The sequence below is a fragment of the Chiloscyllium punctatum genome, chromosome 29 (genome assembly GCF_047496795.1).
Source record: "Chiloscyllium punctatum isolate Juve2018m chromosome 29, sChiPun1.3, whole genome shotgun sequence".
NCBI classification, from domain to species: Eukaryota; Metazoa; Chordata; class Chondrichthyes; order Orectolobiformes; family Hemiscylliidae; genus Chiloscyllium; species Chiloscyllium punctatum.
The window spans coordinates 62,307,868-62,452,046 of NC_092767.1; the positions used below are offsets into that span (position 1 = coordinate 62,307,868).

The following is a 144,179-nucleotide window of genomic DNA, read 5'->3' on the forward strand; positions in this document are numbered from 1 at the left end:
TTAGTAAATTTGCAGATGAAACTAAAGTTGGTAGAGTTGTGAATAGTGATGAAGAATGTTGTAGGTTACAGAGAGACATAGATAAGCTGCAGAACTGGACTGAGAGGTAGCAAATGGAGTTTAATGTAGAAAAGCGTGAGGTGATTCACTTTGGAAGGAGTAACAGGAATGCAGAATACTAGATTAATGGTAAGATTCTTGGTAGTGCAGATGAGCAGAGAGATCTCAGTGTCCAGGTACATAGATCCTTGAAAGGTGCCACGCAAGTTGATAGGTTTGTTAAGAAGGCATACTGTGTGTTCACTTTTATTGGTAGAGGGATTGAGTTTTGGAACCATGAGGTCATGCTGCAGCTGTACAAAACTCTGGTGCGACCACATTTGGAGTATTTGGATACAGTTCTGGTCACTGCATTATAAGAAGAATGTGGAAGCTTTGGAAAGGATTCAGAGGAAATTTACTAGGATGTTGCCTGGTATGAAGAGAAGATCTTACAAGGAAAGGCTGAGGGACTTGACGCTGTTTTTATTTGAGAGAAGGTTGAGAGGCAACTTAATTGAGACATAAAGGATAATCAGAGGGTTAAATAGGTTTGACAGTGAGAGCCTTTTTCTTCGGATAGCAATGGCTAGCACGAGGGGACATAGCCTTAAATTGAGGGGTGATAGAGTGTCAGAGGTAGTTTCTTTATTCAGAGAGTGGTAGGGGTGTGGAATGCACTGCCTCCAACAGTAGTAGACTTGCCAACTTTAAGGGCATTTAAATGGTCATTGGATAGGCATATGGAAGAGAATGGAATAGTGTAGGTTAGATGGGCTTCAGATTGGTTCAACAGGTCAGCACAACATCGAGGGCTGAAGGGGGTGTACTGCACTGTAATGTTCTATTTCCTAACATTGGCTCAGTGATTAGGGGTAGCATGGTGGCTCAGTGGTTAGCACTGCTGCTTCACAGCGCCAGGGATCTGGGTTCGATTCCAACCTCAGGTGCCTGTCTGTGTGGAGTTTGCATGTTCTCCCTGTGTCTGTGTGGGCTTCCTCTGGGTGCTCTGGTTTCCTCCCAAAGATGTGTGTTTTAGGCAAATTGACCATACTAAATTGCCCATTGTGTTCAGGGCTGTATCGGTTAGGTGCATTAGTCAGGGGTCACACAGGGTAATAGTGTGGGGGAATGGGTCAGAAGATTGATGTGGATTTGTTGGGCCAAATGGCCTGTTTCCACACTGTAGAGATTCTATTATTTCTATGGTAAGCTCATAAAGGACTGCATCGTAGTGGAGTTGCTGTATGTATGAAGCTTTATCAGACATTTTACAGTATAAAGAAGACCTTACATTGGCTAAAACAGTGCCATTCATCAGAAAAGTTGAACTGTTCAAGGAAAACTAGCTGTTTGTCCAATGGGACAGAGAAGCCTCCTGCAGCCAGGCCATAACTAATGACTTAGCCCAGTTCATCAATCAGAGGGCTGCCAATATGCCAGGAAGACAGCAGAAAATGGGAATGGGGGAGCATTGACTACCACTGCTCAAATTTCATGCTGTGGTGGGAAAACTCCACATCTCTGTCAAGCCTGCCCAACAGTTATTACTGTGTGTTGTGCATGTCTTAACTGAGGCCATTTGCAGATCAATTACTGAAGCTACGACAGAAGACATGCATCTATAGGGCAGGAATTTAAGACCAGGCCACTCCAATCTGCAACTGTCCAAGAAGCAATATAAATACCACATATATATTTCGGAATATAAATTTGGAAAAATCAAAGTTACATCATTGTATTACAGAAAATGTATCAGTTTGTTTTTATTTCAGAACTCAAAGTTGAAAGATATTACTGGGTGATGTGTACTTACTGGTCGCACAAGTTCATATAACATTTGGAGACACAAACACAGAATGCTGGAAAAACTCAGCAGGTCTGGCAGCATTTGCAGAGAGAAAGCATAGTCAATGTTTTGACTCCTCGTCAGAACTATTTTGTTTTAACTCTGGAGAAACTGGATTTGATTTAATATCTTTGTGAGACTAGTTGGGATCAGGTGTCTTTGGGATCAGATGCATAGCAACAACCTTTGAATTTTTAAGCTGAAATGCATCACAGACATCCAGAGAGCCTGGGAGTGAAGGCATGCCTTGCTGAGAAAATAAAAGTCTCAAAGACTCTGAAAAGGAGTTTCCTTCTCAGGCAAAAGTGACCAACTGCTGAATTAACAGTATTGTGGTCAATAACGATAGAATCACCAACAAGCAAAGGAACTGTGACATAGTTACCTCATTCCATCTTTGTGTTTAGACCATTAATCCACAGAATTTGTTCCTTTTTGCCAGTGTTTTCTACCCATCTTATTTCCATAGGGTTGTCTGTCTTATCTGTCCATTTTGTGAATGAATGTGTGCACTTTAAGTTAAAGGAGATGTAGTTTAAGTTTGCATATTTGTTAAAGGATAGGTTTGTCTACAATTTTTTTTGTTTACTGATGAAACATGGTGTATGTAGCATTCTTCTGTATAGCAATCAAAATCAGGCAGATTAAGGCATTTGGTGATTCAATTATGTATATATTTGTAACACCTGATGGAATAGTGAGTCTTGTGACCCATTACTCTCCTCTAAGTAGGGACATGACAGAAGTTTGGGTGTTCTATGGGGTATTTTTGGACATGGGCAACATAGAGAAAAAGTAATTGGTAAAGGGTAAAAGGACAGGATTCAGTGTCTTATACTATAAAGTAGGATTGTATTAGAAATGACTAAAACCATCCTGCAGATGGAGGAGGTATCCCTGAGTATTTTATAAGACTTAAGTAAGGCTAAGTTAATAGAATTGGTGAAGAGGTTCAAGGTGGAATTTCCTATGAAAGGTAGGCAGGCAGACATAAGTAAAATATAAGTATTTGGAATTGGTAGAAATACAAGCGGGAAACTCTCCACTTTGCGGTGTACAAAGTTAAAAATCACACAACACCAGATTATAGTCCAACAGGTTTAATTGGAAGCACACTAGCTTTCGGAGTGCTGCTCCTTCATCAGATGATGCAATGTGCAAATTGGTTCGCTGTTTTCAGTTGATGCAGGGACTTTGGTGTTGGGCAGGAGATAAGGCCAGTGTTGGAAATGCTCTGGTTACAATGGAAGATGGTGTTGATTGACAGCGTAAAGGATTATAGAACAGTTGAGAAGGATGAAGTGATTTATTTACTCCTTCAGGGAATGCCATTTAGAGCTGTTCCAGTGTCACAGTACAAACAGGAGCTGTTTGGACAGACTCTGTGAATGGTACGTATGGGAGATGGTAAAACAGTCAAGGATTTTGGAAAGGGGAGGGTGAGGGGATACTCATTTACAAGGGAAGAGGGTTAGGATAGCTTATTAAAATTGGGAGTGATGAAAGCAGATTGGAAATAATTGTACCTACAGAAAAGCAACTATTCACTGATTCTCACTGGGGTACGGGGTCCCACAAACTGACCTTCACTGATATATGGATCCCTCACACTGGTCTTTATTGAGGTATGGATCCCACACACTGATTCTTACTGGGGTATGGTGTCACACACATACACTGACCCTCAGTGGAGTATGGGTCCCTCAAACTGACCCTTACTGGGGTATGGGTCCCTCTCACTGACCCTTACAGGGGTATGGGTCACACACAAACACATTGACTCTCAATGGGGTACGGGTCTCTCACACTAACCCTTACTGGGGTATGGCTCCCGCGCACACTGACTCTCACTGGGGTATGGATCTACACACTGACTCTCACTGAGGTATGAGTCCCATACACACACTGACACTCATTGGGATGACACTTGCTGTCTTGTACGTGGCTCAAATGTACATTCTTTAGTGTGCATTTAAACATGGAATGTTGCCATGATATTTGACTACAGGGTCTGCACCATGACACCCATTATAACTGTTAACTCCAAATCTATACCTCACCCATTTCTATTAGGATGACAAAAAGATGAGGTAGGATTTCCCCTCCCTGGGACAGAGGTAATGAAACTGACTGGAGAGTTTACAACTCAACTGTCACTGAGTGTGATTAGTTCATAGCAAATTAGTCACTTCTTCCAGCAGCCTCTAGTTACAGAAAGTAAGTGGCATAACAGATAACTCACTCACAGCCCATGTGATTAACTGGGTTTCTTTTTGGTCGCCTAAGAGGAAGTTCAAGAGGAATCTTCCAGAGTATGTGGTTTTGCGGAGGTTTATATGACTGTGGAAGGAACTTGACCTTTCCCGTAGGTCACTATCTGTATCATTTACCTGGGCTACATTGGCTACCTTCACCCTTCTCAGTTACAGAATCTCCCCTTACGTGAAACATTCAATAACATACAACCAGACTTGCCGCAGCATCGGTGTGAGAATTCCTCATCTTTATTATACATGGTTAAAATTATTCATTAAAAATATATTCCATACTTTCCATGTTACAATCACAAAAAGATCAAAAATAGTAGCAGTAGACCATGTCAAGAGATATTTGGTTCCCTGCAGCAGTGCATTTTGCTCTGATTCTTTCCACATTTAATGTCCTGTAATTCTGAATGGTTTAAGTACACTGCTCACCAACTCATTTCCAAACCCATCACTAGCATCATGAGACAAACCTGATTATATTTGTGATCGAACTTAAAACCTGAATTCATAGGGTTATAAGTTAACCTACCTTGAATATTGTGTAATATCATCAATGTATTCAGTAGGTTGAGTACATTGATTCGGGTTTACAAATAGTCCAGTACCAGATACAGCTGTGTATTAAGCCAGTGGGACATATCTCTGGTTAACCTCTAATAACATGGTTCCTCTGTGACAAACCAAGGCCAACTGGAGACAAGTCAACCAGATTGTGGGACAACAAATGGTTCATATGCCTAACTTCAGCTTAACAGGTGTGGTCAGAAACTATTCCTCAACGTGAGTGGGATAGTCTGCATGTATGTCTGTGATGGAGGAGCTGGTATCAGAGAGTGGGATAGTCTGTATGTGTAATGGAAGATCTGGTACCTCAGAGTGGAACTGTGTGTGTATGTGTGTGTGTGAAATGGAGGAGCTGGTATCGGAGACTGGGGTAGTGTGTGTGTTTGGCTGTGTGTGATGGAGGAATTGGTATTGGAGAGTGAAACAATTTGCGTGTGATGGAGGAGCTGGTACTTGAGAGTACGGCAGTGTGTTTGTGTGTGCTGGAGAAACTGGAATCTGAGCATGAATTAGTGAGTGTGTGATAAAGAGCTGGTATCTGAGTGTGGGATGCGTATGCATGCATGATGGAGATGCTGGAGTCTGAGAGTGTAACAGTTGATTGGGAGGTGGAGGAGCTTCAACTGCTTATAAATGGGTAAATGTCTTAAGATATTGTCTCTCGTGTTGTTCTCTCTTTTAATTAACATTTAAAAATATGATCTGATAGCTGAGGTCGCATCAGATTCGGGAATGTTTTTAGTTTGGAGAAGAAAATATCTCTTGAGCAATTGGCAAGAACATTGCCTTTAAGAAAATACTTAAAGGATTTCAACACATCTTCATTTCAAACAAGATTTAATATTTTTTGCACACACAATATTAAAAGCGGGAATTTAATGCATCAAGTGGGATCTCTGCAAATCGCTGCATTCACCACAATAATATCTTCACTTTCTCCAGATGTACTATGTAAGTATGATTTTAGTACTTTATTTCAGTTTTTGAAACATTAGTATGAAACATCAGATAGAGGCGAGTGTGGCCAACAAACAGTGTTTCAAAAGAAGCTGGCAGGCAATATGTGTGGATGAAATTCATAAAAAGTAGGTAACAATGAGATTAATGGGGAACAGGAACTATTAATTACCAACAAACCCTGACCAATTTTACCTGACTTTCACCAGCCACGACCGACTTAAACTGACTGGCATTACAAGTCTTGACTGATTTAACCTGACATTACCAATAGCTTTGACCAATTCAACCCTCACCACCTGACGTTACCAGATTAGATCACAAAGTAAAATTAATAGAAAGTGCCTTTCGTTTCTACCAAAGAGGGTTCATTCATCTGAATTCAAATTTTTTCATTAATTAATTATCATTTAACTCTTCACCTTCTCAGCTATGTCTATTAAGTACATGTGGTTACTGGTAACTTCTTTCATTGAAACATATGTCTGCCATTGAAGGTCTGTTTGAGTCAGGTGATAGAATTGTGGATCTGATAGCACAGAGAGAGACTATTCTGCAGATGATGCTTGTGCTAGCTCTTTGAGAGTGCTGATCTAATTTTGTTCCACATCCATATTTTATCCTTTAATCCTGCCAATTGTTCCTCTTAACTACATGATTGATACCCTTTGGACGATTTTCATGGAATCTGCTTGATGTCGGCTATGAATTCTGGATCGTTAGACCTTGCCGTTTCTCCTCATTTTCTCCTCCTGTCAATTACTGCACTTCTCTGAACTCTGGGAACTGATCAACTTGACCAAAGGGAAGGGTTCTTGCCACTTGTTTCGCCTCTCATGGTTCTGTACGCCTCTCCCGGAACTTTCTCCAGGACATCAATCCTCAGCTTTCCCATGAAGTGCCTGGTGCCTGGTTGTCATCTTGGTAAACATCCTCTGTACCCTCTCCAAGATCCTTTCCAAGATCCCTGAACTGCGGAACTCAGGATTGCATCCAGCCATCCAGCTGAGGCCTGAGCCTCAAAAGGTCTGGCATGACCTCTTTCCTTTTGTCCCTATTCACCGGGTCGTGTCCTGTAAACATTCTGAACTTCTGCATTAATTGAATAAAGTCATCCAGTCTCATTCTGTCAGTGAGTTTGTCACAAAGGTTTCACAATAGGCTATGGTGGGTCTACCTAACGTGATCTCGGTGTTGCTACACCCTCCAGTTATATTATACTTTAGGCAGCTTATTTTCTGCGTTCTAATAACTAAAGCTAATGAGTTTGAATGGACACATCAAAAGCAAAATGACACCCACTCACCACTTGGATCTAGGTTGGTCACTGGCTATACTCATTAACCCTTCACGTGAGAGGGGCTAATTGTACTACAAAAGCAGGTCGTACATGTACTTTGCATGACTATATGCTAATGAGGACCATTAATGGCATACAAATGCTTCAACTTTGCTCAATTAGGCTCCTTAAGAGCTCTTTGTAATTTTTCATTATCCTGTTCGGGAGCTTTGAGATGCTTCTGTAGCCTGTCTACACTTTGCTCCATGTAAAACAAACACAACAAGTTAAAGTTTGATCGCTGCTGGAACCTTCCCTCCCACACGACATCTCATCTTTACACAGCTGCTTTGCAGTTGAATAAAATGGTCTGCAACTGGCCAAGATCCCTTTGAAATAACTCTTCAAGCCAAAGGCAAAGCAAACAGGACAGGGCTGGTTCGCCCCATTGGAATTCACTGGCCATCCTATTCACCCTTTGGGGCTCATACACTTCTTGAACCCTGTCTAATTAACTCAATCTCTAGATTTTACTTTCACTCAAATTCATTTACCTTCTTCTTTCCTCCTGTTTGTTCACAGAATTCCTACAGTCGGGTTTGGCCCATAGATTCCACATTGCTCCTCCAAAGAGCATCTCACCCAGACCCTATACCCCCTACCCTATACCCATAACCCTGAATTTACCATGGTTAGTCCATTTATGTTGCAGATTCCTGGAAACTATGGGCAATTTAGCATTGTCAATCCACCTAACCTGCACATCTCCAGGACCACACAGAGGAAACCCACGCAGACAAAAGGAGAATGTGCAAACTCCACACTGACAGTTGCCCGAGGGTGGAATCGAACCCAGGTCCTTTGCGCTATGAAGCAGCAGTGCTAACCCACCATGTGACCACTTCACTCTGCCTGAAAACTGAATAAATGGTTTCTTCCTAGAGACCCTAAATCATGACCAAATGAAAACAATTGTCCATAAAAACCTTTTAATCAGTAGCTAACTCCTTGGCTTTTAATCTATTATTAATATAGTAAGACCACAATACTTGAGGAAAATCATCAATTGAAGCAGAATGTTTTGAAGGAACCAAAAGAAGATTAAAGGGTGAGTGGATGTGAGAAAGAATGTTGGTGAGCGTTAGTCATAGTGAACGTTCTGTGCACAGCCTCCATTAGAAGATCACAAGCAGCGTGATCATAACATACAGTATAGGACAGTCCAGTTTGAACTACCATTGCTAGTCCATGGAGACTGCAGCCTGTATTGTGTCGAATTGTAGTCCAGTCACCTTTATCTGTCTGCTCCGAAACACAGGAACGCTGTTAATTTGATGGAGTGAGGGAAATCTGTACAACACTCAAGTCTCTGTCTACTCGGGAACTCACTCCTTGCTGTTTCTGACCTTCATTTAAAAGCTCGTTGACTTATCAGTCAGAGTTTCAATTTTCATCTGTTTTTTGCCCTTCGACCCCATGATAGGACCTTCCCCTTCAAAGATCTTCTCCTCAGAAATGTGCTCCTCATGGTAGACGGTTGTGAAGCCTACTTTGGGCATTTGGAATTTAAAGTGTCTTTCTGTGGACTCATCATCGTCGAGCTGTAGTTCTGACATAACATTGTTTTCGTATTCCGTAGTGGTGACGTCCAACACCCCTTTAGACTTGGAGCCAAGGGAGAACTTGGGGAGTTTGAATTTAGCAGACTTATCCTTCATTTCCGACTCTTCTTTCTCATCCCCTTGACCGTGTGTGGTACTCTTTAGTTTGGACACTTTCCCGGAGTCAGAGAGGCCTGATGCAGTGCCATGAACAGAGTACGTTCCTTTGGATTTACCTGAAGTAAAGCCCACTATGGATTTTGACTTGTTAGTCTTGGTATGTCTGGCATCCCCACTGGACTCCAGCAGAACCATCTCAGTCCTGGCTGTTGATGTCACCAGATTTGACCCATCTGGCTCTCCATCCCTTTCATGGCTTTTCTTTTGGAGGCCTGAGAAGGTTATTTTCAGTCCTTTGCCTTTTGCGTCCTCTCCATTCATTCGTGGGGATGAGGACCTGGGAGATGGGCCAGAACTGGATTTGGACCCGGCATCATCTTTCGACACTGACATTTCTGTTTTGACCAGTTGAAGGCTTTGCTCATAGTCACTGTCTTTGGCTTTCAGGTATGGCGAGGAAAATTCCACTTTTGGCAGCTTGATTTTTCCCATCATGCCTTGGCTGCCAGCCATCTCACCCTCTCCATTGACATGGTCCGAGGCATCGCCTGATTTCCCTGCAACAGGTGAAGCAGGTGCACCCAAAGCAACATCAACCGTGGGTATTTTAACAGGCGTGAAACTGATCTTGGGCAACTTCAATTTCATTTTGGATTTCCCATCCGAACTATCCGTGTCATCACTTTCCTCAGCTCCTGCAGCCTTCTTCCAGGCCTCTCCTTTTCTTGGGGACCTGTCAGCCTCCAAACCCCCGTTGAATTCCGCAGTTTTACTTTTAGACAAGGAGATTCCAAAGCTCGGCATCTTCACATTGGGCATTTTTACTTTGACCGGTGCATTATCACCCTCTGGTGGAGTTCCAATGCCAATGTTCCCCTTCGCAGATGGCGATTTGCTACGTCCTTTGGCCTTGGGTGAAGACGTTTTGATATCTTCTTCCGGTAAATGGCCGGTCAAGTCCTTGCCTCTCATTCTGGCCTTCGCAAAGCCGAGCACCTGCTTTCTGGCTTTGTCAGTTTTTGTTTTTGCTTCAGATCCCCTGAGCTCTGCATCAGGCAAGTCAATGTCAGCCTTAAGTGATGTATAACTTCCCTTTGCTGTGCCCTCAGCCTTAACTGCACCAGGGGCCATCCTCACTTCCTCTTGCTGTGTGACTTTTGGCAACTCCACACCGAACTTTGACATTTTCCCTTTCAGCTTATTCAGTCTGCTTTCTGAAGCATCTGGCTCTGCTCCAGTCACCTCCATTTCAGAACCTTTGAAACCTTTCAGAACTTGCAACCCTTTGATGCTCACTTGTGGCCCTTGAAAGTCTATTTTCGTCTTTGACACTGAGGAACCCACGGTAGCCCCTGTGCTACTTTGATCTCCCAATCGTGCCTGACTGCCCTCTTTGGGTTCCAATGAGCCAAACGAGGGCAGCTCAATCTTGGGCATCCTCAGCTGAAGGACATCAGTGTTCCCCTCCGCTGAGCCTCCTCTGTCACCCAGTTGATGGAGGCCAATTTCAGTGGCGCTTCCTTCCACCCCAGGCGATGAATCTCCGATCTTGGGTGTTGAAATCTCAACAGTAGGCATCTTGAAGAACGTCTTGGCAGATATTTCTTCTGAAGTCACTTGGCCAATCTGCCATGCGTCTGCTCCAGCTTTGACCTCCGCTTTTCCGGCTCTGTCCAAGTCCTCTCCTGGCAAGCCAATCTCAACTTTGGGCATCTTCACCTTCAGCATCTGGAGCTTCCCATCTGCGTCCGCCTCTGGTCCCTCAAGATCCACCTCAACTTTCGATCTGCGGGTTTCCCTTTCTGACTGCATCACCTTGGTTCCCACCGTCACCTGACTGGCTTTGTTGCCAGAAGTGCTAAAATCTGGCATCCTCAATGTGGGCATTTTAAATCGGGACTCGGGACTCTCTGAGCTCACTTCCTGGGCCTGGACCTCACCTTTTATCCTGACTCCCCCTGCTTCTTTCACTGCAGCTTTGGCCTCTTGGTCGGTAACTCTGCCAAAATCGATGTCCACCTTTGGGCCAGAGATGGTGACCGACGGCATCTTAATCTTGAACTTGTCCGACTTCCTGCCACCATTTCCTTCGAAGGCTCCCTCGGCCACCCTGGAAACTCCCAGAGTTTCACCATCGCCCTTGTGGCCTTTCCCAAGTGAGATGCCAAACATGGACCCTTTCGCTTTGGATTCTTTGAGCTTCCCATCCGAGCCCCGTAGCTCTAAATCGACTTCTGTTTCAGTAGATTTTGGTGAAATCCCAAATTTCGGCAGGCTCAATTTCAATATTCCTCCCTCTGTTTCAGTGCCAGATTTAGCAGCCTCTTTTGCTGCAGTCAAATCCACTTCGGTCTTGGCCTTTTGGGTGCTGATTTGCAACTTGGGCATCTTGATTTTGCCCCCTTTGGTCTTCCCCTCGGGGCTTTCTACTTCAGTCCCTCCCTCCACTCGAGGGGTTTTAATTTCTACTTTTGCTTTTGGTTTCACTTTGTCGGTCGGAAGACTGACGTCCACACTCGTGCTGGTCCCCTCTGCTGATGAAATGCCAAAACCAGGCAAAGACACCTGAGGGATCTTTATTTGAAATTCACCCCCTGCAGTCTGAGTATCGGTTTTGGCCTCTGTTGTCTCACTAGCCATCTTTTTATCTTTGGAAAACGGGATATTGAGGTCTAGCTCTGGGGCCACCATTTTCGGTGGTGAGAACTTTGGAAGAGTAAATCCAGGCATTTTGAATTTTCCTTCTGCATCAAGTCCCTCAGCCTCAAGCAGAGAGGCATCCATCTCAATATCAGCTTCTGATGGTTTAACTTTGGGGAGAGAAAGGTCAACTTTAGGCATTCTTGTTTTGAACAGAATCCCTTTACCTTCAGGATCCTCTGTATGATCATCTGTAGAAGCCGAAATATCAACACCAGTCTCTTTCTCCTTTGACCCAGATATGCCAAACTTGGGCATCCCAATCTTGGGCATTTTTAGTTTGAATTCTCCATCTTCAGGTTCAGCGCTTAGTAAAGTAGCCTCACTTTCAACCTTTCGCCCTGAGGCATCAACCTTGGGCATGGACAAACTCAGGTCAACATCTGGAGCTTTAACTTTGGGCAATGAAATGTCGACGGATGGCATTTTCACCAACGGAGCCTTCTGTTTCCCTTCCATGTCCTGCACCTCACCTTTCACCTTTGGAATCTTTAAATCTCCCCCATAAGTTTTCAGATCGACTTCTGAGACATCGACCTCTGCCCTTTGCAACAGTCCTTCAACGCCTGCCTGCTTTACCTGAGGCACTGAAATTTCAATGGCTGGCATCTGTATATTTGGCATTTTCAACTTGCTTTCTACTTCGGCATCAGAAGTACCAGACGTGGCCCTGGTCCCCCCTTCCTGGTCTGCTTCTACTTTTGATCCCAATATACCAATGCCGGGCATTGAGAAGGAAGGCATCTTCAGTTTGATGTCAGGGACTCCAGTGCTCAGATCAGGGGCCTTAATGCTGATGTCCATCTTAGGCGCTTTCATCCTAGCACTAGGATCTTTCACCTCAGCTTTCCCCTTTGACAACTTAGTATCTGAGGAAAGACTCACTTCAGTATCCAGGGATTTGCTTTTGAACGCCGAAATCCCAAATTTGGAAGTCCTGCCTTTTCCCTCTGAGCTTCCTGTTTCAAGCTCTGCTCCTTTAACCTGAAGCTTGCCTTTTGAAGTGCGTGTTTCAACATCAGGGGTGGTGATGTCAACACCCTCTTCATATTTTTTGGGTGTTCCAAATGTCGGCATTTTGAACTTGGGAACTTTAAGCTTGCCTTCCTTCCCTTTATGCTTTAAATCATCAGTGTCTACATTGACAGAAGGCCCTTTGATCCCAATGTCGAGGGATTTACTTTTGACTTGAACTTTTCCCTTTGCTCCTGGCGAAGATGCTTTCCCGTCAACTTTCAGTGGGCTGCCATCTGCCTCCGTGTCCACTTTGCTCTTCAAACCAAATTTTGGCAGAGACACTTTGGGCATTTTCACTTTGGCATCAGGTCCTTCAATGCCACCTCTGTCAGTCTTGAAATCGCCTTCAGCAGTTGGCTTTGATTTCACTGAAGGAAGACTGATGTCAACATTCAGGTCCTCCGTCCGAAAGGTAGAAATATCAATGGATGGCATTTTCATCGACGGCAGTTTCAGTTTAACCTTTGAACTTTCAACTCCCTCCACCTCGACCTCACCCTTTGAGACTTTAGCGTCTCGTTTGCCAGATTTGGTGTCGGCTTCAACTGTTGGGCCAGATATGTCAACCTCATCTGGCTTAATCTTAGGAAGAGCCACTGCCACTTTGGGCATTTTAAGCTGTGGACTCCTTCCACTCCCGTCTAGACCTTCAACGTCCAATCCTTCCTTTGCTTTCATGTCAACGTCTTCTCCGGCATCTTTGCTCTTTAGTGAAATTTCAAACTTTGGAAGTGATACCTTTGGCATTTGAAACATAGCATCAGTGCCTGCTGGGGTGATTCCAGGCACTTGGCTCTCCCTGGTAACCTTTAGTGCTTTAAAGCCAACACCAGAGACCTTAGCATCCCCTCTGACGGCAAGCTCAGCAGTTTCTCCTTTTTCTTTCGGAAGGCAGATGTCAATGTTTAGCTCAGGTACTTTGACCTCAGGCGCTGAGATATCAATAGTTGGCATTTTGACTGACGGCATTTTCCCCTTAATGTCCACCTCAGGGCCACTAGCTTCCCCTGCCACATCTTTGGCTGATAGGCCAAAGGTTGGCAGCGACACTTTTGGCATCTTCAACTGCAGATCGAGGGCCTCTGGTGTCAATTCCGAAGGTTGCTTGTCAATCTTTGGGACTCCAATGCCAATTTTCGGAGGCTTGAAGCCACCTTCAACAGCCGGAGCTGAGACCTCTGCCTTCATGTCAGGCATCTTAATCTCAGGGGCTGAAATGTCAATTGTTGGCATTTTGATGGATGGCAGTTTTCCAATCAAATCAAAGCCACTTACATCTGCTTCAGTTGGAAGCTCGGTTTCAGCTTCTGCCTGTTTCATTTTGGGGAGGGACACCTCAAATTTGGGGATCTTCATTCCTTTGAGCTTAGTGTCTTCAGCAGCTGCCTCTAGTTTTCCATCCACTTTTGCCTCAGCCTCTTTGCCACCAATTGAGATATCAAACTTCGGAAGGGACACCTTTGGCATTTTCATCTTCAGGTCGAAACCCTCAGAACTCACTTCAGGCCCTTGCCCATCAATCCTTGGCCCTCCCGCACTGACTTTAGGCATTTTCAAATCAGCTGTAATGCATGGAGGAGAGACCTCTACTTTACCAGTTGGGAGGTGAACATCTGGAATTGTTACCTTTGGCGCTGCAATGTCAATGGTTGGCATTTTCACTGAGGGCAGTTTCATTTTTGCCTCACCTCCTTCCACTTGAGGGCCCTTGATGTCCATTATGGCCTTGGAAACCTGTCCCACAGACACAGGAACTTTCACACGTGCCTCAGTTGTTGGTGGGGTCCCATCAACTTCAGCTTCTCCCAGTTTCATTTTGGGAAGCGAGACTTCGAATTTTGGGACCTTTAACACTGGACCTTTTGCATCAGGGCCTTCAACTTCTATTTCCCCACCTTCCTTGTCCTTGACAGAGATGCCAAAGTCTGGGAGCGATACTTTAGGCATCTTCAACTTGACCTCCGGCCCTTCGATACCAATCTTTGACTTCTGGATTTCGCCCTCAAACTTTGCAGTTCTAGCGTCAGGGATCTTAACATCTGTGGCTGAAACATCAGCTTTAGTCTTTGGCAGGCTGATGTCAATATCGGGCACCTTGACTTTGGGGGCTGAAACATCAAATGTTGTGACTTTGTGAGCAAATTCTTTAACTCTTCCCTCCAAGCCTTCTGCTTTATAAGTACCAATAACAACTTCTACGCCTCGTTTAGGCACATCCACCTCTTCGGTTTGTTTCATTTTTGGTACAGAGATGTCAATGCTAGGCATCGACATCTGAGGCATCTTCAGTTTGTCGTCTGGGTCAGCTTCAGTTTCTCGTCTTTCCACTTTGCTGGTGAGACCCGTCTTATCTACAACCTCACTGTCCTTTAGCCCAAATGACGGCATCTTCAGCTTAAAGCTGGGCCCTTTGCCCTCTTCTTCAACTGATGGGCCTTTGACGTCGATTTCAGCTTTCGGTAAGCCAATATCTATCTCAACCTGAGGGGCTTTCGCTGGGAGTCCAAGGATCAATTTACCTTCAGGCATTTCTCCAGCAGATACCTCCGCTCCATCAGACATCTTGAGTTCAGTTTTACTTTTGGAAGTGGGGACATCTACTTTCCCTTTTCTCGTCGCAGATAACAGATTGAGAGCGGGGACTTTAGCTCCAGCCTTCACCTCCACCCCAGCGCCTTCAAGTTCTTTCATTGTGACCTGTGGCACCTTTACTGAGACAGCACCTTTCTCCTTTGGTGGCTCTAAGGTGTCAAGTTTGGCCCTCCCTGACTCACTGGGCCAGAAGCCTGGGAACTTGAGTTTTCTCTTCTTGTCTTTGACCTGACCCTCTCCCAAAGTGAGTTCAGCTTCCACCTCGGGATGGATGAACTTGGCATCACCTTTCAAAGCTGCTGCTTCCTTGGGGGAAGTGATAGTCAGTCTCTTAAATGTGGAGAATTTAGGGAAAGCAAACTCTACGTCCACCGGCACGTCCAGTTCAACGTCTGCCTCTTCCTTGCTGAGGACCTTCCCCTTCATTAATCTCTTGGTTTTTTTGACAGGTGACATGCTCTTGATACTCTACACAAAAGACATGGACATTAAGTCTTCAGGGATTAATTTTATTAATTCAAGGGATGTCTGAGTTGCTGGCTAGGCCAGCATTTCTTTTGCCCTCCCTTATTTGCCCCTTGCAAAGATGGTTTTGAGGGTGAGGCAGACTATTTGCTTAGCTGAGGGACATGTGAAATACGAGGAGGAGGCAGCCATTCAGCCCCTCATGTCTGCACCACTGTAATGGTGGGTCCTATGGCCTCAAGTTTTGGATTCCCCAACCCTCAGGAAAAGACCTTGGCTATTCACCTTATCTATGCCCCTCATGATTTTATAAACCTCTGTAAGGTCACCCCCTCAATCTCCTACTCTCCAGCGAAAAATGTCCCATTTTATCCAGCACCTCCTTACAGCTCAAACCCTCTGATCCTGGCAACACCCTTGAAAATCTTCTGTGAACCTCCCCAATTTAATAATATCGTTCCTGTAGTAGGGTGACCAGAACTATACACTTGAGATGGTGGTGGCGAGCTACTTCATTGAGCCACTGCAGTTATTTGCTGTAGGTAGACCCACAATCAAGGAGGGAATTCTAGAATTTTGACCCAGTGACACTGAAGGAACGGCGATATATTCCAAAATCGTGGAGGTCCCTCCCTAACTGTACCATGGAAAACCAATAGCACACAAAGTGCAGCAGTTCAAGAAGGCTCAAGGGTAATTTGGGGTGGGCAATAAATGCTGGCCCCAGCTAATGATGCCAAAATTCCATGAACAAATTGAACAGTATAAGTTCCCAAATGGAAGGACAGTCAATTCACAGAAGCAGTATGTGTATTGAGAGACATCAATAGGAGCTTCATTTTATGGGAACAGAAATCAGACAGTGTACAAATCAGGAAGTGGACTTGCTTCTTGTCTGTCCTCTACCTGACAGCAGAAGTAAAACTCCACTCCAGTTTAAAGACTACTTTCAGTTTTATTGAAAAAGCTGGAGTTTTTTTGAAAATCTTACCAGTTTGGTCTTTTTGGCTTCTGGCCCTTTCAGTTCAAGGCTCCCAGTCTCTGATGAAATGGCCACATCAGCACTAGGCACTGTTCGCTTCAGGCAGAAGGCGACTTTATATGGTTCGGCACTCTGCAGAATCTTCAGCACGTCTTCGTACTTGGCATTGTCAAAGAAGACCTTGGCACTGAGAAGTTGATCTCCTGAAAAGACACAAACCCCGCAAGCAGGCGTCAGAGAAGAGGATGGAGAAAAAACTGTCAGCTTTCTGCCACTAGCAAAGGAAGAAGGAATGGAACTCATCCAAGAGGGAAAGCAGGGGATGGAGAATAACGCATGCAGTAGATAAATGATTAATGGGTCGAGGGAACAGTGAATAAAGGGCACCTCAGAAATGGGAGCCATCCAAGTGGGGAAGGCAACAGTCTAGTGGTATTACCGTTGGTCAATTAATCCAGAGACCCAGATCATGTTCTGGGGATCTGGTTTGAATACAGTCATGGCAATAGTGGAATTTGAATTCAATAAAAATCTAGAATGAAGAGTCCTAATGACGACATTGAAGCCATTGTCAGGAAAAACCCATCTGGTTCACTCATGTACCTGAGGCAAGGAAACTCCTTTCCTTACATGGTTTGACCTCCATGTGACTCCAGACCAAAAACAATGTGGTTAACTCTTGACTGCCCTCTGGACAATTAGGGATGGGTAATAAATGCTGGCCTAGCCAGCGACGCCCACAACCAATGAATAAATGTTCTTTTAAAAAGGTAGTTGTGGTAGGGGAGGGTATAAAAAAGGGTATAGATACTGTTCTCTGCAGCCAGCAGCAGGAGTCCCAGTTGGCTTTGCCCGGGTTAAGAACATCTCGCAGAGCAGTGGGTGTATTGAAGAGCTCTGGGAGAACAGGCATCCAGCAGTCATTGTCCATGTTGATACCAACAACATTTGATAGGACTAGGAGGAGGTTTTGCTGAAAGTCTTTGAACAACTAGGAGTTAAATTAGAAAGCAAAACTTCCAAGGTACTGATCTCTGGATTATTACCTAAGTCACAGGTAAACTGGCTGCTATGTTGGGCTTAATAATGATATCTTCAAACCAAACTATTACAGGTTAATTGGACATGACAATGAACAATTGAAGGAAAATGGAAAAGTGAAGATGGGCCTGATGCAAAACCAGTTTGGTTTGACCGGGGAGGGGGGGGTGCAGTGGCAACTGCCTTCCCTTGAGGGCCAGTAGGAACCATTCACTTGTGCAGTCTACATGAGGCCACCTAGACTTGTTTTCCTGTCCTATTCTTGAGGAATGGTAAAGTACTGAAGGTCTTACGAAATGGGGATTCAGCACACAACCTTAGATTGAGAACAGTATTAATATCAGGGAGTTTCCCATCAGATCGAGTTTCCTGAATCCAGTGCCATGAGATCTGAGATAGAGCTGTAAATGCCAACTGTCCAAAGTTCCCAAAGGCAGTGAGACTCATTGTGTGTATAAAGTAGTTTAAGTTAATAGATTCACTCATTAATTGTATATATAAGGTAGATTAAGCTGATACATTTGCTTATTGTATGTCTTATTGTATCATTATGATCAGATCTTGAAGAACCTGTTAGGTACTTTTAGCCTAACAATACGCTGGCATAGGTTAAGTAAAGTCAAGGAGTTAAATATGTGGCTCAAAAATTGGTGTGTTGGAATGGCTTTCAGTTCATAGGGCACTGGCAGTAGAAGTGAGCTATTCTGTGGGATGGGTATCACTTGAACCATGCTGGGACCAGTGTCTTGGTGAATTGAATAACTACTTAGAGGGGAGATGGTTTGAGAGAGGGGAAAAGTAGACTTGCAAAACAAGATGAGATGGCAGCTTTATACAGCAGCTATTTGGATAACGATACCCAGAGTGGAACAAGAAGGGGCAGAATGTATAAACATAGAAAAACAGCAGTAAGTAGAATCAAAAGGGGAAATAATGGTAAAAAGATAAAAATAATGTCACTTTACTTGAACGTGTGAGGCACTGGAAGAAAATAAACTAATTAATTGGACCAAAAGACATTACATGATTTTATAGTTAATACAGAGACATAGTTACAAGTAGATCAAATCTGGGAACTTAATTTTCAGGGGTATGTGACTTTTTGAAAGGACAGGCAGGAAGGGTGGTGGGAGGGGGGGCATTGTTGGTACGGGAAGGAACAAGTACGATAACAGGAAATGATTTTGAATTGGAAGGTTCAGAATGGGTGGAATTAAAAAAAATGAGAAGAAAACACTAGTAGGAGAAATGCAGTTTTAACAGGAGAAAGTATAGTCATGGGAATAGACACAGTTCTCTGAAGCCAGGATCAAGCGTCCTAAAGGATGTGTTGTGCCTGGGGTCAGGATTTCTCATCTGGGCTGCAAAGAAACTTGGATTGGGAGGGGGAATATCCAATTGACGTGCCTCACATTGTTACCAACAATATTGGTAGAAAGAGAAAAGAAGTTCTGCTGAGGGAATGTAAGCAGCTAGGGGCTAAGTTAAAAAGCAGAACTTCTGCTTCTATGACTCATGGGACACTTGGTAGAGGGTTTAATGAATAAATAGAAACTGGCTAAGTGGGACAGTGGGTAAAGGGGACAGTGGGTAAAGGGGACAGTGGGTAAAGCACATAGTGATTAAAGGTAGCAGTGTGTAAAGGGAGACGGTGGTTAAAGGGAACAGTACGTAAAGTGCACAGTGATTAAAGGAATCAGTGTGTAAAGGGGACAGTGGGTAAGGGAGCAGTGTATAAAGGGGACAGTCAATAATGGGTACAATTTTTGTAACAAGTGCAGAGAGTTAAAGATTCAGAAAGCCAAAAGGCTCAGAAGGTGAGAGAGAGGTGCAGTGAACAGAAGGTCGAAATTGGCTTCTCATTAGTCACCCAATGACATTAATATTCTGTCACCTTTGCCTGTGAAAGAAAGTGTGCCCTTTTTGTTTTCAGTGAACCACGCGTGGACTGTGTGTGAAAATCAAGCTGCTGTCCATATGCCACCTTGACAGTGGGGGGTCCCCATCACCTCCTGGAAACATACAGCGGTGCGGGAGAATTCACCTGTAAAGACCGTCAAACCACGCACTCCAACAGGCCGAGAAAAATTATAGCCAAATGACCATCTTTCATAAGGTCAAAAACCAACATTCATGAGGGACATGAGACCATTGGAGCAGGTTTTTACTGTGATGCCTGGAGGGTGAAGCTGGCAGTTCCAATCAATATCTCATTGTTGAAAGTGTTTGCCTTTCATTGGTAATCATTGACAGTGTTTTCCGTCTTGGCATTGATCTGTCATTGCTCAGACATCCAGTCCCTGAAAGTTATGTTCAAACAAAAAGCATGGAATATTCTGTGATGAGGTCACTGTAATGTGGGCACCCTCGCAATGTACTGTTACATGCTCCCAAACTTGTCTGCAATTCTACATGGGGCAGGCAAGGCCTGCCCTTACCCAGATCATTGCAGGCCATTTCCCACCATGAGGTCAATTCTCAGGCTGAAAGGTCTGGCTGTTGTTAGGAGGCTGGATCTCTGCCTGAGTGAGGGCTGGAAGGAAGCATCAAGCAGCTGTGATCCAGGCAGCGAGGGTGGCAAATGGGGAGCTGACAGGATATGTCGTCTTTGGAGACAGACTTGGTGGGGGGGCGGGGAGTTGGCGAACATAGTTTAAAAATATGGGGTCTCTCATTTAAGACAGACATATTTTCTCTCAGAGGGTCGAGTCTGTGTAGCACTCCTCAGACAGAGGGGGTGTAGATCATTGAATACTTTTAAGGCAGAAGTAGATTGAATCTTGACAAATGGGGATGGGGTGGGAGTGGAGTCAAAGGTCATCGGAGTTAGTGGCCAAATGGAAGCAACCCCCCCCCCCCCAACAATCTTATTGAATGGTGGAACAGACTTTTGGGGCTGAATGACCTCTTCCTGTTCCTAATTCATGCATTTATAACCGGAAACTCCATTACCTTCTGTACAGGTTCAACTTCTGAGCCTTCATTGCCCTGGCATGAAATGCAGCTTACCCTCCTTCAGATTGAGTGCTCTCGCAGCCCTCGAGTCCTTCAGCACCTCCTTGACAAAGATTCCTTCTTTGCCTCCACCAGACACACTAAATCCTGTTGCTCCAGCTTCAGCCGCAGTCTCCACAATTAATTCCACCATCTCGGACATCTTCAGTTCCTGGTAAGATCAAGGGGGGCATGGGTTAGCCATAGGTATGCACTAAAGCCCACACCACATTGCTGGGTGGACACAATTAGATGAACCACTGGACTGGCAAACACTGTCTTACTCTCAGAAAACAAACTAAATCCCTGAAAATGCTTCAACAACTAAAGAGGCTCACAGGATATGGGAATGTCAGGATTTGTTACCTATCCTTAACTGCCCTTGAACTGAGTGTCTTGTGAGGCCATTTCAGAGGGCAATTAAGAGTCAATTGCATTACTATGGGTGTGGAGTCACATGGAGTTCAGACCAGGTAAGGACAGCAGATTTCCTTTGCTAAAGGATATTAGTGAACCTGTTGGGGTTTTAGAACATAGAACATAGGAAAGTACAGCACAGTACATGCCCTTTGGCCCACGATGTTGTTCCGAGGTTTAATCCTAATGTAAAATACAATAACTTAACCTATGCACCCCTCATCTCACTGCTATCCATGCGTTGGTCCAGCAGTCGCTTAAATGTCTCTAATGACTCTGCTTTCACCACCACTGCTGGCAATGCATTCCATGCATTCACAACTCTCTGCGTAGAGAGTCTACCTCTGACGTCTCCTTTACACTATCCTCCTAATATCTCCAAACTATGACTCCTCGTACCAGTCAATCCTGCCCTGAGGAAAAGTCTCTGGCTATTGACTCTATATATTCCACTCATTATTTGGTACACCTCGATCAGGTCTCCTGTCTTCCTCCTTCTCTCCAGAGAGAAAAGTCCAAGCTTATTCAACCTTTCTTCATAAGGCAAGCCCTCCAGTCCAGGCAGCATCCTGGTAAACCTTCTTTGCACCTTCTCCAAAGCCTCTGTATCTTTCCTATAGTAGGGCAACCAGAACTGGACACAATATTCCAAGTGTGGTCACACCAGGGACTTGTAGAGCTGTAGCAAAACCTCATGGCTCTTAAACTCGATCCCTCTGTTATGAAAGCCAAAACACCACATGCTTTCTTAACAACCCTATCCACTTGGGTAGCAACTTTGAGGGATCTATGTACTTGAACGCCTAGATCCCTCTGTTCCTCCAAACTGACAAGAATCCTGTCTTTAATCTTATATTCAGTATTTGAGTTCGACCTTCCAAAATGCATCACTTCGCATTTATCCAGGTTGAACTCCATCTGCCATTTCTCAGCTCAGCTCTACATTCTGTCTATGTCGCGCTGCAGCCTGCAATAGCCCTCGATACTATCAACGACACCTCCAACTTTTGTGTCATCTGCAAATTTACAAACCCACCCCTCAACCTCCTCATCCAAGTCATTTATAAAAACTACAAAGAGCAGAGGCCCAAGAACAGAGCCCTGCGGGACTCCACTCAACACTGACCTCCAGGCAGAATACTTTCCATCTACAACTACTCTCTGTCTTCTGTCAGCCAACCAATTTTGAATCCAGATAGCCAAATCTCCCTGTATCCCATACTTCCTGACTTTATGAATGAGTCTACCATGGGGAACCTTATCAAATGCCTTGCTGAAGTCCACATACACCACATCCACTGCTCAACCTTTGTCAACCTGTCTTGTCACCTTCTCAAAGAACTCAATAAGATTTGTGAGGCATGACCTGCCCCTCACAAAGCCATGCTGACTGCCTTTGATCACACTATGCTTTGCCAAATAGTCAGAATTCTTTCCAAAGCTTTGCTGACGACAGACGTAAGACTCATTGGTCTGTACTTGCCAGGGATTTCCCTATTACCCTTCTTGAAAAGAGGAACAACATTCACCTCCTTCCAGTCCTCCGGTATGACTCCTTGGAGAGTGACGAGGCAAAGATCCTCGCCAGCAGCTTAGCAACCTCCTTTCTTGCTTCCCGGAGCAGCCGAGGATCAATCTGGTCTGGCCCTGGGGACTTATCAATCTTAATGTTTTCCAAAATTTCCAGCACATCAACTTCATCAATCTTGATCTGGTCAAGCCTATATCCCAACTCCTCAAAGTTTTCATTCACAACAAGGTCCCTTTCCTTAATGAAAACAGAAGCAAATAACTCATTTAGGGTTTACCCAATCTGCTCAGACTCCAAGCACAAGTTCCCTCTGTTATCCCTGATCGGCCCTACCTTCTCCCTGACCATTCTATTATTCCTCACGTATGAGTAAAATGCCTTTGGGTTCTCCCTAATCCTTCTTAACAAGCCTTTTTCATGCCTCCTCCTGGCTCTCCTCAGTCCATTTCTGAGCTCCTTTCTAGCAAGCCAGTAATCCTCTAAAGCTGTGCTAGATCCTTGCTTCCTACACCTTACGTAAGTTGCCTTCTGCCTTTTGACAAGAAGCTCCTCTGTTCTCGTCATCCAAGGTTCCTTAATCTTACCCCTTCTTACCTGTCTCAGAGGAACAAATTGGTGCATCACTCGCAACAACTGCTCCTTAAATAGTCTCCACATGTCTGCTATGCCCTTTCTGTGGAACAATTGGTCCCAGTCTGTACTTCCCAACTCCTGTTTGATAGTGTCATAATTTCCTTTTCCCCAATTAAATATCTTCCCTTGGTAACTGCTCCTTTCCCTCTCCAAAGCTATGGTAAATGTGAGGCAGTTGTGATCACTGTCACCAAAGTGTTCTCCCACCATGAGATCTGACATCTGTTCTGGTTCATTGCTGAGCACCAAATTCAAAATGGCCTCTCCCCTCGTCGGTCTGTCTATATACGGAGTAAGGAAACCCTCCTGAACACAACTGACAAAAACAGCTCCATCCAAACCATCTGCACTTAGGAGGTTCCAGTCAATATTGGGGAAAGTTGAAGTCACCCATAACAACAACCCTGCTACATCTGCATTTTTCCAGAATCTGCCTGCCTATGAGTTCTTCAATCTCTCTACTGCTATTAGGTGGTCTGTAGAAAACCACCAATGCAGTGGCTGTTCCCTTGCTGATCCTAACTTTCACCCTTACTGACTCAGTAGACATATCTTACTCAATAACCTTCATTTCTGTAGCTGTGATGCACTCTCTGATTAGCAATGCTATACCCCCTCCTCTTTTTCCACCCTCCCTGTTCTTTTTAAACGTTCTAAACCCAGGGACATCTAGCAACCATTCCTGCCCCTGTGAAACCCACGTTTCCGATATGGCCACAACATCGTAGCCCCAAGTACAGATCCATGCTCTAAGTTCGTCACTCTTATTTCTGGCACTCCTTGCATTAAAGCAGGCACACTTCAACCAATACCTTTGCTTCACTGTGTGAGAAACCTTCCCGATAGATTCACTACATCCTGTCACTGCCCCATCTGCAACTGTCCCCCTTTCAGCTATGTGGCTCTGATTCCTACCCCCCTGCCAAATTAGTTTAAACCCTCTCGAATCACACAAGCAAATCTCCCACTCAGGACATTTGTGCCCCTCCAAGTTCTGGTACAACCCGTCCTTCATGTACAGGTCCCATCTTCCCCAGAAGGTATCCAATGGTCTAGGTATCTGAAGCCCTCTCTCCTGCACCAGCCTCGCAGCCACTTGTTAAGCTGCATTCGCTGACTGTTCCTCACCTCATTATCTCATGGCACTGGCAGCAAACCTGAGATAACTACTCATCCTGCACTTCAGCTTCGTCACTTTTCAGATCCTCAATCCCTTTCCTGGCTATATCATTGGTGCCAATATGTATAACGATTTCTGGCTGCTCACCCTCCCCCTTCAGAATCCTGTAAACCCGATCGGCAACATCCCGGACCCTGGCACCAGGGAGGCAGGGAGTTCTGTTCCTGACCACAAAATCTCCTATCTATCCAGCTAACTATTGAGTCCCCGTACCATTAGCGCTTTTCTATTCTCCCCCTTTCCCTCTGAGCCACAGTGCCAGAGACCTGACAACTATGACTTTCCCCTGGTAGGCTCTCCCCACCAGCAATATCCAAAACAGTACACTTATTGCTGAGGGGAATGACCACAGGGGATCCCTGCTCTGACTGTCGGTTCCCTTTTCTCCCCCTGACTGTAACCCAGCTGTCCTTATCCTGTGTCTGGGGAGTGACCACCTCCCTGTACGTCCTCTCAATTTCCCCCTCAGCCTCCCAGATGATCTGTAGTTCATCCAGCTCCACTCCAGTTCCCTAACTCGGTTTTCGAGGAGCTGAAGTTGGGTGCACTTCCTGCAGATGTAGTTGGCAGAGACATGTCAATGAATGATAGTTGCACAGTCACTGGCTTCCAATTCCAGGTTTACTGGCTGAATTTAAGTCACACCAGGTGCCCCGATGGGATTTGGACCTGTGTCCATGAAGCATTAGCCTAGGCCCTGGATTGGCAATCCAGTGATATTACCACTATACTATATCTCCCCCATAGAGGGATGGGGGCTATGGTTAACGCTAAGTGAATGAGTCTGGAAACATTTAAAAACAAAAGGAAACTGAGTTGTGGCATACACACGAGGCCATTATAATAAGGGTGGGTGGATAGGTGCCAAGGAAACACCATCAAGCTTCAGGTGAAACACACCAACCACACGTGAAGGTACTGCGTCAAAACCTAACAGCACTATGGGAGGACATTCATCTCACTGTGTTCCTCCATCTGAGAGCAACTCCCGCTGTGCAATTCTCAAGAAAAAGATTATAAAAAGAATTAATCAGATTAACGTGGCATGGTGACTCAATGGTTAGCACTACTACCTTACAGGCCCAGGGACCCAGGTTTGATTCCACTCTCAGGCAACTATCTGTGTGGAGTTTGCACAGTCTCCCTGTGTCTGCGAGGCTTTCCTCCAGGTGCTCCAGTTTCCTTCTACTATCCAAAAATGTGCAGGTTAAGTGGACTGGCCATGGGAAATAGTGTTCAGGGATGTACAGGCTAAGTGGATTAGCCATTGGAAATGCAGTTTCTGGGATAGGGAGATATTTAGAGTGAGGAGATGCTGGGTGTGAGTTTTGCAGTGGTTAAGTGAGGTTGCTGAAACCCAATAACAGATTTCTCTTCCAATTCAACTTATTTTCTTAAGGCACTGACACTGCTAAAAAAAAAGGCAAAAGCGTAGAATCTTCTCACCCCAAGTCTGAGTGGGTGTGCCCAGTCATCAGGGTAACAGAAATAGTCTGATAGCTGGCACCCAGGATAGCAGCGACATTCAACTAGCACCAGGAGTCTGATAGAAGAAAGATGGGATTGGACAGATTGTGCAGTCTACGTTACCTTGGTTACTCTGCCCTGGACCACAGGCTCCATGTATGCTTTAGGCTGAGGTGAGGTTGCTATGATTATCCCTCTTTAATTCATAGAAATGGCGTTACCTCCTCATGAAGTGCCTCCTTTTGAATCTGAAAAGCAGAAAATCTCCAGAACTCATTCTCCAGTCACAGACAAACTAACAAACACTCTTTCTCAACCATGACTAAAAATTAATGGTGAGTGGGTGGAGACGAGGAAACAGCAACAGGAGGTGACCATTCAGAACTCAAGCTGGCTCTATCATTCATTTAGCTGATTTGTACTTTAAATCTGTTCACTTGCCTTGGTTTCATATTTCTCTCTATTCTCACCTGAAAAACATCTCTTAAAGCTTTGACATTTTCAATTGATCCTGACCCAACCTCTACCCCAATCTCTCTCCAACCTCAAAATCTTTTACAGGTAGAAAGTTCTAGATTGTATTGCCTGAGGTAATGCTTCCTGAGATTATCCAAGTAAGGCTTAGTTTTTATGTTATGCATTATGATGAATAGGTAGATGGGTAGGTATAGCTATGGAATATGGAATGATGGTGGGATTGAGGGCTTCAGATACACACTGGGAGCTGGCTTGATGATGTTGAGGAATATGGGAGAAAAGGATACCAAATAAAAACAGAAAGTGAAAATAAGCAGCATTAGGTAATGTCTGTGGAGAGAGAAACCAAGCTAACATTTTGAGTCTGGTATGACTCTATCTAAAAATGAAAGGGGTTGGAAAATGACCAGTTGACAAAGGGGGAGGAGCAGAGGGTGGAATAGATGCTGACGGTGCCCAGAGCAAAAGGCAAATGGAGTACTAATGGTAATAAAGGAGTGATCGTGATGAAAAATAGCTGTGAATAGTTATCTTTGTTAAGAGCAAACCTACTCAAGCAAATGATGAGGAGGGTGGAGGGCTGAAAGTGATCAAAATGGAAGATAATTTAGATGTTCTGAAGTTGTTGAATGTAACATAAAGTCCTAAAGGCTGTGCAGTGCCTAAGTGGAAGGTAAGGTGCTATTTCACCAGCTTGTGTTGAGCTTTGCTGGATCTCTGCAGCAAGCCAAGGGCAGAAATGTTAGGGTCAGTTCTTACTTTGTTGGGGTGAAGAGAAATTTGGGCTTTTAATTTTCAGGAGCAGTTGGGTAAATGGGGTTGAGGCATGTGAGAAAGAGGTAGTTTAGTGTATTTGAGTGATATTGCAAGTGGGATTGAGGTGAAAGATGAGAGTTGGGGTAATGGAGTAAATAGCCCAGAAAGGCACTGCTGAGGCACACAAGAGGCAAGTCTTAATTATAAGTTCCTGTCCTATTTTTGCAAATCACCAAAAAATTTGAGTGGGATTTCCTGACGCACTCTCTGAATATTTCTTTGCTTGGAATTCAACTCACATAACTAACAAACCTCACTGACCATAAAAATAGCAGTTTATTTCACAAGTGGCCTTCCAGACCTTTAATGATGGAATACAAACAGGTGAAGTGAGTTGACAAGGATTAAGCAAGTAGATTGTAGTTTGGCAAAATGTAAAATTGTCCATTTTGGTAGCAAGAATAAAAAAAAGGGTCATAGACTGCAGAACTCTGAAGTTCAAGGGGCTGAGTGGCAAACTCCTGCTTCTAAATCATACTTAATTATGTCAATATTCTACAGTAGGGTAGTATCAACATATTTCATTAGTTTCTTATTGTGCTATTTTCAAAGGGTTTGTGCGGAAAGGACATAGGAATGAAATCAAAAGGAAGACAGGCGTGATGGATCAAATGACCCCTTCTTTTGTTGTAAAACTTAGGCCATTAATCTCATGAAATTCCAGTCTATCAAAGGCTGCCCATCTCAACTTGGAGTGCCAGTACTCATGCTAGTACCAGAGACACATATTCTGAGTCAGCATTCAGCCGAAAGCAGGGCTTGAAGGCTGAAGATGCAAACTTTTTCTCCAGTTCCCAATAAGCATAGGCCCAGGGCTGTTAAAGGATAGTGCTAATAATCCAGGGACATGACTTCAATTCTCACCACAAGCGTGTGTGTGTATATGTCAATGTGCACCCTCATGAGAAGTGGGAGACTGTTCCCAAACTAAAGTAGTTGCACTTACCTGCATTTGGCCCACATCCCTCCAAACCTTTCCTACTCATGTACTTATCCAAATGTCAAAATAGAACTAGAGACAGCGAAGAAATGGTGAGGAATATTTATTGTGAAAAGATGCACTGATATTGATTTAACCCATACTCACACAGAATGTTCTAGAAATGGTGGAAGATTGACCATCCTCTGATATTCACAGGAGATCTGTAATTAAAACAACAATCACATTTAAAACAAATAAAACCAGTTGAAATGATTTAAACCAATTCTCAGGCCTCATAAGGTCACAGTACCAATTAGGGATGGGCAATACAAGCTGAGCCAGCCAATGATGCCCACATCCCATGACAGGGCCTTGGTGAGGCCACACCTTGAGTACTGTGTGCAGTTTTAGTCTCCTAGTCTGAGGAAGGGCATTCTTGCTATTGAAGAGTCCAGCAAAGTTCACCAGACTGAATCCCAGGAGTATGAGTTGACTGACTCTATGACTGAACTTGTATTCAATGGAATTTAGAAGAATGAGGGGGGATCTCATAGAAACTTAGAAAATCCTGATGGGACTGAACAGGCTAGATGTGGGAAGAATGGTCCCAGTGATGGGGAAGTCCTCAACAAGAGGTCAGTGTCTAAGAATAAGGGGTAAGCCACTCAGGACTGAGGTGAGGAAGAATTTCTTCACTCAGAGAGTTGTGAACCTGTGGAATTCTCTCCCACAGGAAGCTGTTGGGGCCAGTTCATTAGATAGATTCAAGAGGGAGCTGCATGTGGCCCTGTGGCTAAAGGATCAAGGGGTATAGAGAGACAGTGAGAACTGAGATTGCACGGTCAGAACTTCAACATACAGGATCCATATGGTCAGTGCATCATTACGTATATAATCAGAGCATCATTACAAAGGGTCCATATGGCCAGAGTAGCAATGTACAGGAAGCATATGGTCAGAGTATTAATATATAGGGTCCATTTAGTTACAGTATTGTTACACTGGCCGATAGTGTAGCAGGGCACCTGTTGATTGGAATCAGCAAAGGGTGGGGAGGCTGGTGTACGGTCAAATGGTTTTGAGAGAGAAACTCTGCAGCCAGGGGATGTAAGAAGTATTCGTGGTGGTAGAAGTGGCTTGGCTGTTGGTGGGTAGCTAATGAATATGCTGGGTCTGTGACCTGCTAATCAGCGGGGTTACGAAGAATGAGGTGGTCTTAATTAAACATCACAGATCCTGAAGGGTGTTAGAACTGGGAGGATGTTTCCCGTTGCTGGGGAGACTGGAACTCAGTGTCACAAGTTAAGAATAAAAGGTCTCTCTTTTGAACCAGAGATGAGGAGAATTTTATTTCTCTTTAGAGGGTTGTTCACCTGTGGAATTCTTGCCCTGAAAGCAGTGGAGGCTTGATTATTGAATTTATTCAAAGCTGAATAGAGAAAATTTTAGTTGATAAGGGAGTTAAGAGTTATAGGGAGCAAACAGGAGAGTTAAGGACACAATCAGATTCTTAGGTCATTCCCACATGACTGCAGTCATACACTGCAGAATCATGACAGCTCAGAATGAGGCTATTTGCTTTGTCAAGTATCTGATGGCCCTCAGTAGAACAATCCAGACAGTGCCATTTCCGGCCTTCATCCCATAGCCCTGTCTTTCCCCTTGGCCCTGACTTTCCTTATTCTGCCTGTCTTTTGAAATTGATAACAGTCTCCACTCACAGCACCTTGGTAGGCTGGGAGTTCCAGGTTATTACCATCTACTGTGCAAAACATCTCACACACTCCACAACTCTTTTTCGAAATCTAATATTTGTGCCCCCAAATCCTTGGACCAGCAACATCTTTCGTTTGTCTACCTTATTTAATCCTGTCATAATCCTGTAAACCATCATCAAACCTAAATTCCCTAATTCCTGGAGTCATTTCGAGAAGCTCTCTGCACCTTCTCAAAGATGAGGCAACCAGAGCTGGATGCAATACTCCAGTTGTAACTCAGTCAGAACTTGGTGAAGTTGCAACTCCTCTGTTTTTGTATTTGCTCCATCTATTTATGAAGTCTGAGATCCCATTGAGATTGGACAGTCAGATATAAAATGGCACAATATCCAGCCTAGCAAATGGTGCAATATCCAGCCTAGCATGCTGACATTACAGCCTGCCATTGGTATAACTTGCAGTGGAAACAAGGACACACGAATCTGGTACCAAATATTCAGACATCTTTGGCTTCTTATCATTGGCTTTGTCACAATCTGACTGAAGACTGGGTACGACTTTATTTACAAATACTGCTGAATCCATGATATCACAGGCTTGGATTTGATTGGATTTATTGTTGTCACATGTACCGAGATACAGTGAAAAGCTGTGTGTGCGCTAGTCAGATCGTATATACAAAGTGCATCAGGTAGCAGAACAGAATGCAGAATATAGTGTTACAGCCACAGAGAAGGTGCAGAGAAAGAGATCATCATTAACATTTGAGACATCCATTTAAAAGTCTGATAACAGCAGGGAAGAAGCTGTTCTTGAGTCTGTTTGTACATGTTTTCAAACTTTGATATCTTCAGCCTGATGGAAGAGGGTGGAAGAGAGGATAACCGGGATGGAAGGGGTCTTTGATTATGTAGGTTGCTTTCCTGAGGTAGCGGAAAGTATAGATGGAATCAATGGATGGAAACTTAGTTTGTGTGATAGACTGGGCTGTGTTCACAACTCTCTGTCGTTTCTTGCTGTCTTGGGAAGAGTAATTATCATACCTGTACAGGACCAGTTCCTGTCTGTTGAGAAAGGAAAGATTTCCACATTGTCAAAACCCAATTCCTTACTCCACCCAACACTCCACTGGGAGTCTTTCTCATTACTTCTATTGCTGGTTCATCAAAGTGCATCCTTAACATACTTGTAGTCAAAACAAAAATTATTTTTGATATTTGGCCAAAACAGTTCTTGGGATGAAATACCAACCAGGCTGTGACAATCCATCTTCATTCACCAGGTCCATGTGTTCCATTGCAATCACAGCCCTGATGGCAAACTGTTTTACTTCTCTGTATTAATGTGGTCACAAGATGAGGTTGCCATTCTTTATTTAGTCAGAACCATGAGTAATTTTAAACAGTACTTGGAATTTACACGTATTCCTGATGAAGGGCTTTTGCCCGAAACGTTGATTTTACTGCTCCTTGGATGCTGCCTGAACTGCTGTGCTCTTCCAGCACCACTAATCCAGAATCTGGTTTCCAGCATCTGCAGTCATTGTTTTTACCTTGGAATTTACAGTGTTGTTAGGGAGGGAGCTCCAGAATTTTCCCAGCAACATTGAAAGAATGGTAAGACACTTCCAAGTCAGGATGATGAGTGGCTCAGAGGGGAACTTGCGGGTGGTGGTGTTCCTATGTATCTGCTGCCCTTGTCCTTCTAGATGGTAGAGGCTGCAGGTTTAGAACATGATGTCGAAGGAATATTACAGAGTTACAGGAGTTCATCTTGTAGATGGTACACACTGCTGCTACCGTGCATCACTGGTGGAGGGATTGAATGTTGGAACTGGTGGATTAGTTGGTGATGAAATCGCAGCTTTGTCATGGTGCTGAATTTCTTGAATGTTGTTTGAACCACATTCATCAAGATAAATGGGAGTATTCTATCATATACTGGATTAGTGGTGCTGGAAGAGCACAGCAGTTCAGGCAGCATCCAACGAGCAGCGAAATCGACGTTTCGGGCAAAAGCCCTTCATCAGGAATAAGGCAGTGAGCCTGAAGCATGGAGAGATAAGCTAGAGGAGGGTGGGGGTGGGGAGAAAATAGCATAGAGTACAATGGCTGAGTGCGAGAGGAGATGAAGGTGATAGGTCAAGGAGGAGAGGGTGGAGTGGATAGGTGGAAAAGAAGATAGGCAGGTCGGACAAGTCCGGACTAGTCAAGGAGACAGTTACTGAACTGGAAGTTTGAAACTAGGATGAAGTAGGGAAGGTGAAATGAGGAAGCTGTTGAAGTCCACATTGATGCCCTGGGGTTGAAGTGTTCCGAGGCGGAAGATGAGGTGTTCTTCCTCCAGGCGTCTGGTTGTGAGGGAGCGGCGGTGAAGGAGGCCCAGGACCTCCATGTCCTCGACAGAGTGGGAGGGGGAGTTGAAATGTTGGGCCACGGGGCGGTTTGGTTGATTGGTGCGGGTGTCTCGGAGATGTTCCCTAAAGCGCTCTGCTAGGAGGCGCCCAGTCTCCCCAATGTAGAGGAGACCACATCGGGAGCAACGGATACAATAAATGATATTAGTGGATGTGCAGGTGAAACTTTGATGGATGTGGAAGGCTCCTTTAGGGCCTTGGATAGAGGTGAGGGAGGAGGTGTGGGCACAGGTTTTACAGTTCCTGCGGTGGCAGGGGAAAGTGCCAGAATGGGAGGGTGGGTCATAGGGGGGTGTGGATCTGACAAGGTAGTCACGGAGGGAACGGTCTTTGCGGAAGGCGGAAAGGGGTGGGGAGGGAAATATATCCCTGGTGGTGGGGTCTTTTTGGAGGTGGCGGAAATGTCGGCGGATGATTTGGTTGATGCGAAGGTTTGTAGGGTGGAAGGTGAGCACCAGTGACGTTCTGTCCTTGTTACGGTTGGAGGGGTGGGGTCTGAGGGCGGAGGTGCGGGATGTGGACGAGATGCGTTGGAGGGCATCTTTAACCACGTGGGAAGGGAAATTGCGATCTCTAAGAAGGAGGCCATCTGGTGTGTTCTATGGTGGAACTGGTCCTCCTGGGAGCAGATACGGCGGAGGCGGAGAAATTGGGAATACGGGATGGCATTTTTGCAAGAGATAGGGTGGGAAGAGGTGTAATCCAGGTAGCTATGGGAGCCAACTCGAGGACACCTCTTCCTACTGCTCCCTCGACCATGACCCCACCCCCCATCACCAAACCATCATCTCCCAGACCATACAGAACCTCATCACCTCAGGAGATCTCCCACCCACAGCTTCCAACCTCATAGTCCGGGAACCCCGCACTGCCCGGTTCTACCTCCTTCCCAAGATCCACAAGCCTGACCACCCTGGCCGACCCATTGTCTCAGCATGCTCCTGCCCCACTGAACTCATCTCTACCTACCTTGACACTGTCCTATCCCCCCTAGTCCAGGAACTCCCCACGTACGTTCGAGACACCACCCATGCCCTCCACCTCCTCCAAGACTTCCGTTTCCCCGGCCCCCAACGCCTTATCTTCATCATGGATATCCAATCCCTCTACACCTCCATTCGCCATGACCAGGGCCTCCAAGCCCTCCGTTTTTTCCTCTCCAGACGTCCCCAACAGTACCCTTCCACTGACACTCTCATTCGTTTGGCCGAACTGGTCCTCACCCTTAACAATTTCTCCTTTGAATCCTCCCACTTCCTCCAGACCAAAGGCGTAGCCATGGGCACACGTATGGGCCCCAGCTATGCCTGTCTCTTTGTTGGCTATGTAGAACAGTTGATCTTCCGTAATTACACCGGCACCACTCCCCACCTCTTCCTCCGCTACATTGATGACTGCATTGGCGCCACCTCGTGCTCCCGCGAGGAGGTTGAGCAATTCATCAACTTCACCAACACATTCCACCCTGACCTTAAATTTACCTGGACTATCTCTGACACCTCGCTCCCCTTCCTGGACCTCTCCATCTCCATTAGTGACGACCGACTTGACACTGACATTTTTTATAAACCCACTGACTCCCATAGCTACCTGGATTACACCTCTTCCCACCCTATCTCTTGCAAAAATGCCATCCCGTATTCCCAATTTCTCCGCCTCCGCCGTATCTGCTCCCAGGAGGACCAGTTCCACCATAGAACACACCAGATGGCCTCCTTCTTAGAGATCGCAATTTCCCTTCCCACGTGGTTAAAGATGCCCTCCAACGCATCTCGTCCACATCCCGCACCTCCGCCCTCAGACCCCGCCCCTCCAACCGTAACAAGGACAGAACGTCCCTGGTGCTCACCTTCCACCCTACAAACCTTCGCATCAACCAAATCATCCGCCGACATTTCCGCCACCTCCAAAAAGACCCCACCACCAGGGATATATTTCCCTCCCCACCCCTTTCCGCCTTCCACAAAGACCGTTCCCTCCGTGACTACCTTGTCAGGTCCACACCCCCCTATGACCCACCCTCCCATTCTGGCACTTTCCCCTGCCACCGCAGGAACTGTAAAACCTGTGCCCACACCTCCTCCCTCACCTCTATCCAAGGCCCTAAAGGAGCCTTCCACATCCATCAAAGTTTCACCTGCACATCCACTAATATCATTTATTGTATCCGTTGCTCCCGATGTGGTCTCCTCTACATTGGGGAGACTGGGCACCTCCTAGCAGAGCCCTTTAGGGAACATCTCCGAGACACCCGCACCAATCAACCAAACCGCCCCGTGGCCCAACATTTCAACTCCCCCTCCCACTCTGCCAAGGACATGGAGGTCCTGGGCCTCCTTCACCGCCGCTCCCTCACCACCAGACGCCTGGAGGAAGAACGCCTCATCTTCCGCCTCGGAACACTTCAACCCCAGGGCATCAATGTGGACTTCAACAGCTTCCTCATTTCCCCTTCCCCCACCTCATCCTAGTTTCAAACTTCCAGTTCAGTAACTGTCTCCTTGACTAGTCCGGACTTGTCCGACCTGCCTATCTTCTTTTCCACCTATCCACTCCACCCTCTCCTCCTTGACCTATCACCTTCATCTCCTCTCGCACTCAGCCATTGTACTCTATGCTACTTTCTCCCCACCCCCACCCTCCTCTAGCTTATCTCTCCATGCTTCAGGCTCACTGCCTTATTCCTGATGAAGGGCTTTTGCCCGAAACGTCGATTTCGCTGCTCGTTGGATGCTGCCTGAACTGCTGTGCACTGCCAGCACCACTAATCCAGTATTTGGTGTTCAGCATCTGCAGTCATTGTTTTTGCCTTATCGTATTCTATCATATGTCTGACGCATGTCTTGTAGGATATGGACAGACTTTGGGGAATTAGGAGATCACATTCTCGCTGCAGAATTCCCAGGAACTTAGCATCTCTTGTAGCCATGGCAGCTGTCCTGGAACAACTTGGCCAGGGGTACTGCAAGTTCTGGAACACAACTCTTCAGTACTATTGACAGAATGTTGTATGGGGCCCATAGCCTTTCTAATATTTAACATCTTCAGCCATTTGTTCATCTCATGTATAGTGAATTGAACTGGTATCTGTGATGCTGGGGACCACAGGAGGAGGTTGAAATAGACTGTCAATTCAGCACCTCTGAACAGAGATTGCTGCAAATGCTTTAGACTTGTCTTTTGTACTGATGTGTTGGGCATTGAGAATGGGAATATTTATGGAGCTTAATTGTCAATTGCCACTCATGACTGTGTTCTTGAGATTGCAGGTTGTGGTTGAATACATTTTCTGTTGTGCCTTATAGCCCACAATTCCTCAAATATGTCAAGTTTTGAGCTGCTCTGAATGTCTCCCATTTTGCATAGTGGTGGGACTATGTGGAGGGCATCTTCAGTGCGAACATGGGACTTTGTCTCCACAAAGACTGTAATGGTTACTCACACCAACATTTTTCTGGAGATGTATCTGCAACAGGTAGGTTTGAGCAACTTCAGCGGAGATGGTGTGTGTTAAAAAATCACCGGGCAAATAATCCACTGGTCCACATCCAACCTAGGTCATGGATATCATGGAGATAAGGGGACAGTTGGCTGGATAGTTGGTTTGCATTCGCACAGGGTTTGATTCTGCCATCCGATGGGGGTGAATTTGGGATCAGCCTCCTTGCCCTACCCATGACGGAGGTTATTTCACTGTGGGCCAGACCTTCCATCAGGTAGTGAACTCGAAAAGAAGAAGACTGAGGTGTGGAGAAAGTGAAGGATTTAATAATTAGAATTTCATCATAAAGTGCAGCATAGGAAGAGCCCATTGTGTCTATATCAGCTCTTTGAAAGAACCATCCTTTTCCCTTCATTCCCCCAGCCTTTCCTTCAGGATTCCTATAACTCCCTCTCCTTTAAGCATTTCATCAGTCGATATTTGGAAGTTATGACTGAATCTGCATTTATTGTCCTTCCAGGCAGCACATTCCACATCACAACAATTCATAGAGGGATCGACTTTCCCCTTGCCATCCCTCTGGTTCCTTTGCCAACCTGTGAAACCCAATTACTGCCTCTTCAGCCAGGGGGAAGAGTTTCTCACCAGTTACCCTAAGAAAACAACAGTGATTAGAAAGAGAAACATTTCACTCAGGCTTCACCGTTTAGGTTCCAATCATTGTTTCCAAATGCAATGTGCTGGACAGGATCCTGTTCTCCATTGTAGGGTTGGCCAAGTCACTATGGGAACTCAACACTCCGTCAGAATGTGACCAACGCATTCAAAACCATCAAATAAAGAGTATGAATATAAGAACCAAGAACAGGAGCAGGCCATTTGGCCCTTTGACTCTTGCATCCCATTCACTAAGGTCATGACTCATATGATTTTAACCTCAATTTCACATTCCTGTATAGCCCTGATAATCTTTCATCCCCTTGGTAATTAAGAATCTACCAACTTCTGTCTTAAAGACATTTAAAGATTCTGCACCCACTGCCTTTTGAGGAAGTGAATTCCAAAGACTTTCAATCCTTGCCAATTGGATACAAAGTTGGTTTTATGGAAGTAGAGAGAGGACAGCGGTGGAAGGTTGTTTTTCAGACTGGAGCCCTGTGACCAGTGGAGTTTCACAGAAATTGCCGGTGGATCCACTTTTGTTTGGCATTTGTATAAACGATTTGGATGAGAATACAAAAGGCATGGTAGTAAGTTTGCAGATGACACCAAAACTGGTGGAGAAGTGAAGAGGGTTACTTAAGATTACAAAGAGATCTTTATCAATTGGGTCAAGGGCCTGAGGGTGGCAGATGGTGTTTAATTTGGATAAATGTGAGGTATTGCATTTTAGTAAAACGAACAAGGGCAGGGCCTATCTAATTGATGGTTGGGGTCTGGGTAGTGTTGTAGAACAGAGACACTAAGGGGTTCAGGTACATAATGCTTTGAAATTTACGTCACAGGTAGATAGGTGTTTAAGAAGGTTAGAGACAATAAAAACTGCAGATGCTGGAATCCAAGGTAGGTGAGCTGGAAGCTGGAAGAACACAGCAAGCCAGGCAGCAATAGGAAGTGTAGAAGTAAACGTTTTGGGTGTAACCCTTCTTCAAGACTGGGGATGGGTGGAAAGGGAGCTGCAGATAAAGGGGGTGGGAGGGAAGGGTGCTGAAGTGGGGATAGGTGAAGGCACGTAGACGGTATGACCTAGTTGGTCAATGGGAGGAATGGATCCAGTTGGTGGCTAGAAGGAAGGGTCAATGAGAGGAATAGAAGGGGGTGGAGGGGCTGGGAAGGGAGTTAGGTGATGGGAAGGGAGGCTATTTGAAATTGGAGAACTCAATGTTGAGTCCTCCAGGCTGTAGGCTGCCCAGGCGGAAAATGAGGTGTTGTTCCTTCAATTTGCGGTCTGATTCATTGTGGCAATGGAGGAGGCCAAAGATGGTCATGTCGGAAAGGGAGTGAGAAGGGGAATTAAAATGGGCAATGACTGGGAAGTCAGGTTGGCCCCTCCAGGCCCGCCTGAGATGCTCAGCGAAATGTGTTCTGAGTTTATGTTTGGCCTCCTCAATATAGAGAAGACCACATCAGGAGCACTTGATGCAGAAGGTAGGCTGGAGGAGAGGCAGGAGAACCTCTTTTCACCTGGATGGACACGAGGGGGGTGATGTGCTGGCAGGTTTTGCATCTTTCCAGTTCCTTAGTTCATTGGTTATAGAAGTTGGGTCATCATGTTGGTGTTTTACAGGACATTGATTAGATTAGATTACTTACAGTGTGGAAACAGGCCCTTCGGCCCAACAAGTCCACACCGCCCCGCCGAAGCGCAACCCACCCATACCCCTACATCTACCCCTTACCTAACACTATGGGCAATTTAGCATGGCCAATTCACCTGACCTGCACATCTTTGGAGTGTGGGAGGAAACCGGAGCACCCGGAGGAAACCCACGCAGACACGGGGAGAATGTGCAAACTCCACACAGAGAGTCGCCTGAGGCGGGAATTGAACCCGGGTCTCTGGCACTGTGAGGCAGCTGTGCTAACCACTGTGCCACCGTGCCGCCCATTGGTGAGGCCCCTTACGGAATACTGTGTGCAGTTCTGGTCAGCCTGTCATAGGAAGGATATCATTAAACTGGAGAGGGTCCAGAAAATATTTATCAGGATTTTGCTGGGAATGAGTTATAACAATAGACTGGAAAGGCTGGGACTTTTTTCACTGAAGTGTAGGAGGTTAAGGGGTGACCTTATTGAGGTTTATTAAATCATGAAGGGCACAGATAAGGTGAATGACAAGGGTCTTCTCCCTCGGATGGGGGAGTTCAAAACTCAGGGGCATAATTTCAAGGTGAGAGGAGCAAGATTTAAAAAGGACATGAAGGGCAATTTATTTCACACAGAGATTGGTTCGTGTGTGGAATGAACTGCCAGAGAAAGTGGTGGATGCAGGTACAGTTATAAAGATATTTGGATAAGTTGATGAATAGGAAAGGTATGGAGGGATATGAGTCAAATGCAGACAGGTGGGACTAGTTTAATTTGGGAACATGGTTGACATGGACTGTGTGAACCGAAAGGTTTGTTTCCATGTTGTGTGACTCTATGACTTTGAGAGAAAAAGTTGTTTTCGCATCTCTGTTTTAAAGGCAAGAAGGAAACACATTCCTTATCTGATCTGGCAAAATGTTTGACTCTTAAATTGCCGTCTGAAATGGTCCTAGCAAAGCCCCACTCAGATTGAGGGCAATTGGGGTTGAGCAATAAATGTTGATTTTTCCAACAATGCCCTAATTCCATCAAGAAATGAAAATATAACAGCCAGTGTCCTCTAGTGTCTGTCCTCTGGGTTCCTCAAGCCAGTTCTTTCCCTCAGAATTGCATTTGTTATTTTCTAATGTTGCATTCTCTCTAGTCTCTACATAAACAATAGCACAGCGAGGGTGAATCAAACACTCCTCACATTCCACCATGCCAACGTCAGCAGCTTCCAATCCGCCCCACCAATTCCCAGAGTGGCTGAGTTGCCCTGAGAGAATTCTGTGCCCGAATGAGTAACAAGAACAGATTTACTTCCTTATAAATCCCTTGCTATTTAAAACTTTCGCTTCAACAGAAAGGTTCGAACACAAAGCAGCAATTCACTGTAGCAAACTCTGCTGCCCACTCAGAAATATTTGGTATTTTTTGAGTGTGTTGGATTGTGCACTGAGAGCAGCCCACAGTCCAGGGCTGAGCTGCAGACCAGCACAGAGCCCAGGAGTTCTTCATTTTCTTCACTATGGGGTCTTGATTCTTCGATTGCTGTGTCGCAGACTTCTAGCTGCATCCCTCCGTCACAGGACCTGGTGCATCTCAACAATACAGCTCCATGCCCCTTCATCACATGACCCTCTTCACATTCATTGCAAGTACTTTACATCACTATCAAATGGACTGATACACTCCAGGTGTGACTCCAGAAGTGGGCCCTGTCTGACTTCAACAAAGGAGTGTCTACGCTACCACCACAAGGAGGATATGTACACCTCTACAATGTTACAAGGACATGCACACAACACAAAGACATACACACCTCCATCACAAGGATATGTACACTTCCATCACAAAGACATGTACATGTCCATGATAAAGACAAGTACACATCCATTATAAAGACATGTGCATGTCCATCACAAAGACATGTACACCTCCAGCACAAGTCTACATACACCTCTATCATAAGGACATGGACACCTCCACTACAAAGATGTGTACACATCCATCACAAGGATATGTAGCCCCCTATCACAAAGATGTGCACACTTCTATCACAACAACATGCCCACCTCCACCACAATGACATGTACAAATCTATAACAAGTACACGTACAGCTCCATCACAAGGATGTGTATAACTCAACCAAAAGGATGTGTACACTTCCAACACACAAAGACATTTACACCTCTATCACAAGGACATGTATACCTCCACCACAGATGCAGGGGGAGGGAGTGTGGAAGAGGGCTGTATGTCCAGAAAGCCTTGAAGATGGCAGGAGAGAATTAGATTTTAGATTTTATTGCTATATCAAGTACAAAACTATAGGAGTACCGTGAAAAGTGTATAATGTCACCACACACGTGCCATCATAGGTACCGAGGAAACTAGGCACAGAAACTAAGGTATAAAGTAGTAAGTGAAGCAGAGTTATAAAGTTAAACATTATTTCATAGAGTAAGTAGAAAAAAAAGTAATAAGTAATATCAAAGGTTTTCTTAATTTAAACGAGGAGAATAAAGGAATAAGTTAAAAGTTCAACAGTCTTTGATGAATCCTTCATTTATCTTGCTCTCGGGATACCTTAGCTGCCTATTCTTGATGTCACCACAGATACCAAGTCCCACTGCTCATTCTTCTCAGGATGGGCCATGATGCCATCACTGCTGAAGATGCCGCTTCTCTGACCTGCCCCAGCGCCTCAGGAACATGCCTGGGCAGGACCCACTCACACACCATGCTGAGAAAACACCACGAGCCACCAAGAGATAGGGCCGAGAGACCACTGAGAGATCAGGCCGTGACCTGCTGAGAGATCAGGCCGAGATAAGCTGAGAGACCAAGCCGTGACCTGCTGAGAGATCAGGCCGTGACCTGCTGAGAGATCAGGCCGAGATAAGCTGAGAGACCAGGCCGTGACCTGCTGAGAGATCAGGCCGAGATAAGCTGAGAGACCAGGCCGTGACCTGCTGAGAGATCAGGCCGTGACCTGCTGAGAGATCAGGCCGTGACCTGCTGGGAGATCAGGCCGAGATATGCTGAGACACTAGGCCATACCTGCTGAGAGATCAGGCCGAGACCTGCTGAGAGACCAGGCCGAGACCTGCTGCAAGGTCAGGGCAAGACCTGACACGAGCCAGTGAGAGATCAACACCAAGAAATAAAAACAAAAAAGGTAGGTAAAAAAGAAGGAAATGAGAAATAAACGAGTACTCTGGCGGGAGTGTCCTACTCCATAGCCATTGTGGGTCCTTGATGGCAGAAGGGGTTGAGAGGAGGTTGATAAAGCAGATGGGACTCCAAACTTCATGAACAGACCACATCCCGTTACAGCATTTGGAAAGGCAAGGAGTAATTAGGGATAGTCAACATGGCTTTGTATGTGGGAAATCATGTCTCAGTAACTTGACTGAGTTTTTTTGAAGAAGTGACAAAGAACATTGATGAAGGCAAAGCAGTAGACGTTGTTTATATGGACTTCAGCAAGATATTCGACAAGGTTCCACATGGTAGATTAGTTAGCAAGGTTAGATGACATGGAATCCAGGGGACGCGAGCCAGTTAGATACAGAATTGGTTTTATGAGGGTGGTGATGGAGGGTTGTTTTTTAGACTGGAGGCCTGTGACCAGAGGTGTGCCACAAGGATCGCTGCTAGGTCCAATGCTTTTTGTCATTTATATAAATGATTTAGATGTGAATATAGAAGGAATGGTTAATATGTTTGCAGATAACACCAAAATTAGTGGTGTAGTGGACAGTGAAGAAGATTATCTCAGAGTACAACAAGATCTTGATCAGGTGGACCAATGGACTACGGAGTGGCAGATGAGATTATTTTAGATAAATGGGAGGTGCCATATTTCAGTAAAGCATATCAGGCAGGACTTATAGAGTTAATGGTAGGGCCCTTGGAATACTGCCAAAAAAAGAGACTTAGGGGTGCAGGTGCATAGCTCCTTGAAAGAGACAGGTATACCTTCACTAGGGACAGGTACACCAGTTCTGAAGAAGGGTCACTGGACCCAAAATTTAACTGTGACTTCTCTCCACAGATGCTGCCAGGCCTGCTGAGTTTTTCCAGAAATTTCTGTTTTTGTTTCTGACTTCCAGCAACCACAGTTGTTTTGGACTTTTTTACAGATACACAAGGGATATGCATGGGGCAGCATGTGTCTCAGTTGTTAGCACTGCTGCATCACAGTGCCAGGGATGCGCATTTGATTCCAGCCTTGGGTGACTGTGTGGAGTTTGCACATTTTCCCTGTGTTTGCGTGGGTTATCTCCAGGTGCTCCGGTTTCTTCCCATAGTCCAAAGACGTGCAGGTTAGGTGGATTAGCCATGCTTACAGGGATAGGGTAAAGATGTGGGTCTGGGTGGGATGGTCTTTGGAGGGTTGTGTGGATTCAATGGTCCAAACAGCCTGTTTCCACACAGTTGGGATTCTGTGACTCTATTCTAGATGCATCTCCACCGCACAGACAGGTACACCTTCACCAGGGAAAGGAGTATCTCCACCACACGGATAGGTATACCTCCACTATATGCGTAAGTACATCTCAACCAGAGGGACAGGATACACCTCCATCACAAGGACAGGTATATCTGCATTGCAGTTACAGGTACTCTTGCACCGCAGGGACATGTATACTCGTACAGCAGATAAACAGGACTACATGTGAACATGGATATCCACAGACCGCCATTAGCTTTAACGATTGCATTCTCTGCAGAAAGCCAAGAAATATTGTAACAAATGGGATTTTCCTTTTAACAATGTGATAAATGTGTTTAACAATAACCAACTTCTGTAGAAATTAATCATTACAAGTCTGGAGTCTCAGGTTATCAGATTTTGAATTTTCTGATGTGGTAATTATTAAATTGCCATTTTTATTTTCTGCTCATTTCACCCAATCATACAGATCATTCTCTATCATATTTAGCCTTTGCTGTGTGACCCCCCAATCCATCAATGTCATTGGTGCTACTTCATCCAGATTCCTGATACCCCATTGCCCTCGCTCCATCAGCAACCTTTAATTTGTTCATGGGATGTTGGCATCACTGGCTGGGCCACCATTTATTGTCCCATTTCCAACTGCCCTGGAGAAAGTGGTAGTCCACTGTCTTCTTGAACTGCTGTAGCTCTTGTGGTGCTGTTCAGGAAAGAGTTCCAGGTTTCTGACCCAGTGGCACTGAAGGAACACAATATATTTCAAAACCAGGATGGTGTGTTATTTGAAGGGGAATGTGAAGGTGGTGGGTTCTCATGTATCTACTGCCCTTGTTCTTCTAGAAGGAAGTGGTCGTGGGTTTGGAAGGTTTTGTCGGAGCAACTTTGCAGTACCTGTGTGGTGTTCGTGAATCTCAGGGACAGAAATGTTTTCAATTTCCAGGTGTAGCAAAAAGCTGAATGAAAGGCTGAGGTCAAATTGCAACAGTTTCTGACAGTGGTGCTTATCCTCTTTTAAACCCAATATTCCAAATCTATATCTAGACTCACTGTTACGAGACACATTGTAGTGACTGGAGCAAGGGACAGGTGGATCTCATTGACTATGAGATCCCTGATTAGGGCTGCTAACATGGTCCAATTAGGGAACCCTGGCTGACAGGAGATTCAGAGAGCCTCCTTACTCTAGGGACTGGCTCTGAGCTAGCTGGTCAGTCTCCATGTATTGTGCACATGTAAACATAGGGTGACTTGGTGATGGGATACCGGCCATATGCACATTTGTTCTTGGGATATTAGTGTTGCAGCATTTAATTTCCTTCCCTAATTGTACCATGTCAACTTTTCTGAATCAACCATGCTTGAGTGGCTTGCTCGTTCCTTTGAGGGCAGGAAAGATTCAACAGCAGGCCTCCTGTGGCATAGTGGTAGCATCCCTAGCTCAAGACCAGAAGATCTGGGTTCAAGACCCACCTGGGCCAGACACGTGTTGGAAAATGAGTAAACAAGTTGATTAAGGATATTTAAAACTCAGCATTGCTCTGGGTATCAAATCACGCATCCTAAGGACTGTTGATTTCCTGATCAATGAACAATAAGAGCAGGAGGAGGCCATTCATCCCCTTGAGTTTGCTCTACTATTTTAGGTCACAGCTGATCATTTATCTCAGCTCCATTTTCCCACTCTATACCAAATCATCAGTTTCTAGAAATCTGTCAAGTTCTGTCTTGAACATACTCAGTGACTGAGCTTCTATTCCCCAAACTTACCATCCTCTCAATGAATAAATTCTTCGTCATCTCAGTCATAAATGATCTGTCCTTCATTCTAAGACTGTGCCCCTGATTCTAGACCTCGCCCATGCCCAGCAGGGAAAGTATCCTTCTGGATCTACTCTGTCAAGCCATGTAAGAATTATTTCTCCTCAAATGCAATCATCTCTCATTCTTCAAACCTCTTGGGAATACAAGCCCAATCTCATCAATATGTCCTCATGGAACAGTCCCAGTCATCACAGGGATCGGTATAGTGAATATCCACTGCTCTATACCTTTTCTTAAGCAAGGGGACTAGAACGTGCCCACGATACTCCAGGTTCAGTCTCACAATCTTCTATTCAATTGGAGCACAACATCTTTACTCCTGTACTCAAGTCCTCTTGCAAAAATGACCAACATACTAAATGTTTTCTTCATTGCATGCTGCATCTGCTTGTCATTTTTCGGTGATTTTAAACATAGCACAATTCCACACATGGTAATTACATAAATGAACAGATAATCAATTTTTAAATTTTGATTGAGCAATAAATGGAATCAAGGTCTCTCACATTGCAGAAGAAGATCATTTAGTTCCTCACAGAAGAGGAACACAAGATAATGGAGCAGGAGAAAGCCACTCAGACCCTCATGTCTGCCCACCATTCAATACTGTCATGGCTGCTCTGATCGTGGTCTCAAATCCACTTTCCTGTTTGCCATTCCCCTCATATAACCACTCACTCCCTCATCCATCAAAATTCTGTCCAACTCATCCTTGAATATACACTGACCCCGCCTACATTGCTCTCTGGGGAAGAGAAATTCAGATTAGTGACCCTTTGAGAGAGAAAAATAAATTCTTAAATCTTAAATGGGAAACCCTAATCTTTAAAGACTCCTCCATGAGGGGGACCATTCTCTCAGCATCCACCCTCTCAAGATCTTCTAGGTTTCAATAAAGGCACCTCTCAATCTTCTAAACTCCAATCTGACCCTGCCTAATCTCATAAAACAAACCCTTCATCCCATGAACCAGGTGGGGGAAGTGGGGGTGACCATCATACCTTTGTCAGCTCTTTGAAAAATCCTTTCCTTTGTGCTTTGCCCATTCATTGCCGACATCTATTCTACTAAGTATCCAACAATTCAGAAGTACTTCCTTGCAGCAAAGATCTGACGTAGTGAAAGATGCTATACAGATGCAAATCTTCCTAATTACTTTATTCAAAGCGAGTAGCATGCAAAACCTGCTACTTCAAGGAGTAGTGGAGGTGGATTGTATAAATGCAATTTTAAAAATTCATTTGTGGGACATAGCGTGGTTGGCTGGCCAGCAATAATTGCTCACTCCTAATTGCCTTTGAGAAGGTGGTGGTGAGATGCCTTCTTGATCCGCTGCAGAACCGCAGGTTGACCCACAATGCCGTTAAGGAGGGAATTCCAAGATTTTGACCCAGCAACAGTGAAGGAACGGCAATATATTTCCAAGTCAGGATGGTGAGAGGGTTGGAGGAGAACTTGCAGATGGTGTTCCCATGAATGCCCTGGCCTTCTAGATGTAAGTAGTCATGGATTTGGAAGGCGCTGTCTAAGGATCTTTGGTGAATTTCTGCAGTGCGTCTTGTAGAGGGTACACACTGCTGCTACTGAGTGTTACTGGTGGAGGGATTGGATGCTTGTGGATGTAGTGCCAATCAAGCAGGCTGCTTTATCCTGGATGGTGTTGAGCTTCTTGAGTGTTGTTGGAGCTGCACCTCTCCAGACAAGTGGGGAGTATTCCATCACACCCCTGATTGTTCCTTATACATGGTGGACATGTTTTGGGGAGTCAGGAGGTGTGTTAATCACCACAGTATTCCCAGCCTCTGACCTACTCCTGTAGCCAGTGTGTTTAAGGGGAAACTAGAGAAAAGAAAAATTATACTGAAATTTAAAGAGTTAAAATATGAGGGGAGGTTGCATAGACTTGGCATATATTCAACTGCAAATAAACATTATGGAAATCTCATTGAGGAGTTTAAAATTATTAAAGGATTTTCTAGGGTATACAGAGGATAAGTATTTCCTCTCAAGGGTAAGTCAGAACAAGGGACATAGCCTATAACTAAGAAGCAGACCATGTCTGGGTACTATCAAGAGGCACTTCTACACACAAAGGGGTGTGGAAATCTGGAAAACTCTCCCTCAGAAAAGCTTTTGAGGCTGGGGGTCCATTGAAAATTTCAAAACAGATTAATATATTTGTGTTAATGAGAGACTAAGATTAAGAAACTAAAGTGTGTAAACAGAGTTATTTCTAACTCTCTTGGACAGTTACTATTGAATATGCTCCTTTCAGGTAACTTGTTCTTGAACAACTAGCTCATAAACAAAATTAGCCACAGCTCAACTCTGATATCAAATCTTGGCTGTTCTTTATTGACCTTCCAAACATTAGGAACAATTTCTTCATGTTTACTGATACGAATTTGAACTCTTCTACTAAATCAGAGAAAGTGAGGACCAAAGATGCTGGAGAGTCAAATTCGAAAAGGGTAGCACTGGAAAAGCACAGCAGGTCAGGCAGCATCCGAGGAGCAGGGGAGTTGACATTTCGGGCATAAACCCTTTATCAGGAATAAGCCCCTAGTGAAGGACTTATGCCTGAAACACGATTCTCCTGCTCCTTTGATGCTGCCTGATCTGCTGTGCTTTTCCAGCACCACTCTAATCTTGACTGTGATCTCCAGCATCTGCAGTCCTCACTTTCACCTACTGTATCAAATGACTTCATCCTATGTTTCTCAAATTAGACGGCAGGACCTCAAGAGGGGTTACAAGCTAAAATTTTGGGGTTGCAAGTTCAGAAGCAGCAATGGAGGTCACATAGTTCCACAACCCCTCTTCCCTGTTCCCTTGGATCTTGTTCTGCTGTCTGCCCCTCAGGCCTAACAGGTGGGGATTGGCGCCCACTTGATGTCTTTGGCTGACAACAGCTGAGGCTTGATAAATGGTAAAATAAAAGAACTGAAGATGCTGGAGATCTGAAACAAAAACTGAAATTGCTGGAGAAACTCCGCAGGTCTGGCAGCAACTCTTGGAAGAAAGCAGAGTTAACATTTTGAGTCTGGTGACTCTTCATCAGATTCAGTTAATGAGAGTCAGACTGGATTACTCTGGATCAGTCTCGATCAAAGCCATCGGATTCAAGCAATCACTTTGCTTTCTCCATGTAGATGCTGCCAGACTTGTTGAGTTTTGCCAGTAATTTCTGTTCTTGATAAATGGTACAGGTTTCTAATGTAATACTTAATAGCTAGTTACATTATACCTGAGGTACTTGAGAGTACTTTGTCCTGAAGAAGAGTCACTGGACTTGAAATGTTAACTTGGCTTTCTCTGCCAGGCCTGCTGAGTTTCTCCAGTAACGTCTGTTGCTACTTCAGATCCGCAGTTCCTTGGTTTAGTTTAGAGACAGCTAACAGGGAAGGTCCTTTTTAATGCACTAGGTGGAGCTAATCTCATGGTGTTAGCCCTTTTAGGTACTAACAGTCTTATACAACAGAGTCAAATGCTAAGTGGCAGAACAGATAGCAACTGGCAGCTACAAAACAACATGCAGAGAAAGCTGTTAAGCAGAGTTATTCAGATTAGGTAAATGATAGCAAGTCATGGCTCATAAAGATCAGTGATGAGACCGTTATTGGGTTTTTTAAATTCGAGTATGGGCTGTGGGTATCGAAGACCAGGCCAGCATTTATTACCTAGAGGATAGTTGGGAGTAAATCACATAGTGTGGCTCTGGAGATGTGCAGGCCAGACCTGTTAAGGATGTCAGATTTCCTTCCCGAAAGGACATTGAGAAATTAGATGCTTTTCTAAAAAGAACATGGAAATCAACAGTTGTTTAGCGACAATCAGATAAGCTTTTATTACCATCTGCCATCTGGGATTTGAACATATATTAGAACATTAGCCTAAGGTCAGTGACATTACTAGGAGAAACTGAGGTCTGCAGATGCTGGAGATCAGAGTCAAGAGTGTGTTACTGGAAAAACATAGCAGGTCAGGCAGCATCCGAGGAGCAGGAGAATTGACGTTTTGGGCCGAAGCCCTTCCTCTCGACAAGTGACATTACTGCCAGTACCTCCCTATGTTCATCATTTACATAAATAAATTAGACCTCAGAACTGAAAGCATAATTTCAAAATTTGTGGATGACACCAAATCGAAAGAAATGGTTAAATCAGAGGAGGACTGTGGCAACATATAGGAAGATGTTAATTCAATTATAGCATTGGGGTAAAATTGACAAGATACAGCAGTTCAGAGAGTAGCTCACCACCACCTTCTAAAGGGCAACCTGAGACAGGGAATAAACACTGGCCCAGCCAGCAGTTGGGCCACATTTCATAAGTGAATAAAAAAAATGGTGTTTTATGTATTTTGAATAAGTGAGTCACACACTCCTTGGAAACAAGAGCAGAATCTTCACATTTTGTCCCTGAGGGAACAGGGACCATTTTCCAGTTGGTAACATAACTTGTTTAATTACTGTCCCACTAATCAGGACAGACGAATGGGCAGGACAATAAACCTAAACAATCAGTGAGAGAAGGTGATTTAAAGGTACCCTTACAGCACTCATATTGGCAGCAGAGATTAAAACCCAGTTGGAACGAGGGAACAACAGTATGGATGGAAGACATGGAAAATCTACAATCCCTATGTCCATTCGGCCCTCCCACTGGTTCACAGGCCCCTCTCTGGGCAATTACTGCCTTGAGGGAACACACATGTTCTCTTTACTCAGGCAGCAAGAGGAAGCCAAGCAGCCTCACCAAGCAGATACAGCTATACATGGTGCCCAGGTGTGAAACATGCCAGATATGAAGAAGTATGGTACCCAGATGTGACGAATATGTTAAAGCGTAATCAAGTATTGTGCCTAAGTGTGATGAGTGTGCCAAGTGTGATGAAGTTTGATGCCCAGGTATGATAAAGTGTGTGCCTAGGTATGATGAGTGTGCCCTGGTATGATAAAGTGTGGGCCCAGTGCAGGAGAAAGTTCAGTGACCTCCTAAAGTCTCACAAGGTCAGTGTCCAGCAATGGTCAGCTGGCAGCCAGCTGGGCATTCACCTTCATAACTCTCCTCTGATTTAAACACATTCTCAAAGCTACTCCTTTCTCTCCTCAAATTTCCATCACACACTCTCAACCACAGCCCTCTTACACCATCATCTTGCAGTCAACCTGATCAAATGTTTACCCTACATCCCTAACAATTAGCTTCATTGAAATTAGCCTTCGAAATCTCAGCCTTTTTTCACTGAAGATGAAGAGAGCCCAAATCTCCAGAGAAATTATAGTGGAGGTCAGGCTGTAGTTCCAGGTATGGCTATCCTGACTGTCATGGATGAGGGTGCCTAGAGAACACCAGTACAGTTGGACTTCTCAATTGCATGGACCTCTCCACCCTCAATAAACACACAGGCATCTCCTTAAGTAAAAGGCACCAAGCAGGAGTTAAGTAGAAGCAAAATCACAGGCACAGAGAGCAATCATGATCCTATTAAACGCTGCAGCAGGCAAGAGGGACTCAATTGCCTCCTCCTGCTCCTAGTACATATGTTCTTACATAAGCTTGCATTGGAGGTAGTAAAATGAAGGCTTAATAAATTGATCTCTGGGATAAAAGGATTGCCCTATGGTGAGATGTTTAGTAAATTAGGTCCAGGTTATAATAGAAACGTATAAGATTACGAAGGGGCTTGATAGGTTGAAAGTTTTTGATGCCCCATCGTTGAATATACCTAAGGACGAGACAGACAGATTTCTGCTCTTTCTGGGAATCCAGAGATAGACGGACTCGGCGGGAAAATGGAGTTGAGGTCAGCTATGATCGTAATGAATGTTGGGGCAGGCTCAATGGGCCAAATGGTCCATTTCTGCTCCTATTCCTTATGGTCTTATATTATGTGCAACTCATTGTAAACTATGTGGCACAGTGGTTAGCACTGCTGCCTCACAGCCCCAGGAACCCAAGTTCAATTCCACCCTCGGGTGACTATGTGGGTTTCCTCCAGCTACTCCAGTTTCCTCCCACAGTCCAAAGATGTACAGGTTAGGTGGATTGGCCATGCTAGATTGCCCAGGGATGTGTTGGTTAGATGGATTAGCTTGGGAAATGCAGGGTTACAGGGATGGGCTGGGTCTGAGTGGGAAGCTCTTCGGCAGGTCGGTGTGGATGTGATGGGCTGAATATCCATTTCCATGCTGTAGGAATGCTATGATTATGCAAATTAAAATCCTGCGATTGCAATTTGTTCACAGCACTGCTTCCAACACATGTCCGCACTGCTCCCAATCTTGCAGTGTCTCTTTCTCACTCTTCTCTGCCATGCTGCCTCAGTGGTTACTGTTCGTGGGAGTGAGAGGGAGCAAGGCAGCAAGTCAGAATGGGGCAGGCGATTCAGAGAGTGGTGCAATCAGTGAGACCTGGCGGGGCACTGAACAGAACAGAGGGAGGAAGGAGAGAGGATGGACACTGAGAAAAGAGTCAAGTGTAGCGAGGAAGTGGGCCACTAAAGACAGCACTTGAAGTGTGTGGAGTGAAGCTGTTGGGAGTTCCTTAGACATCAGTGGCATTGTGGACAAGAAGAAGGTTGGCACTGGGTTCCAACTCCAACTGCACTTCAATGATGTCAATGGTACCAGCTGGCAATGTGTTCGCAGGAGACACTTTGATTTGCAAAATAATTCGAGAATTCTCACACGCCACCATCTTCCATTTAGCTGGGAAATTTCTGTCCGTGTGTTTAAATGAGGTAGATGGCTCTGATAGAATAGAGACATAAATCATTAGGTTAACGAGACCTTTAAAATAAAGCCTACAAAGCACGGAACTTAACTTCTAGACGGATGGAATTCAAAGCAGAGGAGTTATCTGAGTCTCATTGCCATATACTGTAGTTATATCACTGCAACTATGACACATACACAAAACATTGAGAATTCAGTGTGCTATGAGATGGAACAGAGGGACCTACGAGTACAAGTACATAGTACTTTGAAGCAGCATCACAGCTCGACAGGATGGTGAAGAAGGCAGTTAGCTTGCTGGCCTTCATCAGTCGAGGCACTGAGTATATGAGCTGGGACTTCATGTTACAGTTTATAAGTTGCCGGTGAGGCCGCACTTGGACCATTGTGTACAATCTTTTTGGTCACCCTGTCATAGGAAAGACATAAATCTTCGTTGCACTCTTTCCAGTTTAAATATGAGAATATTGCAAGGACTAGTAGGCCTGAGTTATAGGGAGAGGTTGGCCAGGATAGGACTTTATTCCTTGGAATGTAGGAGAATGAGGGGTGACCTTTTTCAGGTATATAAAATCATGAGGGGCATAGATAGGATGAATGCATATAGTCTTTTTCCCAGGGCTGGGGAATTGAAAATGAGAGGGCACAGGTTTAAGGTGAGATGGGGAAGATTCAAGAAGGACCTGAGGGGCAACTTCCTCATGCAGAGAGTGGTGTATATACGGAATGGGTTGCCAGAGAAAATGGTTGAGGCAGGTACAACAGTAATATTTAAAAGACATTTGGATGGGAACATGGATGGGAAGGGTTTAGAGGGATATGGACCAAATGCAGGCAATTAGAACTAGCTGAGTGGGCACCATGGTCAGCATGGACCAGTTTGGGCCGAAGGGCCTATTTCCATTCTTTATTACCCTATGATGGTTTCTGTACCAGTTAAAGACAATATCTTTGAACAATTCCCATGTCTAATCCATCTAACCTGCACATCTCTGGATGGTGGGAGCAAACCGGAGGAAACTCATGCAGAGGGAGAGTGTGCAAGCTTCACAGAGACAGTTGCTCAAAGGTGGAATCGAACCTGGGTTCCTGGCACTGTGAGGCAGCAGTGCCACCCACTGAGCCATCATGCCGCCCCACATCTGGAATCAAGGAATGTTCCAGTCCAAACCACCACCGAGCCAAATATGGTAATAGTTTTAGGGTAGTTGACCAAAACTCTTGGTCAAAGAGATTGGTTTGAAGGAGCATCTGAAGAGAGAGGTGGAGAGGCTTAGGGAGGGAATTCCAGAGCTTGGAGTCCAGTCAGCTGGAGGCACAGCCGCTAATGGTGGAGCAATTAAATCGAGGATGTGCAAGAGGCCAGAATTGGAGAAATGCATAGATCTTGGAGGGTTGTGGGGTTGGAGGTGAATAAGGATAATCATTTTATAATCATGTTTCTTAATGAGGAGCCAACCTGCGTCACTGATTAGAGGGGTAAAGGGTGATTGGTATTCGGTGTTAATTAGGATTAAATAGCCTGGTGTTTTACTTCAGCTCAAATATCTGGTTTAGTATCATTCCCTGTTCATTCCCCATACATTTTCATACTTATAATTAAAACAGTTGAAGAATTTATAGAGTGCTCCAAACAGCACTCTCCCACTCATAAACACGAGGAACTGAATTCCATTGGGTGTGCAAATCAGCTGAAAGAAGGAGCTTTATTCACTCCCAGGCTTGTCCACTGAGTGAATTATTCACTCCTTTCCCACACGCCAGCATTCGGAGCCCACATCCCCTCCTCGGTAAAGGTCAACCATTGTTTTTTGGGACTTGATTTTTCTCAGACAATGAGATTGGATACTGCTACTGACATTCCTGCCAATCCATGCAATGTGTCACAGCAGCTGGCTCAGAAATACACTTACAGAATTGCAAAAGTGAGAATACTAGGAGGGGATATTTAATCTCTGGGACAGCCACACCTGGAGTACAGGTATAGCTTTGTCTCCTGATACAGGTACACCTGGAGCACAGGTATAGCTGTCTTTCCTAGTATAGCCTCACCTGGACTACACGTATCACTCTCTCTCCTGGTACAGGGAAAACTTTTGCGACTGGACATTGCTTAGATCATAGTTGGAGAACTGCAAACAGTTCAAGTCTTCGCGTAACTATAAGCAAATAGAAGGTGCAAAATATACTTCTGAGGCAGTCCCCAGATTGCAAACAGGTTACATCCTTCAGCCTGTTCGCAAATCAATTTGTACGCAAGTTGGAACACAATATAGGACAATATAAAATAGTAGTTTGTAAGCACAATAAATGTTCATATGCCAGATATTTAAAATTACACACTCTATGGGATCACATTCGTTAAGTACGAGCATTTGTAAATTGGACGATCATAAATGGGGGAATGATACCAGAACTAAGTATCGAAAAATCCTTCCCCCTAAAATCTGCTGGAACCAAGGTAGTTGAAAATTTCAAAACTGAGATTTGTTAGCCAATGGTATTATGGTGGAGGAGAAAGTGAGGACTGCAGATGCTGAACATCAGAGCTGAAAATGTGTTGCTGGAAAAGCGCAGCAGGTCAGGCAGCACCCAAGGAACAGGAGAATCGACGTTTCGGGCATCAGCCCTTCTTCAGGAATGAGGAAAGTGTGTCCAGCAGGCTAAGATAAAAGGTAGGGAGGAGGGACTTGGGGGAGGGCATTGGGAATGCGATAGGTGGAGGGAGGTCAAGGTGAGGGTGATAGGCCAGAGTGGGGTGGGGGGGCGGAGAGGTCAGGAAGAAGATTGCAGGTTAGGAAGGCGGTGCTGAGTTCGAGGGATTTGACTGAGACAAGGTGGGGAGGAGGGGAAATGAGGAAACTGGAGAAACATCCCTTGTGGTTGGAGGGTTCCCAGGTGGAAGATGAGGCGCTCTTCCTCCAACCCAGGGTATTAAGGTGTATGGATCAAAGGTGGGTAAAAGAAGTTCAGCTACAGGTGATTATTTATCTAAATGAATGGTGGGACAGACTGAGGGCCCATTCCTGATTGTTTCATGCTATTTTCAAATGCCTGTGTGGTAACCTGAAGTATAGATACAGATCTAACTCTATTACAGTTTGAAGATGGCCCTGGTAAGACTGTAGGGTTTTTTCTGGGGATACAAACATATGAATTAGGAGTAGCAGTAGGCCATTCGGTCCCTCAAACATTTTCAATCATTCAATGAGATCATGGCTGATCTGAATGTGGCCTCAACTCCACAGTTCCATCTAACAGTGATTCACTTGCTCATCAAGAATTTATCCACAGCTGCCTTAAGAACATTCATTGATTCTTCCTCCACTTTATCTGGGAAGAGAATTCCACAAACTCTCAACCCTAAAAGAGAAAAAATTCTCATCCACTCCATCTTAAGTTATAGGACCATCATTTTTAAACCTTTTCTCCTATTTCAAGTCCTTCCCACAGGGGGAATAATTCTTTCAGCACCCTGTCAAATCCTTTCAGGATGTTATATGGTCACCATAAAATCACCTCCCCCTTTTCTAAACTCCAATAGATAGAGGCCCAACCTGTCCAATGTTTCCTTGTAATATAACCTTAACCTCCATAGCCACACATGTTCCATTTTAGTGGTAATGGCTCCTGAAGTTACAAGTCTACACATCTTGCCCCTCAGTTAAGCTCAAACAGAACAAAAGAAGCCTAATTTCCTTTCTCTGTTCAACAAAATAAAAGTTTAAATAAATTCTTGGCTCCATTGATCAGCCATTGTTTCTTTTATAGACATCACTTCCTTCATTTAACATTGTTGTGACAGGGAGCAGAAGGGAAGGGCCAACAATTGTCTGGATCTTCATAAACTTTGTTTCCATGTTTGATGTTCTGTCTGGCAGACCATCAAACTCACATAACCCACCTCCCATCACCACTATCTCTTGCCACAGCCACACAGAAGTAAATGTCTAATGGAATTAATCAGAAATTCTGCCAAATAAGATCAAGAAGGAGTAGATTAAAAGACAGGTCAGTTCTTCATTTCATAAAACTTTTAAATAGTACGTAAATCATGGAAAATTTAACGAACTTAATCAGATAACACATGCTCTATGAACTTTACGACAAAACACAAATGCAGACCTTTTTAGTTTTGTGAAATCTTTGGGTTATTTTATATTTTATTGTTGTTTTATTGAATGTCTAAAACTATGTTTTGATTTTTGATGACTTGTTCCTTTTGTATCGTCATCACAAGCCTGCACTTGCCAACTGCAATTTTCAATAACGTTAACATTGCTGAGGAGTGGGACATGTTGCTGATGCAGCTTGTCTTGTACTTATCAGGACAGATGCAAGAATACCACATTTCAAGTTATCAGAACAACAGGGCGACTCTGATTGGCCAAAGCGTCTCTATGGAGAAAACAATTGTGGAACTCTAGGTTACCCAAGCTCCCATTATTTCAAAGAAGATACAAGAAACATAATTCTTTTGCTTTCTTCACATCCCTCTATCCATTTGTCAGAATCAGTTTGGACTTAAAATGTTAATTCTGTTGGTCTCTCCACAGATACTGCCAGACCTGTTGAGTTTCTTCAGCACTTTTTATGTTTTGTCTGTTTCAAACTCACTGTCCACCCTTCTAACCTTTTCTCAATCCATCTATTCATTTCTCCAGTCCATCTCTCCATCTTCTTTATCTCTCTAACCATCTCTCCAAACATCTCCCAATCAGCCAATTCTTTCTATCCATCTCTACATCCACCTCTCTCTATCTCACTTTCTCCTGTTCTTCTCCACCCAGTACATAACCCTACAGACAAATTAAACAGAATCTCTGTACCAACATCTTCATCATTCATTTGAATTCCATAAGCATTCTTATCTTCTCTATCACCAACCAAGCATCTCTCAAAGTCCATCTCAGCCTCTTCAAGTTATCCTCCATCCATGTCATATATCCCTGGGGTGTCTCTCTGTATTAAGATCTGAATAGAATAAGCCAGGTATAGACTCTGGAAGGGCCTCAAATAAATTGGGATTGCCTTAATTTAACAGACAGATTCTAGGAATGTGATAGGGAGAGGAAGGATGAAACAAAAGAAGGGAGAGGCACTGCAGATATTTCTAATCAAACTGTCAGATACGTTACGACACATGTCCAGGACAGGTGGGTCTTGAACTCGGATCTTCTGGCCCAACAGTAGGAACAATAGCACTGTACCACTCGACACTCTTGTAGCCACTGTAAGACTTCCTTTACTTCTTTTTCTCTGTGAATTTGTTTTGATTGAATTAATCCTGTAGCAAACTAGGTTCTAATTTATGCCCTTGACGTGAATGATAAATTAATTTAAATAAAGATACTGAGGATGTTAGTCACCACCTTGCCATTTCCAGGGCTACTTCCTGCCAATGACGCAGACTCCAAACCTTCCTCAAACGGTGCAAAAGTTTTCCACACTCTCTCTTCATCCACCTCCATCCTGAGCAGAGGGCTGTGTAGTGCCTTGCCATCAGCATCAGACATTTCTCCAGCTTTCTGCTCAGTGACAGCTCAATATTCACTGAATAACTATTCTAGTTGGGAGTAAGGAATATTGAGTACAGAGAAGAAAAGAGTGATTAGAAATGGGTGGGTTGTGGCAAGGGACAGCAGAAAAATAAGGAGGGGGTTTCTGTGACAGCAGACTGTCTGACACACATCCCTGAAAATTGCAGCTATGAGGAGAGACGGGTCAGTCGGACTGTTTTCCTTAAAATAGAGGAGGCTGAGGCCTGACTAAGTAGTGAGGGGCTAAGATACAGTGGATGAGGAAGACATGTTTCCCCCTAGTGCACAGGTAAATTATCAGGGGCAAAAGATTTAATGTGAAAAGTATTAGGATTAGAGAGGACATGAGGAAAACATTTCTCCCAGAGGGTGGTAGGGGTGCCTGGGATTCACTGCCGAGTTTGGTGATTAAAGTGGAAACCCTCAAGTTATTGAAAAGGAACTGAGATCTGTACCTGCAGCACAGGAACCTGTAGACTGCAGACCAGATGCTGGAAAGTAGATTTAGAATGTACAGCTCATTTATTCTACCATCAGAGACAATGGGTTGAATGGCCTCTTTCCATGCTGTAAGATTTTTATCTGCAACTGGTTTAGTGAATATCAGACTGGGCAATCTGTAATAAATGGGTTACTCATGTGTATTCAAACTCAATCTCAAGATTCCATGCACACTACACATGGCCTCTCCAAACAGTAAAACAAACAAGGGCAGGATTTATACAATTAATGGCAAGGCCCTAGGTAGTGTTATAGAATAGAGTGACTTAGGGGTTCATGCTCATAATTCTTTGCATGACATATTGATAGGGTGGTTAAGAAGGTATTTAGCACGCTTGCCTTCATTGTTCAGATCTTTGAGTACAGGAGGTAGGACGTTATGTTGAGATTGTACAAGATGTTGATGAGGCCTCTTCTGGAGTACTCAGTCCAGTTCTGATTGCCCTGCTATAGGAAGGATATTATTAAGCAGGAGAGGGTTCAGAAGAGACTTAGCAGGATGTTTCTGGGAATGAAGGGTTTGAGTTATAAGGAGAGGCTGGATTGGCTGGGACCGTTCGCATTGGAACATAGGAGGTCGAGAGAGGTTTATAAAAATGATGAAGGATATAGATAAGGTGAACGACAGGTGTCTTTCTATAGGGTGGGTAATTTCAAAACTAGGGGCCATATTTTTAAGGCAAGAGCAAAAAGATTTTAAAAAGACATGAGGGCTTTTTTTTTAACACAGAGAATGGTTCATGTGTAGAATGAACTTCCAGAGGAAGTGGTGAATGTGGGTACAGTTAAAATGTTTAAGACGTTTAGATAAGTACATGAATAAGAAATGTTTGGAGGGATATGGGCCAAGTACAGGCCAGAGGGATTAATTTAGTTTGAGATTATAGTCTTGGGATCAAGATAAAAGATGGAAAATTATAGGCTGATTAGCCTAACCTCAGTTGTAGGTAAAATTCTAGAAACCATCGTTAAGGATGAGATTTGGAAGTGCAGAGTCAGATTAGAACAAGTCAGTATGGATTTAGTAAGGGTAGGTCGTGCCTGACAAACCTGTTAGAATTCTTTGAAGAGTTAACAAGTAGGTTAGTCCAGGGAAACCCAGTGGATGTTATCTACCTCGATTTACAAAATACCTTTGATAAGGTGCCTTATGGGAGGCTGCTGAGTAAGGTGAGGGCCCATGGTGTTCGAGGAACTACTGGCATGGATTGAGGATTGACTATCTGACAGAAGGCAGACAGTTGGGGTAAAAGGTTCTTTTTCGGAATGGCAGCTAGTGACAAGTGGTGTTCCGCAGAGTTCAGTGTTGGGGCCACAGCTGTTGACTTTATATATTAATGATCTGGATGAGGGGACTGGGGGCATTCTGGCAAAGTTCGCAGATGATATGAAGTTAGGCGGACAGGCAGGTAGTTCTGAGGAGGTGGGGAAGATGCAGAAAGATTTAGACAGTTTAGGTGTCCAAGAAATGGCTGGTGAAATTCAACGTGAGCAAATTCAAGGTCTTTGGATAAAAGAATACAGGCATGGACTATTTTCTAAATGGTGAGAAAATTCATAAAGAATAAGTACAAAGGGATATGGGAGTGCTGGTCCAGGAATCTCTAAAGATTGACTTGCAGGTTGAGTCCGTGGTTAAGAAAGCAAATGTAATGTTGTAATTTATCTCAAGAGGGTTGGAATGTAAAAGCAGTGATGTGCTACTGAGACTTTATAAAGCTCTAGTTAGGCCCCACTTAGAATACTGTGTCCACTTCTGGGCCCCACATCACAGGAACGACATACCGGCACTGGAGCATGTCCAGCAGAGATTCACATAGATGATCCCTGGAATGGTAGGCCTAACACACGATGAACGGCTGAGGATCCTGGGATTGTATTCATTAGAGTTTAGAAGGTTGAGAGGAGATCGAATAGAAACTTACAAGATAATGCATGGCTTAGAAAGGGTGGACGCTGGGAATTGGTTTCCATTAGGCAGGGATACTAGGATGCGTGGGCACAGCCTTAGAACTAGAGGGTGTAAATTTAGATTGGAAACGAGGAGACATTTCTTCAGTCCGAGAGCGGTGGGACTTTGGAATTCATTGCCACAGAGCGCAGTGGAGGCTGGGATGTTAAAGATCTTCAAGGCAGAGATTGATAATTCCTTGCGAGATCAAGAATTTAAGGGCTACTGAGAGAATATGGGTAAGTGGTGTTGAAATGCCCACCAGCTATGATTGAATGGCAGAGTGGACTTGATGGGCCAAATGGCCTTACTCCCATTCCTATGTCTTATGGTCTTATAGTTGTCTTGTACTGGTTAGATTGAAGGGTCTGTTTCTGTGTTGTATGACTGTGTGACTCTATAACTCAATCTAGATGTCTACTCACACATTCTGTGTCCTGTGTCTACATAGTCTTCAGACTGCCCGAGTGGCCTGAATCTCATTTAAGCTCAGTTGGAATTTGGATGGTTCTCTGCCCTGGACATGGTCTGCTGGTTGTACCACAATGCCCCAAGCTTGTTGACCTATCAAGTATTGTTTAAGCAAAATCGCAATTCAAAAATTCTATTCACTCAATTTCACATCACTCCATGGCCTCTAGTGATTCTCCCTATTTCTGTCACTGGATCCCCCCCCACTTTCACAACTTTACAAAATCACTGAGCATCCCCAATTTCCATTATTCCAACATTTTCAGTTCAAATAACTGTTCTAGTTGGGAGTAAGGGATTCTTAAAACTCTTTGGCTTGTTAACTTATTCACTACACTCCAAAAGGCTACTTTTTAATGAAACGTTTTGGTTATCTGACCTGCTAATGTCTCCTTGTATGGACCACAGTTCAATTTGGTTGATAATCACAGCTGTCCAGCACTTTTCATGCAATTTAATTTAAAGTGTTATATGAAAAATTGGTATTATTGAGTTTTCGTTCTGCTTTTCATCACTTGTCTGGCTTCTTGCTATTCTTTCTTCTGATGCTCCTTATAGAAACACCTCCTTAAATAGCAAACTACAGGTAGCAACATATTAAAATATACAATCTGCTTACATATGGACCAGCCAGTTGTGGTTACAAAAGTAGGTCAGAGGCTGCAAAATTTGGGCAGAGTAACTCAGCTCCTGACTGCCTATGCTGCAGGCCCACAACAGGAATGTGTTGGAATATTGTCCACTTGCCTGGATGAGTGCAGCACCAATTCAAGAAGCTTGACACATTCCAGGTTAAAGCAACCATCTTGACTGATACATCTACCACCTTCCACATTCACTCCCTTCACCACCAACGCACAGTCATAACAGTGTAAGAAGGCGTTTGGTATGCTTTCCTTTACTGGTCAGAGTATTGAGTACAGGAGTTGGGAGGTCATGTTGCGTCTGTACAGGACATTGGTTAGGCCACTGTTGGAATACTGCGTGCAATTCTGGTCTCCTTCTTATCGGAAAGATGTTGTGAAACTTGAAAGGGTTCAGAAAAGATTTACAAGGATGTTGCCAGGGTTGGAGGATCTGAGCTACAGGGAGAGGCTGAACAGGCTGGGGCTGTTTTCCCTGGAGCATCGGAGGCTGAGGGGTGACCTTATAGAGGTTTACAAAATTATGAGGGGCATGGATAGGATAAATAGACAAAGTCTTTTCCCTGGGGCCAGGGAGTCCAGAACTAGAGGGCATAGGTTGAGGGTGAGAGGGGAAAGATACAAAAGAGACCTAAGGGGCAACTTTTTCAGGCAGAGGGTGGTACGTGTATGGAATGAGCTGCTAGAGGATGTGGTGGAGGCTGGTACAATTGCAACATTTAAGAGGCATTTGGATGGGTATATGAATAGGAAGGGTTTGGAGGGATATAGGCCGGGTGCTGGCAGGTGGAACTAGATTGGGTTGGGATATCTGGTTGACATGGACAGGTCGGACCGAAGGGTCTGTTTCCATGCTGTACATCTCTGTGACTCTATCTACAAGATGCACTGCAGCAACTCACCATGACTCCTTAAACAGCGCTTTCTAAACCTGCAACCTCTAACCTTTAGAAGAATAAGGGCAGCAGATACCTGGGAACACCACCACCTACTATGACTCTATAAATAGATAGGGTCAGGGAATTTACTTGTGGTGCAGAAGGTGAATAGTTTTACTCGACTCCACCTGTAATCTAATCAATGAACAGCTCCATTGGCCTGACCCCAGTGTGGATTCGATTGGTGCCAACACAGGGTCGATCTCTGTCCTGGCTGGGATGAGTTTGGTACCTACCTCCTTAGTCTACCTGCAGTGAAAGTTGCGACTTCCCTCCCATTGGAAGGAGGAACAGAGGAACACTTGCTTTCGAACAGAGAACTGTAGCAGAAGATTGGTTATTTAATGAAGCAGGACGGGAGGAACCAGCTAAAGAGTAGGATTACATGAGATGGGTCATGTGGAGAAAGAAACTGGCACAAACTTGGTAGGCTGAATGGCTATGCTCAAGCATTTATGTGACACAAGATTCTTAGAACAGGCTGGAATGGTCTTCTGGCTCTATTTAACTATCTATGCAGCTACTCCTATTTCCCCATAGGGAAAAGCCAATCCTCTCCCTTGAACCCTCAAACCTCTCCCCATTTCCACCATACCCTTTCCAACTTCAGCTAGTCCATGGCTCCCATTGATTCAACCCTCCCCTCCATTCCTACAGCTTTCCTAACTTCCATTCCTGAATCCTGTGTGAGCTTATAAATGCAAATAAGGCCCCCGAATGGGTTTCTCCTTCCAACAAATTCACCTGTCTCAGCACTATAGCTTCACATTGGCCTTCCATACAATCAACAGAATTACACATTATTGCTCTTTTTCTTTTGGTGCAGGCATTCTGACCACCTTGAAAATGTTACCAGACTTTTCTCTCACCGCAGATTCCATCAGACTGAGTTTTTCCATCATTCTCAGATGTCTCCTCTTTGTTGTCCAACTCTGTAGGACTGCCTTCACCTGAGTCCAGATTCATCAGAAGATGTCTACTAATGGGTTCTCCTCCCCTCTTGCCCAGGCACAATTGAAATTACCAAAAAAGTATGCCAATGCTCTTACTTTTATTCTGTCCTTTAGTGGCATTAACTAACCAGTTTTATTTTTCAAAACAACCTATCTACTATAATTCGCCCCCACCAGCAATTCCATGTTCCCATTCATTGTCAGAATATTTGCTATTAGGTAGATGAGCAAACAGCTAACAGAGGTTGCAAAGTTATTCCGTTTGCATTTTATCTGACTGTCTTTTGATCATTGTGTGATTCTTCCTCCACTGCCTTTTCAGACAACACATTCCAGATTGCAACAATTTACTGAATTTTAAAAAAGCCTCATCTACCCCCAGTCCCTTTTGCTGACTGTCTTCTGCCTGTGTCCTTTACTTACTGACTCACCTGCACCTGGAGTCAGGACAGAAAAAGGCCTGGAAAAACTCAGCAGGTTAGACAGCGTTGGTGGACAGAAACAGAACTCACAATTCCGGTCAATGATCCCTCAATTCCCAACATTTACACTGTTTTGCCTTTGAACTCCTGCCACTGGAAACAGTTATGCTGCTTTTCATTTTCCTTTAACTTTCTCTGCTGTAAAGGCAACACTTTGAGCTTCTCCAGTCTCTCCACATCACTGAAATCCCTTATCTCTAGTAGTCACTCTGGTAAATCATCTCCACATCCTCCCCAATGCCTTACCATTTATCATGAAATGCAGTGGCTAGAATTGGATCAGTACTCCAGTGAGATCTAACCAATGTTTTTAACAGTGTAACCTAACATCTTGGCATTTGCATCCTAAGACTCTTAACAAATCTGAGGAGTTAGTACATTTTAACAACATTACCAACTTAGCCAATCACCTTCAACGATTTCTGTATGTATCAGGGTGATGAATACTTATGAAACAGAACAGGGAAGCTTTGAGCATGGGAGAGGATTGATGGTGAAGGAATGGAGAAGAGGGCACGGATGTTGTTGAGTGTGATGGTGATGATGGGGGGGGCGGTGGTGGTGAATGGGGTACAAAGTGGGATTGAGAGGGGTTCTGGTAACCATGCAGCTCGGAGGCAAAAGGCACAACTATTACTTTGCAGTCACGACAACAGGTCAGCTCAAAGACAAAGACAAAGTCCTACTCAGATCATTCACACCATCGCCCCTGCAAGTTGTTCTATAATTACAGAACAAAAAGGTTGCCCATTCAAGAGTTGGAACAAATAGTCCAAGTAAGGGACAATGCCTTAAAATACAAGATAGCTGGTCACACCATATTGACTTGCACAGCCCCACGTCTGTTTGTAACCCCATTAAACTGTATCATTTCATTTACACTATCCCCCCATTAGTCATGGAACCATGGGACTGGGTATCAACCTGTTTTTGTAACTGCATGTATCCTTCTACACCCTTTGGACAGTGTACTTGATCTATTTGGATGAGGAGCTAACACTATCAGTGAACTCCAGCTGCTTTGACTGGGTTCAATCAAATGGTTTTCCAGCACATACAGAATCTTTGTTCCCACCTGAGCTTGTTTCTATGGGCTCAACCAATAAGGATGTTGCTTTATTGGTCCTGACTCTACATTAGCTGGGCATAATGTGGGCATAGGAATGCATCAAGGTGTACCTCATGAACCTTGTTAAAAAATCACACAACACCAGGTTATAGTCCAACAGGTTTATTTGAAAGTACCATGCTCCCCTCATTAATCTGACAACATGCTCCCAATGTTCTTTCTTTAAAAGGTGACAACAGTGTTGACCTGACCCAATATTTCTGTGTTAGCTAATCAGATAGCAGGGAGTTCACTGTGAGAACTGTTTACCTTCAACCTCAATCTTATTGTCTTTGTCATCTTCTAATACTCTTACCATTTTGATGATTTAATTTATTATTGCCGCATGTACCTAGACAGTGAAAAGTATTGTTTTGCATCCAACAGACAAATCATACATTACGTAAGTACACAACATCAGGTTATAGTTTAACAGCTTTATTTGGAAGCACTAGCTTTTGGACTGCCGCTCCTTCATCAGATGGTTCTCCTGACAAAGGAGCAATGCTCCAAAAGCTAGTGCTTCCAAATAAACTTGTTGGTCTATAATCTGGTGCTGTGATTTTTAACTTTGTACACACCAGTCCAACACCAGCACCTCCATATCATTGAATCAGGGTAATAGAACAGGGTGCAGAATATAGTGTTACAGGTACAGAGAAGGTGCAGAGCAAGGTCAAATCTAATGTGTGAGAAGTGTGTTCATAAGTCTGGTAACAGCAGGGAAGAAGCTTAAATCACAAATATATCTTCTTCCCTGCAGTTATTTAATCATCTTCCCAACAATAACTTCTTAACATTTTTATGGGACACCATGGAGTTTTCTGCCCAAAATCAGGACTAAAATCAGTTAAGTCGTTTCACTAACCACTCTGATGGACCATTCAATTTCACTTTCAGAGGATTACCTTGCAAAGGCAACAATGGTAGGGCCCTGGGGAGTGTTGCTGAACAAAGAGACCTAGAGGTGCAGGTGCATAGTTCCTTAAAAGTGGAGTCGCAGGTAGACAGGGTGGTGAAGGCAGTGTTTGGCATGCTTACCTTCATTGGTCAGTGCACTGAGAACAGGAGTTGGGATATCATGTTGGCTATATAGGGCATTGGTGAGGCCACTTTTGGAATACTACATTCAATTCTGGTCTCCCTGCTATTGAAAAGATGTTGTTAAGCTTCAAAAGGATTCAGAGAAGAATGTTGCCAGGATTGAGCTATAGGGATAGGTTGAATAGGTTGGAGCTTTTCTCCCTGGAGCAATGGAGGCAGAGAGGTGCCATATAGAGGTTTATAAAATCATGAGGGGCATGGACAGGGTGAATAGTCAAAGTCTTTTTTCCAGGGTAGGGGAGTCCAAAACTAAGGGACATTGGTTTAAGGTGGGAGGGAAAAGATTTAAAAAAGGACCTGAGGGGTAACTTTTTCATGTAGAGAGTGGTTGCGTGTATGGAAAGAGCTGCCAGAGAAAGCTGGAGGCAGATACAATTACAGCATTTAAAAGGCATCTAGATGAGTATAATGAACAGGAAGAACTTAGGGGTATATGGGCCAAATGCTGGCAAATGGGACTAAATCAGTTTACGATGTCTGGTCAGCTGGAAAAGTTGGACTGAAGGGTCTGTTTCTGTGCTGTATGACTCTATGATGCTATAACTAGACTCCCTGTAATCATAAATGAAGCTATAACTTTCATCCCTGCCAACCCATTCCTCCAAGAGTAATTCAATTCCACCCACAGCGAATGTCTTTATTACCCCAGCTATCACTGGTCCAGAAAACGCAGCACACTCCACTTTGTCTTGGATCAATGGAACCAGGATATACTCCCACCTGTCCTACTTACTAACATTTTGGTTTTCATTGAACTCTGGAGGGAAAACTAAATCCATCCTCAGCCAGGAGAGTTTTAGTCACATCTGTATCCTATAGAATAGTTATGGGCTTAGATGCCTCCTTTGAAGAAAAAGGGGTTATCTTCTCTTTTACAAAAAACCATCATATGTCTCACCCATCTGAGGAACTTACTCTGCACTCACAGCAGGATTTACCTTCTGTCTCTTAGTTGCAGTTAAAATTGTTATCTGAACCATGGCCTTGTCCTTCTAAATTTCATTTTCAGATTCAAAGTTCCATTCATAAAAAGAGAGCATTGTTGTCTAGGTCAGTCAGTCAGTCATTATGCCTACACCTAGTGGCCCTTGAGAAGGTGATGGTGAGCTCTCTTCTTGAATCACTGCAGTCCTCAGGGTATAGGTAGACCCACAATGCCATTAGGGAGGGTTTTGCAGTATTTTGACCCTGTGGCAGGGGGTCACTGGGTCAAAATAAATGCCAATTTATTTTGAAGGTGGCGTGTGGCTTGGAGGGAACATGCAGGTAGTGATATTCCCATGTATCTGCTGCCTTTGTTCTTCTAGATGGTGGTGGTTTGGGTCTGGAAGGTAATATTGGAGGAACATTAGTGAACTTTAGCAATGCATCTTGTAAATACACATTGTAGATAGCTCTGAGTGATGATGCATAATTGGTCAAGCCTGTAGATCTCTATGACTATTATTATGTAGATGTCAGCATTGTAGCTTTACTAAAACAACTTGGCTAGGGTGCAGACCGCTCTGCAGCACACGTCTTTTAAACTATTTCTGGAATTTTGTCAGGGTTTATAGCCCTTACAGTAACCAGGGCCTCCAACCATTTCTTGACATCATTGAAGTGAATTGAATTGGCTGAAAACTGGCACCTATTATGCTGGGAACCTTTGGCAGAGGCGGAGATGGTTCATCCACTCAGCATTTCTGGCTGAAAATTGCTGCGAATGCTTCAGCCTTATCTTTCACACTGATGTTGGGCTCTTGCATCATTGAGGATGGGATATTTGTGGAGCCTCCTCCTCCAATCTGTTGTTTCACTGTCCATCACCATTAATGACTGAATTTGAGGGGATTGCAGTGCTCAGACCTGATCCATTGTTTGTAGAATCGCTAAGCTCTATCATGACCTATTAATGTGTTTGACACACAAGTAAATCTGTTTTCTAGCTTCACCAGATTGACATTCTTTTCGGGATGTCAGCTGCTGCTCCTGGCATCTGCTCCTCCAGGCTTCATTGAACGGAGATTGATCCTCTGCTTGATTATAATGGTAAAGTGGCAGTTTGTGTTGGGGAATGAATCTGCTGCGACTGCTGTTGATGGCTCACAGTGCCACATGGATGCTCAGTCTCAAGTTATTAGAGATGTTCAAAGTCCACTAGGAGAAAGTGAAGACTACAGATGCTGGGGATCAGAGCTTAAAAATGTGTTGCTGGAAAAGCACAGCAGGTCAGGCAGCATCAAAGGAGAAGGAGAATCGACGTTTTGGGCATAAGCCGATCCTCAGGGCTTATGCCCAAAACGTCTATTCTCCTTCTCCTTTGATGCTGCCTGACCTGCTGTGCTTTTCCAGCAACACATTTTTAAGCTGTGCTCAAAGTCCATCCCATTTAGCACAGTGATAGTGCCACACAACAAAATATAAGGGATTTTCTTGTGGAACTTGGACTCCACAATGACTAGGTGGTGACTACTCTTACCAACATGTGGTAACAAGCAGGTGGTTTCCTTATCCATGTTTTATCTGAAGCCATAGAGTCATACCACATGGAAACAGACCCTTCAGTCCAACTAGTCCTTACCAACCATGTTCCCAAACTAAACTAGCCCCATGTGCCTGTACTTTGTCCATATCGCTCTAAACCTTTCCTATTCACGTACTTATCCAAATTTTTTTTAAATGCTGCAATTGTACTTGCATCCATTTCCTCTTCCAGTTCATTTCACACACGATCCATTCTCTATGTAAAATAAAGTTGCCCCTCATACCTTTTTAAAAACCTCCACCTTTCACTTTAAAAATATGCCCCCTAGTTTTGAACTCCACCGCCGTAGGGGAAAAAAATCCTTGCCATTCACCTTATCTATGCCCTTTATGATTTTATAAACCTAGAGACAATCACCCTCAATCTTCTACACTCCAGTGAAAAAAGACCCAGCCAATCCAATCTATTTTTTGCAATACTATACCACCATTTCCAGCAAAATCCTGGTAAATCTTTTCTGAACCCTCACCAATTTAATAATACCCTTTCTATAGCAGGGCAACCAGAACTGAACAGAGTTCTCCAAAAGGAGCCTCACCAACATCCTATGCAATCTCAATATGACATCCCAACTCCTATACTCTAGGATCTGAACAATGAAGCAAGCATGATAAATGCTTTCTTTATCACCCTGTCTATCTGTGATGTGAATTTCAAAGACTTATGCACCTGAACACCTGGCTCTCTCGAGTCGACAACACTAGGCCCTACTTTTAACTGTATAAGTCCTACCCTTTGTTGTTTTACCAAAATACAACACCTCACATTTATCAAAATTAAACTCCATCTGCCACTCCTCAGTCCATTGATCCAATTTATCAAGATCTGTTTGTAGTTTTAGGTAACCTGCTTCACTGTCCAAAATGCCACCAATGTTGATATCATCTGCAAAACCCTACAGACTTCATGAAGTCCAGAGTCAATGCTGATGATTCCCAGGTTAGCTCCCTCCTGACTCTATACCACAGTGCCACCATCTCCACTGGGTCTGTCCTGCTGGTAGGACAGCGCAATGATGATGGTATAATGATGGCATTGTTACCTTGATAACTGGATTACTAGTCCAGTGAAATACCACTGTGCATGGTTTCCTGTAGGTCCCAGTGTGTGTGACAGGACAGAGTGTGCACTATCTTTACATTTCATTGTGTGCGTTTGTGGAAAACCAGACTGAGATTCTCAGCACCAACTTGCATAAACCAGGTCTGAGTGCATATGAAAGAGTGAGTGTCCCAGCACAGAGTGTGTGTGCGTGTGTAAAGCAGGACAGAGTGTCCCAGCACAGAGTGTGTGCGCGTGTGTGTATAAAAAGCAGGATCGAGTGTCCCAGCACCGAGTGGGTGTGCATGTGTGTAAAACAGGATCGAGAGTGTGTGTGTGTGTGTGTGTGTGTGTGTGTGTGTGAGTGAGAAGCAGGACCGAGTGTCCCAGCACCGAGTGTGTGTGTGTGTGTGTGTGTGTGTAAAGCAAGACCAAGTGTCCCAGCACTGTATGCGCGCGCGTGTGTAAAGCAGGACCGAATGTGTGTGTGCGTGTAAGTAAAAAGCAGGACCAAGTGTCCCAGCACCGAGTGAGTGCATGTGTGTGTGTGTGAGAAGCAAGACCGAATGTCCCAGCACCGAGTGTGTGTGTGTGTGTAAAGCAGGATCGAGTGTCCCAGCACGGTCTGTGTGTCTGTGTGTAAAGCAGGACTGAGTGTCCCAGCACGGTCTGTGTGTCTGTGTGTAAAGCAGGACTGAGTGTCCCAGCACCGACTGTGTGCGTGTGCGTGTGCGTGTGTGCGCATTGCAGCACCGACTGTGTGGGTGTGTGTAAAACAGGACTGAGTGCCCCAGCACCGACTGTGCGTGTAATGGGACTGAGTGCCCCAGCACTGACTGTGTATGTGTAAAACAGGACCAAGTGCCCCAGCATTGACTGTACACGTGTGTAAAACAGGACTGAGTGTCCCAGCACTGATCATGTCTGTGTAATGGGACTGAGTGCCCCAGCACTGACTGTGCGTGTGTATGTAAAACAGGACGGAGTGTCCCAGCACTGACTATGTATGTGCGTGCGCATATGTCCCGGAGTGTCCCTGCCCAAAAGAATCTGACTCTGACACAATGAGGAAAACTCTGTCTAACTCAGATTTCTGCATCACTTACTCTTCAGATGAAGAACATTCACCCAAAGAACAGTTCAACTCGATTTGGTAATGTATAGTCATACTGTGTTTAACAATTTCAAACCATAAACATTGCTCCATATTTGTTTGAAAATGCTGCATGTATTCAGCAGAGCTGGGAGTCAGTGCAGAAAAGCAGAGTTCATGGTTCAGACCACTGACATTTCATGAAAACTGTTAACAATTCCCCAGTTGCAACTTACATCTCTTCTAGAAACACCCTTTTCTTCATTTTTCCCATTGTCACTTTCCACCATCATTCTGTCTGTCATTTCAACTCTTCCTGTTTCACAGACACCATTTGTTCAACTTTTCCGCTGCTCCCACCCAGGTACGACTGAAAACCTCAAAAATCTCAAAATGTTTTCAGTACCAATTAAAAAAAGAAAAATCAATGGAAAACATTCATGCGGTTTCTCTCTCAACGATGCGAATTAATCTGAATTTTTGGTATTTCCTGCTTTTATTTTGCATTTATGAAGCGAGGGGGAGGTGAAATCTATTCAGTGTCACAATTTCATAATTCACACCATCTACATTTTCCACATTTAAAAACATTTCCGCCATACAATTACATAGTACACAGTAGGTGATCACTAATTGGTCTACACTCCCCATCCAACCTGCACAGTATGAGACCAGTCACTCTCACACTTCCAATGACTGCCCCTCCCAGGAGCACAGTGAATGCTGCATCAGTGAATTCAACATTGGAGGTCAACAATGAAACCCCCTTTCCTATGACCTTTCAATCTCACTGGGGTATGGGTCCCAAATACAATGACTCTTACTGGAGTAAATGTCCCATGCACACAGACTCTCACTGGGGTATAACTTCCCCACATGTATTGACTCACTAGGATAAGTGTCCCACACACACTAACACTCACTGGGGTATGACTCCCACACTCTCAGACTCTAACTGGCTTACGGGTCCCATGCACACCCACACTCACTGAGGTAAGTATCTCACATGCACCGACTCTCACTGGGATACGGGTCCCCAACACACACAGACTCTCACTGGGGTTCGGGTCCCCAACACGCACAGACTCTCACTGGGGTTCGGGATCCCAACACACACAGACTCTCACTGGGGTTCGGGATCCCAACACGCACAGACTCTCACTGGGGTTTGGGACACACACACACACACACAAATCTCATTGGGGTATGGATTCAATTTGATATTTCATTTGACACAAGTGTCAATTAGAAAGAATGGCATTAGCAGGAATAGCAAACTTGAGGCACAATTTTAAAATATTTAAACAGGTAGTCAAAATAAGACAATTTAATTTAATCCCTCTCCTTTGTAAATAAAATCAAAGCTGCCAAAGAACTGAGGTTCCGTATGTTTAGAAACTTAAAACTGGCTCTACAGTGCAGCCTCAGCTCCACACAACTCGTCAGGAAATATGAACTTTTTCAGGGTTAATCTTTTCTTTTGAGACACAAAGGACTGCAATTAGAAAAAAAAAAAGTTACATCATGGAAAACTGAAAGAATCACATTACCTTCAGTGCTTTATCCTTTCCTGTGGAGCCCTGGCTCAACGTGGAACTAGCCAGGGGAACCCGATGAAGCTGGAGTCCTCTGTAACACCCTGCACTCTGATGATCAGACAGAGAGAGCCTGACAGGCAGCACAAGCCCCTGTGTGAGTAAGGGAGGCAAGGCTGGCACCGTCCCAGGAGGTGGGCCCCTTCGGACGATTGGTTCAGGCCATTCTGACATCAAGCTGATGGGGCTGTCCAGGATGTCAATCTTTGCTGGAAGCTCAGTCAGTTGCAGGGAGTGTTAGACTGCCTGGGCTGTTCCAGCTTCTCACTCAAAGAGACAGAATTCACCCTGCTGCAATAATCTTAACTCGTTTAAAACCTCACACCTTTGTGGGTCAATTTTATTAAAGATAGATAGATGGCTAACCCTTTTGACACCAAACCCGCAATAACTTTGCACTAACCTTTTCAATGGAGAGAACATCCTGAGATGCCACATAGAACTGGCAATGGGCCACAGATCAGGCAGAGTGACAACACTTAGCCCACAAGGCCCGAAAATGCTTTGGTTAAGGCGGAGAGGGAAATGGAAATGCAGACAGCATTCAGCAAAGAACAGCACAGCACAGCATAGGGAGAGCTGGTTGGTGACCTGTAGTGGGGGGGGGGGGGTGAATGTGTGAGGATCGCAGGACTGTGAATTACACAGGGAATTGTCAGGGTTGAAGTCAAAAAGCCCAAACTAAGCGGGTTGAGTCATGGGAAGGTATGGATTCACACTCAACCCCTCGAATCTGCAGGATGTGATCACAGCTGGCACTCCTACGCAGTATTGACAGCGATGTGTTAAACCGAGGCACTGCACTCAGATCCCATGCCACTTTTGTGAAGAATACTGGAGACATTCCATTTTTTTCTTACTGGCTAATGTTTGTCCACAGCCAACATTGTTACAACTAATTATTCTCATATGGCAATTTCGGAGCATAATACGAGCAGGAGAAGACCATTTGGCTCATCATGCCTGCTCAACCATTCAATACAGTGATCTTCAGCTTCAACTACACTTTCCCATCTGCCTCTCTCAATTCTACAACCACCTGGGGGTTAAGAGTTGCGAGGATTTACAAACCATCGAATGAATAGGTTGTTTCTCATCTCAGTCCTAAACAACATTTCCTTTTCCTGAGACTGTACCATGTTCTAGATTCTCCAGCTTAATCTAGGACGAGGGAGGGGGTAGGGGAGTCGACGCCATCTAGAAAGTTGTATGTTTCAAAGCAATCACCTCTCATTCTTCTAGAAGTCCTAAAGCATAAAGGCCCATTTTACTTAATCTCAACCACTGAAACAGTCTCATGAATCTTCGCTGCACAGCTGCTGACGCAAGTATATTTCTCCTTAGGTAAGGAGGCCAAAGCTGCACCGTATTCCTGATGTAGTCTGCATTAAAACACTCTCCCATTACACTAAAATAAAGCAAAAGAATGAAGATGCTGGAAATCTGAAGCTAACACAGAAATTGCTGGAGAAATTCAGCAGATCTGGCAGCACCTGTGGAAAGAAAGCAGAGTTAAAATTTTAAACCTTCCTCAGAGCTGATATTATCTAGGAAAAGATGGCATTTATGCTGACGAGAGGGGACTGGGTGGACGGGTAAAAGGAGTGAGTGGATAGACAGAGATGGAGCTCAGAAAAAGAATGACAGTTAGGAATACAAAGGGATGGTGAAAACATGCTCCGGAGAAAGAAAAGCTGATAATGGGGATCATAAGTGAAAATGGGTTGGCTATGGAGAAAGCACCCACGTGTGGGGGTGGGTAAAGGACATGAAGGTGTCCAGGTTCCAAAATTATTGAACTCAACATGGAGTCCTGAAGGGTCTCCTAGCAGAAAATGAGATCCTGTTCTTCTGCTTTGCGCTGAGCTTCACTAGAGCAATACAGCAGCCTGACACAAAATTGTTGGCTGGAGAACACGGGGGGTAACTCAGGGTCACCTTGCAGAATATAAGTGTTCTGCAAAGTGATTGCCCAGTCTGCCTTTCATCTACCCAATGTAACATTATGGGCAACGCATACAGCAAACCAGATTGAGTGTAATGCAGGTAAATCGCTGCTTCAAGCTGTCTCTGAAGTCTTGGATTGTGAGGAGGGAAGAAGCAAAGGGGCAAATGTTACACCTTCTGCAAATGCATGGCAAGGGGGTGTGGGTTATGGGGAAGCAGGTGGAACAATCCTTGTTTCTCCCCATCTTTTCTCCAGTATGTTGATGCCATCATTGACGTTCCTTCCTTCTCTCATTCAGAACTGGAAAAATGTATCAATTGGCTTCCAATTTCCACCTTGCTTTTACCTTAATCTGGTCCATCTCTGCTCGCCCCTTCCCTTTCTTGACATCGCTGTTTCCATTTCTGGGGATTGGCTGGCCATTGATTAACATCATAAATCCAGTGTCGTCCACAGTTATCTGGCCTATACATCTTCACACCCTGCTTCGTGAAAAGACTCCATCCCATTCCCCTAATTCTCCATCTCGGTCTGTTCTAATAATACCACCTTCCGCAGGGGCCTCAAAAATTTGCACTGAGGATTCCCCTCCACAGTGGTTGACACAGTCCTGAGCTGTGTCCCACCGATTTCCCATAGTTCTGCCCTCACTCTTTCTCACTCCTCTCACAACACTGATGGGGTGAAAATAGAGGACTAGGGGGACCCTAACAGCATCTACATCTAAGACGTCATAACACACCTTTTCCAGCCAGATGTTGCCACTAGATAGCATTTCTCATGCACCATTCCCTCTGGAATACCCTAATGCACTCCTACTCCCAACATCTGCTACAGCAATGGCCCCTTCCCGTGCAATCACAGAAGGTACATAACTGCCCATTTACTTCCTCCCTCCTCACTATCCAAGGGTCCAAAACACACCTAGATGAAGCAGCGATTTACCTGCACTTCACTCAGTTTAGTCTAATTGTATTCGCTGGCCAACATTTCTACCTTCTGCAGTGCTCCAGCAAGGTTCAGCTCAAGCAGAAACATTAGCAACTTGGGGATCCTGTGGCCTTCAGGACTCCATATTGAGTTTTATCATTTGAGAGCCAAAGCACCTTCTCCTATGTCCTTTACCACCCTCACACCCCAGGTCTTTCACCTATTTATGGTCTCCATTATCAGCGTTTTTTTCTCTCCTTAGCATATAATCATCCATCCCTTTGTCTCTTTCACTGTTGTTCTCCGAGCTGCATCTCTGCTTATCGGTTTGCTCCCTGAGGATGGGACCTCCCCAGCCTTAGTCTTCAGCAATATATACCAGGCTTTCCTAGGAACTATCAATTCTGAAGCAGGTTCACTAGACTTGAAACGTTTACTTTGCTTTCTCTCCACAGATGCTGTCAGACCTGCGGAGTTTCTCCAGCAGTTTCTCTTTTTTTTTTTCCACATCTACACTGACTCCATGGTTCCTCCATCATTGCAGTTACTCCACTTCATTGGCTGTAATGCTTTAAAGCTTTATAAAAACGCAAGTCTTTTATTCCTTAAACTTAGTGCGTAAGGTTGCATGGGGAAATCGATGCAGATGCAAGGACAGAGGGAAATAGGCAAGTGAACGTACCCTGGGATAGTATACAGACAGTTAAGCATCAGTAATTTACACAGTAGATATTGGAATGTAAAAAAAACCTCAATGAAATCAATTCTGACAGTGAGACGTGTATGGAGTGTCAGCAGTTTAGGGTTGATATAAAAGCAGCAGGCGAAGCAAGTGCTATACTGAAACTATAGGCTGCCCATTTTGGAGTTCAGCATTGAATAAATAAGTCACCAGTGTTCTGCAATTCTGGGATGGTGCAGTCCATGCACAGATACTGGACATGCTGGTGTCAATATCTAACTTGGGCAAGGGTACAGCAATTGCCAAATACCCCACAATTCCCATGTGTGCCCCTTACAGCCACCTGGAAGGATCCATGCTGAACCCCTTCCAACCTCTCATCTGGAATCAACAGTGACCCATGTCGAATCCATCACACCCTGTAATTCTGAAACCTACAGGGACCTATGCTGAACCAGTCCTACCCTCTCACTGAAATCAGTCTCACTGCCATCTAGCTAGTGGGATTGCTCAGCACTGACATTTCTAAACATGATCCCAAAAACTCTGCAACAGCCCAGCATATTATGTCAGTCATAACAGAACAGAAAACTTTGTTTCTGTGTTTGAATGCATGAGACTTTTATATCATTTCTGTAATAAATAAAGATAAAAGGAGAAGTACACCAGGTAGAGGTAAAAAAGGAAAAAAGAGAAGTGACAGATTACTGTCCACATTCTTTGGACCATCCAGTCTACTTCAAAGTGTCCAGAAAGTTCTGTGTCTTTTCTGATGAGTCAAAGACATACACACACCCTTCATGATTAAAATGGAGCACCATCGGGCACCTTATTCAATATTGAATATCTAGATGCCTCAGTCTCCTCTTCACCTCAAAAGGACCTCCTCTTGCAGATCACAGCCGCAGAAAGGTCCTGGAAAAACATAACCTTGGATCCTTTGTAATCAGGGCCTGTGGACCCTTCCCCAGTAAGCTGAAGGCTTCCGTTATCTTTTGTTTGTCCCTATAGGACTGGAATCGCACTAGGACTGGGTGGGGGTGCTGGTCTGAACTGGGTCTGCGCACCACCTGGTGAACTCTATCGATCCATACCCGGCCCACTTCAGCCTCCCTGCTCACGGCAGCCATAATTTAAAAAAATAAAAAAAGGCCGGCTGCTTACCTTCCTCTCACTCTGGCAGCCCAACTACCAGATGTTCTTTCTTAGTCTTTGGTTTGAGGTTCGCAACCTGCTCAACTAAAGGCCTGTACCTGCTTCTCTCGTGCCTGGGTACATCCCGTTGAGGACTCGACCGTGGTCTCTGACATCGCGGTCCATTGCTTGACCTCCTCCACTTCCGAGACTCTGCAGTTCCTGCCCATGCTTCTGCAGCATGAGCGAGATTGGTTCCAGACTGCTGCAAATTTTCTTCAATCGATGCTTTGACCTTCTCCCGGAGCTTCACAAACTCTGCAGCCAGGCCTTGTTGAACATAGAACATAGAACAATACAGCACAGAACAGGCCCTTCGGCCCACGATGTTGTGCCGAACTTCTATCCTAGATTAAGCACCCATCCATGTACCTATCCAAATGCCGCTTAAAGGTCGCCAATGATTCTGACTCTACCACTCCCACGGGCAGCGCATTCCATGCCCCCACCACTCTCTGGGTAAAGAACCCACCCCTGACATCTCCCCTATACCTTCCACCCTTCACCTTAAATTTATGCCCCCTTGTAACACTCTGTTGTACCCGGGGAAAAAGTTTCTGACTGTCTACTCTATCTATTCCTCTGATCATCTTATAAACCTCTATCAAGTCACCCCTCATCCTTCGCCGTTCCAACGAGAAAAGGCCGAGAACTCTCAACCTATCCTCGTACGACGTACTCTCCATTCCAGGCAACATCCTGGTAAATCTTCTCTGCAACCTCTCCAAAGCTTCCACATCTTTCCTAAAGTGAGGCAACCAGAACTGCACACAGTACTCCAACTGTGGCCTAACCAAAGACCTGTACAGCTGCAACATCACTTCGCGACTCTTGAATTCAATCCCTCTGCTAATGAACGATAATACTCCATAGGCCTTCTTACAAACTCTATCCACCTGAGTGGCAACCTTCAAAGATCTATGTACATAGACCCCAAGATCCCTCTGTTCCTCCACCTGACCAAGAACCCTACCATTAACCCTGTATTCCGCATTCTTATTTGTTCTTCCAAAATGGACAACCTCACACTTGGCAGGGTTGAACTCCATCTGCCACTCCTCAGCCCAGCTCTGCATCATATCTAAGTCCCTCTGCAGCCGACAACAGCCCTCCTCACTGTCCACAACTCCACCTATCTTCGTATCATCTGCAAATTTACTGACCCACCCTTCGACTCCCTCATCTAAGTCATTAATAAAAATTACAAACAGCAGAGGACCCAGAACTGATGCCTGCGGAACTCCACTTGTAACTGGGCTCCATTCTGAATATTTACCATCAACCACCACTCTCTGACTTCGACCGGTTAGCCAGTTTTCTATCCAATTGGCCAAATTTCCCTCTATCCCATGCCTCCTGACTTTCCGCATAAGCCTACCATGGGGAACCTTATCAAATGCCTTACTAAAATCCATGTACACTACATCCACTGCTCTACCCTCATCCACATGCTTGGTCACCTCCTCGAAGAATTCAATAAGACTTGTAAGGCAAGACCTACCCTTCACAAATCCGTGCTGGCTGTCCCTAATCAAGCAGTGTCTTTCCAGATACTCGTAAATCCTATCCCTCAGTACCCTTTCCATTACTTTGCCGACCACAGAAGTAAGACTAACTGGCCTGTAATTCCCGGGGTTATCCCTATTCCCTTTTTTGAACAGGGGCACAACATTCGCTACTCTCCAGTCCCCTGGTACCACCCCAGTTGCCAGTGAAGACGAGAAGATCATTGCCAACGGTACTGCAATTTCCTCTCTTGCTTCCCACATAATCCTAGGATATATCCAGTCAGGCCCGGGGGACTTGTCTATCCTCAAGTTGTTCAAAATGTCCAACACATCTTCCTTCCTAACAGGTATCTCTTCTAGCTTATCAGTCCGTTTCACACTCTCCTCTTCAACAATACGGTCCCTCTCGTTCGTAAATACTGAAGAGAAGTACTTGTTCAAGACCTCTCCTATCTCTTCCGACTCAATACACAGTCTCCCACCACTGTCCTTGATCAGACCTACCCTCGTTCTCGTCATTCTCAGGTTTCTCACATACGCATAGAATGCCTTGGGGTTATCTTTGATCCTATCCGCCAAGGATTTTTCATGCCCTCTCTTAGCTCTCCTAATCCCTTTCTTCAGGTCCCTTCTGGCTATCCTGTATCCCTCCACTGCTCTGTCTGAACCCTGTTTCCTCAACCTTATGTAAGCTTCCTTCTTCCTCTTTACTAGACATTCAACCTCCCTCGTCAACCAAGACTCCCTCACACGACCATTTCTTTCCTGCCTGATCGGTACATACATATCAAGGACACGTCGTATCTGCTCCTTGAAAAAGTTCCACATTTCCACCACATCCTTCCCTGACAGCCTATGCTCCCAACGTATGCTCCTCAAATCCTGTCTTACAGCATCGTAATTTCCCTTCCCCCAATTGTAAAAACTTCCTTGTTGTGCGCACCTATCTCTCTCCATAACCAAGGTGAAAGTCACAGAATTGTGGTCACCATCACCAAAATGTTCACCCACTAACAAGCCCACCACTTGTCCCGGTTCATTACAGAGTACCAAATCCAATATGGCCTCCCCTCTGGTTGGACAATCTACATACTGCGTTAGAAAAGCTTCCTGGACACACTGCACAAACACCGCCCCATCCAATCTACTTGATCTAAAGAGCTTCCAATCAATATTTGGGAAGTTGAAGTCACCCATGACTACGACCCTGTGGCTTCTGCACCTTTCCAAAATCTGTTTCCCAATCTGTTTCTCCACATCTCTGCTGCTATTGGGGGGCCTATAATAAACACCCAACAAGGTGACTGCACCTTTCCCATTTCTGACTTCAGCCCATACTACCTCCAGAGGCAGATCCCCCTCAAACTTCCTTTCTGCAGCCGTTATACCATTTCTAATTAGCAATGCCACCCCCCCTCCTTTTTTAAGACCCTCCCTAATCTTACTGAAACATCTGTAACCAGGAACCTCCGACAGCCATTCCTGTCCCTCATCTATCCATGTTTCCGTGATGGCCACAACATCGTAGTCCCAGGTACCGATCCACGCCTTAAGTTCGCCCACCTTATTTCTGATACTCCTTGAAGTATACGCACTTGAGCCCATCTCTGTGTCCGCAAGTAGTCCCTGTCAGTGCTACCTTCTCCACAGCCTCCCTACAGTCTTGGACATCCTGACACACAGCTAGCTTGCTTGCTGGACTACAAGTCCGGATCCCATCCCCCTGCCAAATTAGTTTAAACCCCCCCGAAGAGTGCTAGCAAACCTACCCCCCAGGATATTGGTGCCCTTCTGGTTCAGCTGCAACCCGAGTAGGGGAGTCCATTGGGATTTCAGTGGAGGCTGAAGTTGCGGCCGCTGGCATGTCCGATGCTGCAGGGGAATGTCCTGCCTGTTGCGATGTATTCTATCCTTTGCCTCTGGTCATCTTCCCTCACTAGAGAGAAGGTATGCAGCAATTCTACAAATATTAAACTATTGATTTTCTCCAAAATAACTTAGATGGGGAGGGTAAAAGCATCACTTCGCCTGGGTTATGGTGCCGAGCTCAACAAAGCCGACCTGTTAGATCGCTGCCATCTTGGATTCCACGCCCCCCCCCAAAGAGTTCCCACATTTTAATTTACAATATTCTTACATTTCTATTTACAAACAAACAAACATTCTCTTATTCTGAATTTACAATATTCTTGCATTCCTATTACAATGTTCCTATATTTCTATTTATAATGGTCCTACATTCTGATTTATGTGCCTATGTTCCTACATTCTAAATTTACTGATAATTTTACACTACTATTTAAAAGATTCCAATGATCAAATTTATGATATTTCCAAGTTGCAATATTCATATATTTCAAATTAAGATATTCCTGCATCCCAATTTTCAATACTGCTATGTTCTTAGTTGCAATACATGTTTGTTAGTGCTTTAATTTACAATGTTTTTCACATTCCTCAACATAATATTTATAAATTTTAGTTATTTAAAATTACAATTTTTCTGTATACAATTTCACAGTGTTCCTACATTTTTACAACATCCCATTTTAAGTTAATCATACGGTCTAATATTCAATGGAACATTTCAACTATGAACAAAAGCTGGATAAGCTAAGGTTGTTTCTTTGGAGCAGAGAAAGTTGATGGGTGCCTTATTGCAGTGTATAGGATGATGAAGGGGAAAGACAAAAGGTTTTTGGGGTGGGGGAGGTGGTTGGATTGAGGAAATATTGTTTCACCCAGACGGTGGTATATGGAAGACAGTTGAGGTGAGTAATCTCAATCTTTAAAAAGTACTTGGACAACCATCGAGTTGTTATAACATTAAAAGCTATGGGCCTAGTGCAGGAAAATGGGACTAATGTGTTTTGTGGTACAAACTAGATGAGCCAAAAGGGCCTCTTTACTGTATGATTCTAATGATGTTCCTGCCTACTATATTCCTACATTTTAAAACGTAAGATAACTATATTCAAAATTTACAATAATCTATACTATTTGCAATGTTCCTATGTTCCAATTTACAATATTCTCAGATTTCAATTCACAACATTCCTCATTTCAATTTACAATATACCAGCATTCCAAATTACACTTTCGACATTCTAATTTACAACAGACATACATTCCTGCTTTATAATTCACACTCAATGTTATCTACATTCCTCAATACAATATTCATATGCTTAGTTATTTACAATTACTATCTTTCCATACAGTTTTTTTTCTTTGTCCTTACATTCTATGTTACCAAAGTCCTACCATTGAAGTTGCAATGTCCCTCTGTTGTAAATTATAATGCCCGTGTATGAACTTATGATGCTGAACATACTAACTTACATTATCCCTACATTCTTGGTTACAATATTCCTCTGTTCCTAATTATGATATTCCAACATATAGATCAATGTTCCTGTTTACAATGTACTGAGAAAAGTAAGAAACAATACTTATATGCCCTTACATAGAAAATTAGCAATTGTAAATAACTTTATATATAATTTTCTTATGTCCTTACAATCCTAGCTATGATGTGCCTGGATTAATTCCTATTTACAATGGTCCTACGTTTGTGAAATACAGTGGTATAATTAACAGAGGGGTGCTGAGGTCTGCTACATTCTACAGCAAGACAGGGATTGACCTTTGAATGAAAATGTGTTGAGAGTGAATATTCAGCATTCTCAGACAGAGACTGAGAGCAGTGTTTCTAACTGAAGGTCCCGCTGATGTTACAAGCCCACAGTGCCAGCCAAAAGCAGGTTTTGTTTCATTCGGCCTGGTCATCGTTGAAGAATTGCTAGCTGCGTGCCATAAATATTTAGATGAATTTCACAACCAGAAAATTCCTGACAAAGAAGAGTTTACAACTTTCTCTATTTTGGGCTTTTCTAGTCAGAGGAATATTTGGTGGATGTTAAGTCACAAACTGATAACAGAAACTCCTCTAAACCAAGATGTATCTCAGTCACGATGTCGATCTGGATTGTTTCTAAGGTACTTATTAAAAGGTCAGCCAACTATACTGGAGTATTGACTCACATGGGCTCCAGGCACAGCCCCCTCACCTGAACTTGCTCTAAGCTGATCAACCATAATCTTTCAAATTGTGCTCAGTGTAATGCTTATTGGCTTTAAAACTAGCTGACACAGCTCTAGCATTGGTTCCAATATTTGCAGATGGAGCTTGATGAAGGTCTGCATTTTGCGTGGACCTGCTATCACTCCTCATGGGAATGGGTTTGGACAAGAGTCAATCGATTTGCTTCTGTATATCCCTAAAATACTGGAAATGCCGTCCTTATGTTTCACTGAACTGAATCACAGAGAGACCCTGAGCACAAGGAATAACAGTGCAGAACGCCAGGGGAACAAGTGCCTTAAGATGGTAATTCACCAAGGCTCCTCCAGTGACAGCATGATGCAAATCTTCAAACATTACCATCCAGAAGGTCAAGGGCAAAAGATACATGGGAACACCACAACTTACAAGCTACAGTCAAAGTTGATGGGACAGTATTCAAACTTCAGATCGACCTACTACCACAAACATTCCCCAAATGGGGGGGGGCATGGTCAACTCTGTAAGGAAAAAAAGACTTGCATTTCTCTCTCACCTTTCACCATCTTAGGTTATCCTAAAGCGCTTTACAGCCAAGTAATTACTCTGGAAGAATGGATGCTGTTATGGTGTAGGAATATTTAGCAAGATCCCAAAGCAATAAGATAGTGACCAGCTGATCTGGTTAAATGACAGGTTTCACAGATAAATATTGGGGACTGTTGTGGCACTGTGTTAGTGCTCTACATCTAGGTCAGAAAGCCTGGGTTCAAGTTCTACTTGTCTCAGAGGTCTGTCACAGAAGGTCTGAACAGAAGGATTAAAAAATAAATCACAGATATTGTCCAGGACATTGAGTAGAATGACTAGAAATAGTGCTATCGGATCTTCTGCATTCACACAAGGGTCCGTACCTCATTCAAAATGTAGCAACTCCAACAGTGCAGTGTCAGCCTATGCGATGCACTCAAGGTTCGAGTGAGAATTCAACATGACAGTCCAAATCAGAGGTGAGAGTGCTACTCACTGAAACACAGCTTTTTATCTTAGTTTGTTCATGGGATTTCGGCCACATTGGTTAGGTCAGCATTTATTGCACATCTCTAATTGCCCTAGACAACGTGGTGTTGAGCTGACGTCTTGACCCTGGCCCCATCTCAGGAACAGGTATAGCATAAGTTTAGATACAGAGTAAATCTACCTGAACATAAAGGCAACTCCACTCTTAACCGGAATGCAAAGCTCTCTCCACTCTATCCCAAATACTTCCAGGAGAGGGAGAGAATGGGGTCAGATACAAAATTAATGCTTCCTCTACACCATCCCCAAATACTCCCAGGGCCGGTACAGCGCACTGAATTAGATACAGAGTAAAACTTCCCCTACACTGTTCTCAGAAATACTCCCAGCATAGAACAGGTTTGGATACTGATTAAAGTACTGCTCTCACTGTTCAAATGGCCCAATTTTCACAGCAGTGATGCACCAATTCGGTGAACATTATCTCAGGCTAGTGGTCATGGATACATAGATGGGAATTAATCCACTTTTTCTCTTCTTCTCCTCCATCTCTTCATTTACTGAAAGTAAATAGGATAGACTGCTGGATTGGGAAAAATGTTAAAGCTCATTCCATCGCAGTCCTTCTTGTTAATGGCACACAACCATTACCATCTTATTCTTCAACAATTTAATAACAGACTCAATCGTTGCACACATCATGGATTCATTTAGTCTGTCCTTCTCTGCTTTGTGGCTGGCAGGAAATCAGCATGACAGGGCTCATTACATATGAAAAGTTTGAATTTTTAAAATGAATGATTTTATTACCATGTATATTTTAATGAGAACAGTGATAAAATATTGTGAAAAGCTTTCAGACATCACCACAATACTGCGCTTTTTAATAGTTTTGAGAAAAATGAAGAGGTATAGTTTAAACAGAAGTCGCTAGGTGGTGGGAATGGGATTGGAGGGAGTATGATGAAGGGCTGAAGGGTGTGGTGAATCTCCAGGAATAGGGGCAGGGCAGGGATAACGGAACAAAGAAACTGAAGGAACAAAGTCCAAGCTTTTCCTTGGGAGCTCAAAGAATTTCTTAAATAGCAACAAATCACTGCCTCCCTTGGTTTCCTCTTGGGCTGAATCTCCTGGAGAAAGCAACAAATCAACTTAAACATATGCATGTGCATATGGAGTAATTATTATAAAAAAAAAAAAGAGGGTGCCAATGCTGACATTCCCAGATCTCAGGGCATTGTGATTTTCCACAGAGTTCTGCCAAGCTTCTCCCTCAAACTCTGCACCCTCAACCATCCTCCTTTGTCAAGAGGGATCCCCTTATTCAACACTAAAGGAGCCTCACCAGAAACAGATTTCCTATCAAATATTTTAAAGTGATCAATATCCTTCAATTCCTTTCACAGTTAATTTTAGATCCAACAAGGCTGCTCAAAATCGATCATTTGGGACCCTGTTAAAAAGCCTTGCTAAAGTCCACATAAGACTACATCAAAAACAATCCTTACTGATCCTCCTGGAATATTATTTTTGAAACAATCTGGGACTTGGCAGGGAAGATGTGGAAAGGTAGACAAGCAAGAGGCTGGAAGAACACAGCAGGCCAGGCAGCATCAGGTGGTGGAGAAGTCAACGTTTTGGGTGTGGAAAGCTTCTTTTTGAGAGAGAACCTATGATCAGTGGGCATAATTGCAGAGTAAAGGGTCACCCAGTTAAGATGCAGATGAGGGAATTTCTTCTTGAAGGGTAGTGAATCTGTGTGATTCTTTACTACAGAGGATTCTCTTAATAATCCAGCCTTAAGTGTACTTCAAGATGAAAGGGTCAGATTTTAAAAATCAATAATAGAAGGCAGGGAAGTGGAGTTAAGGATTATCAGATTAGCGCTGAAAAATGTGTTGCTGGAAAAGCGCAGCAGGTCAGGCAGCATCCAAGAAGCAGGAGAATCAACGTTAGGGGCATAAGCCCTTCTTCAGGCTTCTGCCCAAAACGTCGATTCTCCTGCTCCTTGGATGCTACCTGACCTGCTGCGCTTTTCCAGCAACACATTTTTCAGCTCTGATCACCAGCATCTGCAGTCCTCACTTTCTCCTAGATTATCAGATTAGCTATGATCTCACTGAATAGTGAAGCAGACTCAATGGGCTGAATGGCCTTTCTACTCTGGTGCCCTGAACAGTTCAATCAAATCAGTCAGACACAGTCAAGAGTTTCTACAGCACAAAAGAGGCCCTTTGTCCAATCATATCCATGCCAGTCATCAAATATCCTTCTACATAGCCTTATTTTCCAGCACTTGGCCTGTAGTTTTGTATGCTATGCTTTTATCAAGTTTTCATTTATTTGTTCTTAAAACATCTCAAGCGTTCCCATGTCTACCATCACTTTAGGCAATGAGTGCCAGCTATCACCAGCCTGTGGCTGAAAAATCTTTCCTTCAAATCCCTCCACACCTCCTATTCCTTACATTAAAATTCTGTCCCCTGTTTGTTGACCCTGATGATCAGGGGCAAGTTCTTCCATATCTAGCCTAATCGATGCCCCTCAGAACTTTGTGCACCTCACTGTGATCACTCACATGGCCTTTTCTGTTCCAAAGAAAACAACCAGAACCTATCTAGTTTCTCTTGAAAGATGAAACACTCCAGTCGAGACAATGCCCCAGTGAATCCCCTCCCTAGTAAAATCACATTCATCCTAATATCTGATGACCAGAACTGCACAGTACTCCATGAGTAGTCTAACCTCATCTACAGTGCTACCGTAAATGTCTTGTCAGGGCACTGAATACAAAAACTAGTGAAGTCAAGCAGCCCAAATTGCCTTAACCACTTTATCTAGACCCTTAAAAGGCAGCATGACAGATATAGACATACACACCAAGGTCCTTCTGATCCTCGGTACTTTCCAAAATCAGACCAATGTGTATCCCTGGTCTTTAGTTTTCCCAATACGCATCTCCGGATAATTTTTCAGTCTGATTTTGTTGGATGCAGCCCACCTAGCTCTCACAGACCCATTTCCCCAAGCCTTTTCCAATAGCGGAGTAGAACACAGAACCCTCCTAGTGCAGAAAGAAGCCATTTGGCCCACCTGGTCTGCATAGATCCTCCCAAAAGCATCCCACCCAGACCCAACTCCATACTCTATTCCCATAACCCTAATTTACCATGGCTAATCCACTTAGACTGTATGTCCCTGGACACTACAGACAATTTAGCATGACCAATCCAAATAAACTTCACATCTTTGGACTGACATCAGAAACAGGAGCACCTGGTGGAAACACACACAGAAGGAGAACATGCAAACTCCACAAAGATACCTAATACTGGAATCAAACCCAGGTCCCTGACACGGAGATAGCAATGCTGACCACTGAGCCACCATAATGCTCAATTTCAACCCTTCCCTCCTGCATCATCTCACTTTTTATGCACTTGCTGGTATTCTACTTTCTTCATTCACCATACATGGCACTGAAATACTTCAAAAGGTGACTTTCTGGCAGCTCTGGTTTTTTAAATTCCTGCTTACTTACCAAAATCCTTGTCTGTCTTTCCAACTATCCCATTATTACAGAGATGGACCATGACTTCTGCCTGTTTACCCTTCCTCTTCAAGAGCGTTTTACAATTCACGAGAGGCATAAATAAGGTATAAATAAAGAAAAAGCTCTTTAGGGTAGGGGAGTTCAAAAGTAGGGGATGTAGGTTTAAGGTGGGAGGAGAAGAATTTGAAAAGGGAACCAGAGAAGCAACGCTTTCCACAGAGGGTAATCTGTGGAATGAATGGTCTAAGGAAGTGGTCGTTGCAGGTCCGGTTATAAAACATTTGGATGGGTACATGAATAAGAAGAGTTGAGGGATATGGGCCAAACACAGGCAAGTAAGTCTAGTTTAGATTGCACTGACCAAGTTTTCAAGACTTGCTGTATCTTTCGATAACTACTCAGCTCAAAATCATTTACATTCTTGAAAGGAGGCAAATGGGTAACCAAATAAGTGTCTTTAAAATTACAAAAGATTAGCAGAGATGGTTTGGCAGCTGGCTCACAATGTAGAGTTACACCAACAGCATGAGTTCAATTCCTGCACTGGCTAAGGTTGTCCTGAAAGGCCATCCTTCTCCATGTATCCCGTCCCATGAAAGGGTGGTGATGTCAGGTTAAACCATCACCAGTCATCTGCCTCCAATTAGAGCAGCACTATGGTTTGCTAGGACTACACCAACTTCACATTAACACTGAGAAATAATCCAGATCTCCCAGCAGGAAAATTGTTGCTGCTGAAAAGGTGGACAGATCTGCGATTTGGGGCGATGCAGTGCAGCAGACACCCCAGACATTGCCCTGTGGGTTGAGATTTCTGATGGGAAATTATTTGGGAAATTTTTCAGAAGGACTTCAACCACCAACTGAGGTCGGGTCACAAACTTTGGAGGCTTCTGACTGGCCAACTTTAATAACAACCCAAAAAACACCAGACAGGCTCAAACTATTGGGCAACTTTTGGTTTTACTGAAAAGATTGCATGTTTTGTCAGAAGCTTATTGACATGTACTCATCAGGGCAATTCACAAAAATATCAATTCAAGGGAAAAAAAATATTTTTTTCTCTTGAATTGATATTTTTGTGAATTGCCCTGATGAGTACATGTCAATAAGCTTCTGACAAAACATGCAATCTTTTCAGTAAAACCAAAAGTTGCCCAATAGTTAGTTTTCCCCCTTTTCTCAAACCTATGTCATGTGCATGTGTAGGTGTCAGACAGTGAAGAACAAGTGCGTAAACCTTTATTTATATTCCACCACCAGGAAGAAAGGAAATAGCAGAGTGGCCAGTGATGAGCAGTGCCCTTCTCGACCAAGGGCAATGCGGTATGATCAATAAAAAAAAGAGAAGAGGAGGGAAGCAATTAATTCAAAATATAGTGTTGGAGGGCAAATAATACACTCCACATCTTGCAGTACACACCTCTCCCCTCCACAGCCCACTGCATGGACCTGTTTATGGCCAGGTTGGCCAGGCCTGGAGCAGACCCACGAGGAGGTCTGAAATTCTCTGCCCAGGAAGCAGTACAAGTTGGGTCATTGAATAAAGTCAGAGGCAAATTAGAGGGGTAAAAACAGGGCAGTGGAGTTGTGACCACAACTAGACCGGCATGACCTTATTAAACAGCTAGGTTTGAAGAGTGGAATGGCCCTTTCCCACCTTATGCTCTACATCTATTTTGTAGAATCCTGTTAGAAAAGGGTGTTCCTCCTGACAGGCAGCAAGTCCAGAACTAGGGATCAGGTCCAAGGATATAGGGGAAACCATTTAGGTATAATAGAAGAATAAATGTCTTCATATACAGAATGGTGAGTGTGCGAAATTCACTATCACACAAGGCAGTTGAAGCCAAAATACTGTTTCTTTTAAAGGAGGAATTAGATATAGCAATTGGGGTTAATGGAGTCAAAGGATATAGAAAAAAAAACACAGCTATTGTTAGATGATCAGCCATGACTTTAAAAGGATTCAATAAGGGCAGCTAGTTTTAAATCAGTTTGGGAGGTAGGAACAGTCTACCTCCTAACTTAAATGATTCAACAAGGGCAACTAATTTAAGTTGTTAACATTTTGCTTATAAATCCTATATCTAATACCTCGCCATCATCTGGTCACCACCCAAGGAAGGAGCTGAGCTCCAAAAACTTGCAATTTCAAATGAACCTGTTAGACTGTAATCTGGCGTCATTTGATTTTTGACCATGATCATAATGAGTGGCAAAACAGCCCTTGAAGAGCTAATGGCCTACTTTGCCCTCCCACTTCCTATATCCCCAAATCCAAGAGGGTATTCAGAAGATACACTTTAGGTAAAGAATGATGAGAATGTGAAACTCACTACGTAGGGAGTGGTCGAAGTCAGTAGCATGGATACATTAACAGGGAATCTACGTAAGCAGAAGCAAGCAAGCAAGCAAGTAGGTTACATTGATGTAAAAGAATGGTTCAAACTCCTGTACAACTTAAAAATCAGACATCAACTGGTTGGGCTGAATGGCCCAACTTGCTGCTAATGTTTGTGTGTTATTCACAATCTTAGATTTAGAGTTGAATGTTCTAATACCAATTCCATTTTCCAAACATTAGGAGATTGGGCCCCTACAGGATCAGAGGCATCTGCATGACAGAATAGGACACTGGCATGGTCCCAACTGAATCGTGAGAATATTTTGCCACATTGTCTCAAACCTCAGAGCCCACAGTTCACCACCTCTCTCCCCTCCCCCCGCCCCCTGCCACCGGACCCCATTTGCTTCATTCTCTAGATCAACTAGGTTTTGTTCCCCACCCCCAGTAATTATTTGGTAACTTTTGGAAGATGTTAGCAGTCACTGGAGCTGAAAAAGAGTTCAATTGCACACAGATTTAAAACAGGCAAGATACTTACTTCTAAAGTTGAGATTTAGGAGGTGTTTTAATGGAAGTATTTAACATGATTAAAGCAATTGATCAGGAAGATGGATGGAGGGAATTTTCTTTTCTACAGAAGAGCTTCGTGCCAGCTGGAATATTGACCAGTTCAATATCAGTGAACAATGACACCTCCTCCAGCTGCTATCATATTTGTCACAGGCACTCAGTGGTGTAGCTTCACGGATCTGGTACAAACATACTGACTGCCCCCAAAGATTCCATCTCAGTACATGGCCATTCTGCGCCCCCAACATTCCAGTGAGCTGCCGCCTGCAATCATTCCATTGTTTCCTGAATTATTTCAAAGCTGACGATTTCAGTTATTCAACATGCCATCAGATTGTACATATTAGAGAGACACAGCAAACGAGAGAGAGAGAGAGAGAGAGAGAGAGAGAGAGAGAGAGAGAGAGAGAGAGAGAGAGAGAGAGAGTCTATCAAAATTTGAAGGAGTAAAAGAAGAGAAACAGTTTTCAGTGACTGAAATCAATTTTAAATTAAATGATTGCAAACAAATCAGAATATAAAAGGAGTGCTGAGAGAATAGGACTTAATGAGAGTTAAAAATACAAACTCAATCTTGGAATAAGCTGAAGTTTGCCTCTGGGAGACTTGATGGTTTTGAACTTGTCAGAAGGATCTATGCATTAAACAGGAGCTTCTCAAAAATAGTCCTGGGTGGTTTGCTTTCAATTGGAAAATTCCAATGCAACAGGAGTTTTATTTTGATTAAATTCATCAATCAAATTTTTGAGCCTTCTGTAGCCTAACTGTAGACTGTGAAATAGGTTCCAAAAGTTTAAAAAAAACACATCACAATGGCGAAAGGAAGAACATTGAAAGACAGTAGGAAAGAGAGGGGGTACAATTCTAGAGTGGATGCAGGAGATACACACAGATTATTGAAGGTAGCAGTAGCAGAGACAGCAGTTAAAGCATACAGTCTCCTTGGCTTTATTAGTGGGGGCAGAGCAAGGAAGTGATGTTAAAACTTGTAAAAGGCATTTGTTAGAACTCTTGTACAATTGTACTGTAGGAAAGACAAATCCATTGGAGAAACAGAAGTGACTTATAGGAATGGTTCCAGAAACAAAAAACTTCAGATCAGAGGATAGATTGAAGAAATTGGAACTATCCTCCTTGGAAAAGAAGCTGGCCAAGAACAGATTTAATACAGGTTTTCAAAATAGGAGCAGGCTGGTCAGTAGATAGGGAGAAGCTGATCATGCTCAAAAAGGAGCAAGTGGCCATAAATGTAAAGTGACATGCAAACGAAACAAGGGAGAAGTGAAGTGAGGAAAACCTTTTTACTCAGCAAGCAATTAGGGTATGGAATGCACTGCCTCTAAGTGTAGTGGAAGCAGATTCAATTGAGGCAGAGGGCACTAGATGATTATTTAGATAGAAATGTGTGCAGGGACATGGGGAAGCACTAAGTAATATGCTAATTTGAAAAGCCTGCACACGATGGGCAGAATGGCCTCTTGTATTGTAACAATTCTGTGATTCAGTATAGAGGTGGAGGAAAAAAAAAGTTAGCTGGATGGCCCAGAATAAATTGTGGGGAGTAGTACTTTCCTGTTACATCTAATCCATACCTAGGTTCCATTTTGTGCGAATGATAAAACACAAGCTTTACTAATCTCGGTGCGCACTTATAACAACAGGAGTAGTCCTTTTCTCCTTAGTAGCAGTGGCATTGGAAATCCTTGGGTTGCAATCTTGATTTGCTTTCTAAAGAAGAGCAAACTGTTTTACAGCCTAAATCACAATTTTGCTATTGGAAGTGGCCTTTATCAAGGCAGGCAAAAGAGAAATTATGAGGATCTAAAGTCACATGTATATCAGTCCAATTAAGGATGACAGATTTCCTTCCCTAATAGATATTTGTGAAAACTAATTCAGTTCATTAAAATCAGTGGTCACTATTAAGTTAGCTTTTAAATTCCAGATGTTCATTGATTCACATTTTATCATGTGCCACAGCGAGATTCAAACCTAGAGTATTAGCCAGATCTCTAGATTACTAGTCCAATAAACACTTAATGAAAACCGACTGCCCGATATACATTGCATTCCTCTGAACTTATTCTTGTTCAAAAGTCACCATTGACTGTATCTCTTCCACTCTCCAAGCAGAGGATTCCAGATCCTAACCACTAACTGCAAAAAGATTTTCCTAACCGTTTCATTGCAAAATGAAACAATCACCTTACATCAGTGTCTTTTGGTTTTTGATCCTTCCAATGGGAAAGAGTTTCTTTCTATTTACTCTATCCAGATTCCTTGCAATTTTGAGCACATCTATCCAGTCTCCTCGCAATCTTCTCTTCTTCAAAGAGAATCTGGATGTTCATGTGCATTTGGATCAGTCCTCAACAGTCAAAACCAGATGTGAAGGCTTCTGAACCTTCCCAGATAATGTTTACAGCAGGTGCAAATAGATCAGGACCCACCCAGAGAAATAGTAATCTCCTGCTGGGAAGTATTTCCCACCCATCTCTTCTGATCTTAATTTCATATCAGACCAGTTAGCCATTTCGAAACATGAAAACTGTGTAAGGTCAAAACTCACATGAGGGTAAGATCCAAGATCAGCAAACCATACTCGTACCATAAACATTAGTTAATGCACATTACCTGCACAATGCACTGCAGCATCTTACAAATCCATAAACACAGAGGGGAGGCAAAGGCCAACAGGTATTTTTACTGGACTGTTAAATCTAGAGATTCAGTTGATTCCCAGGGACTGGTGTTTGAATCCAGGAATAGCAAATGGTGGAATCTGAATTCAATAAACATCTGGAATTAAGAGTCTAATGATGACCATGAATCCATTGCTGATGGTCAGGAAAAAAAAACCCATCTGGCTCACTAATGCCTTTGGGAAGCAACTACCATCCGTACATGTGGCTTACATGTGACTCCAGGCCCACAGTAAATGTGGTTGATGCAACCACATTCAGGGCAGTTAGGGATGGCCAATAAATTCTGGCCACCGTCATTCCATGAATGAATTTTAACTAAAAGAGACATCATACAGAAGTCTAACCCATGGCCCTGGGAGATTAATGTTGCTTTTGTGGCACCAAATCTTTTCTTGATCAAGCATTTAAAAACCTAGAAACCAAGAGGAGCTGTTTTCTCAATGCGGGGATTTTTTTTTTTAAATGCTATACATTGAGCTGTATTTTAGTTGCAACTTTTCCCCCCTCCCGCCAAAGGACCGGTCATAATGTTGAGTCACATAGCTCTAGAGTTTTGGATAGCGCCTTTTGACTCATAACAGGTTTTAGTGGTGACTGCTTCTAAAGTAGTTGAATTAGAATTTAACCAATATTTGGATAAACCGAATGTACTATTAGCAGCTTTTTAAAAATCACAGAACTTCAGACAAAAATGAAGATGCAGTGCAATTACAATAGCGAAGGAGTCAAAAATGCAGCAAGGGTAAGTTAAACTGAAAATTAAGTTTTTCTATTAATTCAAATTCATGCATTTTATATGAAAGTTACACATTCTACACAGGGAAGTTTGTGACCTCATTTGTGCACAAATGGAAACTTTCATTTTACAGCACCAAATAGGTCAATTCTGGGCATGGACAGATTTTCTCATAAGTTGCATAGGTTGAATCTGTACTTCTTGAAGTTTATAAGAACGGCAAGGTAGATGTAGGGATATTGCCCTTTGTGGGACCAAAGGGCATAATTTCAGGGAGCAGGGCCAGAGAGGACAAATTTCTTGAGGATAGAATTCTGCAGATTCACTACACAGAGGGCTGCAGAAGCTAAATTCTTAAATATATTCAAAGCTGAGAGCAAGTGAGCGAGATTTTTAACCAGTAACAGAATTGAAAGGTAATAGAGAAACACAGGAAAATAGAATTCAGATTATCAGACCAACCTTAAAATCTTACTAAGTGGCAGAGCAGACTTGATGGATGAATAGTAGACAAGCAGGAAGCTGGAAGAGCATAGCAAGCCAGATAGCGTCAGGAGGTGGAGAACTCAACATTTTGGTTACAACCCTTCAGGGCTTCTCCACTTCTAGATGCTGTCTGGCTTGATGTATTCTTCCAGTCTCCTGCTTATCAACTTTGGATTCCAACATCTGCAGTTTTTTTGTCTCTAAACAAGCTGGATGGGCTGAATAGCCTATTTTGCTCATCTTACCATTTTACTTTTTAATGGAAAGGGTTCCTCTGGAAAGTAATATTGCCAAACACTAGCCAACAGGAACAATGGCAGCAGGAGGACAGGGCCAACGCTCCTTCCAAGCAGTAAATCACAGCTGGCTATGTCTACAAATCATTATCTGTAGCATGGAGTCAAAAAAAAAATTGTGCAATTGCCTCACCCAACATTGAGTCACTTCAACAGAACAGTTCAAAAAGTGGTCCAGTAATCCCTGCCTCAGTAACAAAAACACTAATTTTTGACATTGCTGTCATGAACAGTCTAAGCTCTTTCACATCGAATGCAAGTGATGGTGCAAAGTAAACTACTGGAATTGCAGCAGCCTCAAGTTGGACAAGTTCAGAAAACTCAAGCCTCCAAGTCTTACTTAAAAGCTTTCCTGGCTCCAGTTGGCATTTTCTTTGGTCCGTTCTGTTCCCCACCCCCACTGTCAACAACGGGTTAAAGGGCAATGAACTCCTCCCAAACATCTTGTTATCTCCACAACTTCATGTACTTCCTCTAAAAAGAGAGAAAGGCACAAGAGAAATAATCTATAAAAAGTACTGTTTTTCCGGCTGCAATTCACTGTCTCTAATTCCTGAATTAGTTAATTGTACCAGAGGGGATATGCGACAGGCTCCCTTCCGTTACCAAAAATAAAAATAATTGGAAACTTGCTAACTTGGCAATCTACAGGGTTTCTATAACAAGGAACAGAGCAAGGCTGCTCGCTTTAGGGATTAAATCCAGATTCTACTTCAGCCCTGATCAAGCTCAAAATTTAAAAGACTGTCTGCACAAGGTTAAAATCTCTTTGCAGTAAAAGTTAGTTTCTCCTTTCTACGAATAAATATAGTTATGCTCTAGCTCTTAGCAAATGCAAAACCCTAGAGCGAAGTCGTCACCACTTCACGGAGTTTAAAGACAAGGAGGCCAACACCTTGTCTGAAGAGGGGGAACACTCCTCAGAATGATTTGCAGCACTGTTTGTAGCTCTCCACAGCACGCATGGGACTTGCATGAAGTCTCAGTGGAAGAGGGCGGCCGTGCAAGGGTTCCAATTTGTCTGGATTCTGTTTAGCAAGGATCACGTACCATTCAAGAGCATGTCATAGTGAATTCCCATGTTGCCATTTTAAATGCTTAGCCAAGCAGCACCATTCATTCCTTTTACTCACCTGACCAAAAGCAAGTTAGGAAATTAGTCCTACACCATGGGTGAGGAAGAGTTTATGGCTAATCTCTCAGTTTTGTAAAAGAATGAGTTTTAGATCAGTTTCCAAATGCTTTAATTTTTATTCCATCCATATAGATTAAAAAAAACAAAACACTTGCTGCATATCAGCCCTAGATTTACACAGTATCAGTGCAATATTCAGAAAGTTAAGATTCAGTAGTGAAAGAAACCAGCTAGTTCAGAGGACAGAGAGCAACAACTAGTGTGTGCTGCTACTTAAAGATTATTGCCTGATTGAAGGGTTTCCCCATGTGTTGGAATGCTCCTTCCAGCATAAAGTACTCATTAATCATGGTCTTGCATTCATCAGTGTCTATATCCAACTTCTTCCAGGAATACAACTCACAGGTTACACGCCAGTCTTCATTTAACTAGACAGGAAAACCATATAAAATCAGAGCTAGTGGAACAGCAGCAGCAAGCAAGTGGGCCACTGGGAGAAAATACATGATTTTAGCACAGCAGGATACACAAGACAACATCCTCAGCATTCCAAAGCTAAGAACTGAGGATTCCAGTTAGACTGCACTCAGGACCATACCTCCCACCTGTTACACACACCCTGGAAAACTCAAGGGTATCGTCCCAAGATCACATCCAAGGGTAAAAACAGGAGGAGCAGAGATGCATCAGATGTGGTCAAAATGGTAACACCACAAAGCTGCAAAGAGGCAGCAATTGCTGTCAATCAGCAAGGACTTAAGGTTCTCTTTGCAGGTGAAGGGAGAGGGGAGGATGCTGCAAGTCACAATTGGGAATTGAAGTTCACTCAGGTCATCTTGATTAACAAAACCAAAAAAAGGATATAGCATTGAGACCACTAAAAAGTTAAACCAGGGAATCAAGCAAGGAAGAATGCATTCTCACAAGCCCAATTAGAAGGCCTCTGGTTTAAGATTTGCTGAAAGAATGGATTCTATTCAGCTATAACTCCAGAATGGGTTTTGGCATCTGGGGCAAGAAGAACAAGGAGCAGGCATGGAGGTATGTGTTCCTGATGACCACTTCAAAGAATTTACACAAACCTCATTTTATGCCCATCCCAGGTCAGTAACTAATAATATTTACACAACACAAAAGCAAGGTATTGTTTCCAAAAAAAAAGATAAATGTAATCATTACCCTTGACATTTGATGGCATCCTGGGGGTTACCACTGACCAAACTTAGGCGACCGACTGTGTGGAGTTTGCACGTTCTCCCCGTGTCTGCGTGGGTTTCCTCCGGGTGCTCCGGTTTCCTCCCACAGTCCAAAGATGTGCAGGTCAGGTGAATTGGCCATGCTAAATTGCCCGTAGTGTTAGGTAAGGGGTAGATGTAGATGTAGATGTAGGGGTATGGGTGGGTTACGCTTCGGCGGGGCGGTGTGGACTTGTTGGGCCGGAGGGCCTGTTTCCACACTGAGTAATCTAATCTAATCTAAACAGAAGGTAATTGGTAATCATCAGCAGTTTTCTTTGCTGAGGAGATTTGTCCTGATGCTGAGGCCCTATGAGTTCAAAGTCTCCCAGTGCAACTCTTTCCTGATCCACCTCTCTGGATTTGTCCCAGATATGGACGAAGCACAGGTAGGTGGGGCTAGTTTAGTTTGAGATTATGCTCAACATGATTGGATTGAAGGGTTTGTTTCAGGACTGTATGACTATGACAGGACATACCCAGCGTGGTGTGATGACTAGGATATTAGTCAGACAATAGCTTGACCCATCTGTGGAACTGCACTCAATTTTGGCACAAGCCCCTGATGTTGGTCATGAGGACGGTGTCATTACTAGTGGCTTGGTCAATGCCAGATGATTCACTTGAGTTTCCATTTCTTTTTTCAAAATCCATAGTGGTTAGATTGGATTCCAAACCCCCACCCCAATCAACATTATTTCAGAATCAATTACATTGCTGTGCATGTCAATGATATATTTCCGTTCCCTAAAGGGGACACCAGTGAATCAAAATGGGTTTTTACAATAGTCAACAATGGCTTTATGGTAAACACAACTAGCTTTTCAATTAATGGATCTGGAATTAACTCAAATTTTCCCATTTGCTGTAATGGGGAAATGGGGCTCAAACCCCAGAGTATTAGCTTTGTCACTGGACTAGTAACCCAGACACATTCCCATTATGCCAACATCCCCTCCACTCCCAAAATCATAAAAATAGGTTCCACATGACCATGAACTCATCAAGAAAAAACCTCTTCACAATCCACCAAAGGAGGGGGGTGGGTAGGTGCCACAGCATGAAGGGCTGTTGACAAGAATCCAATTTCTGGTCAGAAGTCAGCACCTTTAGGACAGGTGCAAAATTAGCAACTGAAAATTACTTTCCATTCATCACCTCCCTCTTCAATTTCATCTCAGATAAAAAAAAAGACCTCAATTGGTCACATTCTTACTTCAGGAAGAAGTTGCTGTCCCCGCATAATCCAAATCCCAGAGATGGAGCTGTCACCACCAGTGCCAAAGAGGATCACGCTAGCAAAGCTGTACTCCCGTAGACTATCCAAATGCTGGAATAACCCTGCAACCAATTTCAGAATAATTTAAAAAAAAAAGGATCAGCCAGCAAGAATACTTCACTGGCCCAGTCATTTGCACACAAGAGGGTTTGGTTTGGTGACATCTTCGATTTAGAGGACATCCCAATCATCAAAAAAAAACAAAAATTAGAGTTCCTGAAACCAGTGAGACAGACAAGAACTGAATGCTTATCTTGCTGTCCTGAGGAAGTTAAAGAAAAAAATTTTACATTTTAAAATCTCCACACCATTAAAAACAAACCAAGATTCTGTAGCCAATACAGGCAGTGAAATGCCAATAGCTAGCTCTGGTTTCGTTACATGCCTGTCATCCTCTGCCCCATCCCAAATCTCTTGCCATTTGTCAACTCCAATTCTCAGGGACTTCAACTTTCCAAAAGAAACTGCTGATTAACCAACCGGACCTGAATTATCCAATCTGATCAATAATAGTTGGGCTGCCTGCATTTTCTGGGTGGTCAATTGATTTTATTTATAGTTGGAGCTTCTCACACTCCTCTTACTGAGGAATGGCCTCCACTACTCCCCAGCTTTGGTCACTGGGCTCTAGGTGGGTGTTGGGAGGAGACAGATACAGTTTGGAAGAGGAAGCTGGGATCTTTAGGGAAGTTGAGTGGAGGTGTGGACATGAGAGAAAGATGAAAGAAGGGTGGATATAGCATGACAGTGAACTCAAAATTAATATTAAATTCACTGCAAAAAAAAAGTTTAACAGGATTTTACTTGTCTTTATAATGATTGATCGGATGATGAGAACAAGTTTATTAAATGTTCCCCATATTATGGGCTGCAGTGGTTTAAGACAGTTTGGGATAGGCAATAAATGCTAGTCTGAAAACAAAAATTGCTGGAAATCACAGCAGGTCATGCAGCATCCATGGAGAGACAGTAAGCTACCATTGAGTCTAGATGACTCTTTAGTGCTCAAATACTGGCCCAGCTAGCAAACGCCACATCCTAGGTTCGTATCAGAAGATTAATCTCATTCTGAAACTTCAAGATAATCCTGGAGAACTGACAAGCAACAGTTATGACAAAACTATATCCTCAAAACACCAAGTTGATCACATCTCTCTTCTAATTCCCAGTTTACTGACCAGTTATTAAACTGCTGCAATCCAGACAGAGCTCACTGGGGTACTTGTACTCCATGTACCACACAGACCAACCATCCTTATCAAAGTGGTCCCACAAATAAGGGAGTGCCACAGAACGGATATCCTCATTCGAGTACTTCCACTTGAACTCATCCAGAACAAAGACACTGAAAAAGATGCAAAGATTTTCAAACTACCAAGACTGTTATTCAACAGTGAACAAAACAGGACAAACAATACAGTCCACATTATCCAGAATCAATACTAGGAATTGGTTGGTCTTACACTTTTGGAATCAATCGTTTGATCACTTTTTCTGACCAAAGTGCTACAGGAGGATTTTAAGCAGCTAAAACTATTTCAGTCTGTCCCAAATTAATATTGGAGATTATAGGGGATCTAGTGGGTGGGGGCTAGTCAGCTCCTTGGTTTCCTGCCAGTCAAGTACATAATATTTGCCTACTAGAACCTGTAACTCTCAACATCCTCACTGAGCACAAATCTAACAATTTCAGTTTTGAATTTAAATTAACCCCTAGCTGTAGTTATGTGCATAATGAATTGAGGATCTGAATTATTCTTGAAGTTCTTTGCATTTCACCCCCAAATTAAGAGATTAGACCGAATTCTGGAGTCCCCAAAGGAAAATGAAATGATCTGACCTGCTTATCTGAAAGCCCTCAATTCAATTTTCCCTTAAATCTCCAAAATACAAGAGACCAAAAATTGAATTGCAACCTCCTCCAAGGTCACTACATCAATCCAGGGTGCCTTGCCTGGAAATGGTGTGCGCACGCACGTGCAGAGGACAAGCACCCTTTGTAAAACTATTTGAGTAATTTTTGGGAAGGTGGAGGAAGTGTGATAATGTCACTGCATAATCCAGACCCCTAGTCTCATGAGCAGGAGACATGGGCTTGAATTTCACCATGGTTGATACAGAAATCTGGAGGGCCGTTATGGCAGTGGTAGTGCCAGTACTCCTAGGCTAGAAGACCCAAGTTCAGGCCCCACCTGTTTGAAAATTTCATAAAACATGGAAGTGACCATAAAACACTAAAACTGTGTTAGAAACAAAAAAGCGACCAAATAAATGTAACCTAGAATATGAAACACCAATTCCTCCATGCAACCCACCCTTACCTTTTTGGTAAGTGTGCAAAAGGATCTTGGATTTTTAACAGGTCAGTTGATTTGGTGCAGTCCTGATCATCACCACGTACTTGGGAAAGCCCCTTGGGTCCCTCTGTAGCCAGTTTGCCTCTTGGAGATGTATCCATTTTACCACAGTCAGCAGTTCCATTCTCTTTAGATACATCAGCCAAACGAGTTACAACTGGTCCACACACCAGAGATGGATCAACTGTGTTGAATTTCTCTTTTGAAGTTTCTTGGAGAACAGTATCAGTTGTGAGGATATCTTCCATAAAGGCACTTGTTGTACCAGTAACTGCTACTTTACCTGCTGCATCCCTTTCAAAAGGATCTGGTATGCTTAATGCAGCCACAGTGACCTCTTCCAATGATCCTGTCACACAAGCCTCACTCACGCTCTCCTCCCTGGCCAGACTATCTTTGGCTACATCCATTAATCTGGCTTCTAGCTTAGATGAAGCATCAGGTTCCGAACAATCCCTTATCTTGGAGTCAAAAAGAATGGCCTTTCCAGGAGCAGCCACCATTTTGACAGTGGTCTCTTCAGCTCCTTCACATTTCGGAGCATCAAGCTGGCTTACTCCAACTGGCTTCTGCTCTTCAGGAGCTCCCGTTGATCTGATTTCAGTGACAGACTCCTCTTTTGACTTATGCACAAAGCTCTCTTGGACATCTTCTCTGGAGGAGGATAATTCTGGTAACGTAACTCCTACTGTAGCTTTCTGTGCAGAACAATCCACTGTAGATTCAAGCTGGTTAAAGGGTACAACTAACTTTGTCGCCTCATAAGTTCCTCCCTCTTGGACTCGAGCTGTGACCTCTTCAGTTACTTCCTGCTCTTTGGAATTACTGGTTATGTGGGTGATCTCCTCAGAAAAATCTATCAGAACAACAGATGAATTCTTCTCTTTAGTAACCATAGCCTCACTTTCATTTTCTGGGGCAATATTCCCTTTACAGGAAATGGACGTTTCTTCTTTGATTCTACCCTTCATTGAGGCACAAACTACGGATATTTGTTCTTCTGATACATCCAGCAAACTTTCAGCATGAGTTGGTCTCTGCTTCAAAGGAGGAGCTTCAGCACCAACTGTTCCAACCTCAGCCAGAGGGGCTGCAGGGGGAACCCCCACTGCAGTAATTTCTTTATCAAGTCCAGTGTCAACTGGACCAACTTCATTTGTTTTGTTTGTGGGAATTGCAATTGAACTGGTCTCAATTTTGGCAACATCTTGGGTTTCCAGTGGCTTGGGTGCTATTTGGAAACAAAGGAAAAAAAAAGTGCAGAATGTTTCACTATTAACCACCTATTAAACAATACTTCTAAACTCTCCATAATTCTACTGAACCAGAGATATCAAGCAGCTGCACAAACAGCAAATCTCAGCAGCTTGAAAAAAAAATCCAGACAAACTAATTGCTCAAAAGCTTAAAAACCCCCCCCCCAAAAAAAGCTGGAAATCAAGCAAAATAGAACTTGCTGGAAAAAGCTACATAGGCCCAGCAGTATCTGCTGAGAGAAAGCAGAATTAATGTTTCAGAGGCAGTGACCCTTCTTCTGAACAGGGAATTCATTATGCTCAAGTGAGGATGCTAAGAGTGAAAGGTAAGGAGGGGGAAGAATTTCTGAAGTGTTCAGAGAACCTTTAGTCAGCTCTCAGCTGAATTTGAAAAGGACGATTGCTGGACCTTGTGCTAGCAAGTGAGGAGAAACAAAATGTACCAAGTGCTTGCAGGGAAAACATGGCAAACAGTGATCGTTGTAGGAGTACGTGTTTAGACTAGTAATGCAGAAGACCAAAGCACATAATCGGAATTGGATTAGGGTTACCTTCAACGGCGTAAATGATGATAGAGTAAGGTAAAATGGGAGTAAAGAATAGCAAATAAAAAAGGAATAATATTAGATATTTCCTTTTGGAAAAAAAAAGTGTGACCTAAAGATGTACGTGCATTCCTGTCTCTCCTTAAAAGAGGAAAGGATTTGGAACGTATGGCTTCAGGGAAATATTGAACACAAACACAGAGACGTTGCACCAAAGAGGGGAGGGAGGGAGGGAGGTAGGACTTTAGAAAGCATGAGAAGGCCCTTGAAAAGGAGTGCAGAGAAGACTTGCCAGAATGGTTTCTGGAAAGGGGAATTATAACTACAAAAAAGGTAAAATTGGATGAGTTGGGGTTATTCTGCTTGTACAAGGGGAGTTGAGAGGGGTATAGAAGATTATGATAGGTTTGGATTTAGGAGAAATTGCCCCCATACGTTGATAGCACAAAGTCTTATAATACAGATTTTAAAGGATTTTGGGAAAGCCATGTGAAGGGGAGAGAAATTTCTACACAGCAAGTAGTAATGGCCTGAAACTTGCATTGTGGTGAAATTAGATACCATCAATTATTTCAACAAAATAAATAAATAAAATAAAAAAGGGATGGGAACTTGAATGAAATAAACTTGCAAAGGATAGGATAGATCTACAGATTGGGACCAACAGAACTTCTCCACAAATAAAAGTGGTATCATCAGTAGATTAAAATGGACCACTTCAGTGCTATAAATATTTCTAAAAGATGCTGTGCCCTTAAGAAGGTCCACCTGCTGTGGCAAATTTGAAATGGAATGGACAGCAAATAGGGTCAGCACAATCCATTGTTCTCTGTGGCACAGAGTAAAACTCTCAAGACATCAGGTAAGCAGACTCCTCTGAAACACTCTGGTACTAAAGTCATTTCTTTTAAAATTAAAAAGGAGAGAGAACAGACTGTTTGGCACATCCAAGCAGATTTGAGAATTGCATTCACTCCCCCAATCCCACCCCCTGCCCCTCAGTATCCCAAGGCCCACATCCCAAACATTCCACTGCTTCTTGGAACACCTGCCATATTATTTTCTGGACCCAAAAGCAATGGGTAACATCATTTTATAAAAAAAAAAGGGAAAAAAACTTTATTCACCCAAGTGTTGTACCGTCAGGTTCTAAATTACTGGACTCTACAGCAAATCTGGTCATCTTTGTTTCAAATGTACGATGCTAGATTAGAATGTTCTTCTAGATGACAAAGGGAACTGAGGAGAGGGAATTATACAGATGCTACAGGGATACTTAAAAGTAGTGGTGATTGGGAAGGGTTTCCTCTAGGAATACTAACTAACCCAAATGGTGCATTAAGTCTCACCTCATAAGAGGAGTCAAGTATGGCCAGACCAAAACATGAACATGCCAGAAAGCAGAATAGAAATATTGAAGGAAGTAAGTGACACTTAAGGAGGTGCAAATTGACCAACAAACAGCATGGGAAAAAAAAAAGAGGAGAATGATTAAAGAAATTTAGGAGGAGTTCTAAATGCATCTCAAACAAACTGCTAAAAAGAAAGGGGACCAAATGGTAATCAACATATGAGAAAGAAGAGTAGAATACAGGGAAGATTTGAAAGAGTTTCTTAAATTCATAACATGCCAGAAAAAAAGTGACAAAAGGGGTAGAGGCAGCCAGCCTATTCATGTTAGCTGTTTATGTAGAGTACCCACTAGGCCAGCACACCAAACTCAAAATGGTTTACTAAATATATTCAAGCAAAATTAAAAAAAAAAAATGGCTGGTAAAGCTCAGCAAGACTGGCAGCATCTGTGGAGAGAAATCAGAGTTAACGTTGCAGGTCCAGTAATCCTTCCTCAGAACTCCAATTCTGAGCCAGACCCAAAAACACTAACTGATTTCTCTTCGCAGATGCTGCCAGACCTGCTGAGCTTTTCCAGCAATACCTGAAAGTTTACTGATAAGAATAGTTAGTTCCATTAAAAGCAGACTGCATATGAAAGCTAATGGTCTTACATCTTTCAAGATTTTATCCAAGTCAGTCATTCTGAACAAATAGAACGGCTTTAGTTGGGGTGGGGGGTGGGGGGGGGGGAAAAAAAAAAAAAAAAAAGAGTTCTGGTTGGAGAGGTATTTATCCATTTCTCCGTTCTCCTGCTCATTACAACCAGCACTATGTTGGAAGCAGATGTTGCTACTTTACCTGAGCACTGGGCAGCTGGCTCACAGAACACCACCTCTCCCAGTACTTTCCGGAATGGAGGCTCATTAACACAGGCAAAAAACCAACGGTTTACATCAGTGTAGTTCTCCCGCAGGGAAGGGTCCAAAACCTAGAGAGAAAATATTGTTACTCACCAACCTTGGCAAAGACATTAGTTAAGCTGCAAATATCCAGGTTTATTGTCCTTAAATTTGTAGAGTTAACCACAGGCAATTACTAAATTCTACATCCAGTTTAACACCCCATCACCAAGCGATTCCATCTGGAATTGAGAAAGTGGACATGCGGTGAATGCAGCATTTGAGAAATATTTTAAAGCTATGTTTTGCTTTAAGTAAAAATCAGGCAAATTAACATCTAATTCGCGAGACCCACTTACTCTTTGTGAAGGCTAAATTACAGCTCCACATATTGGTCACCTTTGTTTTAATATACTGATGTTAGACTAATCCTTTCCTTCCAGATAAAGGGAAACTAGGGGAGGAAATTATGCAGATGCTTTAGAGATACAGAAGGGAGGGGAGAAAAAAAAACATTTCAAGGTGTATCATTAATAGCCAACTTAACTCTTGGAAGGCACAGATACAGCCAGGTTAGAACTGAAGGGGCCAGGAGAAAAAAAAAAGTCAAAGAATGGAAATATTTACAATCTAAAAGCACAGGAGATGGAGTGCAAACAGACCAAATGAGGATTATGAAAAAAAAGAATGGGAATGATTTAAGAAATGTCTTCTGAATGCATTCCATTGAAACAAACTGCTAAAAGAGGACCGAATAGTAGTTGATTCTGCAGCTTAAATTGTATACAGCGACATTGTTTTGATACCCTGTGGTTAAATAGCCTATCAAACTTCAACTTGGAATCCAAACATTTGCAATTTGGGGATCTCCATTGCAAAGTGCAGGAGAATAAGAATCCTGGCCAAAGCTTCACAAACAAAGCCAACCAAGACCAACTTCTCAAAACATCTTCCTTAGGTTTTATGTTGCAGTAGGTAGCACCCCTGTCTGAGCCAGAAGTTCAGACTTGCAGTTCCACTCCAGCATGTGAGGGTCACAGAAGGTGCGCAGGCTTCTTGCTGTTTGTCATATATACCTTCTATTTTATTATACTAGTCCAATAAAACTCCTAATCAAGATTTACAAAACTACCCTTATCTCAAAATCAGGCAGCTTTCGTTCTTCAATTCAGAACTTCCTGTGTATTTTCTTCTTAGGAAATGCCGGTGTCACAGGTTCTGATCAAAAAGGTACTTTTAAGAGTGCTATTTTCAGGCTGTTTACATGATGAGTTTGTCAGTTCTCCTCTCAACTGTTCAATTTCCCCCAGTCTTATACAGTCCGATGCTTTGGGAGGGTATCATTGAAATGGAGTATGTTGGCTTTTAAGATTGTCAAACGGTATTGGAGTTTGGTATTTTTGGGGGTATAAATTTAAACAGATTGCCTGGAAACAAAAACAAATGCAAAATTCAGCCAATGAGCTAATCGAGTTATTCAACCAGGTGTTGCATTGTTGCCTTATTGAGAACACTGCTGTGTCTGATAGTTCAGTTACGTTTAACTCTTAAAGTACACCCACATTTCCATAACACTAGTTCCTCTGCATCACATCAGCCTGGAATAAATTTCATCCAACCCTGGGGACTTAGCTCCTGCCAAAATTAAAAAAAAAAATCACTCCTTCTCCTCAGAATATTCTAAGTCCTCCAAGTATAATTCTAAACTCATTGTAAAATTGTCAGAATTCACTCGAGGAACAAAGTTGCCCACATCCTCTGGCTTATTACCACTGTAGTCCTCAGTGGTCTGCCCTCTATTCTCCCCACTTACCTTTAAGCCATAAACACTCAAAAATTGTAGTACTGACCGACAGCTAGGAACTCTCTGCAAGCAATTTCCCAGCACAGTACGGCTCCTTCACTGTATACCACAGAATTTAAGAAAACAAAACTAAAAAAAGTACACACCACTTCTCTACAACAAGACTATAGACTTCACACAAACCTGGAGGAAACAATTCTGACTAAATGAGGTAAATCAAATACATAAATATTTAAAACTCTAGGGCCGGCTTGAAAAGAAAAGCTTAGAGTGGAGCTCAACACCAACAAATATTCAACTTATCAAACCAGTGGAGAAAGATAATAGTTTCAGACTGTAATACTGCGCAGTGTTTTGACAAGTGATAAACTTTGAAGTAGCTAAATGTACATTCAGCTATTTAAACACTGGGATAATCTAGAGTTCACTTTCTGGTTAAAAGGAGGAACTAAATGGTTATGTATAGGACATCTTCTGTAGGAAAGACTGGATGGAATGTTGCTTTAAAAATTAACATGGCGTCTGAAACAGCTAAAAATCAAAATCTGGATTTAAAAAGTGGTAAAAAAAAAAAAAATTGACATCTACACTTCAAATCGATTCCATTTGAATTCAATACAAAAAAAAAGAATTTGGGCATAACTTTGGGGCACCAGCATAGAATCCAAATAGAGAAGACCCTATTTGTACCCATGAGTTTCTCTAGAAGTTAGAAACTAGGGGGCTTTGCACTTAGGCAGGTGGGAAATTCAAAATTTGCATTCCTAGAATGTGACAAAGGAAATCATCAATGTCTAAAAGAGGAATCGATGCATCAGAGTCAGTTTTCCTAATATCCCAAATCACTGAGGATTTGATCAAAATCAAGACTAGTTCTAGAGGTGCCAAAGACACTTCTGCATGGCACAACTTGTGGAATAGGCTAGATCTGGCATCAAAAAAAAAGAGGAATTGGAATATCAAAAAGATACACTGGGAGCAAATCAGACACTCATAATTATTCCAAGATTGGGCTGGGAATAAGGTCAACTGATCTTTGATAGTCACCCACAAATGTCATGAATACAGTCCATTGCTCAACAGTAGAGACACTAGAGTGGGGAGTCCAATGTACTACATCAAGGAGAAGTGTGAGAAGTGAAGATTCCTGCATAGCCAGCACACAGAAAATGAACTGGAAAGTGATTGAATGAAGAGGAGTTACTAAATGACAGCATTCAAGGATAGGACAGCACAACACTCCTAAAGCCACTTCTCACACCCTCAGTAAAAGCAGACACCAGGATTTGAGAGTTAAAGTTAGGGTCGTTGGGAAAGTGTCAGCCATGATTTGCAATCAAGGTAGAGTTGGGCACCAAACCAACATTGCTATGGCATCTCCAAAACAATGACCTTCCAACATTACAACTTGGCTCCAGTCTATAGTACAGCTCTGAAAAAGTTACCCCACTGTCTACTTCTGCCACCATTTGAGCTGGAATATTTTGGTTACTAAAAATGCAGCCAGGTCTGACATCCAACAATCATCTTGCACTTAGGAAGAGAACCTAGAAGCACTTTCTAGCTACTATTGCCAAAAAAAAAGTGTTGTTTCCACCACTTGTAGGTAAATCATCTTAATACAGCAAAACCAATAACTCATTGTCTAATCAGCAGTTTCCTTTTTCAGAGGCATTTGAGGAGTCGCAAATGGTGCTGAACATTGGCAAACATCCCTATTTCTGACCTTAATGACAAGAGAAGATTTTGATGAAGTTGAAGATAATTGGGCTTAGGACACTACCCAGATAACTGACCTCCATCAACCACAACCATTTTCCTGTGTCGGATATGACTAGCCACCAGAGAATTTGTCCCCAATGCCCATTGATGCCAGTCTTGCTAGGGCACCTTGCTGCCACACTTGGTCGAAAGCACCCTCGATATCAAGGACTGTCAGACACAGTCACCTCACCTCTGAAATTCAGCTCTTTCATCCACGTTTGACTCAAGGGTGAAATTAGGTCAGGAGCTGGAGTGGCCCTAGCAGAACCCAAACCGGGAATCACTGATGAAGCTATTGCTGAACAAGTTCTGGAGCACGTCCACAGTACTATTGCCGAAATATTGTCTCAGCCCATAGTCGTTGCTATCCAGTGTCTTCAACTGTTTCTTGATCTCAGTGAATTGAATTGACTGAAGACTGGTATCCATAAGGCTGGAGACCACTGGAGGCAGCCTAGATGGATCATCCTCTTGAATGTGGTGATTGTTTCAACTTCATCTTTGGCACTGATGTGCTGGGCTCTTCCCTCATGGAGGACAGGGATATTTGTGGAGCCTTCTCCTTCAGTGAGCTGTTTAATTGTCCACCGCCATTCAGGACTTGATGCGGCAGGACTAGAGCTTAGATCTGATCTGTTGGTTACGGAATCATTTGGCTCTGTCTATCGCTTGATGCTTATTCTGTTTGGCAGGCAAGTAGTTCTGTTTGGTAGCTTCAACTGACTGATATTTTTAGGTATGCTTGGCAGTGTTCCTGGCATGCCCTCCTGCACGCTCCATTGAACAAGGTTGTTGATCTCTTGGCTTAAATGGTAGTGGTTGAGCAGGAGATATGGCGAGCTAAGAGGTTACAGATTCTGGTGGAGTTCAATTCTGTTGCTGGTGATGGCCCACATTGCCTCATGGATGCCCAATCTTTAACAGCTACATCTGCTTACAGTCTGCAATGTCACAGTGCTAAATGGGAGAAAGTGGTTGCAAGGTAACATATACAATACGGGAGAGGTTCAAACAAAAGGAAGTTTAGAGAAATCCTATTTTCAGTTTAGTTAACTCAAAGTATCCCAAAATGACTAGAGAACATAAATTAGGTACAACTGAATGAACAAATGCAACATTAAGCAACTTAGATGCAATTACCCCCATTAACATAGTGGAACATATGGAAGATGCCCTGGGAGGGTCTCCTATATACTTCAATGAATGCAATTATAAAACAGTTGGCAGGAGGGAATCTAAGATCATGCTAGTAGATAGCAAACCATTCCTTACTTGTTTATAAAGTCCCAGCATTGCACACACCAATGTGATATCAGCTAGAGTGATGTGCTCACCAACCAGATACGTCCGGTTATGGAGGTGATCATTCAGCAAAAGCAATACCTTCTTTATGTCTGCTTTAGCATGCTCGACAACCTGCAGAATAAGATTAAAATGTTGATATATTACTCAGCCTTCGTGTACGGGACACAACCTCTGTTTCTGAATAGCAGAGGATAATGGTAGACAGCAAAAGTCCAATGATCGACTGAGAAATTGTTGAGACAATGTAATTTTATGCATAGGAGTTTGACAGAAGTTAAACATTTTAACAGGAAGAGCAAAAGGAAGCAAGAAAATAGGAAATAATTCTAATGTGGGTGAGAGACTAGGAACCAAGGTAGTAACTATGTACTCGTGCATTATTGAAGGCAGCAAGGCAGTTTAAAAAAGGTTATAAAAGAGGCAAAGTATAAAAGCAAGGAAGCCATGAAGAATATTTAAGTCTCTGGTGTGACCTCAACAGAGTATGGTGTCCAATCCTGGGCAGCGAAAACATAACCAACAATTCTCTCATAACATTTCAGTACAGGCCTGCACAGACCAGCTCAACAAAATCAAACAGTGTGCTTATGCCAAGGTTGCACTGTGAACATATTGAGGAGAAAAAGTGGCTCTTAGGATAAAAACCTATCAGTTTTGAGGATGTCATTAAAATTAAAAAGGGGACAGGTACTAACTGAGAAGAGTGCCAAGTTTGAATTCCAAACAAACATTTGTATGAAAATACTTAAAATGAGAAGTTGCTTGAAGGAATAAGTTTGAAAGATTGGTGAAAAGTTAAATTTATTTTATTGAAATGCTGGTAGTTTTTTTTTTAAAGAAATAGGCAGTTGAAAGCTCACTATGGATTTGAGATTTTTACAAAAAGGCTTCCTGTAAATCACAGGAGAGCAGACAGCTGCTTGCTTTATGGCTAATTTTGAATTGCCACTGGTTCAGATTAAAAAAAAGGTGACAATGCACTATGTTTGTAACATTTCTATAATATTACTGTTTGAGAGACTCTGTAGCCCTGAACACAACTGTGAGGATGATATATAGGCTTCTTGCCCATCACAAAAGGTGTCTGATGATTGCCTCAATACTGGAACGTTGATCTGAAAGGGGATAATGATATTAGTACAATGCTGGAAAAGCACAGCAGGTCAGGCAGAATAGACAAAGCTCACCTGGTTCACAAATGATTCTTTAGAAAAGGAAATGTGTTGTCCTTGCCCAATGTGGCTGACATGTGAACACAAGCACACACACTTCAGCCCATCTTACAACGATCGACACTAGTCCTACTTTCCCGAGCTAGATCCACACCTGTCAATGAGGTGTCACTTCAAGATGTTCATCCAAGTACTTTTATTAAAAAAGGTTGCTAGGCTGACTGTCAACTACCCACCCAGGCAGTACATTCCAGACCCCAACACACCCTGGAGGGAAACATTTTCCCCTCTCAAAACCCCTAACCTTTCTACTTATCACTAAAATTATTGCTTTGTTAGCAATTTTTGACTAATGGTGTCAGCTATTTTCTATTCACTTTATCCATGCCCTTGATACCTTATAAACCTTTATCAGGTTCCCCCCTGCCCCCACCTTCTCTGCTCTAAAACAAAACAGAGCATATTTAGTTTCTCCGCACAGCTGAAGTGCTCCATTACAGGAAACATCCTGGTGAATCTCCTCTACACTGCAGGGGGTGCAATCACATTTTTCCTACAGTGCAACCAGAATTACATACAGTATTCCAACTGTAGCCGAGCCAACGTTCTGCACAGCTCCAACAAGACCTCCCTGGTCTTATAGTTTATACCATGACTGAAAAGGTTCCACATGCCTTAACTACCCTACTAAATCTGGCCTGCCACCTTCATGTATTTGTGGACAAGTACCCCAAGATTCCTCTGTTCCTGAGCTTCCTCCTATCTGACATTCATTGACCTGGTCCCTTCTTCCATAGTGCATCACTTTATAAAGATTAAATTCCATTTGTCAGTGATCTGCTCAACAGACCAGTCAGTCTATATCTTCCTGTAACTTAACACCTTTCTCCACACTATCAACCACCCAGCAAATCTTGGGGTCATCTGCAGATTTATTCCCCACCCTGTATCCCAGTTAGTATCATTTATGAATATCAAACAATAATAAAAAAAGACCTAGCACTAATCTGTAGTACACCTCCTGTTCACGATTCTGTTCCAACGTGCACATTGCTGACAGATACAGATTGACTGTTAAGAGGATTCAATATTTGGTTCTGTCCTACATGGTGCACAGTGGGAACTGTCCCACAAGAATTAAAAGGGTGTGTGGGGGAGGGACGATAACCAGCTTTCAGCAGCAACATTTGAAACTAAAAAATTGGTCAATTTATTTATTAATCATTCCCACTGTAGCACAGCCAGAAGTACTCCCATATTTATAATCAAGGGTATGGCTCAAGTCCCATATAGCTGAATGGGAAATGATGGCAAATTTCACTTCCGTAGAATGGGGATATGGAGACAGAGTGCAGTCTAACAGAGGGATACCAATCTTAAGAACCTGCCTACTCAAGAGAATGCAAAGGACTTCAGGCACTATTTCAAACATCAGTTAAGGAAGGTATCCCTGCTGGCCTGGCCAATATTATCCCTCAAATTAACATTACAAAAAGAAAAAAAAAGTCTGGTCATCAAACCCTAAAATACAGAAGCAGAATTGGGCCAGCCTATTGAATCTGCTTTGCCATTCGATCATGGCTGCTGTATTTCTCAGCCCATTCTCCTGATGCCCTTGATAAGGGGGATCAAAGGTTAAGTCGGTCTTAAATATACTCAAGGACTTGGCTTCCACAGCCCTCTGCAGCAATGAGTTCCACAGATTAACCACCCTCTGGCTAAAGAAATTCCTCATCTCAGTTCTAAAAGGGTCATCCCTTCAGAGGCTTGGGTCCTTGTCTCTCCTACTACTGGAAATATCTTCTCCACATCTGCTGTGCGCACGCTTCTTGGTATTCTGTAAACTTTAAATCAGATCATCCCTCATCCTTCCAAGCTCCAAATACAGAGCAACAATCCTCAACCATCCTTCATGACACCCCCTTCATTCCTAGGTTCATTCTTGTAAACTTCATCTGGAACCCCTCCAACACCAGTATATTCCTTTCTTAAAGACAGGGCCCAAAACTGCTTGCAATATTCCAAATGCAGTCTGACCAAAGCCTTATTACAGCTTCAGTACACCTCTGCTCTTGATTGCTAGTTCTCTTGAAATGAATGTTACATTTGCCTTCTGAACTGTCAACTGAATGTTCACAATAACTTTAATAGAATCCTTTTGTGCTTCAGATTTCCAAAGCCTTTCCCCATTTTAAAAATTGTCTGTACCTTTATTCTTCCCTCATGCACAGCTTCATGCTTGGCTACATCATATTCTGCTATTTCTTTGCTCACTTTCCTAGCCTGCCCAAATCCACCTACAGCCTTCCTGCTTCAACATAACCTGTCCCTCCACCTTAGCATCTGCAAACTTAGCATCAATGCTCTTACGTTCTTCATCCAGATCATTAGTGTGTGATGTGAATAGTTATGGTCCTAACACTGACCCCTGTGGAACTCCCATTAGTCACTAACTGCCATTCTGAAAAGGACCTCTTTATCCCCACACTGCCTTCTTCCAACGCACTGCCACTGATCCAAGACAGGTTAATCGAATGGGCAAAAGCTTGGAAAAACAAAAAGGTAATGTGGAAAAAAAAAGTGAGCTTTGGTTGGACAAACTGAAAAATATAAACTGGAGAGAAGCTGCAAAATACCAGCAGCTGGGGGACTTTATATACAGAAGTCAACATGCAGGTACAGTAATAAAAATGGAAAGCAAACAGAATGCTAGCCTTAATTACAAAGAGACTGCAGTATTAGAGTAGACAAGTCATGCCACAGCTGTTCAGGAACTGGGTGAACCCCAACCAGAGTACTATTTGGTCTTAAGGAAGAATAAACCTGCATTGGAACCGTGCAGTGAAATTCCACGTGATTGACTACTGCAATGAGGAGCTTGATGTTTAAGAGAATGAAAGTGATCTTATTGAAAGTCCAAATTCAGAGGTTGCTTGGTAGAGTAAGTGCAGAGGGAAAACAATCTAGAATGGTTTCAAAATAATAGTATTTTGAGAGTCTATAGTCTGAAATTCTCTTCCTCCAGGGAGCAGTGAACATTAGGTCATTGAATACATTCAAGGCCAAGTTAGAGAGATTTTTGATCTACAGACAAAGTCTTATGGGACAAGTAGGAAAGTGGAGTGAGGGCAAAATAAGGTCAGCCGCAATCTCTCAAAAAATGAGAAGACAAGATGGATGGGCTGAATGGCCTATTCCTGCTCTTAAAAGATATAACTCTACATTAGCGATTACAAAACTGGTTTTCAAATAATGAAATACACAGTCATGAAAGTACTAAGTCAAGTCTGCTTTCTTAAAAAGAAGCAAAGCTTTCAGTGGTCAAAGGAAAGGAGTCAGTCAGTTTCATGACAAGTTTAACGTGAAAAAATTACATTTCCTGTTGCAGTGCAAGAGTTGTCATTTAAACTACTGTTTGAAGCTCACTGAAGGTCAGAGCTGTCCCTTGAACATTAATTTAGTGGACAGCTTCACATTCCCACAGTCAGCAGGAAGGGTGGGCTGCCACTTAGGAGTCAGCATTTCAAAAGGCAATTCTTAGCAGGTGTGAATCCCAGAAGTATTCTGCACCCAGAGTTGTGTGTGTGTGTGTGTGTGTGTGTTGTGGGGGGGGGGGGGGGGGGAAGGTGGGGTGGTACTGGTGTGCAGGAAGAAAGAACTGACAAGCAAAAAAAAAAAAGACAATGTTATTCTGGGAGCTCAACTAATCAGTACCAAACAGCCCCAAAATGTATTCAAAATAAAAAAAAAGAGAAACATGAAGTACAGCAGGCTCGTTCAGTATAGATGCATGATTTGATATTTCAGGTATACGAAGGTATGCAGTGGATTAAAACTAAGACTCTCTTGGAAAGCTTGAGCTCAGCCATCCACCCTCAGCTGAGAACTGGTAGAATGTTGGTACAAATTGCTTTCAAAACATTCAAAATTCTTCTGGAGTCCCAACAATGCCAGTTTCCTAGGTTGCACACATTGGGTTAAAGAGGAGGAAACTAAAGGGTCCAAATTACACTAATGCTCAGATCCCCTGAACAAAATCAATAAAAGCTCCTTCCATGCTATACCTTACATTTGCTCAGTCTGGGCCAACATTTATGAAGTCAGATTCATATAGCACAGAAACAGACCTTTTGGTCCAACTCATCCCTGCCAACCAGACATCCCATTTTTGACCCAGCCCCATTTGCCAGCATTTGGCCCATGTCCCTCTAAATCCTTCCTATTCATATACCTGTGCTTTTAAAATGTTGGAATTGCACAAGCCTTCATCACCACTTCCTCGGCTCATTCCCAGTTACCCAAGGTGAAGGAGAACTGCCTTCTCGAATTACTGAAATCTGTTGTTAATGTTGACCCACAATACCATTAGGGACAGAATGCTAGGTTTGTGACCCAGAAACACCAAAGGAAGGGTGATATATTTCCAAGTCACAATGATGAGTTTCTTAGAGAGGAACTCCACCATTTGCAAGTTCTCATGTACCTGCTGCCCTTGTCCTTCAAAAGGTAAATGCAGTCATGGGTTTGGACAGACCCCTGGTGAGTCATTGCAGTGCATCCTACAGATTATAGGTGAACATGATGAATAATGGGCTAATCAAGTGGGTTGATTTGTTCTAGATGGTGTCGAACTTCTTGAGTGTTATTGAAGGCTGTACTCATCCAGGCAAGTGGAGAGCAGTCCATCACACTCCTGACTGATGACTTATAAATGATGGGATAGGCTTCGGGTAAAAGGCAAGTTTCTTGCTACAGAGTTCCTAACCTCATGAATGAGGTCAATATTTGGTATTTAAAAATCTGCAGGCCTGGAAACCACGAGAATAGGTGATGTTTGTTTACTAAACTGCATGCAGGTGAATCTGATCAAATCAGAACAGATATTTGAAGCCTTTTACACAAATTAGGAAATTTACCTGCTTGTTGAATTTCCTGGTACCTGAAGTTGGAAAAAGCCAAGTTGCAGTTGGAGGGATGAGTTCACTTTCAGCAAAGTTAATCCATTGCTGAATGAGGGCAGCTTCTTGAATGGAGGTACCTCGCAGCATACTACTGCTAACTGTAAAACAGAGAGAGAAAAGATCAGGTATAAACATTCATTTCTCCAAACAGTTTGGAACCAAAACTTAGACTATCACACCAAAAAACAACTTGCATGTGAAGCCTGAATGTAGTAAACTACCCAAGAAACATTTTGAAATAACTGGACAAGACACTACATCATTCAAGAGGGTGGTAGAAAAGCATGGATACAGTACTTTTAAAAAGGATAGGACTATGGGGGTGGAGGGGAAGACAGCAGACAGAACATTTCAGGGGAAAAAAAAAGCCACTTCCTGAGATTAACGTTTAGACTCAGCTACTAAATGTTGGAGCAAAAGTTGGAAATCGGATTTTCACAGTAAAGAAGATAAATTCAACCCATGTCCGTACGGCCTCCAAAAAAAAAAAAAAAAAGAGATACCCAGCTAGTCTCACTCTCCAGTCTTAGTCAGTTGTACAGCATGGAAACAGACCCTTCAGTCCAACTTGTCCATACCAACCAGATATCCCAACCTAATCTAGTCCCACTCACCAGCATCCAGCCCATATCCCTCCGAACCCTTCCTATTCAGACACCTATCCAAAATGCCTTTTAAATGCTGTAATTGTACTAATCTCCACCACTTCCTCTGGCAGTCCATTCCACACACATACCACCCTCTGCGTGAAAAAGTTGCCCCTTAGTCTCGTTTATATCTTTTCCCCTCTCACCCTAAACTCTAGTTCTGGACTCCCCCACCCCAGGGAAAATACCTTGTCTATTCACCCTATCCATGCCCCTCATGATTTTATAAACCTCTATAATAGGTCACCCCTCCACATCTGACACTCCAGGGAAAACAGCCCGAGCCTATTCACCCTCTCCGTATAGCTCAAATCCTCAAACCCTAGCAGCTTCCTTACAAAGCTTTTCTGAACCCTTTCAAGTTTCACAACATCCTTCCGATAGGATGGAGACCAAAACTGCTTGCAATATTCCAAAAGTGGCCGAACCAACATCTTGTTCAGCTGCAACATGACCTACCATCTCCTGTACTCAGACCAATAAAGGAAAGCATACCAAATGCTTTCTTCACTATCCTAACTACCTGAGACTCCACTTTCAAAGGAGCTATGAACCTGCACTCCAAAGGTCTCAGTGTTCAGCAACACTCCCGAGGACCTTACCAAGGCAGCATGGTGGCTCAGTGGTTAGCACTGCTGCCTCAGCAGCAGGGTCCCAGGTTCAATTCCATCCTCAAGTGACTGTCTGTGTGGAGTTTGCACATTCCTCCTCCCCTCCCCCCAGAGTGTCTGCGTGGGTTTCCTCCAGGTGCTCCGGTTTCCTCCCACAACCTAAAGATGTGCAGGGCAGGTGAAGTGGCCATGCTAAATTGCCCACAGTGTTAGGTTTATTAGTCAGAGGGAAATGGGTCTGGGTGGGTTACCGTTCAGAGGGTCGGTGTGGAGTGGTTGGGCTGGAGGGCCTGTTTCCACACTGGAGGGAAACAAATTTAATTAAGTGTATAAGTCCTGCTAAGATTTGCTTTTCCAAAATGCAGCACCTTGCATTTATCTAAATTAAACTCCATCTGCCATATCTCAGCCCATTGGCCCATCTGGTCCAGATCCTGTTGTAATCTGAGGTAACCTTCTTCACTGTCCACTACATCTCCAATTTTGGTGTCATCTGCAAACTTACTAACTATATGTTCATATGCAAATCACCTATATTAAAATCACAAAAAGTAGTGGACCCAGCACCAATCCTTGTGCACTCCACCGGTCACAGGCCTCCAAAATCTGAAAAACAACCCTCCACCACATCATCTACTTTCTAACCAGTTCTGTATCCAAATGGCTAACTCTCCCTGTATTCCATGAAATCTAACCAGTCTCCCATGGGGAACCTTGTCAAATGCCTTACTGAAGTCCATTTAGATCATGTCCACCGCTCTGCCCTCAATCCTCTCCATTACTTCAAAAAATAAACTAATTGGAGAGACATAATTTCCCATGCACAAAGCCATGTTGACTATCCCTAATCAGTCCTTGCCTTTCCAAACACATGTAAATCCTATCCCTCAGGACTCCCTCCAACAACTTGCCCACCACCGAGGTCAGGCTCGACTCGTCTATAGTTCCCTGGCTGGTCCTTACCACCTTTCTTAAATAATAGTACCACGTTAGCCAACCTCCAGTCTTTTGGCAACTCACCGGTGACCATTGAGGATATAAATCTCTCATCAAGGGGTCCAGCAATCACTTCCTTAGCTTCGCAGGGTTCTCGGGGACATTTTTCAATATGTGTGACTGAAGAGCTGGTGTATGTAGAAGGATTCAGAGTTTTGGATCATTGGAATCTCTTCTCGGGTAGAAGTGACCTGTACAAGGATGGACTGCACTTCAATTGGAAGAGGACTAATATACTGTTAGGGAGAGCTGCTCGGAAGGATTTAACCTAGTAAGGTGAGGGAGTGGGACCCATGGAGATAGTGAGGAAGGAGATCAATAGGAGACTGCTAGAGTTGAGAAAAGTAGTAAGTCAAATGGTCAGCACAAAAACTGATAAAAGGAGAAAACAAGGTAGGATTGATAAATTAAACTACATTTATTTCAAAGCAAGAGGCTGAACAGGGAAGGCAGAATGCATCTTCACTTTTGAATATATATCCATCTCTTTTGAAACCTTCAAATGGAATTCACCAAGTAAAGAAGTTTCTCCTCATCTGACTCCTTGCTGAGGATCTTGAAATTGTGACCCCTAGTTATAGGCATACCAACTAGTTGAAGCAGAATAACTTTGACTGGGTGTAGAAGGATATTCATAAGACATAGGAGCGGAAGTAAGGCCATTCGGCCCATCGAGTCCACTCTGCCATTCAATCATGGCCGATGGGCACTTCAACTCCACTTACCCGCATTCTCCCCGTGCCCTTAATTCCCTGAGATAACAAGAATCTATCAATCTCTGCCTTGAAGACATTTAGTGTCCCGGTCTCCACTGCACTCTATGGCAATGAATTCCACAGGCCCACCACTCTCTGGCTGAAGAAATGTCTCCGCATTTCTGTTCTGAATTGACCCCCTCTATTTCTAAGGTGAGGAGACTAGGACCCGTGGACACAGCCTAACAGAAACAATTTCCTAGCATCCACCCTTTCCAAGCCATGTATTATCTTGTACGTCTCTATGAAGTCTCCCCTTAATCTTCTAAACTCCAATGAATACAATCCCAGGATCCTCAGCCGTTCCTCATATGTTAGGCCTACCATTTCAGGGATCATCCGTGAGAATCTCCGCTGGAGATGTTCCAGTGTCAGTATGTCCTTCCTGAGGTGTGGGGACCAAAGCTGGACATAGTACTCCAAATGGGGCCTAACCAGAGCTTTATAAAGTCTCAGTAGCACCTCAAAATCTCAATAAAGGTCACTTCTTAAAATCATCATTGCTCCGAAGGACAGCAAGTCGAATTTCATTCATCTTTCCTTGGAGTAAAAATCCCTTATTCCTGCTATCAGTCTCATAAATTCATACGCCAGGTGTCTGTCCATTTGGCCAACTTGTCAATGTCCCTTTGAAGTCACTCAGTGTCATCTGCATGTTTCAATGTTTTCCCTAGCCTAGTATCTTCTGCAAGTTTATATATTTTATCCTCCATCTTCAAAATTGTTTAGTGGGAAAACCAATGAACATTAAAAATCTGTGGCAAGATGTTTTCAATATTGTCTGCTCTTAAATTGCACTAGTTTATCATAGCATGTTGTTATGTGCAAAATTGACATTACATTTCAAGTGACTGCATTTTTAAAAAAAAAGGTACGGGGACATTCAGAAACCCAAAGGGAAACAGCCCTTTCCAAAAACGGAAAAAAATTTCAGGTGAAATGCTACTCTTAATCCAAAATGCTGAATACAAAAAAAAAGGGAAAGCTCTACTACAACCAACTCTGCTGCAAAACAAGGATGGATTTGTCTGTCAAGGTCACAGCAAAATCAAGGCTACACAGTTGAGGCAGGTTAGTTTGTATACTTCCATTACAGATGCATGGCTGGTGTTAAACAAGCATCTTTTCTTCAGGAGCAATCACAAGGGAAGCCTCAGACTGGAGGGAAAACTTAATTCGTGAACAAGAATCTAATTCAGGCCATCAAGTAATTCATGCCAAGTGTTTAGGAAGTGGAGATTTTGTAGGTAAGAGTCTGCGAGATTTACTATCTGTTCGCAACAAAGGAGAACAAAAACCGATCCCAGTAAACAACTAATGGAACAAAATAGCAATGGATTCTTTGTCCATTAAAACAGTGGGAATTCCCTCACATTCCTGCAGTTCAAAAAAGCTCTGGATATAAAAACCTTTTTGATCCAAATCTTGCACCTCATGTTATTTAAGGTAGCAGGTCTTTAACCTCTATATAGGAGAAGCAAAGAGCACAACTCAGCTGCAGAACATCTGTTGAAATTCTGCCAGAAGACTAGAAGTAGATGCCAACAACTGTAAGTAGCTAATATACAGCTTCAAACTCCAATAGTTTTGCCAGTCTCAAAACATAGCCCAGAGGACAGCAACTAACCCTGTGCATTGGAAATACAGTGCTGTTTAGTAAGGGGTCTGGCCAGTGTTTTTTTGAGGGTGGGTGGTAATACATTCGCATCAAGAGTTTAACATATGTAAAAAAAGAACCGACTCAGAGCACAAGACTTCCTCCCAAATTCTAACTAGATCCTCACCTGAAAGGAAATGAATTTCTGAAGACAAAGTGTTTTTTTTAAACTTTAAAAGTGAAATTCACTCATGAAAAAGACACTGATTTCTGCAGCGCGCATCGGCCACAGGACACTTCACAGCTTTTGTTACAACAGTAAGATGCCAACTTGTACACAGCAAGCTCCTGAGCCCAAACACAATTACTTGATCACTGTTGAAGTACAAAAAAAAATTCTTGTACAATAAAAGGTAATTTCTGGGCTCCTGCTCAAAAGAATGACATGATCTTTCACATCGAAAAGGAGGTGGGGGCTTGCTTAAAACATTGCATCTGAGAACAGCACCTCAGATGTACTGAGGGTGTCAGCTTTCTCCTTTATATGGAGCTCCTGAAGTAGGGCAACTTCTCAACTCAGACAAAAAAAAAGTGACCCTGTAACTGACAGTTAACGTACTGGAACAAGGAGAATTAGAGAACGCTTGCACTACCAGCATTAATATACAAAATATGAACTCATTATTTGTGGGTAGGGATGGTTACTGAGTCAACTTAATTGTTCTCGTCTCTTCCCACCAGACAAGCAGCACGTTCACACTAGTCACTGGGAGGTCTCCCTCCCTCACCCCCTGGCAGATTGGTTCCTGAACACTCCTCCCAACACACAGCACTTGTATTATAAACAGGATGTCCTAATCACACACAAGCTTCCTTTGCAAAGACTCGCCGTCTGCAGCTCCACCCTGGCAGGAATCACGTAAGACTACAACTGATGGAACTACACCCGCTAGGCTGCATGCCTTTTACATCATCAGCTAGAGTACTTCTCCTGCTCCTGGAGTCAGTTCCTTAAAAGAAAACTTCCCCCAACCCATCCAAAACAAAAACTTTAATCCAGTTCATAAGTGTACATGTTGTTATCCAGACCCATCCTTCATTACCTTCTTCCACCCTACCCTTGAGCAAACCAGTGCTTTGCTCACAGTTTGGGCAAGTCAATCTACTGGGACTAGCAGCAGTCACATTGTCTACAGATCCCTCATGCGTTTACACTCAGATGGAAGCACAAAGGGGAGGTTATGTACCACTGACTAGATATTCTACTGGAGCAGACATCAACACTAACTGTAACAGCAGGTAAGAGGCGAGGAATCCTGCAGCAACTAACTCACCTAATTCCTAAATATCTGTCCACCATCTACAGGGAAGATGTCATAGTGTAATGGAATACCCCACTTGACTGGATAAGTGCAACACCATCACAAAAAACAAAAACAAAAAAAGGTTGACAACATACAGGAGGAAACACACAGTCACTTGACTGGCACATCCAGAATCGGAGTGTGGTGCTGGAAAAGCACAGCAGATCAGGCAGCATCCAAGGAGCAGAAGAAGAATCGACATTTTGGACAAGACCCTTCATCAGGAATGAGAACAAGCCTCACTCCTGATAAAGGGCTCTTGATAGAAAGATCAATTCTCCTGCTGCTCGGATGCTGCCTGACCAGCCATGCTTTTCCAGCACCCACATTCTCAACTCTGATCTCCAGCATTTGCAGTCCTCACTTTCTCCTGGCACATTAAAAGCAAAAAAAAAAGACACTCCCTCATTAATGCATAGTAGCAGTATGTACCATCCACAAGTTATGCTAAAGACATTTACCAAGACCACTTCGTGCAGCATTTTCCAAACCCGTGATCTCGACCAGCTAGAAGGTCAAGTTCAGGAGGTACACTGGAACACCACGATCTGTAAAACCCCAAGCCACCTGCCTTGACTTGAAAATATATTGTTATATCACTTCTGCTGAATCAAAAGTCCTAGAACTCTCTCCCAAATGCCATGGACTGCAGCAGTTCAAGGCAGAACCTGATCACAGCCCTCACACAAGGCCAAAACAGGAACAGGCAACAAATACTGACCCAGTCAGTGAAGCCCACATCTGTTAAACAAACAAAACACCTTCTGAAAGTGATAGAATTCCCTCACTCAGCAAGATTAGGAAAGAGTGCTGAATAAACCCATATTCCTAGACTAGCCTCACTGCCCAACATAGCCCTCATTCTACCATTGCCATCAAGCCAAGAGTTTAACTCTGCTTCAAACATGGAAAAGGAGAGCATGCCAGCAGCACACCAAAAATGAGGGGTCACCTTAAATGATGACACCATAATCAACATTACTTGCAAGTCAAAGAGCATGACACAGCCAGGTCTAAGTGATCCCACAACCAACAGATCAGATCTAAAATCTGCAGTCCAGCTACATCCTGTCATGAATGGTGGTGGACAATTAAAAACAGCTCACTGGAGGAAACTCCACAAATCAAATTTTTCCTCGAAAGAAAAAAGGAGGAAGAGAGGAGACCTGATCGAAGTATACAAGATAATGAGTGGAATAGATAGAGTCAATAGCCAGAGACATTTCCCCAGGCAGGACTGACTGGTACGAGGAGTCATAGTTTGAAGATATTAGGACGAAGGTATAAAGGAGACATCAGAGGTATGTTCTCTACACAGTTGTGATGATGGAACCAAAGTCATTGGGACATCTAAGCGACTGCTGGACATGCACATGAATAGCAGTGAGTTGAGGGGTGCGTAGGTTAAGTTATTATATTTTACATTAGGATTAAATCTAAGCACAACATTGTGGGCCAAAGGGCCTGTTCTGTGCTGTACTTTTCTATGTTCTATAACAGCACTTTTAAAAGGGAGAAGAACAGACAAGGGAAGCACATGGGGAGGTCAGAGCGAGAAACCCACATTGCTAACTGACAGAGTTAGCAGTTACTGCCTTTGCTGATGAATTCATGTATCGCTGGACATCAGTGTGTGTCTGGGAAAATTTTAAAAAGTGAAATTCACAACTGATCTTGGCTGAACCTGTTGGGAAGAGGTCATAGCACAGAAACAAATAAGTGGACGTTTTAAGCGTGGTCTTAAAATAAGTCGGCAGTAGTGAGTCAAGTGGGTTCTTTCTTGATTATATGTTTTATTGAGCAATGTCTCTTGATTAAACTTAAATATAAGCCATAAGTACTAATTTAACCTGGAGCAGTGTTTTGTAGAGCAATAAGACAGACAGTGCTATTTTCTGGGTCTGTAGATTGAAAGCAAAAATGGCCCTTACTACAGTGATATGCTCTTCTTGTCAGATGTGGGAGCTTAGGGAGAGTTTATGGGTTACTGAGGATTATATCTGCAATAAATGCCATTGGTTGCAAATCCTATCAGATCGAATGGATTAGTTGGAGAGGCAGTTAGAGGCAATGAGGAATTTACAAGAGCAAGGGAGTGTGATGGATGGCAATTATTGGGTGGACAGGGGGCGGGGAAAGAAAGAGGGAGGGGTAGTCTCAGATACCATCACTTTGATGGCTTTACTCCAGGAAAAGGTAAGAAAACATAGGCAGGTAGTGCAGGAGTCTTCTGTGGCTATTCCCATTTCAAACAAGTATGCAGTTTTGGAAAATATCAGGGGTGGGGGATTTTCAGGGGGATGTAGCACAAACAGCCAAGTTTCGGTATTGAGACTGGCTCTAATGTAATAAGAGGTACATAGAGTTCCAAGCAATCGATTGTCTTAGGAGACTCTCTAGTCCGAGATACAGACATTTCTGTGGCCAGCAGCGAAAAATCAGAATGTGATGTTGCTTCCCTGGCGCCAGGATCAAGGATGTCTTAGGGAGGGTGCAGAAAGTTTTCGGGAGAGAGGGGCCAGCAGGAGGTCATTGTACACATTGGAACCAATGACATAGGAAGGGAAAAGGTGGAGATTCTGAAGGGTGATTACAGAGAGTTAGGCAGGAATTTTAAAAAAAGGGAGGCCCTCGAGAGTAGTAATATCTGGATTACTCCCAGTGGTACGAGCTAGTGAGGGCAGGAAAAGGAGGACAGAGGAGATGAATGCACAGCGGAGGAGCTGGTGTATGGAAGAGGGATTCACATTTTTAGATCATTTGAAGCGGTTTTGGGATAGATGTGACCTGTACAAGAACGGATTGCACCTAAATTGGAAGGGGACTAATATACTGGCAGGGAGATTTGCTGGAGCTGGTCGGGAGGATTTAAAGGAGTAAGATTGGGGGGATCCCAGGGATATAGTGAAGAAAGATTTCAATCTGAGACTGATACAGTTGAGAACAAAGGCGAGTCAAACAAACAGTCAGGACAGGCAAGGACAAAACAGAGAACAAAGTAGGACTGATGCATTGAAGTAAGTGCAGTTTAATATAAGAGGCCTAAAAAGGAAGGCAGATGAACTCCGGGCACAGTTAGGAACATGGGACTGGGATTAGATTAAATTCCCTACAGTGTGGAAACAGGCCTTTCAGCCCAACTAGTCCACACCGACCCTACGAAGAGTAACCCACCCAGACCCATTCCCCCTAACTAAATGCACCTAGCTCTACGGGCAGTTTAGCATGACCAATTCACCTAACCTGCACATCTTTGGACTGTGGGAGAAAACCGGAGCACCCAGGAGGAAACCCACACAGACATGGGGAGAATGTGCAAACTCCACACAGATAGACAGTTGCCCAAGGCTGGGATCGAACCTGGGTCCCTGGTGCTGTGAGGCAGCAGTGCTAACCACGGAGCCACCGTGCCCACCCCATATCATAGCAATTACAGAAACGTGGCTCAGGGATAGGCAGGACTGGCAGCTTAATGTTCCAGGATACAAATACTACAGGAAGGATTGAAAGGGAGGCAAGAGAGGAGGGGGGCTGGCACTTTTGATAAGGGATAGCATTACTGCTGTGCTGAGGGAGGATATTCCTGGAAATACATCCAGGGAAATTATTTCTCAGTTCCACCCAAATAAGAAAGGGTGGATCACCTTATTGGGATTGTATTTTAGATCCCCTAATAAATAGTCAGAGGGGAATTGAGAAAAACTTGTAAGGAGATCTCAGCTATCTGTAAGAATAATAGGGTGGTTATGGTAGGGGGATTTTAACTTTTGAAACATAGACTGAGACTGCCAAAGTGTTAAGGGTTTAGATGGAGAGGAATTTGTTAAGTGTGTACAAGAAAATTTTCTGATTCAGTACGTGGATGTACCAACCAGAGAAGGTGCAAAACCGGACCGACACTTGGGAAGTAAGGCAAGACAGGTGACCGAGATGTTTTTTTTGGGGCAGGGGAAAAAAGAAAGAGGAGGTGGGAGCACTTTGGGGCCAGCGACCATAATTCTATTAGTTTTAAAATAGTGATGGAAAAAAAAGGGATAGACCACATCGAAAAGTTGAAGTTCTAAACTGGAGGTAGGCTAATTTTGATGTTATTAGGAAAGAACTGTCAAAATGTGACTGGAGGCAGATGTTCGCTGGTAAAAGGGATGGCTAGAAAATGGGAAGCCTTCAGAAATGAGATAACGAGAGTCCAGAGAAAGGATATTACTGTGAGGGTGAAAGGAAAGGCTGGTAGGCATAGGGAATGTTGAATGTCTAAAAAAATTGAGGGTTTGGTTAAGAAAAAAGAAGGAAGCATATGTAAGGTATAGACTGGATAGATCGAGGTGAATCCTTAGAAGATTACTCAAGAGGGAAATCAGGAAGGCAAAAAAAAAAGGGACAGGAAATAGATTTGGCAAATAGAGTTAAGGAGAATCCAAAGGGTTTTTACAAATATATTAAGGACAAAAGGGTAACTAGGAAGAGAACAGATCCCCTCAAAGATCAGCAAGGCGGCCTTTGTGTGGAGCTGCAGGAGATGAGGGAAGATACTAAACGAGTATTTTGCATCAGTATTTACTGTGGAAAAGGACATGGACGATATAGAATGTAGGAAAATGGATGGAGACAGCTTGAAAAATGTCCATATTACAGAGGAGGAAGTGCTGGATGTTTTGAAGTGGCTAAATCTCCAGGACCTAATCAGGTGTACCCTAGAACTCTGTGGGAAGCTAGAGAAGTGATTGCTGGGCCTCTTGCTGAGATATTTGCGTCATTGATAGTCACAGTTAAGGTGCTGGAAGACTGGAGGTTGGCTAACATGGTGCCACCATTTAAGAAAGGTGGTATGCACAAGCCAGGGAACTATAGACAAGTGAGCCTGACATCAGTGGTGGGCAAGTTGTTGAAGGGAATCCTGAGGGATAGGATGTACATGTATTTGGAAAGGCAAGGACTGATTAGGGATTATCAACAAGGCTTTGTGCGTGGGAAATCATGTCTCGCAAACTTGATTGGGTTTTTTGTAGTAGTAACAAAGAGGATTGATGAGGACAAAACGGTGGACGTGATCTATATGGACTTCAGTAAGGCATATGACAAGGTTCTCCATGGAAGACTGGTTAGCAAGGTTAGATCTTACGGAATACAGGGAGAACTAGCCAATTGGATACAGAACTCACTCAAAAAAGGTAGAAGGCAGATGGTAGTGGAGGGTTGTTTTTCAGACTGGAGGCCTGTGACCAGTGGAGTGCCACAAGGATCGGTATTGGGTCCACTACTTTTCATCACTTATTAATGATTTGGATGTGAGCATAAGAGGTACAGTTAGTAAGTTTGCAGATGACACCAAAATTGCAGGTGTAGTGGACAGCGAAGGTCATCTCAGATTACAACAGGATCTTAAATCAGACGGACCAACGGGCTGAGACGTGGCAGATGGAGTTCAATTTAGATAAGTGTGAAGTGCTGCATTTTGGGAAAGCAAATCTTAGCAGGACTTATACACTTAATGGTAAGGTCCTAGGGAGTGTTGCTGAACAAAGAGAGACCTTGGAGTGCAGGTTCATAGCTCCTTCAAAAGTGGAGTCACTGGTGGATAGGATAGCGAAGACGACATTTGGTATGCTTTCCTTTACTGGTCAGAGTATTGAGTATAGAAGTTGGGAGGTAATGTTGTGGCTGTACAGGACATTAGTTAGGCCACTGTTGGAATATTGCATGCAATTCTGGTCTCCTTCCTATTGGGAAGATGTTGTGAAACTTGAAAGGGTTCAGAAAAGATTTACAAGGATGTTGCCAGAGTTGGAGGGTTTGAGCTATTGGGAGAGGCTGAACAGGCTGGGGCTGTTTTCCCTGGAGCATTGGAGGCTGAGGGGTGACCTTATAGAGTTTACAAAATCATGAGGGGCATGGATAAGGTAAATAGACAAAGTCTTTCCCTGGGGTGGGGGAAGCACAGAACTAGAGGGCGCAGGTTTAAGGGGAAGAGGGGAAAGATATAAAAGAGACCCAAGGGGCAACTTTTTCACAGAGAATGGTACGTGCTTGGAATGAGCTGCCAGAGGAAGTGGTGGAGGCGAGTATAATAGCAACATGTAAAAAGGCACCTGGATCGGTATATGAATAGGAAGGGTTTGGAGGGATATGGGCCGGGTGCTGGCAGGTGGGACTAGATTTGGTTGGGATATCTGGTCGGCATGGACGAGTTGGACCAAAGGGTCTGTTTCCGTGCTGTACATCTCTATGGCCGTGACTAAATTTTTCCCTCCTCACCTTAAACCTATATCCGCTAGTTTTGGAAACCCCTACCCTTGGAAAAGACCTTAGCTATTCAACCTATTAATGTTGAAATTTTATAAACCTCCAATATTAGAGGGGAAAGCCCCAGCCTATCCAGCATCTCATTAGAACTCACTTTGATCCTGGCTACATGCTGGCCAAAGTTGCTCTGTACATTTTCGAGTTTAAGGACATCCTTCCTATAGGACAATCAGAACTGCTCCCAATACTCAAAAAAAAGCAGCCTTACCAATATCCTTTACAGCCATAATGGGACAACCCAACTCCTATACTCAATGTTCTGACCGATGAAGGCAAGCATGCAAAACACGTTCACCACCCTGTACCCGCAATACCACTTTCGAGGAACTTTGAACCTGCACCCTTACGTCCCTCTTTCAACACCACTCTCCAGGGCCCAACCATTAACTATGTAAATCCTGCCCTGGTTTGCCTGACCAAAATGCAACATCTTGCATCTATCTAAATTAAACGCAATCTGTCACTTCTTGGCCCATCTGATCAATGTTCTCTTAGATAACCTTCTTCACAAAGAAAATATACAGCAATTTTAGTATCATCTGCAAACTTACAAAACATACTTCTATTCTCATCCAAATAGTTGATGTAAATGACAAAGGACCCAGAACCAATACATGCAGCACATTGTTGGACTGTTGCCCTCTCCCCAGTCTCTCCAACACCTAGCCACCATCTGCAAGGAGAAGTTGAAGGTGTTTGAACAACTGTCACACGGCTCAACACAAGTTCAACACCATCTAGGACAAAGCAGGCTACTTGATTGAAGTGGATGGCAGGATGAAGTACCATTCATTCTCTTCACCACTAACCCATAATGGCAGCAACGTGTACCATCTAAAAGATGAACCGTAGCAACTCACAAAGGCTGCTTCAACAGCAAACTGATGACCTCAACGTCAAGAAGAGCAAGGGAAACAGATACATCCCCTCACATTTCCCTTCCAAGCTCCACACCATTTTGATTTGGAAAGGTTTCACCATTCCTTCATCACTAGATCAAAATCCTGAAACACTCAAATAGAACCATAGGTGTACCTACTTACAAACAGACTGGACAGTTCAAGGTTGCAGCGCAACATCATTCGAGGGCAATTAGGGATGAGCAAATGCTTGCCCTGCCAGAGAAACCCCACAACTCCACATCCCACAAATGAATATTAAAAAAACAAAAATGGCTGTTTACAGGCTCTTTACTTAAAGATAAGGGAACGTATTTGAAAATTAACAAGGATGGACATTATTCTGCTCTCTTTTCTGAGCCCTGTCATTTCCACAGCCCCCACCTTTTTAAAAGATGTATTTGTTCACAAAAAGCTTGTAGCAATATGTAGCATTTAAGTAGGCCTCAAACTAAGAGAATGCTGCCCTCTGTTGGCCAAACTGCACCAATGCCAATTAAAACAGATATTGAAGGATACAGTTAGAATTAGGGTTAAATGTGTAGTGACAGCATCCCTACCTAAGCCAGGCAGCCTAGGTTCAAATCCCACCTGCTCCTGTAGGGTGTGACAACATTTCTGAACAGTTTGATTAGAAAAGTACAGCTCAGCAAGGACAAGAAGCCTTCAGTCATTCTATATTCCCACCAAATAACTAAACTCCAAAAGTGGACAAGGATCATGATTCCTGCACTTATGTTCCAGAGATTAAAGGATCTTTACACAAACCAAGATGGCGTAACTAAAAACGTTTGCAACAAATGCCAACAGCTCAATCTCCCAATCGCTTTCTTCGACTGTAGGAGGTCAGATCTCAAACAATGATGAGACAGAGTGCAGGAATGATTTAGACATATTATGGACATGTAAGACAACAAAATCTCTCCCTCAAAGTTAGCAAAATGAAGGACTGGTCATCAACTTCAGGAAGTGGAGGACACACCCTTGTCTGTATAAATGGCACAGAGGTGGAGATGATGAGAGCTCAAGTTCCTAGGTGTAAATATCCCCAATCTATCCGGATCCATCTACATTGATGAGTCAATAAAGCACACCAATGCCTCTACTTCCTCAGAAGGCTAAGGTAAGTCAGCATGCCCACAATGATTAAGTAGGCCAATGGGCTGAGGAGCAGCAGCTGGAGTTTAAAATTTGATTAAACAAAAGGTATTGTTCGATTTACCAAAATGCAAGAGCAGGACTAGGGGTTCAGGTACATAACTTTTTGAAGATTGCGTCACAGGTAGGGTGGTTAAGGCAACATTTAGCACACTTGCCTTCATTGCTCAGACAATCGAGTGCAAGAGTTGGGATGCCATGTTGAGGTCGTACAGGATGTTAGGAAAGTTACTGGAGAGTTTTTTTTCTTTAATAAGTAATAAAGTTACAAAAATGTGTATAATAATAAACTAACAACTATTCTACTTAGAAAAAAATCTACCCATACTACAATTCAATAAATAATTAAACAAACAAGTTAAAACTTACACCAGTGCAACACCAAAGCTCCCCATCATTGGGATGACCAGTTAGCATACCCATATTTATTCGGGGTTTTTCCTCTTTGGGCACCTGGCCCATCAGACCCAGGTCTTGTGGCTAAACAAAGGCCCTAGTTAACATAGGCGACAAGTCTGCTTCTAATTAGTTCAGAAGAGGCAATCACATCTTATAAAAATCTTTCGTTTTCTGGTGCACCATACTTGTAAGGAAGACACGTTCCCTAACTCACCTACACCATCCGAATAAGCCTGCAAGGCTTTGAGATCCAACTCAAATGTTCTGCCTCATGCAGTAAGAATATTAAACGGCTTCTTCCCATGCACATCTAAAAAGGCAACAGATCCAGCAGGCCCAAGAGAAGATATCCCAGATCTAACCTGACTTCAGTCCCCAAGACATTTGCTACAGGGCCCCAATACTTGCAAAGCTTGTGGCATGACCACAAACAACAGGTAAGAGTGCCAATACCTGTTTGTACATTTGATGTGCTCCCTTTTTAAAATTTTGCAAGCTACTCTGGAGCCAAATACACCCTGTGAAGAACCTTCAGCTGCATAGCCTGTATTCTATTACAAAATCGAGATCTTTCTCATTCTCTCCCAAACCTCTGAAGAGATCTCCACTCAATTCTTGCGCCTAGACCCCACAGAGCCATTCAATATCTTTTAAGGCGCCACCCCCCCAGTAAATGGTGCTAATCGAAAGAGTCCCTGCAGTCTGAAGCACTGTCCTCTCTACATCAGACCTAAGGTTCAGCCAACAATGTTGTGTTTTTTGGGATAAAGTCCCTGATCTTAAAAATAAAATAGAAAGGTCCCTGATGAGCAATTCATATTTGCAACTCATCTGATCAAAGGAAATCATGATCTCCCCCTCAAATAGGCCTCCCAGACAAGAGACTCCCCTGGACGCCCATAATCTAAAAGCAGAATCCATCAACCCTGCTCAAAATCCTAGCATTCCTACTATGGGAGTGAAAAAAGGAGGCTTTCTATAAACTGCCCTTGTTATGTCACATCGTTCTCCATGCTTTAATCATATGGATAACAATCAGGTTCCAACAATACTCCGTGACCGTCCTCATCTTATCCATAAATCAGAAATTAATAAGGGGACATTTTGCCTGGGAGGCCTCAGCATCCAGCCATATTGATCTCTGATCCTGACAAGCCCAAATCATTCACAAAAGGATATTAGGGAGCTTATTCGATACTTAAAATCTGGAAAGTCTACCACCCCCTCCCCCAATTCCTTAGGAAAGCTGCAAGTTGGCAAGCTTTGCGACACCACATAAGAGAACCAAGCCAACAGTTAAGTCTCCACTGTGTTTACCGAGGCAGAGGGAGCATTTACATAGGATATAATAAAGGAAGAACATTCATTTTAATAAGAGTATTTGATCCAACCAAGATAATGGAAGAACCTCCCAACTCTGAAGGTCTTGCCTTATCTTATCAAGCAAGTGCACAAATATTAGCCTTGCATAGTTGGTCAACGACGGGAGTAATGAAAATGCTTAGGTACAAAAAAAAGCCTCCAATTACCATCTGAAAGGGAATTAGATTTCACCTTTGAGATTGGTAGCTTTCAAGATTCTCTCGCTCTTCTCCTCTCCCCCCGCCACAGGCATGCATCCAACTTCAGAAATTAATCTTATACCCAGAGAGAGCAAATACATTGATACGCTGTATTAAACAAGGTACAGACATTGTCGGGTTTGATAGGGGAAAGGAGGGGAATGTCATCTGCATAAAGGGTGATCTTACGACCCCTGGGCCCATCTCTGGGATGGCGGTATTGGGGACCCTCCAGATAGCCTTCACTAGTAGCTCACTCACCAACATACACGGTGAGGAGGATGAGGATGAGGATGAGGATCTTATTGGCCAACCTGACCAATATTGAAATTCTCAGACCTTATGCCAATAGTAAGGACTGCCACCATAGGATCACTATATTTAAAAAAAAAATAAAAACCGCACTTTGACCCATCTGCCAAAGACCCTGACTAAGACCAAACTGCTCCAAAACAAAAGGTAGGGCTATTCCACCCAGTCAAATGCCTTCTCCACATCTAGTGAGACCAAGTCCGGAATCGACCTCTTCTGGCACACCTGCTCCATGTTCTGCACACTAATGTTATTAGAGGATCTATGGCCCTGAATAAAACCAGTCTGATTCTCCTTTACAATAGTGGGCAACACCATCGCCAACCTCAGCACTAGTGCCTTAGGGAGAATTTTAAAATCCAAGTTTAGCAGTGAGATGGGCCTAGATGAAAAGCACCACCCTCCAGGGGTTTCCCTCTTGAAAAAGGGAGGGATATTAGCTTCTCTTAAAGAGGACAGGAGGCAGTCTTGACCTGTACAAATAAGTGTACATGTCCAGCATTGGCCCAGCCAACATATTCAGAAATTCTTTATTAAAGGAAAAACTCACTTGGAAAGCCATCTGGGCCAGGTGCCTTACCGCCTCCTGTACTTCTTGCACCATCAAAAGGGACAACTGCTCTGGAGTCATATCTGGGTCCTTGAAAGACTCCATCTTTGTCAACCTGTCTTCACAACCCTCTGGCCAATACAGCAAGGAGTAAAATTTCCTAAATGCTGCATTGATCTTTTTGGAATCGAGAGTACCAGTACCATCTCTAATAGATTGGGGGCACTCTTCTTCCTAGAGAAATAGGGCAGGTTTTTAATCTTTCTTTTCACCATACTCAAATAGCCTTTGTTTCGCAAAAAATCTTTCACTTTGCTGTCCGTGTAAGCACAGAATTGTGCCCGAAGAGCTGTGATCCACTGTAATTTAATCACAGATAGCCCATCAAAGTACACAGTCTCAGCTGCTTTCAACCCTGGCCTCAAGCATAGGCTGCTGCTCTCCCCTCGGTCATTTCAAACGAACTGAATGAGAGAGTACTATATCCCTTACATAAGCCTCGGCAGTCTCCCAGAGCACAAATGGGTTACTGGTAGTACCTGACTGGATATCAAAGAACATTTAAACTCCTGCAAAAAGTACTCGCTACGATTATGGTCCTTCAGGAGTAAAAGGATCCAGGCATCAATGCCGTGAACCTACCCCACTACCTTGGGCCTTAACCTCCAAATACACCGCCTCATGATCAGAAATGGCTATGTTCCCAATTTTACAGGGCAGCACCGAATAATAAAAAAAACGAAACAAATCAATCCTTGGTGTGGTGCTTGTGCAGATTGGAGAGAAAAAAAAAAAAAAAGGTCAAACCCCTGACCACCAGGAGAAGGCATCTCTATACACCTACCCATCCCAACTTCCCAGACAAGTCCACCAATTGTTTAGATTGCAGGTAAGTGCCTGGGAGACCCTGGACACCGTGGGATCCACGAGATGATTAAAGTCTCCCCTTATAATTGCATGGTGGGCTCTAAGGGCCACCAACCTCGGAAGCACATTGTCAAAAATTTAAGGGGGTGTGCTGGGGAGCAATAAACACTATACTCCTCACTACATATTAGAGCTGGGGATCACAAGCCACTCATATTCATCCTTAATTTGATCTAACAACTGAAATGGAAGATTCTTCTGAACGAGTACAGCCACTCCCCTGCTTTTAGAGTCGAGATGAAAAGACCACTGTATCCACATGGCTAGTACTCCCTATATTCCATAAGATCTAATCTTGCTAATCAGTCTCCCATGGGGAACCTTGTCGAACGCCTTACTGAAGTCCATATAGATCACATCCACTGCTCTGCCCTCAATCTTCTTTGTTACTTCTTCAAAAAACCCAATCAAATTTGAGAGACATGATTTCCCATGCACAAAGCCATGCTGACGATCCCTAATCAGTCCTTGCCTTCCCAAATACATGTACATCCTGTCCCTCAGGATTCCCTCCAACAACTTGCCCACCACCGAGGTCAGGCTCGCTGATCTATAGTTCCCTGGCTTGTCTTTACCACCCTTCTTAAACAGTGGCATCACATTTGCCAACCTCCAGTCTTCCAGTACCTCACCTGTGACTATCGATGATACAAATATCTCAGCAAGAGGCCCAGCAATCACTTCTCTAGCTTCCCACAGAGTTCTCGGGTACACCTGATCAGGTCCTGGGGATTTATCCACCTTTAACCGTTTCCAGACATCCAGCACTTCCTCCTCTGTAATCTGGACATTTTCCAAGATGTCACCATCTATTTCCCTACAGTCTATATCTTCCATATCCTTTTCCACAGTAAATATTGATGCAAAATATTCATTTAATATCTCTCCCATTTTCTGTGGCTCCACACAAAGGCCGCCTTGCTGATCTTTGAGGGGCCCTATTCTCTCCCTAGTTACCCTTAATATATTTGTAAAACCCCTTTGGATTCTCCTTAATTCTATTTGCCAAAGCTACCTCATGTCCCCGTTTTGCCCTCCTGATTTCCCTCTTAAGTATACTCCTATTTCCTTTATACTCTAAGGATTCACTCGATCTATCCTGTCTATACCTGACATATGCTTCCTTCTTTTTCTTAACCAAACCCTCAATTTCTTTAGTCATCCAACATTCCCTATAGCTACCAGCCTTCCCTTTCACCCTGTCAGGAATATATTTTCTCTGGATTCTTGTTATCTCATTTCTGAAGGCTTCCCATTTTCCAGCCGTCCCTTCACCGGTGAACATCTGCCTCCAAACAGTTTTCGAAAATTCTTGCCCAATACTGTCAAAATTGGCCTTTCTCCAATTTAGAAATTCAGCTTTTAGATCTGGTCTATCCTTTTCCATCACTATTTTAAAACAATTAGAATTATGGTCGCTGGCCCTAAAGTGCTTCCCCACTGACACCTCAGTCACCTGCCCTGCCTTATTTCCCAAGAGTAGGTCAAGTTTTGCACCTTCTCTAGTAGGTACATCCTCATACTGAATCAGAAAATTGTTTTGTATGCACTTAAGAAATTCCTCTCCATCCAAACCTTTAACACTATGGTAGTCCCAGTCGATGTTTGGAAAGTTAAAATCCCCTACCATAACCACCCTAGTATTCTTACAGACAGCCAAGATCTCCTTACAAGTTTGTTTCTCAATTTCCCTCTGACTATTAGGGGGTCTATAATACCAATAAGGTGATCATCCCTTTCTTATTTCTCAGTTCCACCCAAATAACTTCCCTGGATGTATTTCCAGGAATATCCTCCCTTAGCACAGCTGTAATGCTATCCCATATCAAAAAGGCCACTCCCCCTCCTCTTTTGCCTCCCTTTCTATCCTTCCTGTAGCATTTGTATCCTGGAACATTAAGCTGCCAGTCTCCTGCCCATCCCTGAGCCATGTTTCCGTAATTGCTATGATATCCCAGTCCCATGTTCCTAACCATGCCCTGAGTTTATCTGCCTTCCCGGTTAGGCCCCTTGCATTGAAATAAATGCAGTGTAATTTATTATTCCGACCTTGTCCCTGCCTGCCCGACTCACTTCTGTTCTCAGCTGTACCCATCTCCGATCGATCTCTTTCCTCACTATCTCCCAGAGTCCCACCCCTCCACCTTACTAGTTTAAATCCTCCCGAGCAGTTCTAGCAAGTTTCCCTGCCAGTATATTAGACCCCTTCCAATTTAGGTGTAATCCATCCTTCTTGGTGTAGAAGTGACCTGTACAAAGGAGATTCCAATGATCCAAAAAAAAAAAAAAGTGAATCCTTCTCTCATACACCAGCTCCTCAGCCATGCATTCATCTGCTCTATCCTCCTATTCCTGCCCTCACTAGCTTGTAGCACTGGGAATAATCCAGATATTACTACCCTTGAGGACCTCCTTTTTAAATTTCTACTTAACTCTCTGGAAGGGAAAAGGTTGAGACTCTGAAGGGAGATTACAATGTCATTGGTTCCAATGTGGACAATGACCCCCTGCTGGCCCCTCTCCCCCATGAGAACATTCTACATCCTCTGAGACATCATTGATCCTGGCACCAGGAAACAACACACCAATCTGCTTTTTCTCTGCTGGCCACAGAAACGTCTGTCTGTACCTCTGACTACAGAATTCCCTAACACAATTGATCTCTTGGAAGCCGACGTACCCCTTGTTGCATTAGAGCCAGTCTCAATACCAGAAACTTGGCTGTTTGTGCTACGTTCCCCTGAGAATCCATCACCCCCTACTTTTTCCAAAACAGCATACCCATTTCAAACAGGTATATCCACAAAAGACTTCTGCATTAGCTGCCTACCTCTCTCACCTTTCCTGGAGTTAACCAGTCTATGTGACTGTATCGGAGACTTTCCCCCCTTTCTATAACTGCCATCCATCACATACCGTTGCTGTTGCAAATTCCTCATCATTTCTATTTGTCTCTCCAACCGATCCACTTGATCTGAGAAGATTCACATCAAACAGAATTTATGGCAGATATAATCCGCAGTAACCTTTAAACTCCTCTACTTTTTGTCATTTACATAAATGATTTGGATGCGAGCATAAGAGGTACAGTTAGTAAGTTTGCAGATAACACCAAAATTGGAGGTCTAGTGGACAGTGAAGAAGGTTACCTCAGATTACAACAGGATCTGGACCAGATGGGCCAATGGGCTGAGAAGCGGCAGATGGAGTTTAATTCAGATAAATGCGAGGTGCTGCATTTTGGAAAAGCAAATCTTAGCAGGACTTATACACTTAATGGTAAGGTCCTAGGGAGTGTTGCTGAACAAAGAGACCTTGGAGTGCAGGTTCATAGCTCCTTGAAAGTAGAGTCGCAGGTAGATAGGATAGTGAAGAAGGCGTTTGGTATGCTTTCCTTTATTGGTCAGAGTATTGAGTACAGGAGTTGGGAGGTCATGTTGCGGCTGTACAGGACATTGGTAGGCCACTGTTGGAATATTGTGAGCAATTCTGGTCTCCTCCTATCAGAAAGATGCTGGAAAACATGAAAGGGTTCAGCTAAGATTTACAAGGATGCTGCCAGGGTTGGAGAATCTGAGCTTCAGGGAGAAGCTGAACAGGCTGGGGCAGTTTTCCCTGGAGCGGAGGCTGAGGGGTGACCTTATAGAGGTTTACAAAATTATGAGGGGCATGGATAGGATAAATAGACAAAGTCTTTTCCCTGGGGTCGGGGAGTCCAGAACTAGAGGGCATAGGTTTAGGGTGAGAGGGGAAAGATATAAAAGAGACCCAAGGGGCAACGTTTTCACACAGAGGGTGGTACATGTATGGAATGAGCTGTCAGAGGATGTGGTGGAGGCTGGTACAGTTACAGCATTTAAAAAGACATCTGGATGGGTATATGAATAGGAAGGGTTTGGAGGGATATGGGCTGGGTGCTGGCAGGTGGGACTAGATTGGGTTGGGATAGCTGGTCAGCATGGACAGGTTGGACCGAAGGGTCTTTTTCCATGCTGTACATCTCGATGACTCGAACACCTGGCCAAACCCTTCCTGCTGCACCTTTAGATGCTCTACCATCAAGGTGGGTTTCTTGCAACAGTGACATCAACCCTCTCCTTTCTAAGACTCAAAAGTACTTGTCTCTCAATCAGAGAGAGAGACTCCCCTTAATATTCCAGTGCACCATTTAAATGAGCAACTAGCCAGAGCCATCTGAAACAACCTGAAAAAGTTTTTTTCAAAAAATAATAGACAAAACCAGATGAACAAAGCACAGAAAAAAAAAGGAAACTATTATTGTCCATATTGTTTGAACCAGTCAGTCTATTTTAACGTGTCCAAAATGTCCTTTGCCTAGTTCAACTAATCAAAAACATGAACAGACCCTCCATAGCGGAAATGTAACACTGCAGGGTACCTTTCAGAGTACTGAATATCCAGATACCTCCGCCCCTTCTTAACTTCAATAAGAAAAGAATTTTTAAAAGTCTTCTTCTTACGGATCACAGTTGCAGAAATGTCCTTTTAAAAAAAAAACACACAAACTTTGATCCCTTGTAAGTCAGGGCCTGAGGATCCTTCCCCAGCGTTCTGGAAGCTTCCAATACCTTTTGCTGGTCTCTGCAGGACTGCAATTGCACTCGGACCATGTTGGGATACTGGTCCGATGCAGGCCTGCATATCACAACCTGGTTCGATCTGCAACTGGCCTACCTCAGCTTCCCAACCCAAGAACTATTAGTGGGCGGCATGTGGCACAATGGTTAGCACTGCTGCCTCACAGTGCTAGAGACCTGGGTTCAATTCTCGCCTCAGGCAACTGTCTGTGTGGAGCTTGCACATTCTCCCCGTGTCTGCGTGGGTTTGCTCCAGTTTCCTACCACAGTCACAAAGATGTGCAGATCAGGTGAATTGGCCATGCTAAGTTGCCCATACTGTTAGGTGAAGGGGTAAATGTAGGGGTATGGGTGGGTTGCGCTTCGGCAGGTCAGTGTGGACTTGTTGGGCCGAAGGGCCTGTTTCCACACTAAGTAATCTAAACTATGGCAGCCATTGCTCCAAAAAGCTTTCTACCCACTCCAACAGCCCAATAACATGGATATTCTTCCTCTGACCTCAATTTGATGTAGTTGACCTGCTCCACTAAGGCCTGGATGCATTCCACCGAGGATTTGACCACAGTTTGATACCATGGCTCAACCTCCATGTGCTGCCTGACTCGCTGCATCTTCTGCTCATGCTTTTGCAGCGTGGCCAAGATCAGTTCCAGCTTGGTCTGGGTCTTCCCCCAATCGCTGACTCAATCTTTCCCTGGGTTTGACAAACTCAGAAGCCAGACTCTAATGAACAGATAAGTCCAGCATGGCTTCCACAGAGGTCAACACTATGGCAGCGGGGTGTGCCTGTTACTGCAGGGGAGTGCCCTGTTTGTTGCAATCCACACAGTCCTTTACCTTTGGTCATCTTCTCTAGTGGTTTTAAAAAAAGTATATATAAATATTCTAGGAACTTAAAACTACCAATTTTTACCAAAGCAGCTAATAAGGGGAGGATAAAAGCACCACTTTGCCAGAGTTGTGGTGCAGAGTTCAGCAAAGCAGACTGGTTAGATTGCTGCCATCTTGAATCCTCCCAGAGGCTACTTTTGGAGTACTGTAGTTAGTTCTGGTCACTCTGTAGGAAGGATATTAAATTGGAGTGTTCAGAAAAGATTCACAAGGATGTTGCCAAGACTAGAGGGTTTGTGTTTCAAGGCGAGGCTGGAACTTCCTTCCCCTGAAGCACAGGAGGTTGAGGGGTGACCTTAGAGATTTATAAAATCATGAGGTGCATGAATAGGGTATTTAGAACCTGCAACATCCATTCCCCACTCTGCTCTATCCATATCTCCGAAATGGCTACAACATCGAAGTCCCAGGTACCTATCCATACTGCAAGCTCACCTACCACCTTATTTCGGATACCTCTGGTGCTGAAGTAGATACACTTCAAACCAGTTTGCTGTCTGCCAGCACACTCCTGTGACTGTGAAATACTGTCCCTGTCCTCCCTACTCTAATCCTCCTGTGCACTGCAACTACACCTCCGGTTCCTATCCTCCTGCTGAGCTAGTTAAAATCCACCCGAACAGCAACAGCCAAAATTTTCCACCCAGGATATTAGTACCCCTCTGGTTCAAGTGAAGACCATCCTCGTACAGGTCCCACCTTCCCCAGAATGAGCCCCAATTATCCAAGTACCTGAAACCCTCCCTCCTGCACCATCCTTGCAGCCATGTGTTCAGCTGACATCTCTCCCTATTCCTCTCTATCACATGGCACTGGTAACAACTCTGTTCATTCTAGCTCTCAGCTTCCACCCTGGTTCCCTGAAATCCTGCCTTACATTCCTATCCTTCTTTCTGCTTATGTCATTGGTACCTACATGGAGCACGACATGGGGCCAGTCACCCTCTCCCTTCACGGACCCCAAAGATAAGATCTGAGACATCACGGACTCTGGCACCTGGGAGGCAACACACCAACCATGAGTCTCGTTTGTTCCCAGCAAACCTTCTGAGCCTGAAACTATTGAGTCCTCAATAACTAACATTCTCCTCCTTATCTTCAGCATGGACTTCCAGTCCCTGTACACCTCCATCCCCTATCACGAAGGGTTCAAAGCTCTCCGCTTCTTTTCCCACTGTACCAACCAGTACCCTTCTACTGACACCCTCCGTCGACTGACTAAATGGTCCTCACCCTGAACAACTTCTCTTTCCAATCCTCCCACTTCCTCCAAACCAAAGGAGTAGCCATGGGCACCCGCATGGGCCCCAGCTATGCCTGCCTCTTTGTAGGCTATGTGGAACACTCCATCTTCCACAGCTACACTGGCACCACCCCCCAACTTTTCCTCCGCTACATCAATGACTGTATCGGCGCTGCCTCATGCTCCCATGAGGAGGTTGAACAGTTCATCCACTTTACCAACACCTTCCACCCTGACCTCAAATTTACCTGGACTGTCTCAGACTCCTCCCTCCCCTTCCTAGACCTCTCCATTTCTATCTTGGATGACCGAATCAACACAGATATTTACTATAAATCGACCGACTCCCACAGCTACCTAGACTACACCTCCTCCCACGCTGCCCCCTGTAAAAACGCCATCCCATATTCCCAATTCCTTCGTCTCCGCCGCATCTGCTCCCAGGAGGACCAGTTCCAATAGCGAACAACCCAAATGGCCTCCTTCTTCAAAGACCGCAATATCCCCCCAGGCGTGATCGATGATGCTCTCCACCGCATCTCCTCCACTTCCTGCTCCTCCGCCCTTGAGCCCCGCCCCTCCAATCGCCACCAGGACAGAATCCCACTGGTCCTCACCTACCACCCCACCAATCTCCATATACATCGTATCATCAGTTGTCATTTCCCCCCACCTCCAAACAAACCCCACCACCAGGGATATATTTCCCTCCCCTCCCCTATCAGCGTTCCAAAAAGACCACTCCCTCCGTGACTCCCTCGTCAGGTCCACACCCCCCTCTCCCTGCAACTGCAAGAAATGCAAAACATGCACCCACACCTCCCCCCTCACTTCCCTCCAAGGCCCCAAGGGATCCTTCTATATCTGCCACAAATTCACCTGCACCTCCATACACATCATTTACTGCATCCGCTGCACCCGATGTCGCCTCCTCTATATGGGGGAGGCAGGCCGCCTACTTGCGGAATGTTTCAGAGAGCACCTCTGGGACACCCGGACCAACCAACCCAACCACCCCGTGGCTCAACACTTCAACTCCCCCTCCCACTCCACCAAAGACATGCAGGTCCTTGGACTCCTCCATCGCCAGACCATAGCAACACGACGGCTGGAGGAAGAGCGTCTCATCTTCCGCCTAGGAACCCTCCAACCACAAGGGATGAACTCAGATTTCTCCAGTTTCCTCATTGCCCCTCCCCCCACCTTGTCTCAGTCCCAACCCTCGAACTCAGCACTACCCTCCTAATCTGCAATCTTCCTGACTTCTCTGCCCCCACCCCAGCCTATCACCCTCACCTTAACCTCCTTCCACCTATCGCATTTCCAATGTCCCTCCCCCCTACCTTTTATCTTAGCCTGCTTGGCACACTTTCCTCATTCCTGAAGAAGGGCTCATGCCTGAAATGTCGATTTCGAAGCTACCTGGATGCTGTCTGAACTGCTGTGCTCTTCCAGCAACACTAATCCTGAATAGTCAAGGGGTTTTTCCCCCAGGGTAGAAGAATCAAAAATTGGAGGGTGTAGGTTGCAGGTTTGGGGGGCGGGGGGGGGGGGGGGGGGGGGGGGGGGGGGGGAAAGATTTAAAATGGGACCTAAGGGGCAATGTTTTCACCCAGAGGGCAAATGTGTGTATGAAACAAGCTGCCAGAGGAAGTGGAAGGGGCTGGTACAATTACAACATTTAAAAAAAGGTATTTGGCTGGGTACATTAATAGGAAGGGTTGAGGGGGGCATGGGCCAGATGCTGGCAAACAGGACCAGATTAATGTAGGATATATGTGGTTGGCATGGATGAGTTGCACTGAAGAGAGTCTGCTTCCATGTTGTTTGACTGAATATGAGACAAATTGCTCAAAGTGGCAGCTCTGCTACATTTTCAAGGCCAGCAATATCCACAATCTATAGAGCCTCCACAACCGTTCAATAAAAAGGTGACAACTGACTTGACTTTGATCAGAACTCCAAAAGTCAGAAAACCAATAAAACCCAGTAATGAATCCAGGAAAATCCAAAAGAGTGATTGAGTGGAGTTACCAGGATGCCTTTATAAAACAGAAAAAAAAAAGGACATGCACAGCAGCAAATAGGTGAATCTATTGAAACAACAACAAAAAAAGCATAGACCAGTTGTTCTACACTCTTGGCTCTACATAAAATGGAACAGTGGCGGGGGGGGGGGGGGGGGGGGAGAAGAAAGAAAGAAAGAAAGAAAGAAAGAAACTTACCATAATATGCAACTGCATTACTTTCTTGCACGCAAAAGCCACTGTCTGCCACTAACACAGGAACCTAAAAAAGAGATATAGGAAAAAAAAGTTCAAGTATAATGGCCGTCACTCTAAATGACTTTCTAAAAAAACAACAAAAACACCTCTTGTTATGACAGCATGCAAGATCCCACAAAATGTGATCAAAGATATCAAGGGGGTTTCATTGGCTCACTGGCTCCTCCTGGCCAAACGCTGGCTAATGGAATCACTCTTTCAGCTCATACAGATTCACAGCAGGGGAAAAAAGTACCCAATTAAGTTATGTCCTAGCAATTCTAATGGTACACGGTTTCCACAGTAATTATGGGGTGTACACACCTGGTCTATAACAGATTGTTAAATATTAAAATATTGCATTGCTTTCCACTCAGGAGTATAAAACTCAGATAACAGGTAGTCAGCTGAGAATGCAGCTGAGTGTGAACATCCCTACATCACATATACACAGTGACTGAGAACATTACGCCCACAGTGTGACACTGATATTTAATTTTGGAAAAATATTAATAGTCTGTCAGTCAATGACTTATAGTCTCTATCAGAGAGAGCCAATGTCATTCAGTTTGGATTAAAAACCCTACCATCTATAAAACATTCCTGGCCAATGTCTGATGGAGTTCCACAAGTGCCAGGTAATCTCACTGCTGACATTGCAATGGTCAGACTCCTGAATCACTTGTGTTCCCCAAGTAAAGCAGGTGCTTTCAAGTCCCGAACCATTACATGCATGCATCCTACACTCCCATCTCCCAGTGGATTTCAGAGGCACAGCACATGATCAGAGCATCACAGGCTGCTTGGAATGCGAAGGATGCCAATTCAAAATAAAACGTTCACACCTTGCCCAGCTTTATACTCAGTTGCTGGGACAAAACAGGAACATGACAATTCAATTCAGGCGTGTCAACATTATTTTTGTGCCATTATGCAGAATCTACATTTAATGTCATCCTCCTGCTTCCACCTTAAGTCTGTCCATAAACTAAAATGGACTAAAAACTTCACACTCGGTCTTGGAGGCTAGTGTAATGGAAAGCAAACTTAAGGACTGACAATAGCAAGTTTCTTCACAGGAACCAGATTGATAGATTGCAGTTACAAACAATCACCATTGACATGCATTGACCAGGACAGAAGAGAGAACTCCCCCAAGTTCTTCAAATAGAGCTTTGTGATCTTCTACAGACAACAGGATGGCAGGCAGAGCCTCAATTGAGTGTTTCATCTGAACAACAATTCAGCACATCCTCAGTAAAGCAATGAGCGCGCCTAATTAAATTTTGCAATCAAGATCCCAGCAAGGGCTCTGAACCATCAGATCCAAAACGTGGAAGTGCTAAAACTGAGCCATGACAGCCACCTCCAAGTAGCAGGGGTGTTATGGACTAGGCCAGACCACTCAAAACATTCTTAAGCAGGCAGCCCAGACCGTAACTTTGCTATTTGTTTCGGTAAGTGTCCAGTGAAAATTATCCCAAGTTAACCGGGTTGACTATCAGGTTTTAAAATAGAAAAAATGTAATCACAAAATTACAGAATGAATATACAATACCCACAGAACTCAGATTATCCAAATTAGACTGAATTGTACTGCTTCAAAAAAAATACCAAACAAACCCATTAAACACAGTAGAAACAGAACCGAGACTTGGAGTTTGAAGTCAGAAGGGCAGAAGGAGAGTATTCAGCAGCCTGTTTAACAGATCCCCTGCTGCAACTGAACTGACCAAAAATAATTATTCAGCTTTTAGGACTGACCACTCTTCATTTTACAGGTTACTTCTAAAACATGAAAGCTGTGGCCTAAAGTTTCAGCAGTTTATGTATAAACAAAAAAAAACTCCCAATACCCTTTTCATCTGTATACCAGCCCAGCCAATCTGGAGCCTTGTCTGTTCTACAACCTCACCTGAAAAAAATAATAATCAAGTACACAGCATTCTTGAGGAGAAGCAACAACTTTTACAGGAAAAAAAAAGGACCAGCTTTGTGACAGTGAGAATTAGTGTTTTTCAAATTCTACCTACCTCAGACATGTCACAGCATTTCTGAACGGATCGATTACAAAATATTACACCAGAACGTTTTGTACCAGATGCAGCAGCAAAATCCCTACATTTATGGGTCGAGGACACACTGAAAACTATGAAATTATTGAAAACTATTTGGAGCTGGGAACAGTTTCCAGATAAAAATCAAGTTATATTTTGATCATTAAAGTCAAGTGTTGTTAAACTCTTGGGGTTCATCTTATCCATATTCACGAAACAGAAAACAGTGAGCAACTCACTGACCTTCCCGTGGACATTCAGGGATGTACAGCTAGTCTTGGAACAAAATCCAGAATCCTTGGATACTACTGTGAGTGGGACGTTGCTATATTCAGCTGCAATCAGAACTGCATAGGACCTCCAAAAATCAGGGGGAGTGTACAGAGTCTGAAAAAGATAAGAAGCCATTACAGAGAGCTAAAGAATCAGATCATTTAAAAATAGACAATAAGTTAAGCTAAATTTTAAACCAATTTCAATTGGATCAAGAGGTTTCACCCACAAAAGCAACTTCAACTGTCCTACACTCCCAGTAAACTTACACATCCAAATAGCACAACTGTGAAGTATTGAATGGAGTTAATCACATTTCCACCAGAACCCTATATTGGATTCTGGGTACCAATTACTGCTACTTTGTGAGTGTTGCTACCATGTGTAATTTACATGTGTACTGTTCATACTCTTTACTGAAACTTTCTTTTACTGAAAATATATGGGCCCTTATTCTCGTTTTATGCTGAGTTAAGGGCCCACCTAGTCATCAGTAGAAGATAGATCAGCGAGTCTGAACACCACACGTCATACATACAGATGTAGATTACAGAATGGTAGCAAAAGCCATTAGTTATTGCTCATATCAGAAGCCAAAGATGATACATCTGTCCCCTTCAGAACCTCATGCAAGGCAGCAGAGCTCACCACTCAAGATTATCGCATCGGATTTGGGCAAGCTAATGTAACTTGTACATTAATTCTTTCTGAAAGATTCCTTTTAGACATTCAATAATAGAAGACACATTCAAGACTTCTTTAGAGCCCATGGTGGTCAGTGGTATATTAGCAGAGATAGAGGATTAGCCAATTAACAGAAGTCAATTTAAGATAAGGGAGCACTTTCAGGATAGCAACCTGTAACAAGTGGAGTGCCACAGGGATCAGTGTCAGGCCACGCTTACTTACAATAAACATTAATGACTTGGACGA

The 144,179-nt window shown here is 43.5% G+C and overlaps 2 protein-coding genes across 4 annotated transcripts in view; both read right to left on the minus strand.

Annotated features, from left to right (window-relative positions):
* Positions 1-4,356: 4,356 nt before the first annotated feature.
* Positions 4,357-70,824, minus strand: LOC140454465 (uncharacterized). Of its 3 annotated transcripts, none has more exons than XM_072549226.1 (6): positions 70,708-70,824; positions 28,076-28,131; positions 25,819-25,943; positions 20,483-20,639; positions 16,442-16,635; positions 4,357-15,453 (listed from the first exon to the last, which is right to left on the minus strand). In XM_072549226.1, the coding sequence occupies exons 3-6, from the start codon at positions 25,849-25,851 to the stop codon at positions 8,368-8,370; spliced, it is 7,470 nt and encodes a 2,489-aa protein (XP_072405327.1). In that variant the 5' UTR covers positions 25,852-25,943; positions 28,076-28,131; positions 70,708-70,824; the 3' UTR covers positions 4,357-8,367. The 3 variants fall into 3 exon arrangements, with proteins under 3 accessions (XP_072405327.1, XP_072405328.1, XP_072405329.1); XM_072549227.1 differs by lacking the exon at positions 70,708-70,824 and adding an exon at positions 47,746-47,777; XM_072549228.1 differs by lacking the exon at positions 70,708-70,824 and adding an exon at positions 45,067-45,151.
* A 23,238-nt stretch (positions 70,825-94,062) lies between these two features.
* LOC140454350 (elongation factor 1-gamma-like) overlaps positions 94,063-144,179 on the minus strand; it is a 64,948-nt gene continuing 14,831 nt past the window's right edge. The window contains exons 3-11 of the mRNA XM_072549055.1: positions 143,217-143,360; positions 140,878-140,941; positions 113,796-113,938; positions 107,675-107,818; positions 102,794-102,923; positions 98,764-100,030; positions 97,621-97,787; positions 96,380-96,504; positions 94,063-94,356 (exon numbers count right to left, since the gene is read on the minus strand). Of these exons, the coding sequence (XP_072405156.1) occupies positions 94,198-94,356; positions 96,380-96,504; positions 97,621-97,787; positions 98,764-100,030; positions 102,794-102,923; positions 107,675-107,818; positions 113,796-113,938; positions 140,878-140,941; positions 143,217-143,360 (2,343 nt within the window). The 3' untranslated portion in view covers positions 94,063-94,197. The remainder of the gene's footprint in view (positions 94,357-96,379; positions 96,505-97,620; positions 97,788-98,763; positions 100,031-102,793; positions 102,924-107,674; positions 107,819-113,795; positions 113,939-140,877; positions 140,942-143,216; positions 143,361-144,179) is intronic.

Coding starts and splice junctions, on each gene's coding strand:
- LOC140454465 (XM_072549226.1), bottom strand. CDS start 25,851: ATGGAGCCTGTGGTCCAGGGCAGAGTAACCAAG. Junction 20,640..25,818: donor TCCAGGGCAGAGTAACCAAG/GTAACGTAGACT, acceptor TGATCTTACCAG/GAACTGAAGATGTCCGAGAT. Junction 15,454..16,441: donor AAGCCAAAAAGACCAAACTG/GTAAGATTTTCA, acceptor TCTTTTGTGTAG/AGTATCAAGAGCATGTCACC.